The sequence below is a fragment of the Miniopterus schreibersii genome, assembly GCF_964146895.1.
Source record: "Miniopterus schreibersii genome assembly, chromosome: 17".
NCBI classification, from domain to species: Eukaryota; Metazoa; Chordata; class Mammalia; order Chiroptera; family Miniopteridae; genus Miniopterus; species Miniopterus schreibersii.
This window is the reverse complement of record NC_138117.1, coordinates 33,319,233-33,463,411: the sequence shown is the minus strand read 5'-3', so window position 1 is coordinate 33,463,411 and position 144,179 is coordinate 33,319,233. Positions and strand designations below refer to the sequence as shown.

The following is a 144,179-nucleotide window of genomic DNA, read 5'->3' as shown; positions in this document are numbered from 1 at the left end:
ATCATTGACTGGCTGCCTCCTGCACACCCCCCACTGGGGTTTGAGACCGTAACCGGGGTATGTGCCCTGACCGGGAATCGAACCTCAATCTCCTGGATCCTAGGTCGATGCTCAACCCCTGAGCCACTTAGGCCAGGCCAACTTCTTTATTTTAAAAGCTTTCTATTGAGGTTGGCCCATAGGGGTGTGTTAGGCAAGATTTAGGTAAGTTTTGGGGTCACAACTTATGAAATGATAAATCCTTCTGACAATATGTCCACCACATTCTATTGGGAACAAGTTTTCTCTTTTCTTTCTGAGGTGGGTTGGATTATAAATTGGACAAGGAAATGATGGGCCCAGGAGAAAGACAGACCTCACTGAGTGGAGTTAAATGGTGTAAAAGACTGAAAAGCAGAGGGTCAGCCAGCCGGGCGGCTCAGTTGGCTGGAGCGTTGTCCACACACCAAAAGGTTGCTGGTTTGACTCCCGGAAAGGGTGTATACAGGAGGCAGCTGATCAATATTTTTTTCTCACATTGATGTTTTTTTTTCTCTCTCTCCCCCCTCTCTAAAATCAATAAACATATCCTCGGTTGAGGATTAATAAAAAAAGCAGAGAGTCAGGTACTCACCAAATATTTGCTGTTGGAAACATATGAGAACAGCCAACCTAAATGGTTACTCAGGGCCAACCATTGTTCTAAGGGCTTCACAAGAATTACTTGAGCCTCACAATGGTCCTATAATGTAAGAACTGCTGTTATACCCACTTTAGAGAGATTATCACTGAGGCTCAGAGAGGTGTTAAGGTTGCACAGCTAGTAAGCCTGGAGCTGGCCTTCCAACCCAGGCCTCCTGTTGACTCCCCAGCTGACTCCCTCCCCTGATGAATTTCCCATGGAGAAGCAGCATGCCAGTGGTCAGAGCGTCGGCCTGCACCCCGAAGGGCTCAGGGTTAGATTCTAGGGCAAGGTCACAAACCTGGGTTGCAGGTTTGACCTCCAGCCCCAGTCAGGGTGAGCGCAGGAGACAACCAATCGGTGTGTCTCTCTCACATCGATGTCTCTCTCTCTCTGGTCCTTTCCTCCCTTCCACTTTCTCTAAAAATCGATGGAAAAAATGTCCGCTGGTGAAGATTAATAACAACAACAAAATGGTGGACATAAGCCTGTAGATGGCACATCTTAGAAAGACCGGCTGACTAACAATAGCAAAAAAGATAGCTTACATAGAATGAGAGAGAACTTCACCATTTACCAGATAGTGCACCAAGCACGACGCACGGATGATCTCATTCAACTTTTGAGAGACAGACCAAGCTCTGGACCAGCAAACCTAGGTCTGAATGCAGGGTGACCTGGATAAGTTACTCAACCTCTCTGAGCCCGAGTCTCCTCCTCATTCTTAAATGGAATAATAATGGTACCCACACAGTGCCTGGCACATGTCAATAACCGTGTTTTGTTGAGTTGAACTGAATATTGTGTCAGTGTCAAGGACACTCCCAGCCTGTTCTCTTTGAGAGACGCTTGGTGTCCCCCAGCTCTGAATGAGGCACCCCGGTTCTCAGCTGTTGGCAGGGCGTGCGGGAGCCTCTGTGATGCTCCAGAGCAGGCCTCACTGGACTGCAGGAGAGAAAGAAGACATCAGACTTTCTACTTTGGAGTAATGAGCTAATTGACATTTCTCAAAATTATTGCTAAGTCATTGTTGAAGAGTTCAATGATGTGTGTTAATGAAGAGAATGGACATTACGCAGGAATGGCTTTGGCACGAGCCTCAAACTCGTCCTGAATTTGGGCTTTGGGAGTGATCTGTTTGCCTGGTAAACGGGGGCTCCTTTTGCTTTCTCTCACTGCCTTTCAGTGGAAGGGCTAACACAGTCTAGAAGGGGAGGAAGGAGACTCAGGGTGAGATAAAAGCACTTGAAAGACTTACCGTCATCTTGTTCCAGTTTTTGTCGCGAAGCATCTCGCTTTCTGGGAATTACAATTTCTGCTTTCCTCCCACTCCCAACCCCACTGCTATAATCTAAGCTCCATGAGAGTCGTGTTCATTGCGATCTCCCAGGCACCAAGCACAGTGTCTGGCCCATAAAAGCGCATGCTCAATAAATATGTGTTGAATTAATTAATTAATTAATTAATTAATGACATACTAATTTAGTTATTTTAAACCCTGGCCATAATTCAACAACATCAGGGGCTTAAAAAAAAAAAAAATCTAAGTTTTCAGAGTCTCCATCCTGAAAATCCTGACATACAAAGTCTTGCTCAGGAAGGACACTTCTTAAAACCTACCCTGTCTCTGGAAGGATCCACAGGTAATTAGTGACATCGGTTCTTCTGGGGGCAGAGCTGAGTGCTTGAGGGCCACAGAGGGAGATTTTAAACTGAATATCCTTTTGCATTTTTATTACCTACTCATAAAGGAAAATAAAATTTAAATTAAAGATTAAAAAACTCCCTAGATGAGTCTGATGTGCAGCTGGGGTTGAAAACAGATTGAAGACAAATTGTTATGTTTGAAAAGGAGCTGGATGGGCAGCACTGTTGACATGTGGGCTGCTTGAGTAATGGGCTGTCACTAGAGCAGACTCCCCCAGATGTGTCAGGCCCCTAAATCAACTTGGGAGAGTGCTGTCTGTTGGACCAGGTGTTGAGGGGCCTTGCAGGCCTCAGCAAAATAGTGAAAAATATTCGAATGAATTAGAAGTTTCCTGTGCTCTGAGATAACCGAGCATTCAACAAGAAGTTAAAATCTTCACCCTTACTTGATAATCAAAAGCATACCAAAAAATCAGATACATTTTCTTTCCTGGTTTCAGATTGGCAAAGCTTAAGAGAATGACATCTAGCACTGGGGAAGGCATAAAAAAACAGGGAGTCTTATGCACTGCTGTAGGAGAGCCCAGTGCTGCAGTCTCCAGGAGAGCAATTTTGCAAAATCCTTGAAGGCATTACATGCAACCTTTTGACTCAGTAATTCTGAATTTATCCTATGGAAGTATTCAGCCAAATGAGCACATTTATATACATAAGGATGTTTATCATAGTATTTATTATAGTGATTGTACTGATTAAAAACTACACATAATAAAAAAAAGTCCACCAATATAAGATCATTTAAATTATGGCACCTACATACAAAGAAATAAAATCATGAAAATGTGAAAAGAACATCATGACATAATATTCAGACACTCAAACTCACAGACACAAGACAGGTTACAAAACTAGGGGCAGAGTAGGGTGCCACTTTTATGCAATAAATAAATGTATATATGTTTGGACAAAAAGGATATAAAACTAGGACATAAGCTAGAATACTAAAAATAATTTTATGGAGTATAATCATTTAAGATTGACTTCTATACATATTTTAATTTTTGCTTATGTTTTTACAATGGTCATGCAATGCATGTTAATTTTCAAATAACCACTGACATTTTAAAACATAAAACCCAGAGTCCTTTTCCTCATACCGGGTTGAAGGGTTTTGGTTGTAAGTAACAGAAACCCTACTAAAATATACTCAACAACTAGGATATTTATTGCTTTACTTGGTAAGTCTGGTGGTGGGTGGTTCCAGGGTTGGTTCATGGGCAAGAGCTCTGGGTGATCTTCTTAAGGGCACTCCTCCTCATGGTCACAAAATGGTGGCTACTGCACCAAGTATCACATCTGCAACTAATCATGTCCTAGGCAGGCAGAAAGGGGCTTCTCCATAATATTCTATAGTAACCAGGGGAGGATTGCTTCCCAGAAACCCTCTAACAGGTTCCTCCTCAGTTCTTCTTGACCAGTTTTGAGCCATACGCCCATACTCCAGCTACTCAAGAGGCCTCCCATCTTTGCAGTCAGGTAACCTCTGTCAGGAAGGCAGAATACAAATGTGGTTCGGGTACATAAGTAACAGTGCCTCCCCTGCAGGTTATTCCAAATTTGCACCTGACTCAGCACCCACCCATGCCTTCCAGAAGCTGAGGTCCCTCCTGATGCTCCATTTATCCCTTGGGGGTGCTGCAAGGGAGGAGGTGATGTAGATCCAAACCAGTGGCAATGGTGGAATTAACAAGGTATCACCTTGTACTTGGCTCATACCTAAACCATTTCCAACAGGTGAGACTTTGCTTTACTTTTAAAGACCCTCAGAAGAGAGGATTTTATAATTTCCCTCCATATCCACTTTCTGTTCCTAGTAAGGTGTTGTGGACTGAATTGTGCCCCTCCCCCAATTTGAAGGTGTAACTCCTAGTACCTCAGAATGTGACATATTTGGAGACAGGGACTTTAAAGAGGTGGCTAAGTTAAAATGAGGCCATTAGTGTGGGGCCTTAATCAGATCTGACTAGTGTCCTAATAAGAAGAGGAAATACACAGAGAGACACCAGGCATGCACATACACAGACAAAAAAACATGTGAGAACACAGGGAGGAGGTGGCAGTCTGAAAGCCAAGAAGAGTGGCCACAGAAGAAACCAAACCTGCCAGCACCTTGATCTTGGACTTCCAGCCTCCAGAACTGTGAGATGATAGACCTCTGTGTTTAAGGCACCCAATGTCTTGTAATGGCAGCTCTAGCAAACTAATACACAAGGCGACATAGTATAGGGAGCCTCTCCAGCCCTTCAACCATCGGCAGCAGAGTCACCGGGGGAGGGGGAGATGTTTGTTAAAATGCAGATTCCTGGACCCATTCCAGACCCACTGAGTAAGGGTCTCCATGGCCAGGCCTGCTTGATGGAAATCCCTCTGTAGGCCTATAGAGCCCAGTGACCATGGGCTAGAGAGCCAGTGTGCCCTGTGCTCACCTGAATGTCGTCACTGAGGACTAGGGTGACCTTACAAATTGTCATCTAAAAGGGAATCATTTTGTCTTAGCCGGTTTGGCTCAGTGGTTAGAGTATCAACCCGAGGACTGAAGAGTCCTGGGTTCGATTCCCTCCAAGGGCACATACCTCGGTTGCAGTCTCGATCCCAGGCCCTGGTTGGGGTGAGTGTGGGAGGCAACCAATCAATGTGTCTCTCTCACATCGATGTTTCTCTCGCTCTCTCCCTTCCACTCTCTCTGAAAAGCAAAGGAAAAAAATATCCTTAGGTGAGGATAAGTAAATAAACGAATAAATAAAAGGGGACAATTTTGAGAATGAAAAGAGAGTGCTCAATAATTACCCTGAGACAACAGGTAGAAGCTGGGGCAGCCCCAGAGACTTCAGGGCCTATGGTCTCTTAATTACAACCAGAAGCTGTGTGACTGAGCAGAGCACTTAACCTTTTGGAGCCCCATTGGGTCTTTTATAAGATGTGACTAATAGTATCAACATCTTAGGGGTGTGGTGAAGATAAAAGAAATATCATTTGTAAAGCTCTTATGCAGTACAGAGCAATTAATTTCTCCCACGCCCTAATCCTAGCACATTAGACTAAAATAATTACACAACAGTGACTTTCTCCCATGTCATCATTCTTTGGTCAATGGATATAAACAACTGTGAGGTAATTGCATTTAAACTTTTAAAAAGTGTACATTAAATTAATTGCCTTCTTGTGCTGTGGGCAGACCAAGGGGGTATTGCACAGCTATTTTCAGTTTAATTAATTTTTTTTTTCTGAATAACTTACCCAGGTTAGGTTCTATTTTTATGCATTTGGAATAGTTGATGTATGGGACTTAGTCGCTTTTAAATTTTAAGCTATGGATCTAAGTCATTGGCAGAACCCTACATCAGCTCCAGGATTTCCAAGTCCACGTGATCACCCAGGGTGAGAAATGGGCAGGTTGTGAAGTAGGTTGACATACATCACTTCTACCTTCCTCTATGCAAGTGTGTTGGGGTCTTTTCAGTTTAGATTCAAATCCCAGTCTTACCGCATAGAGAGCTGTGTGACTTGGCTAAGCCAGGAAACCTCGCTGATCCTCAGACTCTTAAATTAAGAAATAGGAATCATAATAGCGTCCATCTCACAGGTTTATAATGTAGGTCAAATGAGATATGCATTTGCTCCTTTCTAAGACGGGTCCCAGATGGTGATGTTTCCTAAAACATAACAAATGCATATCAAAATCCTTGGAGAAGAATGTGAGACTTTCTGAAGCCTCTTGAAAGAGGAGGAAAGGGGGACAATGTCACAGCAGGCAATGCCGGCAGATCTTCCTAACCCTTTGAGAGCACTGCCCTCCCCAAAGTCCCATGCATCATGGTACCTCTCTCTCCAATTTTTTTCCATTGCCCTCCCCCTGCTGCATGCCAGTAACTCCTCCTTCCACCTTCTGTGTCTCACCTTTCTCCTGTGCATAACTCTTTTGCTTATTACTTAATTCTGTTCCCACAGAAAGAACTCAGGGGCTGAAGCATCCCAAGAACCCTCCTTCGGGCCCTGGCAGAGTGGCTCAGTTGGTTAGAGCGTTGATCCGATACCCCAAGGCTGTGGGTTTGATCTCCCATCAGGGCACATACAAGAATCAAGCAATGATGCAGAAATAAGTGGGACGACAAACAGATGTTTCTCCCTCTCCCCCTTTCTCTCTAAAATCAATAAATAAAAATTAAACACAAAAACAACAACAGAACCCTCCTTAGAAAGTGTAAGACAAGAAATGCTATGGATATCCACCTTACACACAGTTTGTTGTTGTTCTTGGAGTTGTTCATAATGTGTGTGCACAAAGTCATTGCTAGGAGATGCGAATTCTCTTTCCTTTTTCTTCCCGATTCTCTTTTGCTCTCTGCCTCTCCGGCTGTTCCCTAATGAGGTCCAGCGCCCTCAATTTTCCTCTGTCACCCCAACCAGGCCTGTCCATTCTGATGGGGTCCCAAGGTCCAAAGTTCTCTTCCAGGTTCCCTCAGTTTTTTATTTCCAATTACTTATCAGGAGAAAGGAAGGGAGTTAATAAGATGTGAGCTTAAAGCTGTCTGACTGTGGGCCCAGGAAAAGGGCTCCGAGTTTGGGAATCAAAAATCTTGGGTCCCATTTAACGTTGGCCAGGTTTTTGGTTGCAAAAAACAAAATCAACTCTTGCTATTTTCAGCAAGGAAATGATTTATTTAAAGGCATGAGAAGGCCCCAGAATCTGTGAAGGTGCAGAGAGCTCTGAAGCTACATAGCCAGGATTGGTGTCTTGGGAGCTGTCCCAGTGAAAGCCCCATGACCCTCGCCACCCTCGCTGGACACTCCCTGCTCAGGACTAGACCCCAGGACATCTGCCACTGCAGCAGCTGTGGGAGTGGACATCCCACAGGCACATCTGCTTCCCTGGCTCCAGGACTCCTCCTTAGAGCTTCACTTCTGATCCAGGCCTTGCGCGCACCTAGTTAGAGGGACCTAAGTCACATGTGTGCAGTGAGCTGCAGGGATTGTGGGAACATGACCTATTTTGGAATGGCAGGGCTCATAATGTGCAAAATTACCAAGGGGTAGACAAGAAGTTCAGAGGTTAGGGAGCCACAGAGACAAAGGCCCATAGGGAGTCACTCTTCCCTGACATTCATTGGTTATGCCACCATCAGATAGATCCCTCTGAATTTTAGTGTCCACATCTGTTAAATAATCAAAATCTGGTGAGGATGGAGATCATGGGATGAAGAATACATTTCCCTGGCATCTGGGTTCTAACCATTCAAATGCAGCCCAAGAAGCCAGATAGGGATGCGGTGCCCCCTTAGGAAATGACTGCTGACCAGTGATCAATAGCCCCAAGGGCAAAGCTCTCCCTGGTGACTAGGTTGGAGAATGCGGTGGGGCTACACACCTCTGAGCCTGCAGCCTCAGTGTCCTGCATACCTGTCTTACAGAAATAGGTCTGCCAGGCCCCAGGGGTGCACAGGATGAACCAGTCACTGGTGGAACATCTGATCAGGAGCTGGCCTTATTTGGGCAGGAATCAGAAAACATGAACTCCCACTGTACCTGGGCACCAGGTTTGAACAGCAGGTCATAATGCCTTCAGGAGTCCTTCAGCCATCCACCGTGCCTGCTCAGCCACAGTGACACAGACAAGCTGAGCTGGAGGTCGCATAGTTACAGAAACATGCCTTTCCGCACTTGCACTGGGGGTGAGTGATGAAGGAAAAACAAGGTTTGAAACAGAGCCAGAAGCTACTCTGTGTACAGTTGTTCCAGTCCTCAAATGTATAAAACTGTACCTGGTGTATTCTGTTTTCATCAATGTTCATTCAAAACGCAAGTACTCTTCTGCCAGGAATAAGTCATATAATGCAATGCATACAATTATTAATTCACCTTACTTTTCCCTTGTATTGATAGGAATGAACAAAATGGAATCTATGAAAATTTCTGTGTTTGTAGGATCCAAATCTATAGTAGTACTTCCAAGAGCAAGTGTGTCTTTGAGTGAAGTCTCACGTTCATGGACTTCCAAGTATCACATTTCCCCTTAGCACATCCAGCTCTGATAACATCTAATGGCTCCAAGTGAAATAACCTCAAGAAGCAAGTGTGTTTTTAAGGCATTGGATGCTAGTTATCCTGGGATGCCAGCCATTACCAGCACAGGCGTCCCCTTTCTGCCAGAGTCTAGGCAACTCAACTTAAAATATAATTTGATGTAACCAATCAGCAAATTGAAATGAAGCCGTGATACAAGGTGGTTGCTAGTTCAGGTTGGGGAAGTGGACACCTGGAGAGTTCTTGCCTTCAAGGACTTGGGGTCAAAAATCCTTTGGAAACAAATGTAAGTCACTTAACATTATTGTTAATTTGTTGAGCAGCAAGATGGTCAGTGATGAAATCTAAGGAGAACAGCTGTGAAGAAAGCCCTCTCTTTCTACCAGGTTCAACCCCTATCATGTTGCATTCATCCTACGTGACTGTCATTATAGCCGGACTTTAACATAAGTTAATTATAGTCTGATAGGGACTTATTTTGGCATGGAAGAGAAGGCCAGGATAAACCAGGCCAGGGCTCTGTGTGTGTGTGTGTGTGTGTGTGTGTGTACTCTTATATTCATGTATATATAGGGCTAGTACTTACAGAACAACAATTAAATCATGCTTTCAATCTGTTCACTGTGATAACAGCCATGCATTTCTGATGGATGGAAGATACTTTTTTTAAGAAACAGGCTCAAGAATTCCAGAGATATTAAATGACCTCTTGAATAACAGAGGAAACCCGGTGTCAGATAAGATGAGAGCTGCCTCCCACTTCCCCTCCTCTGCGTCTCTCAGTCTGGCCTGGTAGCCCAGGTCCTGCCCACTGGCTGCTGTTCTACAATGGTGCCACCTGCCCTGTGTCCAGTCTACCTGGGGGACCCTTTCAAACTTCTAATGGTAGTGTTTCCCATCTGCCCCCTCACTGCCTAGAAATTTAATACTAATAGACACCTATAATTATTCTCTAAATGATGAGTTTCTCAAGTAACCAAATAAAGGTAATTTTTGAAAAGTGCTATACTTTTCAAAGTTTTTGTCTTACTGGATTGTCAGTTTAAAAAGTAATACTCAGTGATATTTAAGGTCCAGAGGGCTGCTGATAGTTGTTCATTTGCCACAATCTTTCTGCCCTCTGGAGAGCACAATCAGCTGAACTTTTTAGAAGCTTTAACTTGTACATATCCTTTAAGTTGGCAGTGCTGTGTCCATAAATTTGGCCAAAGGAAATAATTAAAAATATGAAAAATATTTAGCTACTTGAATGTTCACTTCAGTGTTATTTGAATAGAAGAAATGTATTGGGCGAGATAAAAGCCTTTATATCCAACCACAGACAACTGAATGAATTTCTAAAGGCTGAGTGTGGACTGTTTTAACAGTGAGAAACCCTAAGGGTCACAGTCTTGCGGGGGGGGGGGGGGGGGTAGGGGGTTGTCATATTTTCATGGGCTTTATCTCCAATAACCCTAAGAGTTTTTCACAGTGAAAATCAAGAATTATCCCCTTGTGGCTCTCGCAGGGAGAGGAGAAAAATAACCATTTGGAAATAAGCCAGAGTATTTTACATGGAGAGGCCCACAGAAAGGAAAAAGGCTTTACCAGACCCTTACTCCACCTGAGGGAAGGGCATTTGTTAGACATCAGCTCCCTGTAGCTTTCCCGTTTCACTCAAGGTGGTAAGGGGATGGAGAGAAATTAAGAAATACTTTTGAAGGTCACAGTCCAGGGGCATGGGCCCACTAAATAACTGAGATTTAATAAGATTATAGAATGCTTCCACTCCTTACCACATCTTACTGTCACTCAACAGGACTCTAGTATAATGAGAATGGAATACAGCTCAAAGAGTGGCAAGGTGGAGACTCTACTTAAGAAGGAGTCCTTAAGGAAACTTAAAGACAAACATGGGGGTACTAGAGGAGCTTGAAGTTTCTGGCACCTACACCTACAGTAAATATTAAAGACAGGCCAATTCCTAGACAGGTTAACAAAAAACATCACAGTAAAGGCCTGCTTACTTCAGTTCTTAATACTTAAAACATCATGTCCAGCTTTCAACAAAGAATTACAAGGCATGCCAAAAGTCAAGGAAAAAAACACAATCTTCAGAGACAAAGTAAGCATCAGAACCAGACTGATACATCACAGATGTTGGGATAATCATACCAGCAATTTAAAATAACTATGGTTAATATGTCAAGGGCTGTAATGGAAAAAGTAGACGACATACAAAAACAGATGGATAATGTAAGCAGAGATGGAAATCCTAAAAAAAATTAAATGCAGGGAGCAAGGGGAAAGTGAGGGCTTCAGTAGGAGTTTCGTAAGTTGGTCCTAGTGTTGGTGGTGGAGTCGAGTGATGCTGGACGGACAGGGCAGTGAGGACAAGGAGAGGCCAAGAAGGCTGCCAGCTACACTGTGAAGGTACAGTGAGTACCACCTGGGGCTGGGGGTGTAGACGGAAGGGGATGGGAGATTGAAGTTTAATTAACAAAGGAAGATGGGTTTTGGAACCAAATAACTTAAGAGAATTACCCAAGTCCTCACTGGGTTTACAAAAGGGTCCTACTCAGATCAAAAGAAAGCATTTGCACCTCAGTTCCCTCTGGCTACAAAAGCTACCCCAGCTTTGGAAGAGGTCCTGTTTTCCGTGGGAATCAGCCAAATTACAGTGGGTTGAGAAAAGTTAGGATTCTATGACATCGCCAGAAGAACAAAGCATTCAGCTTTCTCAGCAGGAGAGCCTCAACACCCACAGCTTTATGGAGGGGCAGGACTCAAACATACCACACACACATGATATATGCGCAGGCACAGGTCTGGGGAATTAGTAGTCTCAGGTTTCCTGGAAGGTTCATGCTTTTGTATTGAGTTTGTTGGCTGGAAAATAGACCAAATCTTCCTTTGCCAAGTTCAGATGTGGTAGAACCAGAATTTGCATTATTTGTATTTTCTAAAGAGCCGATGGAGGCCAATTTTCAGTGGGATTTCTGAACCATTATTTACATTTGTATTTTAGACTCTCATGTGGATGTGCAGAAAATGACACTTTTTTTCTTTTTTTTTTTTTAAAGGAAACTCAAACCCACAGTGGAGTCTTTTGTTTTAATTCTGGTTTTGGAACATCACCAACCAGCACTGGATGTGCCAACCCTAGGATGTTTTTGAGTAGTTTTCAATTCTCAAGCATGTGGTTTTGCTTGTGGCATTTCTTAAAATATTGAATAATTAACAAGAATTTGGCTTTGGGAAATCTAAACTTGTTGACTACAGAACATTTTTAGAAAAGGATTCTGATGTATTTAAACGGGCACTGTTTGGGTTTTCCCATAAAGTCCTTTCTCACCTGCCAGATGGAAGAAAAAATTTTAAGAATTATACCATGTCAATAACTTATTGAGCACCTACTATATGCCAATCACTTGAGATATATTATATCTGATCTTTATGTGACAGGATGTTAAAAGGAGACTCTTTTGACTCAGTTTTCACAAAGGTATCAATGTGCTGGTTATGAGGATAGGAGCTGAGAGAGAACTCACCTCATGCAGGATTTACAGTGGAAATGAAGAAAAACCTATTCTGTCTACTGACTCGCTTTCCTGGTTTGAAATTATGAAAGACTGGGAGAAGACTGATAATGAGAGGGGGGTGTGACCTTCTAGTCTCAAGCCTAGTGGGGAGGGCCTCCAGGGACTCTCAGACCCTTGGAATGTTGCTCCTGACGTCTTACCCACCTCCAGGCCAGAGAGTACACGGTAACCTGCTAAGTGATGATTGTCCTCTCCTCCTCTGTAGCTCCCACTCCCGTTCTCTGATCCTGCTGGCAGATCGAAAAGGAAGAGCAGCTTGGGAGCAGGAGAAGGTGAGCTGTGAGACAGCAGAAAGACAGCCTCCCCTTCCCTCCAGTTCACCAAAGCAGGCCTGGGCTCAGAAGGGAAGCTAGGTCACATTCAGAGTTTGGGATTATTAAAAAGGACTGGAGCCCTGACCACTGTGGCTCAGCTGGTTGGGGGTGGTCTCATGCACTGAAATGCTGCTGGTTCGATTCCTGGTCAGGGCATATACCAGGGTTGTGGGCTGGATCGCCAGTAGATCTGCAGGAGGCAACCAGTCGATGTTATATGCTCACATCGATGTTTCTCTCTTCTCCTGTCTTCTTTCTCTAAAAATCAAGAAACTATTCTTAAAAAAAAAAAAAAAAAAAAAGAACTGGATTTTGTAATCGCTGAATTGAGGCTGTATTTGTGGCCTGCAGACTATCAAGTGTCTGTGTGTGAGCAGAGTACATATGGGCCTGCGGGACTGGTCACTCACAGGCCTGGGGAGACCACCCCCCTCCTCCCACTCCTACCTCCGGGAATCACATTTAAAGGGGTGTAAGAATGACAACTAAAGTATGTTTTAATCACAGTCCATCATCATGCTTATTTGGCACACAAGTTACGCCAACAGCACCACCAAGTATGTGTGAATATGTTCCCATTTTACAGATAGGGAAATAAAGGCCAGAGAGGTTAAATACTGGAGCTGGGACTCAGCTTTTGAATTCCCTGTCCTTCAAGTGTGCATTATGCCATCCTATTTTTGTTTATTATGCCAAAAGGGAAAAACGTTATGGTAAAGATTAGAAATAGATTTTTATAGAGAAGTTTCCCTTAATAATTGATTTTAGATATTGTTTATACTTTTAAAACAATTTGACAAAGTTCACTATTAAAAATATAAAACTGATTTATTTTTTAAAGCTAGGGGTATTTTATTTGTTATATTTCAATCTGCCTGAAACCACATATGGATGAATTTTTTCTTCTGCATTCACAGCCTCCCAGGAACACACAGAGCCCTGCATCTCTTTCCATCTCAAGAGTCTATTCACTCACATTGGAACCTGAAATGATAAATCAGAGAATTGAAGAGCCAAGTTTTTATTTACATTACAATGATTTATTATAACATTAAAACTGATAAATTCTGTCTGAAAATACAATTTAAGACCAGCTACAAAATGGAAACATATAATTGCAATCTTCACCACTCAGAACAAAATAGTATCCAGAATATAGAAAAATTAATTTTTACCCATTCAAAACAAAACAACAACAAACAACCCACAATAAATTGAAAAGAAATTGAAAAAAGCAGAGCCCAGCTTTTGCTTTATAACATTAGTCACCGTGAGTGTTCTTATTCTGTTTACAAGTAGCAAGGGTACCAAGTTTATTTTGCAATTCATTTGATTTACAGGACTTGATGTAAGAAAGACTTTTCAGGAGCCACCACCTTCCAGAACTTCAGTGGGCACCTGTCATCTTTTCCACACAACGTCCCAGATGATCATCTCTGGGCGGTGGGTGGGTGATAGAGATGCAGGTGGGGCTCAGCCACACCAACAATACTACTGGGGGGGGGGGGGGGATGAAGGCTTCCTTCCTCCCGGGAGTCTTTTATTACTACTCTCTCAGAACACTTCACTTCTGACACTTTTGGCCACCAAATGTGTAGGAATTTTCCCCAACACCAAGCAATTCTCCATGACACCAGCTGTCCTACAGTTTAACTCAATTCAGACACTATCTACGTGGAAAAAGTGTCTGATCCCACGGGTGAGTGGCTCCATCCCACAAGATTACCCCCACTTCAGATGCCAATGGCAAGTAGCCGGTCCCCAGGTTAGCCCAACTTCTGTTTGACTTGGCCACAAACCTCAAATTCCCACAACCCCCTCCTCAGGACTGAATTTGCTACAGCCGCTCACGGAACTTGGGGAAACACTATTTACCAGTTTATTCAAGGCCTGGATAAGGGATCCAGAGGACAGCCAGATGAAGACATACACTAGGGCAAGGCCTGGGGGGGTCCCAGGTGCAGGAGGTTCTGGCCCGGTGGAGTTGAGTGTGTCACCTCCCAGTACATGGATGTGTTCGCCAACCTGGAAGCTCCCTGAGCCCCACATTTTTGGAATTTTGTGGAGGTTTCATCATGGAGGCATGGCCGATCATTAACTTCTCAAGAAAATGAGGGACAGGGCTGAAGATTCCAAGCCTCTAATCTTGCCTTAGGCTTTCTGGGGACCAGCCTTCATCCCAGAGCCATCCAGGAGCCCACCTACAGTCCCCTCATTAGAACAAAAGACACTCCTACCACCCAGGAAACCCCAAGGGCTTCAGGAGCCCTGTGCCAGGAACTGAGCAGAGACCAACATATATTTTCTCTGATCTCATTCTACCCTTTTTTAAAGTTCACTTGTGCCCGGGGCTTTACATACGTGGTGAGCCGGAACCCTCACAGGAACCATGAATTGTTCCCATTTCACAGAGAACTAGAAGCAAAGGGGCTGTGACTTGCCCAAGGCAAGGGATCCACCCTCACCCCGTCCGCTGCAACATGCTGTCTCTGGTGAGTCCTGGCATTCAAGCCAAAGGCTGGCCGGCCCCGGAAGGTGGGATGAAGAGTGGGGAGGAATGTCAACAGCCTGCCAGCTGTGTGACCAAAGCATACCTGTCATGCCAAACAGCTCTGACCTGCCCCCTTTCAGGACCTTAATTGGGTCAGCCTCTCTCCTCCCCTCTGCACTCCAATCAAAGTTGTTCATGTACTAGAAATAAATGCAAATTGAGCTAAAATGAGTTTAGCTTCAATCTCCAAAGGCCATCTTTCCCCTTCCTTGCAGCAAATGGATTCACATAATTTTATTGAGAGGAAATAATCACTCAACCTTTTAAAAACACAGCCTCTTTAAATAGGTATGGTTTGCCCTCTTCTGTCACCTTTGAAAACCTGAACAGCAGCCCTGCTCTGTGCTCTTTGTTCTCATGTCCACGTTGGAGGACACAGAAATCTCAATAAATTGGGGAAGCAGGCAAAACAGGAAACATTAGGGGAGCTGGGAGTGAGACAGCACAGAAAAGCAATAGAATCTCCCTTGACTACTGCACCTGACCTTCCTAATCTACTTGGCACCCATTAGACCAACTGAAATTAAAGGGGGCCCCAGATTATCTTCTAAAGTGATAGAACTAAGTGGGCAGGAATCATACAACATACGACACCCCGGATCTGTAGTCAGATGAGTTAGGTCTCTTTGGCCCTTTCTAACTGTGACCTTTCCCATATGGAAAGTGGAGATAACAGTGCAGAGCCTGTTGTCGTGAACTCAAAGGTGATTGTTCTTTTTGTTTGTTTTGTTTTTTGTGGGAAGGGAGATGGTTTTAGGATTGCACGAGCTTGGGGAATGGTTGAGAAAACACGGTGGTGGTTCCAAGGACAGGCTCTCTTTTCTTGGGTTGTAATCTCCGGGCTTCTTGCTGGCTGAGGTTCTCAGTGTGTTCTATTTTCTTCTTTGCTGTGCCTTAAACTTCATGGTGACTGGAAGTGGTTTTCTGTGTGAGCCAGGTGACAAGGCTGTGTGCCTGTAGGGAGCTGGGTTATAGCGCTTCTTTTCCAGACTATGGACGTCCAGTGGCAGGAGTTGAATGTTTCTTGGGCGAGGCTCCAGAAGGGGCAGTAGGTGCTCTGGGTGTGACTGCCTGGTGACCCCCCTTTCTCTGGGAGCATACTCAGTCTTCAGGCTCCATCTCTGTGCTAACTGCCCATGCTCCCTGTCTTTACTGGCCATGGATGGTTTGGTTTTTCTAGAAGTGTCTACTTCACTTATGGTGGTCTAATAAAATTTCTTCTCTGGAATTTGGAATTTTAAAGAAAGGGGAAGAGGCTGGTTCATGTGCATGGTGGCACCAACAATGAAGGCCAGTGACCTGCTGCTGAGTCCTTTCAATCATCTGACACAGGCTGCTTCCACTCCTTCCTTAAGTATTTGATGAAATTTATCATCAAATTTGTGCCCATTTGGCTTTGTGGGCACATTTATTTTTTGTTATGACTTTAATTTCTTTAATCGATATAGCATATTTGGTCCAAAGAATTTGTCTAGTTGCTGAAGTTATTGGCATAAAGTTCTTTACAATATTGCCTTATCCTAATGTCTCATCCCCTCTTTTAATCCAAATATTAGCCATTCTGTTTTCTCTTTATTATTTTTGGCTTTGGTAACTTTTCTACCATTTGTTTTATATTGTTGTTAACTATTTCATTAATTCCTGATCTTTTCATTGTTATTTTTCTTCCTTGTACATTGGGTTTAATTTCTTTTCTTTTTCTAACTTTTAAAGGTGAAGATTGAATGATTTCTTTTAAAGCCTTCTATTTTTACTGAGACATAATTGTGATATAACATTGTATAAGTTTAAGGTGTACAATATGTTGATTTGCTGCACTTAAATATTGCAGTATAATTATCATTTAACATTGGCTAACACCTCTACTACATTACATAATTAGTTCTTCTTTTGATGAGAACAATGAAGATTTAGTCTTTTAGCAACTTTGAAGTTTATAATACAGTATGTTGACTGTACTCACTAAGCTGTGGATAAGATCTCCAGGACCTATTTATCTTACAGTTGCAAATTTGTACCCTCAAACATCTCCTCATTCCCCCCACCATAATATAATGTGGATTTCTCTCTTTTTCTGTTAAGTATGACCAGTGTTTGCTTCAAGAATTTTAAACCTTTGTAATTAGACACATACTCATTTAGGATTGTTATATCTAAATAACTAATACTTTTATTATTTAGAAGTGTCTGTTTTTATCTCTAGCAATACTCTTTATCTTGCCATTGACTTTGACATTAGTATAAGCACAGCAGATCTCGTATGCTTAGTATTTTTCATGGTGTTACCTTTTTCTATCCTTTTGCTTTCAATGTATCTGTGCCTTTGTATTTAAAATGCACCTTTTATAGACAACATATAGTTAGAGCTTGCTTTTTCGTCCAGTTTGACAATCCCTGCCTCTTCATTGAAGTGCTCAGTCCATTTTTATTTAATATAATTATTTATATGGCTGGGTATAAGTCTGACATTTTGTATTTGTTTTCTATGTCACATTTATTTTTCATTCCTGTTGGAACTTCCCTAACTAAGCTAAACTAGGCAGATCAACCTTATCAAATCAGGGATTGAAATTATTAGAAGGCCCAGTTCTTGGGAGAAATGCTGCCTTCCCATTCACTGTGACTCCTAGGTGGCAGTCCTTTCTACTGTCCAACTAAAAGACTTGTATATTTCTCCAAGCACCTTCTCTAGTCCTATGGGAACCCCAAAAGCTCTACTCAGCCTCTTAGGCTCAGCTTTTGTTTTTGGAATCAAGAGTTTGAGTAATAAAGATGCCCCATTTTCTGACCTCACTCTCCCTGGCTTTCCAGACCTTGGCCCAGCAAATTCTCTTTCCCTTAGTAGCTTCCTAATAACTATAAATAAGCATTCATTATACTTTTCCTAGGTCTTCTCATGGTTGTCAGCGAGAAGGCCCAACACAACCTTGGCATGTGATTGCTGAAAGCAAAACTTACCATTATTATTTAAAGAAAAACCAGTTCAGGGATGTTGTGGCCTTATCTGAAAATTGAGTCTGTATTACTTAACTGCTGTATAATTTGGGTAAATCAGCCCCCTGTTCTGAGACTTGGGTTCCACCACTGGCCAAACACTCAAAAATATCTTGTCCTTCATGTGTTTTGTGAGGCCTTGCAGGGGTTAACTCTCAAAAATGTTTTCTCTTTTTCTGTTGTTGTTCGTTGATTTTTTTTTTTTTTAATTCTATAGAATGAGCCTGCTTCATCAGTCATTATGTAATCAAGTTTCTGAGGCAGTTACCAATTTTTATTATCAGAAAGGGTCAATTCATTCGGTTTAATCACAGTGTGCTATCAACAGCAAAATATAATTTTGTTCTGGGCCCATATCTTTCCACAAATATCATTTATTTTTATGCATTTTAGGTTAATCAAGGTTTATTGTCCCATCAGCATGTTATATTTATGTTGTTGCTTTCTCGGGGTTGGAAGGAGTGACATGTCATTAGTTATTTATTTACTTTTAGAGCTTGGTTACACTGGAAATATACAAGTGATTTTTGGTTTCAATCATCTGAATATAACTTTTTATCACTTTATAGACTGCAATTTTGATTTTTTTAATTAAAAAAAAGAATGTAATATAAGAATGTAGTCAATGCAAATAGAACCCAGAAGGAAGGAAGGGAGGAGAGAAGTTGGTTGGGAGGCTGAAAAATGAGGTTTAAAGAGACTTTAGGAACAAAATTTGTCATGGAAAGGGCAATGGGCTGGGAGTTGGGAGACTTGGGTTCTAGAATCAGGGCTTCTCCTAACTAGCGGTGACTATTTGGGTAGGTCCCTTCTGCCAATCAGAAGCTCAGGGATGTGAGAGTGGAAGGGAGAACACTGAGCAAAGTTCATGTCCACGAAGTGGAGGGTCTCTTTTCCAGCTAAGTGCGGGACTGCTGACCAGTAGACATCCATGCCTTCTTTGCATCTACTCTAAGATCAGTCTACCAGTACTTCCTATTTCTAGTCCTCAGCTTTCTATTTGTGAAATGAGGAAATTAAAATCCACTTTCTTTAAGGCCCCATGTAAGGCCTAAAGTTTCAAGATTTTGAAAGGGATTTTTAAGGTTTAACTCAGTTTTAGGAGCTCTGGGAACCCTTTGGAACTGATGTAAAATTTCATGTTTGTGTACAAATGTGCATTTTGAGGGGGAAAGCGTTCTTAAAGCTGTTATTTGATTCTAGGATGTTCCATGGGTGCAAAAAGATTCAGGAAAAAAGGATAATTATTTAGTCATAATAATTCATTTAATCATAGTAATCCAATAAGCATCTTAGTGAATATCTTTTGTGTGTTCATATAAGTACATAGATCTGAGAAATGTTTAGTAAGTAAATCATCAACAGGAGTTGTCTTGTTTCTCCTGGGATGGGTTGAATTGGGTCAAGTGTCAGAAATTCTGGGTTCTAGCCCTAACCTCTGGTACCTGGAGTGACTCTGACCCTCAGTCTCTTCAACTAAGAAATAGCTTTAATAGAGCACATCCTGCTTTCTTCTCAGGACCGTTCCTTCAGCTGGTAAACAGGTCACACCCAACCCTGGATTCCATGCACTGTGCGAGGTACACAGGATGCCGCTGTGAAGGACACTAACAGCGGCTCCATGGAACATGCAGACCAGTTGGGAAGCTATGGGTGTGACTTTTCTGGGATACGGATGCTACAGAGGCGTTGAGAAGTGGGAAAGAAATAGTTATACATCTCAGATGGGAACCTGAACAAATGGCTTATTTCTCCCCCTCTCTCTTCTTTATATATTAAATTGAACCAAGGGAATAAAGAAGTATGTAGAGCAGGGGTTTTCAACTGGTGTGCCGCGAGAATTTTAAAACCTGCGACACCTGACTACTTAGGGGCACCGACCTCTTTTCCCTTAGGGTGTCAAATAAAAAAATGACAACAGCCAACACAACAATAGTTGTCTGGTGTTAATGAATCAAAAGTACACCTTTTTGGGGGATCAGAATGGGGAAAAATGTATTTTTTGGCGTGCCACAGAATTTTAGTAATTAGTTTGTGTGCTGTGAGATGAAGAAGGTGGAAAATAACCGATTGAGACAAACCGCGTGCACACGGTGTCTCCTGAACGCTGAGAGGTGACGGAGATGGAAACTGGGATTTCTCTAAAGGAAGCCGCGTGCCTTTTGCAAAGCGACCCCTGGGCTTTTGCACATGCTCTGGGGCTGGCCTCCCGGAGGCTGCAGGGAACCAAGAAGAATTAAGAGCACATGCTGAGACTTCTCATTCGAGGCCGAGGTGGAAAAAGTGCCCTCATTTCAAAAGCACAGAGAAAGAATAAAAGAGGAAAAATGTGTGACAGGGAACCCTGCAGGCCAGGCACAGGGCCCCATCTCAGAAAGGGCCATAAAGCAGCAGCAGTGTGTGGGGAGCTGTGGGGCACTGATAACCCCAAAGAGAAACTTTGCACAGCCACGGCAGAGGATAGGTGGTCACCCCAAAGGGGCGCAATCACAGTGACACCAGCTTCTCAGCAGCCACATCGGATGACAGGAGACCCCGGAGGATCAGCCTCGGCACGCTGAGAGATGCACCCTGAACCTGGCATTTTTTCTCTGGCTGTGTTCAAGGGGGGGCGGAGGAGCAGTCTGTCTTAACAAGACTTGCAGGTGGCTCTAGGGCTCCCTGAAGTTTGAGAACCACCGGGCTAGAGCATTTTCTCGATAGACATCCTGGGGAGGGCTTCTCTGTCCTGAATGATTCACTGTTTACTCCTTTCTTCCTGCAAAACCCTGGAACTTGACTTCCCTAATTCTGGCCCATTTTTACCAACACCTGGAGTGGGTTACAGGGACAATATCTTAGCCTAAAAGAATAAAATTACAGTGGAGTTGAGTTGTAACTCATTCGGCAGGTTGGGTTGGATCAGGAGGGGCTGGGCTAAGAAGTGGTATTTGGGGAGCCAGGTGGATTTCCAGCAGCCACCGCATTACTTGGGGTGCTGCCTTATGAAGAGGACTTATGAAGTCCTCTAGGGTGGAGGGTCCTCTGTCTGAGTGTGTCACTGTTTATGTGTGTTGAATTATTTCTTTGCTCTAAGACAGAGCTTGAAATGAACTTTGCAATAAAGTGACATGAAGGGGATGAGACCCACCTGTTCCGTTTTTGAAAGGCTTATTTTCAGCCTCTCCGGTGAATGCTCATTAGAGAAGATCTTTACTCCCTGCTGGTTCAACTGTTTACCGTCTGGTGTTTCTAGGTCTGAGTCTAGCTTCTTACCTGTAGGACTTCTGTCGCTTTTAAAGTGTTTATTTTTCCCTTCAGATGAAAAGAAAGAAAAAGCAAGTTTCTATCAGTCACCCATGGAGAAGTGGTGGGAAGCTTTGCTTTTCAATCCTAGCAGAGATCAGACATGTCGTGATGGTCCCCGAGCCCAGAACTAAGAGGCGTGGGTAGAAGGTGATCTGGGCACTTACAGCATCTACTGCCCACTCTCTGTCTCAGCCTCAGTCCCAGGCTAGACCATCTTTTTTATCTCTGGGTCTCCAGCACCAAGCACAGAGGTGGTGAGGAAATGCTTTTTGACTAAATGAATGGATGAATGAATGAACGAACGAACGAATGAATGAATGAATTTCTTCATGTTCTAGTTGAATTGCTCTCTATGTTTCCTGGTACCTAAGGCAAATAGGTCAATCCCTTGACATGTAGTTGCAAATCTTTGGACAGTACTCCACAGCATATATAGAGTAGTCCCACCCTCACTATTTTTGAACGAGCACCCCTCCCCAGAGGTACTCTGAAGGTTGGGGGGAAAGTGCCACCCAGCTCCACTTTTGAATGAAGAGACTTAAGGACATTTAAGGCCAAGCATTCAGAAAGTAGCTGAATTGAGACCAAAAATCCATCTCTTAGGGTTCTCCCCTCAGTTAAGCAGATAATAGAGCGAATTATGTTTTCAGCCATTCTTGCTCAAAAGGTGGGAAATGCTACCTAAATGCAGGGCATAACATTAAATCACATTTCATTTAGAGGAGGTACTTGGGGAGGAAGGAGGTAATGTAGTCTGTGTTTTGAGAAAATCCAGGTAAGAACTCACAGTTGACTATGATTGAGAAGGGGAGAGTAGTGGAACAGATATTTCTTTGAAATTGCAGTACTACCGCTGGATAACCTAGTCATTGGGTAAATTTGGAACTAGTTTCCCATTGTCCTCACTCACTGTTCTGCGCTGGTCCTCAAGGGGAGGCCAGGTATAAGTAAGGCCCAGGCCTCCCTGTGGGCTTGTCTCTGTGCCCAACTCAAACGGTGGGCGCCTGAATCCTCCAGAGAGAGTGTGAACGTCCACGAGCCGCTCTGCCAAGATCCCTGCAGGGCTCTGGGACAAAGCAGCTCCCTGCCAGGGCCATGAGCAGCAGAGGGGCCTTGTCCCCTGGCAGCTCGGCCCAGCTCTGGCACAGAGGAGCTCACAGCCATTGTAGGAGGAATTGCAGCCCTGGGAAATGGCAATGGTTCCAGCTGAAAACACGGGCTTTGTGAAAAATCAATTTGCTGAAAGCTAATTTACTGAAAGCCAACTCACCAAATGACCAAATGACAAAGTCACTGAATTATTGAAGAGTTTTTATGAAGTTTTAGTTTCACCCTTGCACCTGCCCCTGTCCTCTGCTTTTGTGTGAATGCTGCTGATGTGGGGGGAGGGGGAGAGAGAATGCTCTCAAACATGGGTTACCATAGTCTATACTTCTGTGGACTTCTGTCCTGCCTCTGCTCCCAAATCTGGCCACTTCCTGCCTCTTGCCCTGCCTTTCTTCTACCATTTAGACTCAAGCAGGTGTGTTTTTCCTTAAAAGTAATTTAAGATCGCCTGTAATTTTGGAGATGTGTGCCTTGCCATTCGGTACCAGTTAGGATTCCTATTGACTGCAAGCCACAGAAAACCTAACAAGTTAAGGTATCCCCCGCACCCCCTTGTGAAAGGAAGTCTGTTGAGGACCAGTGCAGAACTAAGGCTCCTACACACTGCTTGATGCAATATCATTAGATTTGGCTTCAGTCCTCATATGGAGAGATAGCTGCTGCTGCTCCAAGCATCACATCTACATTTCAGAAAATAATCAAATGATAGGATCAAAGGGAAAATCTGAGCCACTACTTTTGTCAGGCAAACCAGAGCATTTCAAAAGCCCCAACCAGCAGACTTCTTAATACCTGTCATTGGCCAACACCTGTCAGGTGGCCACACCAGTCCCCTGTGTCCACGTGTCTGTTCCGGCCCTGTAGCTGGAGGCCAAATGATGGTGGGTGAACTGTCCTAGGCCTGGTTTAAAGGTTTTATGTAAAAGCTTCTAGAACTGTGTGAGGGAATAAGACTCTTTAGGTGGTTGAGATCCTGGAGACCGAATTGGGTCAAGAGAATCCCAATTTAGGGGTTATTACTGTTACTGCAATCCCATTTCTACCCATCAGTCATGAGGACCTGAGGAAACTCAGTATGCAAAGACGAATAAATAAGGCATGATGACAAGTACATGCTGATTCCAGAGCCAGATAAAATCTGTCTGGATCACAGGAGAGGTACAAAGTGCACTGGGACTTGGCAGGGGAAAGGGAGCCCCCTCCTGGTGGGGAGGACCAACATGAGCAGAGCGCCGTACTTGGAATACTTATGTATGTATGTATGTATGTATGTATGTATGTATGCATGTATTTATTTATTTATTTATTTGTTAATCCTCACTCAAGGATATTTTTTCCATTGATTTTTTAGGGAGAGTGGAAGGGAAGGAGGGAAGGAGAGACACACAGAGAGAAACATTCATATGAGAGAGACACATCTATTTGTTGCCTCCTGCATGCACCCCGACAAGGGCCGGGGATGGAACATGCAACCCAGGTATGTGCCCTTGACCAGAAATGGAACCCGAGACCCTTTGGTGCTTGGGCCAATGCTCTAACCACTGAACCACACCAGCCAGGGCTCTAATGCTTATTTTTAAAATGGACATCAATGCACTGTAAACTGACTTCAGTGCAAATTTACTTCTACTTTGTGGCTATTGCTGGTGCCTCTACATGCCGGGATCTAACCGCTAAGACTCCAGCTGTGCTTCCTGAATGCTATGGGAAAGAAAGGGCCATTTGGTTATTTCCTAAGAGCCCCAAGTGAACTCTTAGAGCTGTAAGTGTTTCTGGAGAAGGAGCTCTGGAAGGCCATAAAAATGATTCACCACTCTCTGAGTTTTGTTGTTTTATTAAAAATCAGTCAGCTTACAGTTAGCAAGCACTGTCATTAAATCATCATAAACATCACAAAGACTGGTACAGGCAGAAAATTGGATCATTCTTTAGGGAAAAAATAGTCTATATCCAGTATATTATAATGTAGTAGCTATTGTGTTGGGGATAAGGAGAGAAGATGGTTTTAAAACCAGACAGAACCTCCTGAGAATTATCTGTGGCACCTAATTATTTGATCTGTAAATTGGGAATAGCCATACCACATATGGTAAGCACTACCATTATCCCCCCACATCTGGTTCTCTCTACTTTTGAGTGCATGGGGGGATGGTATTAACCTGTTCTCTTGAAGTTGGGCATGTCCACGCGACTTGATTTGGCCAATGAAATGTGGGTGGAAGTGTCTTGTGTTACTTTCAAGTGGAAGCATTTAATAGTCAGTGTTAGAGACCCACTGCTCTGCTTTTCCTGGCCCAGCAATTGTGGAATTAGTGTTGCTATGAAGGGTCCATATGATCAAAGCAGCCTACCGTCCTATCTTTCTGTTCCACTCTTCTTTTTTTAAAATTTATCTTTATTGTTGAAAGTATTACAGATGTTCCCTTTTCCCCCCTCATTGATCCCCTCTACCTGTCATCTGCCCCCAGCCCCTCCCAGGACTTCTCCATACTATTGGCTATGTCAATAGGTTATGCATATATGCATATAAGTTCTTTGATTAATCTCCCCCCCAACTTCCCCACCCCTACCTTCCCTCTGAAATTTGTCAGACTGTTCCATGGTTCTATGTCTCTATGTCTATTTTGTTCATCAGTTTATTTTGTTCATTAGATTCCACACATGAGTCTGTTCCACTATTCTTTGGTGGCTTCCATAGTCAAGGTTGCCTCATGAACCAAGATAAGTGATGGAGCTCCAGCCATTACATCCACAATCCCGGTGGTATAAAAGAGGGAGAGGAAAAAGCACGAAGAGTCTGTCAGCTGAGTGAGCCCTCTTTGGTGAAATTTCCTGTAAGTTCTACCACTGAGCTATGCTCACATAGCCTTGACTATCCCCAATCGCAAGAGATTGAAAGACATTCCCTTTGAGCTCAGCACACTGCTGCCCCCAGTAGAGCTGGGCTTCTGTGACTGAGAAAGAAGGTGGAAATGGATACCTGGTATGCAGCCAGCAGGTTCTGGGATGATCAACTGCCTTCTACCCTGCCTGCTTCTTCACATAACTAATTTCCAAATCTAAGTTCTATGCCTGACTTATAAAGAGCTCAAAGAACTCAGTTAAATGTCTGCATTCCAGAGGTGTCTCGGCTTTGGGGTGGGGAGAGTCTCATTATAAGATGTGGCAAAATGAGGGGGGGAAATGTCAAAAAGATCTGGGGTAGCATGAATGATTTCTGTTACATTTTCCTAACATCAAACTTGATGATTCATGTAAAAAGAGACTTACACATGCGCCCACAGTGTGTGGAAAACACATTTCAGATATTCCAGGGGCTGTGGCTGAATCTTCAAAAATTATTAAGGACTTTTCTGACTGGAGGCAGCCCCACCCCCCTTAAATCAGTCATTGGACAGCCTCTTAAAAAGGAGAGAGCAGAAGGGCAGGAGAGAGGGGTCTGGACGTGGATCTTAGATCCATTATAAATGAGCTGGGTGATCTTGGAAATCCCTGGAGCTGTGTCCTTGTCTACAAAATGAGACCATTGGGAAAATTATTGAAAAAATATATGTATTATTTTGTAATCTACAATAGCATTCAGCAAACATTAGTTGTTTCTTCCTTAAATAGTAAGTGATCATTAATTTGGATACTAAGATATAGAAGACAATAAACTAGATACTTCATGAATGTTCCTCTACATCTCTCCCTAGTAAAGGATTATCTGGATGAGTCCAGTATAATTACATGGGTCCTCAAAAGCAAGAACTTTTCCAGCTGTAGTCAGAGGGAGATGTGACTGCAGAAGAAAGGGACAGAGAGATGTAACGCGAATGGCTTTGAAAACAGAGGAAGGAGCCACAAGCCAAGGAATGCCGGCGGCCTCTAGAAGTTGGAAAGGACAGGAAACAGATTCTACCCTGGAACCTCTAGGAGGAAAGGCAGCTCTGTAGACACCTTGATTTAAGTTCAGTGAAATCTGTGTTGGACTTCTGACCTATAGAACTGTATGGTAAATTTGAATTGTTTTAATCCACAGAGTTTGTTGTGATCTGTTACAGCAGCAATAGAAAACGAATACACTTGGGAGTATTACTGGTTGAAAACTTTCCTGGTCCATCTACCAGAACATTTAGAAAACAGGCCTGATCTGCCTTCCTCACTTCTCATATCCAGCTACACTCCACATCCTGTCGATTCTACCCATAGAAATACTTGTGACACTGGCTATTATGCTTTGAGGACTGGCCTCATGCCAGGCACATGCTAGAGACTTTGCATATCTTTTCTCCAGTTTCCAGAACTCTTAATAAGAAAGTAATAATTCCCCCTTAGCAGGTGAAAAAATTGAGACTCTGAGAGATTACTTGACCTGCCCAGGTAGAAATAGTGCAGCCAAGATTAAAACTTCCCTGCTTTTTCTGGCAGGCATCTCGGGTGCTGGGAGGGAAAGGGGGTCTTACAGTGGGGTGGAGAACCTCCCCAACATTTGAGAATCTAACTCTTCCTCTCCATCCCCATGGCCATGGCCCTGCCACAGGTTCTTACCTCCCACCAGGGTTCGGCCATTCCTTCCTAAAATGTCCCCTATCTCTGTATCTCACCCCCATCAATCCACCATGCACTGTAGGCAGAGCAACTTCTCCAACGCACAACTTCTCTGCTTAAACCGTCCCAGGGGTCCCCACTTTCTGCTGCATAAAGGCCAACCTTCTTAGCATAGCATTTGAAGCCCTTCACAATCTGGTTCTGGGTTCAGCTCACCCTTTGGAACTTTCTATGCTACAGATCTATCAACATGTTAGCTTTGCACTAGAATATGCCATGGGTTTTCATCACCATATATACAAACCTTGCCATATGTCAAACAAGGAAAATATAAATCAGAGATGTGAAGTTAGCTGCCATAGGTCACTCAGGCTTCTACAAAGCAGAGTCAATACTAAACCCCAAATTCCCCATTAGACCACCCTGCAGCCTTAAAGAGATCATCTCTCATCCCTCCACTTCTCTCCTCTGCCACCATTACTGAGTGAAAATAACCATCCTCTGTCATGGGGAGGAATACAATACCTTTAATCTGTTCTTCATGTGGAATGAAAATCTAATCATGCCTCTCCACGGCTTAAGAATCCTTTGCTATCCATTGCTCTTAAAGACCAAACCTTCAGGATGTGGCCCCTACAAGAACTTCCAGCCCCATTTCATGACCCCCTGCCTCTCACTTGATACTCACCCTCTTTCAGACCTCTCCACATGCCTCACTCCCTCCTGCCTCAGGGCCTTTGCACATGCTAACTTCTCTATCTGAAGTGCTCTCCTTCCTCTCCATGCTTCTCCCTCATCCTTCATGTCCCTTCAGCCATGACTTCCCCAGAAAGCCTTCCTGACTGCCAGACTAGCTGGGGGCCCTTCCCGAGATATTCTTCCTGCTCCCACTATTCTGCCCTTGTTCAGTCCTTCAGTCTGTAATTACCTGTGTGTGTGGTTATTTGATTAATGTCTTCTCTCTGTCAAACTCCACAGCTCATTAGAGCAGAGGCTTAATGTATCTGTGTACTTTTGTGTCCCCAGGGTTGACCCCTGCACCTGGAATCAGGATGGAGCCCAATATCCACTGAGTAAATAAACACCAGTGGCCCCAGCTGTGAAGTCAACCTTGTATCTGCCGTTGGTGTGTCTTTTAAGGAAAAGGGCAAGAAAGGTACCAAATATGTCAGCTATTGGTGACACAGAATTGGCTGTCCCACGCAGTGGATTGCTTGGTGGTATTGTTGTTGCTGGTGTTAATTTTGTTGTGCTTAGTTTGGGGGAAAGGGTTCAAGTGTCAAACACATAAACAAAACCACTCTGAAACAGATTTAAGCTGTGAAAAACCTTTGATTTGCCAAATGAATAAATTTAAATTAATGTTACTTAAGAACACAACTTCTTGGGAAATGAGTTTTTAAATATTTTAATTTTTAAACTGTAGTATCTTTAGGGCCAGGGTTGCAAAATTAGGCCCAGACATTATTGTGCTTATTTTTTTTCACATGCATCACAGGCCGTAAGCAATAACCTATGTATAGAACACCAGATATAGCGGATTCCAAAATCATCCTTGCTTACCGCTTCTTGCATATTTATGACGCCATCTGATCTAAAAGCGTTTCAAATACTTGTGCTCAAGGCCTTTCGGCATTTGGACATTAAAGCAAAGTTGATGAGCTCTGTTTAACTGTAAAGGCTTTTCCATTTTCAGCTTGTTTTTACGGTGTATGTGAACAAGGTGCATTGCTTTATCTAGAGTTGACCTGTCATTTTACTGCCCAGAATCCAGCAGAAAGTACGATGCCTTTCTTCCAACCTATCCTGATATAATACTGTTCTTTTCCTTTTCAACAACACCAAGATATATGTTGTGCTTCCCCCCCCCCCCATTCAACAAATATTTATTAAATTCCTACTATGTGCAGAATTCTATTATAGCCATTGGGGCAGAGAGGCAAAGAATTGAAATCTCTGTCCTCGTGTAGCCAACATTCTAGTAAATCATAAATCCTGGAATCCTGCTTGTACACATCAGATTCTTTTCCTGTGTGTGTGTGTGTGTGTACCTGAAACCTGTGTAATTTTATTAATTAGTGTCACCCCAATAAATTCAATAATAAAATAAAACAAAATGTTCTAATTGTTGTGCTTTTTCTTAAACCTCATGCTTGAACCATATGCCCTACCTGGTGCTCTTCTTGGACACCTCATAATTTGGAGATAAAAAATATGTTGAGAAACTACTAGAATGGAAAATTCATGGCAATATTTGTCTTATATCTGTTGTATCCCCACTGCCCAGCACATGGGAGACACCCAATAAATATTTTTAATAGCATATTTATTAAATTTTTTACATTAAAAGTAATACATTTCCATCTTAGAAGTTTTAGGGGAAACAGAAAAACAAGAAAGAAAGAAAGATACAGCTACTTAAAAATAATCACTATGAACATTTTGGCATACTCTTCTACACATTTTATTTATGCATGCATATGTATTTTCTTTTTACATCACGCCATACGTAACAGCTTTCTAACCTATTTATTTTAAACCTACAATGTACTCAATGTGTATATTACATACCCTCAAGTATTTTTTACTACAATCATTATTGGGGATGTTATTCCACAGTTTATGTAACTAATTCCACGAGGAAACGTGGCCAATGCCATAAATGCTCTATTTTTCAGCACTTCAGGAAAATAGGGCATTGTGGTTACTAGGGAGTGAGTATCCAGGGCCAGAATTCAGTGAATAACACTAAGTCTAAAATCACACAGAACATGCTTCAATCTTTCTCTAATGAACCAAGGACATTCTAGAATGACTTTCCATGTGGAAGTAAACATCCTTCATTTTAGAAAAGTTACATATGTGCCAGGCTCTCTAAAGAAAACAATAGCCATAGCATTTCTGGGATGAAGAGGGGAACCCCAATCAAGCCTCCTCAATACCACCAAATGGCCCCTCACGGTAGAAAGAAGAAACGGTGGCCACATTTACTTGCATCTGAGGTTAAACATTCCAGTTCCTTTGTTCCCTTATTTTAACCGAGAACACCAGCCCCTCACTTCCACTACCTGCTTTAGATAGGGTAGCAGATCCAGACTGGGTTACTTTGAAGATCAAAGGTTCACTTTCAAGAACTGGCCCATCTGACAAGTGCATAGGCTATTGTTTCTAAGACTGCCTTTGAAATTAATCTGTGCTTGAGAATCATGGCAGAACCTACCACCGATGGTGGTAAGACTAAGTGTTGAGTGGTGCCAAGGGTGGTCATTCATATCCCGGCCTCTGGGAACACCATATTCGGTGGGGCTTATGTATCTGGCTGAAGAGAATTCTTACTGGTACTTGGAGCTCTGCCCCTGCCCCTACACACATACACAAAATTATATTTTATATACAAAATTCCCCCTTGGAAATTGCCATAGAACATAAGTCCAAATGGATTTCTCCAGAACTCACTACTACTACTGATCACAAACTCCACAAATGTTGACTTTAATAGAAAACAAGCAACATCTCATCTCTAGATGGGAATTTCAACAATGAAATATTTTAATTGATTTATATAAAGTTTCCTCCAAGCTAGTTTTACGGCCTGAATAAGTAAATGTCTTTGTAAACTGTAAGGATTAAACAAGGTTAAGATATATGGGACAGGTTAAATACCTAGTAGTTGCTAAAATGTGCTCAGTTTATTTGCTGTAAAATTTTTATCTAAAAGAAAGTACTTCCAATAAAATATCAGACCCAGAATTAAACATCTCAGAATAAAACCAGTGACATAAAGAAAACACTCGCCTAAGTTAAATTGAGGTCACCATTGATTACTCTGCGGCAAAAGAGTCATTGTTTCACGCTGCCCAAAAGTGAAAACATGACTTAAAGCCTCTAAGTGTGAAAGGTGGTGGCAGGGGTCGGGTAAGGAGGGACTCCTTTCCCATCTCCCCCAAGAAGAGCTGATCTGTCCCTAGACATGGGGGCTGGTTCTTGGGCCCCCTGGGTCCACCCCGCCGGCACCCAGCACAGCGCCTGCACAGAGCGCGTGTTCCTCTATCTTTGCAGGTGAGGAGAAGGGGGGCCCGGGTCCCCCGTGACCCTCTATGAGCCCACAACAATCTTTCGGCTGATGGCTCCCGGCAAGGTGTAGATGAAGAGGACCAGAAAGATGGTGAGGACGATCAGGATGAAAGCGATGATGATGTACTTCTTGTAATTCTTCCAGATGAGGTGGTACAGGCACTTGAAGGGGCTCACGACCCAGGAGAAGGAGGTGTCCGGGCGGCTGAGAGAGAAGCAAGAGGCAATCAGGGAGGAGGGCCCCGTGGTCCCCAGGTGGGGCTCTCTAGCCTGAGGGGGTGCTCAGGACCCCCGCTCGGCAAGAGGAAGCCTAAGAACGGGACAAGACCACGTTGCCCCAAAGCAGAAGCGATCTACCACTTGGGGCAATGTTGCTTCCTCACCATTTCTAGTATGGTCTGGGAGAGGGCAAGAGTCTAGTTAGAATCCAGACAGAGGCCTGAGTGCCCCCCACCTGACCAGCCCTGTCCAGCTCAAGCCCCCCCTTCCATAAAGCCCACCCTGACCATGCCAGTCCATAAGGACCCCCCTCGTTTCAAATTCCTATCTTGCCTATCACTTGACTTAGTCTCTTTTTGAACTTAACGCATTTGTCTTCCACACTGTGAAAGCTATTTTATGAGCCTGTGTGTTCTCCCTAAACAGATGGAAGGCCCCTGAAAGGCAGAGCTTATGTCTTATATTTCTTCAGTGTTCTTCAAAGTGTTCGTTTAGTAGGTACACACTGTAGGAACTCAATAAATAATTTTGAATTAAAGATAGGTTCAGAGAAGGGGACACTTACCTTGAGACATTTGAGGTCTGAGGAGGGATAGCACAAATACAATTTGAAAGAGTATTTTGTATACATATTTTGTATCTGTATATATTTACTTTTTAATTGATATATAACCATGGATTAAATTGAATAGAGTAATCCTTCTAGTCATTCTACTTATTGGAATTTACTTATATTATGAAAATGGAAAAAAGGTAGATATAAATTAAATATTCAATTATGGGGTGGCAACCAGTTCAGTTATGGAATATTCCATAACCATTAAAATCCTAATTGTGATGGCTCTGAAAACCAAGCAAAACTTTTTAGCAAAGAATGAATGAAACATGAAGACAATTTTGTATGCATGATTGGCAGAGTAGAAAAAAATTCATGTGCCATTCACATTCACATAAAAATGAGTAAAAAATATATGAAATTAGTCTAGAAATGCCTCTGTGGTAGTATTACAGAAGAGTGCCCTCTCCATTTGCCTCTGTATTGATTTTTAGAATATTTTTCAATGATAGAAACAGAAAGCCATGTGGAATGGATGGCACCCCTTGGCTGCCTCCTGGCTTCCCAGTTCTCCCCGAGGGGGTCTCTAGAGAAATGGCCCATCCTCCGGTATGGAGACTGCAAAGAGTCTTTCGCATTTCTGATGCTTGCACCCCGACTCCACTCACTTGGGCTTGGCCAGGGGCTCTGGCTCCTTGCGTGCCTTTCCGACAGGATTCTTCTCAGCTTCTTCTGCAGTGACCAGGTGGAACTCAGCTTCAACCTTTCCCTGCACAAAGACGAAAGGCTCAATTTCTAGTCACAAAGATCTGCTGGGACATCGCCAACCTTCTAGAAGAGTGTTATCATGTGGGAGATTGCTGGGAATATTTTGACTATCCTACTGCTTTATTTTGAGAAATATTGTCAGCTTTTTGGTCCTGGGAGAAGCCATTTTTATGATGAACAATAAAAGCTCTGAAATGATGTTACTGTTGAGTTTTGTGAAGAGAGACTCCCACATGTACACAAATGCACATATACTCAGTCACATGTGCTATTTAATTTGTAATCATTTAATATCTGAAGAAATATTAATTATGGAAATGCACAGTAACTAGAAAGGGGACTGCCTACTTGAGTGGTAGAACCCTTTGGAATCTGCTAGTCTTTCCTCTCTGTCACTGATCCTCAGGAGGAAATAGGTGAATGTGTCCCTACATTTGCTGTGCGGCTTTTCCAACGTCCTTCATTGTTTTTGTTGTCCCTACTACTTGTTTTATAATTATCCTTTTATTATACCACGTGTGATGTAAGTCTTGGGTTATCAAAGAATGAGACAGGACCTCTGCAAAAGGCAATAGTCATTCTTTCTTTATTCATTCATTCACTGCAGACTGGTGTGGCCACTGTGGAAAGCAGTGTGGAGGGTCCTCAAAAAATAAAAAATGGAGCTGCCGTTTGACCCAGTGATCCCACTTCTGGGAATATATCTTAAGAAACCCGAAACATCAATCAGAATGAATTTATGCACCCTATGTTCATATCGGCACAATTTACGATAGCTAAGATCTGGAAACAGCCCAAGTGCCCATCAGTAGATGAGTGGATAAAAAAGCATTGAGTGGAACATTTATACTATGGAATACTGTGCAGCTGTGTGAGAGAGGGGTCTCTTACTCTTTGAGACAACATGAATGGACCTGGAGATTACTATGCTAAGCGAAATAAGCCAGACAAAGACAAATATCACATGATCTCATTTCTATGGGAAATCTAATGAATAAAATAAACTGATGAACAAAATAGATTCAGAGACACAGAAGCATGGAATAGACTGACAAATCTCAGAGGGAAGGTGGGGATGGGGGGGGGGAGATTAATAAAAGAACTTCTATGCATATATAGCCCAGGGACACAGACAGGTGAAGTCCTGGGGTGGGGCAGGAGCTGGGCAGAGGGGGGCAAATAGGGGAAAATGGGGGACATCTCTAATACTCTCAGCAATTAAAAAAAAATTATAGTTGTTACCTTTGTCTCTATTTCATGGATAGAAACACATAATTTAATGAGAAATATATCCTGTCCATGCAGAAACACCCAGAGATGTCCCAAGGACCCATATTCCCACAGGAAAAAAAAATGCAAAGAAAAGGGAGGCAGAGATTATACAATTAATTCTTCCCTAGGCTCAGGAGTCATCAGATAGCATCATGAAGAGCCTGTCCCTTTTTCCCTGTGCCACCTGAGCGGTCGCAAAGCATTTACTTGGTGTCATAAAGGCAGCAGGGGGAAGATGTTTACTGACATATTCTGATAAATGCTGCTCCTCGCCCGTATCTCTCCACACAGAGGGTTCCAAGTCCCATTTCAGTCATCAGCATTCAACCAAGCCCCAGGTAAAGGTCTGAAGCTAATCATAGCCTCCAAATGTAATTTAAAATCAGAGCTAGAAAAAAAATGGACAGTTTGAGAGACTATCTATTAACCTAATGACACCTCAGGATGGAAGGAAAGGTCCTGAAAAGACCAGATTTGTCGTTACTGCACATGCTATTTATGGGCTGCAGGCTTCACCATGTCACAGAGCGATGTGGGGGGAGGCTGAGCGCCACCGTGTTCAGGTCAGACACGTCTTCTCCAGCAACAATGCTGCTGATTAAAACACAAGCCTCGCTGGCACGAGAGGAGGCCTGCTCCTGCAGTAGCTCCTACATGCATGCTGGCTAACCGGTTAGGAAGAGGAGCAAATGCACACAGATATACACACCTATACATATATGTGCACGCACGTATGTACGTGTGAGTGTGTGCGCTTTATCTTATATCATCATACGCTAGACCTAGGAATTCCATTTCTGGGTAGCTAAAATTAAGGAAATAATTCAAAACCTTTCTGGCCCTAGGCAGTTTTCTCAGTGGTTAGAGCGTCGGCCCTCAGACCGAAGGATCTCGGGTTCGATTCCAGTCAAGGGCACGTGCCTCGGTTGCAGGCTGGATTCCCGGCCCTGGTCGGAGCATGTGCAGGAGGGAGGCAACCAGGCGATGCCTCTCTCTCACATCAATGTTTCTCTCTCTCTCCCTCTCTCTCTCTCTCTCTCTCTCCCACTCTCTCTCAAAAGCCATGGAAAAAATATCTTCAGGTGAGGATTAAAAAAATAAAAAAAAAATAAAAGCTTTCTGCATGAGGCATATTCGTTATTCTTTGGGATGTTCAAACTGTCCCACTTGTCACAAGGAGCTGTCCCAGACTCACCCTGTGTTTTATCTGCCCTAGGTCTGGAGTTAGCCTTTTCAAAGACTCCTGGTTTCCTTTAGTAGGACCTGTATTCAGAAACCAGGATCCAGGTGTTAGGAGTCTTCTTTCCTACTGGGTGATTTTTACCTTTTCAACATCTTTTGTTCTTGAAAAATTCATATTCTGCCCTGCTTGACCCCTCAACTCCCTGGGAGAGAATTAAATCCCCGGTGCTCTCTCCCTCGCCTGTGACTGACACTTTGACTGCCCATGCACGACTGCACTGCTGACAATCTGTTCCCCTCGCTGGACTCTGAGCCGGCTGCGGGCAGAGGCCACGAGCACTTCATTTCTGCGTTCATCCTCTTATCAGCCACTTCACTGACTGAGCATCTAGTGTGCGCTAAGCTGCGGACCAGGCTGAGTCCAGCATCTGCCACGCAGCAAACCCTCAGTAAGTGCCCAGGACAATGGGGAAGAGTGAGCCTGCCTGGAGCTTCCTTCTCTTCACCAATTTCACCTCTGGGGGGGGTGGAGAGGCTTGGGGTTACATTGATAATGGAGGGGAGATAAAAATTCCCAGCTAACAGAGTAAGACCAGACAGCATGGAGTCAGGCTGCAGCTGCCATTCACCCAGTCTGATTCAAAGGGCATCTGTGCCTCTCACCCACTGGGCCCCTGAAGCAGAGAGAGAGAGAAATAGCTCTCTATTCAGACCTGCTACCAGAAGGGTCCTGACCTGGGTGTGCTTCTGCCACTGGGCACCGGAGCAGAGGGGAGAGCATGCTCGCCCCAAGAGGAGGCCAGAGCAGAGAAAGAGGCCACCGATGCAGCTCAGCCCCTTTTCTCAACTTCAAAGATCATTTAAGTCATCCCTCCCCCTTACAGAAGCAGTGGGAAAGGGCAGAAGAAGCTTTCTCCCGGTATTTGTGAAAGGTCTGAATTCCTACAGTGTGTGCCACACGGTAGGACCACGGTGGCATGCAGAGAAAGGCATAAATGGCTCTCCCTGCGGTCACTCTCTCCAGGAAGTTTCCAAAGGATGGATCACTTTTTAAACTGAGTCTCGTGTTTGAGGGTGAAAGGATGAGATATTTATGTAAAACTTCACATCAGTCAGGACTTGATGCTTAATTTCAAGAAATGTTGAAAAAAACACTAATGCCAGCGGAATAAGTTCAAGCCAAAAGGACAGAAAACCACCCTGACAGAGAGAGCTATTAAATCAAGAATGCTGAAATACGGGAAGCTTAATGCATTTACAGTGTTCAGAATTCTTGCTTCTCAGCAGAACCTTTGCCCTAAAGGGCTCTGTGTCATCCACTGCAAGGCACTTCACTTGAGGTTTGCAAAATTACTCATTTAAGAAGCATAATGTTCCCTGGGTTCCCCCAAGCCCATCTCCTACAGCTGTCACTTACTGTGAGTTCTTTGCTTTTAGCAAAAGGCCACCAGCCCCGCACACGCTTTTGCTGGAATATAGAGATTTTGCTCTCCTCACTTGCATTTTCAAACTTGGTGAGATCACAGGCTTTGGCAGACTTGGCTGCCCGGGGGAAACTATTGAGGTTCATTTCCAGGGAGCCTGTGAAGAGATGTCCATAGCAGTTATGGAAGGGCTTTTGAAATCAATTACCATTATTCACTCATTCATTCATTCATTCATTCATTCATCCAACATACCTCCATCTATTCATTCATTCATTCATTCATCATTCATCAATAATCCATTCATCCATCCATCCCTCACTAGGCATTCAGTCAGCACCATATTAGATCGCTAACATGTGCTAGGTATTGGGGTACAAATACGACCAAGACATGTTTGGTGCCCTCAACGCATTAGTAATGTGGTAGCAGGTAGGAGACAAGAGCAGAACTACAATGTGAAATTTCAAGCCACAGTTTCAGGTGTCATTGCTGCTGGGCATCTCTGCTCCCTGGTTGCAGTCCGAATCACATGCCCATCTTCTGAGCCTTCCCCTGCCTTGGCATAGATCAGCCTATGAGAACCCCCTTCTCCCATCACACCTCCCTCTTTGAGTTCACTAAACCCTCCAGGTCGGGGATTTTTTCTTACAATCTATGCAACTCACTAAATATTCTACTATGTTTAATGGCTGCAAGGTTATCACTTATTGGCTACTTACAATGTATGAGGCACTGTGCCTAGTTTTTAAATTATATTATCACATATACAGCTCCCAATACCCTTGAGATAATACTGAGTAATACTGAGATACGCAATATTACTATCCCCATTTTTACAACGGAGGCAAACTGAGGCACAGCATGAACCACTAATTAGCTCAAAATTTAACAGCTTCTTCGTGGTAGAGCAAAGATCAATCTAACTCTGTTTGAATATGTCTCTTCCACCGTATGGAAGCAACATAACTCATTCAGCCAATCCCCTATGAATGGCTCTTTGGAGTGCTTCCAACTTTTCACTAACATAAATAGCACTGAAATTATTACCCTTGTAGCAAAATCAGAGCAAGCTCCCCCAAACCTGGGACACAACCCTTAGCATTCATATGAGCTTGACGAAGCCAATGGCTTACCCAGAAAGTCATCTGAGGACAGCCTTTCAAAATCCCAAACCTGGAGCACCAACACAGCTGGCGTCTTACACTCCATCTTCTCTAAGGAAAAGATGTTCTCCCTCTTGGTGATGACCATTTGCTTCTCAGCTGGGAGATACTGGAACGGAAACAGGAAGCGCCAGTTGAAGTTCCCCTCACCAGTGAGGGAGTTGTAATGCACGTCTGTCTCCTGCTTGTCATCTTCCAGGCCCTTTATCCACCTGAATAAAGGCAGAAGAAGAATTAAACACATTATTCAGGCACCAGTATAACCGAGAGTGACTTAGCTAGTTGTAATGTGGTCATAGATCATTGTTTTAAGATTATGACATAGTTAGGGGTAAGAGAGATATAAAATCCTTAGTTCCTGGAGTCCTAGGTTTTCTTATCAGCAGAACTAGCAAATGGGAGTTCTAAGTTTTAGCATTTGTATTAGTCCTACTATCTTCTTATCATTTAACCTTTCTTCGATAGCACCACATCTCTCTACTTTCTTCAGGTGTAAATGTATTTTGATGTCACTCAAAAAGTCTAAGTATTTAAACTTAAAGAGGACTTTATATAATAATATTTTTCACAAAAATATTTTCATAAGATAATAATTCTTAACAAAATGACCAAATAAGACAAATGTTTGACAAAGAAAATGTCCTTATCTAACGAGGTAAGATGAACTCCTTTTGTGGGATGGAGTAGCTTCCGTGAGGCACAGGTTTGGTTAGGGGTTAAGGAGGAGAGGAGGGGAAGGCTAGGAAGGATGGAGCTGGTTGATGACCTTACCCTTTAACATAAATATCGCTGGACTTTTGTCCTGTGAAGATATTCTCATCCTCTAAAATGACATCTTCAGTGTTCCAGATGGTTACTCTCAATTCATATCTGGAATAAGGGAAGGCAGCATTAGGTTGAAAACTATGAACACTGAGTCAACAGGTGTCTATGGGATTCTGGTATTGCTTTGAGTCTGTAAGTTTCCTCAACTTCACCAAGTTCAAAAACAACGTTCAAAAACAACACTTAAGGTCTTGGCTTCATCAAAACCAAGTGTCCCAGCTGAAATCACCAAGGACATGAATTTCTCTGAGAAGATCCTCCTTCCATTAACCAATGTTTTTAAGAATGTTGAAGCTCAATAGTAGCTCCTACCATAAAACAGGGGCCACCATTCCAATCTTTACACTCACCTCCTGCTGTAATTGGTCAGGCAGAAAGTGGGGTATAATTATCAGGTGGTAATTGATCAATGTAACACATGACACACCAGATCAAATGTCAAGATCTTTTAGTCGGCTACCGTGATCTCTTCCCTGAAGGTAGGGATGCAGCTGACTTACCCTTTGGGTTGCCTTGGTGAAATGTCAACAGGGGGTCCAGGCTGAGGCATATCTTTGGGAAACATGTCCACCCACATCTGCAGGCGGCCCTTGTTAAGAAAAGGAAACCTCCTTTAGCTTTGGGGGGGGTACATACCACATGAGCAATTGATCATTCATGGTTTTAATAGATCTCTTTACTAGAAATGGATATTAGATACAGCTTGGTAGTTTTATACATTTTTAGAATATTTGTTGACAAATGCAGAACTGACATTTTAATTAAGAATAAATCAGCATATATTAAGAGCAGGAAAAGGGCAAGCGAATGCTCATTGAGCATCTGCTCTGGTAGACACAGAGCTATGCGCTTGATAAGCATTACCCCATTAACTCTTCCAATATCCCCACTGGGTAGATGTTATTATTCCTACTTAGCCAATGAGCAAACATCTTGCCCACGCTCACACAGACAATATGAAGTAGAGTCTGGATTCAACCCTTGTCTATTGACTCCAGAGACTATGCTTTTTCTATAAACTCCTAAAGGTTAAAAAGATGATAATACTATCCATTAGAAGTACCATGCTTTATTGTTTCCAGGGTACCTTAACATCCATTACCTCCATTAAATGCTCACCCTAGCCACATTTCTGTGTTACACATAAACTAAAGCTGAGAAGTCAAAGAAATAATCTGAAGTCCTGTGGCTGATTAGTGCAGAACAGGGCCTCCCATTCATTGCCTTGAACTCCATACATCATGTTTGCCCCTGCTGCAAGGGATTTAGGAACCCATGTGAGGAGAAGGTCTGGTTGGTTCCATGTTCAACATTCTCAGTTCTGTCAGCTCAGGCAAGAAGGTCTGGGCTGGAGTGGTCAGGGGTTATTTTATAAGAAGGAAGTAGGGCATCCACTAGAATGGGAAGCATATTCATAAAATAAGTGGGACAGAATGCTTTTGTTAGAGGAAAAAAACACTTTCCAAGGGAAGAGACAATATAAGAAAAGCTTTAGCATTTGGGAAGAGAAGAACCAATTCAGTGGAAGATTACAGTCCTAGAGAAAAGTGGGATGATTTATTCTCTAAAGATATATCAACATTCAGCTTTGATTAAAAAAAAAAAAAAGCCACATCTGACAGGCCAAATCAAGGACACCAGTAACTAAGTGATTTCAAACATCCTAGTAAATTTCAGGAAACACTCACAAGCTTCTACATATGATAAAGGTTTCCCCTTTCGAGGCATTCCCTGACACATGCCATCACTAGGTTATACGCCAACACTGCTGGGGTGGGTAGCAAGGTGGGCTTTCCTGACCCATTGTAGTCCCACGTTCATGTGCTTTTCCCAAGTTACACAGTGAGTCCAGTGCTGGGACAGGACTAGGGACTTAAACTGCCTGGGTTAAATCGAAACTCTACTTATCAGCTGAGTAACTTTGAACAAGTTATTTAAACTCTCTGAACCTCAATTTCCTCATCTTAAAAAGATCATACTAAGTACATCATGAGGCTGTATTAAGGAATGACTAAGGTGACCCACACAGCCCTGTTTGCCTAGGAAAATCCTTTGTAGCAGCATATTAATAGTGACCTCTTCCACTCTCAAAATGGCCACAGTTTGGATAAACAATTCTGATCATTCCAATTATGCGAGACCATTTAAGTAAAGGACCTGATGCTCAGAAGTCTCTTAATAAAGTTTATCTTCTCTTCCCTTCTAAGTCCTAACCCGGACTTCTAGTTATTTTTTCCACCCAGTTTCTTCTGGCTGGTTCTTCAAGGTAAGCTGCCATCTATTGCTTCCATGGGAAAACTAGTGGACTGTGTGGTTACTGATAGCTTTTTGGGCAAGGACTTGAACATATCCAATGTGTTTTGAAATTTTTCAAATGTCAGAATTCTTCCAAAAGAGTTTGGCAGCTCAAATAGTAAAAAAGAAAAAGCACTGAGTCCAACACTGACTCTAGGGCAGAGTTGCTCGACCTTGACATTACTGACACTTCGGGCTGAATGATGGATTCTTTGTTGTGAGCAGCTGTCCTGTGCAGTGTAGGATGTTTAATAGGATCCTGACCTCTACCCACTAGACGTCAGTGGCACCTCTACCCACTTGAGACAACCAAAAATATTTCCAGACATTGCTAAATGTCCTAAGGCAGGGCAGTGTGTATGTCACAATTGTCTCTGTTTGAGAACAACTATTTTAGGGCATAAAAGATTGATTTTTAGGGAAAAAGTCACATTTCTTGGGGAGGAACACTCCTATTGGGGCCAGAACCGTCTTGGCCATTACCTGCTCCATTCCTGGCTTATCCTTGTGGTACAGTGGCCGGGTTTCTATGTGTTCAGGAACCAGCCTGCATCCAACCTCCGGGATATCATCCCAAGAGTGTAAAACCTTGAGGGCCAAGTGCTCGTAAGACTCCACTGTTTCATCTGCATGGAAGAAAGAAAAATAAAGAGACTCGTCAGCTGGCTGTTCCTATAAGGGGACAGTGATGGGCTGTCCGATGCATTTTTAAACACACTTAAAGGTCCCTTTAAATATACTGAGGCACAAGAAAAGCCAGCAAAAAGCAAAAGGACAAAGAGAAAAAGGGAAGAGGTGGGGGTAGAGTGGCAGGAAGGGGAAGGAGATTGAAAGTTTAGAGAACAGGGTGTGAGATGGGTTGATAAGAAGACCCAGAGAGTGGTCAGGGGTCTTGGAGTACAGAGCTGCTTGAACCAGATTTCTCAGAGTCTATAAGGAATGAGCTGGGCTTCAAGGTGCTGAGAGGGGATGTTTCTTTGCCAGCACCATAGGGTGAGGGCTGGGGAATCGGCACAGCCCTAACAAGGCGGTGAATGGGCACAATATGTGCTCCTGGGTGTCTCTGCCTTTTCTCATTATTGCCTGGGATTTCCTTCCTCCCAACTCCTGCTCACAGGAAAGGTTCTCTGATCCATCATTTTATCAAAGAAGGTAATTCATGATAAAACTGCTGGCAGAAGCATTATTTGCAAACATTATAAGGCAAAAATTATCGAAAGGATCAAATCTTTTGACAAAGTTTAGAATGGCCAAATGTGACGTAGGAAATTGAGCTTGTTGGTTTTTTTTAAAGGGGAGGGCACCAAAAAAATCTCTTGATAGTAGTAATTACAATCAGTAAGAGTTGATAGGGACAAACAAGTCATCGATGGACTAAATCTTTGTCATGAAGTTTAATCCATCAAGAGCCGATCTTAACATAATTTCAGATTTTTGATGGGCAAAAAAATTGTTTCATCATGAAATACAGAATATTGACCAAGGAACTAAATTGGCTTAACAAAATATATTTTGAAAGAGAATATTTCTCAACATAAACTCATCAATATGTCATTAAAACACTATCTAAATGTCAATTAACTCTGCATGTAAGAACCTCTAAGAAGTTTTTGGGGTAAAAACAACATGGTAAAAAGAGACCTTGGCATCAGAGTGATGAGATCAACACAACAGTGTCAAAACGTCTTGTGGCATGTCCTCAATCGGGTTCCTTGCATCGGAAGCACTGCACCATAACTTAGCACAATTAAGCACAAGGGTGACAGTGCAAGAATTGCTCTGTCTCATTAAAGTAGAGGTGACTTGCTTCTCATCTTAAGCTTATGAAACCCTCCCTGGGATCTTCCTGGTAGGCGCTATGATGCTCCTATGGAAAATCTCCCTGCTAGTGCTGAAATAGGAGAGTTGTTGGTATAACATTTATGGGGGTAATTTGGGTGTGTCCAGTGATTTATTGTACATAACATTCTTTTTAAGGTTATTGCCTTAAACAACAATTCTACTTATGTGATCTCTACTGCAGAAACATCAGAAATGTGCAAAAACATGTATGAGGAAGAACATGGTAGCATTAAGTGTTACTCCAAAAAGTGGGCACAATGTGAATCAGTGGCACAACCATAAAAATTAATATTGTCAATGAGTGTTTCAAAGCATAAGGGAGAATTGTCATAATCTATTAGAAATAGAAAAGGCAGGATACAAAACTATAGGACACATTTACAATTCTATGAAAATGTGATATATGGCACCCACACACATGCACTCAGACTAAGGAACCCTACCAGCACGCAACGCGCTTCTCTCTGGTTTGGGGGGCGATAAGTGATTCGCCTTTTCCTCTTTACTTTCCTATACTTCCCCCCATGAGCACGCATTACTTTTACAATGGATGACCACTGTCCCGGCCACAACCACCAGAAGCAGGCTTTTCACGAGAAGAGCAAAGCCAGCAGACTGCACCGTGGGGAGTTACCAGAGTCCTCTTCAGTGAAGACTGTTTTTCCAGAAAAGACCTGGTTTCCTATCTGTATCTTCCCAGGATGAAAGTAGGGTCCATCCAGCTTGTTGTCCTTGCAGAGCTTGGTGAGGATCTCGGTGGGTTTGGACGTGTCTCTCCAGGCGTTGTACCCTTCTCTGCCAAGTGGAGGAAAGGCAGACAGGGTGAGGCCCGGCTTCCCCTGCAAGGACACACTCCCTGTCCCTATTCAAAAGGCCATCCAAGTATGACCTGTGTGATTCCCTTCAGATTCAATTGCCATTCTATACACTTGGGCTAGTGTGTTTTGTTTTCTCTCTTTTCTGGTCAGAACCTCTGCATATGATACTTGTATGAAAAGCAAGATTTCTGAATAGCTTGACATAAAAATCCTTTGCAAATTGTTTTTATTTTTTTAAAGAAATGTGCCTTAAAAAATTGAAGTAAAATTCACATAACATAAACTTAACCATTTTAAAGTGGATCACTTCAGTGGCATCTCAAACCTTCACACGGCTGTGCAACCACTGCCTCCATCCAGCTCCAAAACATCTCCATCACCCCGAAGGAAAGCCTTGTGCCCACTAAGCAGTTACCCCTTCATCCACCTCGCTCCTGCCTTTAGCAAACACCAACCTGCTGTCTCCACGGGTTTCTCTGCAGGCTGTTTTTGTTTTGTTTCTGGCAGTATAGCCATTTGGCTGCTGTTTATTCTAAGAGAAAAGCCAAGCTCATTCTTTCCGTCTCTCTGCTTCTTTCCTCCGCTCTGCTTCCCGCAGCCCCAAATCATACTGTAGACTCATGACCAGGCAGAATGTCTAATGGGCTGTTTCTCTAATCAGTGATTTTCCTGAGGCTGAGTTTCTAAATCTCAAACTTTTTGTCCCTTAAAAACTAGCTTTTCTTTAAAAGTTATTAACTGGCAATGAGCTGCTCTCTAAAAAGCCATGGCCAAGATGAGCTTGGATTTCTCTGCACATTGAGACCCAGGATTCATCAAAATGAACTTGTCGAAGTATTTAAATCAATCAAAACATGGCTACAAAGCAGTTGTCCTTCATTGTACTGGATACACGAGGGTCCTGGAGTGTCCATCCAAACCATGCCCAGAGCCCCACACAGGCCTCCCCAGACACAGCTGCTCTTGTCTTGTTTTAAAACATTTCCAGTGAGCAAAAGTTATAACTTTGCTAACTGAACAATTTTGCTCCCTGATAGGTCCACTGTCTGGAAATTCTTCTGAACAAAGGATGCACCACATTGGCCTGTGGCTCCCTCCCCTGACTTCAGAGCAAGAGCAGCTAATCATTTTCTGAATGGCACCCTCTCAGGTACTTGAGGGTGATGTGAATGCCTTGGAGGCTCATACAGTCATTGGAGTCCCAATACTGAACTGGCTTCCTGGGCTCAGAGGAGAGCAGGCCAGTAGCAGAGACGTGTCTGAAAATGCCATGGAGGAAGCAGGCACCCAGACTCTGTTCACGTGAGTCTAGATGGGGACAGCCCTTCTAGACAACCACTGGACATATACCCTAATGTCAATGGACTAATCTGTGTCTGCAGATGAATACCTACTGAATCATCAGAGGGTGAGCAGTGGCTGTAGGTGAATGCTTATAGCACAATATGTCTAACGGAATAAAGAAGAGAAACATAAATGCCCTAAAGTTCACGAAGGCAAACTGATTATATCATTTTATAATAAATTCATATGCCGCAACATCATAGAGCTATTAAAATAATGATTTTGAAGAATATTAAATGATATTATAGAATGCTTATAAAGGTTAGCGAGACAAATAGTTTACAAAATCCAACTTTGGGGGAAAATAGCATAGGAAAAATACTAAAAGGAAAAACATAAAGATCTTTTACATAAGTTACTCTGGGTGGAATAATCTGAGCATTATTTTGTACTTTCTTTTTTCCTATATTTTCTACAATACAATATTATTTTATAGTCAGAAAAATGTATTTCTAAAAGTATACCATAAAAAGCTAGTGAATGTTTTTATATTTTCCTAGCTGCAATTTATAATTGCAAGATTTTAATTTTTTCTTTAAGGTATCAGATACAACATATGTTTAAAAAATGCAGCTGGTAGCCTACATTTTTATATGAAGCAGGATTCAAAATCTTTGCAAAGAGTGAGAGCAGGGCGCACGTTTCCCTTGTTTTTAAGTTGAGAATAACTCCTCAGTAGGTTTTGAGAGAATCAGCAGAGAGGCTCCATGTAAAGTCCTTGGTCTATCATAAGTGTTAGTTACAATTAACTGGAATATTGGCATTTGTGCTACATTAATCATTCTTCCAGCCTCATTCTCCATTGCGGAACCCAGCTGGCTGAGTGAACACATACAGCCCAGCCCCTGGCTCCTGAAGAGCCTTCCCTGGGCTCTGCCTCAGCTGCCTCCCCAACCGCACCCCCCTCCAGGGCAGTGGGCATCTCCCTCAATCCAGCCCTGCCAGCGTGGAGCCCATGTGAGATATGAAAGCTGAGCCTCGGCTGGCCTCCCCAGAACAGGCCTGAGGCCACAGCCTGGGAACCTCGGACACCAGCAGTGTCTCCGCTGAGAAAGGACTTACATCTCATAGCGGCTCTGCAAGCCGCAGGAGGCGCGGTGTTTGCTGTAGAAGCGGTTCTCCAGGTCGATCCTGGTCTCGCCGATGAGGTCATCTGTCCCGATCATGTCATGGTCGTAGATCAAGACAGAGAGCAGAGATTCCTTTGGGAAGGTGGCCTGGATCTCAAATGACCTGCAGTCCAAGAAGAGGCTTGAGGAGTCAACATTTGGTGACAAGGAACATTTCCCAGCTTAGCGTTTAGCCTACAGTTCGTAGGAGCACACTGAACACTCAGCAACTCACTCACTACTTAGTGAATACTTGTATGGTTTAATTTTTCACTGAGATACAAACAATTTCCAATTCTGTTGTCACTTTTCAGTAGCCAGCAATCTCCTCTTTCATGGGCCATCAACTGCAGTCTTTAAGTAGGGTGGCAGCCAGACAGAGAGGAAAGAACCTTGGGTTTTGGTCTCAAACTGATCTCTACCCTTGGTTTCGAATCAGTCACATCCTGGCTGTAAGACTCTGGAAATTACTTCATCCCCGACTTTCACTCTCCAGGGCGGCAGGAACCCCAATCACAGCCCAGCCGGAGCCAATTAACCCTCCCCAGAGAGAAAGGAGCAGCGAAGCTCCACAGCTCCATCGACTGACTGTCACTGCCACTGCCACTGAGACTGCCTGAGGCAGCGGGAGCAGGCCAGGGATTCGGCTGTGTGGGGAAGGAATTAGCATCTTCCACCTAAAGACATAGTACTGCCTCCCTGGGGCTCTAAGATTTGGATTCCAGACAGTAATTGATTCTAGAAGCATCTCACAAGGAAGCCTCCAGCTACCTATGTCTGAGCTTAGTTGTCACCACAGCTGGTGCCACCGAGAAAGGACTTCTTAAGTGCTAACTGCCCCTGGCAACCGTGACGACTCAATTTCTCTGTTCCATCTCTGTGAGCTGTGTGCTCACAGATTAACCTCTCCCGAATTTTCACTGGAGCTGTCATTAAAAAGGACTACCCCAAACAGCCCGGTCACCAGGGAAAAACTAGGCTTATACCAGCTCCTGTGTCGACATGGCACGATCTCTAGGTCCGATGGTGGTTTGAGAGATGCATGGCGAACTGGGTAAAAACTAAGCCTTGTGAAACACTTAGTACCTCTCAGCTTCAGAGCAACAATTTGTTTGTTCAGTTATTTATTCTTTTGTTAATTCCTTTGTTCATTTGCCATTTATTACACATCCACTATGTGCCAGGCACCGTGGTTATTAAGAAACTGAGGAATCATCCAAGTCTGCAGACATGTGCCAGCTCAGGCTGACACAGGGTAACAGGTCCCATCAAATCCCACTGCAAACTGACTGGAGGTTTGTTCATCCATCTGTTCATTCATTCATTCATTCATTCATTCATTCATCACTCATTCATTCTACAAGTACTTATTGGGCATGAGCTCTGCACCATGCCTTGTTCTAGGTGCCGTGGACGTGGCATTGAACAGGCTAGCCCAGGTCCCTGCTCAAGTGGAGCTTATGCCAGAGGCTCTAAGGAAAAGCAGGCAAGGTGCCAGGGGTCGGGTGGAGCCTGTGGCATCCTCATACAGTGGTGGGGTCCCGAAGAGGGAGTCCCCAGAGCCTAGGTCAGGCCCAGGAGCCCGCCGCCCTCCCTGCTGGAACGCTGCAGGATCGGGCCAGCAACTTTTGTTCACGAGTCATCAATAAATACCCTTCTAGCAAAGCGACAGCACATAGAGGGCTCCTGGAAGAGTGTCTGGGGTGCAGACGCAGGAGAAGATACCCCCTCATCCCCTGCTCCCGCTTACCACGCCCGCCCCTGGGGCAGTGAAGCCAGTCTAATTCAGGGTGCTGCGGTGAGAGTAGCTAATAAAATGCAACTGCCAGCACTTGGCAAAATGAAGTGCCGGTTACATAAAGGCCGGATAATGATAAAGGTCACCTCTGACCGGGCAGCAAGGGTGCCTCCCTGGCATCCTTTTAATCATTCTCACAAACTTGAACAGGAGAAATCATTTATTTCCTCATTTCCTCGGGAGCAGGAAAGTCTGGTGCTCATCAAATGTCAGAGGGTCCGGAGAGATTACAAATGCGTAAATGAATTTAAAAGGCTGATGGAGATTTCACCCCACTTTCCCTGTTACTCAGGAAACAAGGAAATTACATGCACTTACCATGTATCCGTTGCTAAAATGATTATTAAGGGAGAGAGGGGAAGCGAATGTTTTTGAGTATCTCCCGCGGACTAGCATAGACAGTGTGTTTAATCTCCTAAAGGCACCGGAGAGGCAAGCGTCACTGTCGTTGCTTTACAGAGAAGGAAAACCAGGATCAGAGAGGTTAAGCCACCTGCATAAAGTTACACAGTCTGTATATGGCAGAATGAAACCTGCATCTGCTTGACTCCAACGTTATCAGCAATCAGGTGCACAAGCTCAAGCAGGGAACACGAGTGTGTGGCACACCCACTAGAACACAAGTGGGGGTGGTAGGGTTTCTGTGAACTAAGGAATGCCTGGTTCACCCAAACATACACAAATGCAATGCTTCTTAAACACTTTGCAGGAAAACAAAGCACAAGTGGGGGTACGCAGTTCAACTTTTTACTTCAGGGGTCACCTCAAATGAGCTACAAAATGATATGAGGGGAAAATTCCTTTGGTAGGAGACAAGACCAAAGGTCTGGCCCCTTCTCCTCCACCCATGCACTATGTGAACCTGAATGAGTTTCTAAACCTCTCTGGGCCTTGGCTATCTTGTTTGTAAAAAGGATACCTTTCTGTCCAAATGCAGGAGGCGGGATCTAGGAAAGATTAAGATCTAGGAGCAATCGTTATTGGAAAACCACAGGCATAAAGATCACCATATACTGTACCTACCACCTTATACCTGAAGGGACCAAGGGAAGAATTTGGTCTTCCCTCACAAAGGTTAGGTTTGGTTGGCTATTATCGCAAGCAAAAGTCAGCATCTAACCTCCTGCCACCATTTACTCAGAAATACACACGTGTACACAGCAGCCCCCCTCCCCTCCAAACACAGCAAAAGCAAATGCAAAGGGGACAGTGCAGCCCCACCCACATGGCCACCGACCTTCCAAACACTGGGTTCAGCTGTTTGGGGATGTATTTGTCTCGGTCCTTGATCTCCGTTTTGCCAAGCTTGAGCACAATGTAGGGGTCGGATTTGCCATCTGGATCGGCTGGGCTAAGATTAAATGCCTGGGGAGAAGAAAGGAGAGCCCCTTGGTCGAGTGGTTCTCAGCACAGGCTGTTCAATGGGATTACCAGGGAGTTTCAAAAAATATGCCTGAGTTCATCCCCAGATTTGATTGGCCTGGGCTTTGGGATTTTTAGAAGCTCCCTAGATGATTCTAGTGTGTAGCCAAGGTTAGACACCACTGCGTTAACGTCCCCATTTTGCTGATAAGAGTTATCAACTTTGCCAAAGCTCAGCAGCCTCTGGAGTCGTCTCCCCAGGGCAAGCAGCACTTGGCACTGAGCAATGAGGAACAGGCTGGACCGGGAGGCAGGAGGCATGAACTCGAGTTCTGGTTCTGGTTCCAGGTAGTCTGAGATCCGTCTGTAAAGTCATAGGGTGGACTCCCAAAGGCTCCCCCCAGAAGGAGTGGGCTCTGAACCCATCACCCGTCGGTCTTGCATTTAGCACTGGCTGTTTCTCAGAGTGAAGTCTGACTCCAGACAAGCTGGGCATTAAACCATCATAAGCAAACACTCAATTTTTTTTTTTAAATCCTTGCCCGAGGATATGTTTTTATTGATTTTTAGAGAGAGAGGAAGGGAGAGAGAGAGAAAAAAAAACATCGATGTGGGACAATAACACCCATCGGTTGCCTCTTATATGTGTCCCGACCGTGTATCGAACCCACAACCTAGGTATGTGCCCTGCCTGGGAATTGAACCACAACCTTTTGGTGTAGGGGACCATGCTCCAACAAACCGAGCCACCCGGCTAGGGCAGCAAACCCTTTCTAAGAGAAGGCGGGGTAGGGGGCATGTGAGGAATGCTACTGAGAAGATGGGGAAACTGGAGATGAGAGCTGTGAGAAGCAATCTGTATTCGGGACTCTGTCCTCCAGGTCGGGTGGCAGAGCACACAGAGCTGTTTTCAAGGATGTTCATGACGTTGTTTAATAGCCACATTTATAAACAACCTATATGTCAACTATTTAAGGGGGAACTTAATCCAAAAGAGTCCCTTCCCCATTTACTCTCATCACATCACCCAATTTTAATCGCCCACTTAGCAGTTATCTGAAATTCATCTAATTTATCTGTTCCTTTGTTTATATTTAATACATTCTTAATCCCCTACCACCTCCAGCTACTATGTAATCTCCAGGAGAGCAAGGATACTGTCTGTCTTGTGCATTATATTATCTCCAGGACCTTGAATACAGTCTTCTTAATAATATTTGTCGAATGATTGAATAAATGCATGCTAACTAATTCAGGAAAATGCTAGGTGGCTACTAAGGAGGAAGACCCGTATGTACTGATCTGGGAAAATGTCCAAGTTCTATTACTAGCTAAGGAAAGGGAATAGGAGATCATATGTAATGTACCAAGCAGGACCCTAGTAAATAAATACCTGGGTGGAGTTGCAGACAAGTGGAAATAGATATAGATTTATTTGCATATACATGGAATAGTAAGTTATTTTGGGGGGTGGAACTTCAGAGGTGGGGAGATTTTTCTTTCTTTATGCAACTTTCAAGTAGTATTATTTTTTACTTTCTTGGTGTTCTACTAAATTAAAAGATTTTTAATTAATTTGTGTAGTTAATTGATTAAATCTTAGTTTGAGAGAGCAAACCACACAATCACTATTACTAGAAATGTCAATGAAAAGCATGGACTGTCCATAATTGCAGTGAATTTGTCCTCTTGCAACCCAGGGCCGCCCCCCCCACCCCCCACCCCGACTCTTCATTTGTTCAAATCCTGCTTGTCCTCAAGTTCCAGCCCAAGCCCTCCCTCCCCCACGCTGCTTCCTGAGCAGGAACCTGATCTGCATTCCTGGTCTTTGTCTAAAGGGTACTGGACACATAAAAGTGTGCTGGAGATGTTTGCTGAGTGAATCAATAAATAATGATCCTTCCCCAGGCTCTGTAGTCCAAAAACTTTCTCCTTTCCTTGTACTGCTCATCCCTCTATTTCTGGGGTCCTCAAACTCTGTCCCATAGAACCGTAGTTCTGCAGGGTTTTCTATAGAGGGAGAAAAGGGGTTGGGCAATAAGTTTAGAAAATGCTGGAAAGATTCAATAGTTAGATTTCTTTGCTTCTGGAATTCTCAGAGCCTTGAATGTGCTAATGCGCTTTGTGAACCTCAGGGGTCGGTGAACGGAAACAATATCATATGCACCATTTCTCAAATTTATTTGTACACATGAGTCATTTCCAAGAGATGCATATTAATTATCTTTCCCATGAGTGACCTGAACAAGATTTAGAAAAGGTTAGTCTAGACTGTCCTGTGAGTGGGTGTTTAGGACAAACTACTCAGCATCACCAGTGATTCTTTACAAGTACTTCCAACCTCAACATCCCTAGTGACTGGAACACGCCTGGCTCTCGGTGGCCATGGTGATGATGATGAAGTGAGAGCGGCTCAACGGAAAGGTGAAATTTAGTTCCCCTTTAGCCTTAAGAAGAATTCATTTTTGTTTTATACTTCATTTATGGTTTTTAAAACAGGGTGCAGGCAATGTAGGCAAAGGGTTAATATAAAATAAGGCTACCGCAATCAAATAAAATTATGGAAATCAACTCCAAGTTCTGTAGATGAAAACAGATACACAGACCATAAAGGTTCAGCAGACAATTGCTTGGACTGAGAACCAGACTTGGCCCTGAGCTTCCTGGCAATGAGGCCCCAAAGTTTCACAATTAAAGTTTAGTGCTTGCATATTCAGAAAGTAGGGCAGATAATGTTTTTCTCGGAAATACATTCTAAATGAAATTTCTGACCAACACGGTGCAGAGGCATAGTCAGGGGGCGGATTTCTCAGTGGCAGCAGCCCTGTTCGGCTTTCTAACAGTCTTGCCTGTGAATTCCTGTTCCCGTCCTATTTGGCTTTCTTCCCAGTCAGCAGGCAAACTCAGAGAGCAAATAAAGCTGCACATATAAAGCCTGGGAAGCCAGCAAGTAAATGTCCAAGTTACCAACCAGACTTCATACACCCTGTTGTGGACTGAATTGTGTCCTCAGAGTTCATGCGTGGAAGCCCTAACCCCCAACTTGACTGTATTTGAAGACAGGGCATTTAGGGAGGTAATTAAGGTTAAAGGAGTCTTAAGGGTAGTGCCCTAATCCATTAGACTAGTAGCCTTATAAGAAGAGGAAGTGACACCAGATCTCTCTCTCGCCCCCTCTCTCTGAATGTGTACACAGACGAAAGGCCATGTGAGGAAGAACACAGCAAGACTGGCCATCTGCAAGCCAGGGAGAGAGGCTGCCCCAGAAACCAGCCCTCATGGTACCTTGATGGTGGACTCCCAGCCTCCAGAGCTGTCCGCTATTTAAGTGAGCCAGTCGGTAGTGTTTTGTTATGGCAGCCCGAGCAGACTAAGCCCCTCAGAGTAAACGGGGATTGCTCACCGCCACGATGTACACCCTGATCAGGACTTTGACGGGGTGGTTGGGTGGAATCCCTTGCTGGATTCTCAGCTGCCCGCTGTCCTCAGTGCTGGGATCCTCGGGGCTTTTGTAAATGCAGAAAGAGCCCTGGAACCACAAAGTACGACCCGCTGAAAGAAGATGGTCATGTGCACCACCAAAACCCACAGAGGGCGTAACACTGGGGAAAGAAGCACAGCCCGGGGCCTGCCAGGGGCACTCCTCTTGCCCTCTGAGTGTCCTCAGGAAATTCATCTGAGCTTCTTCGTGGTACGTTAGTGAATCGGTGTTGGCAGAGTAGCACCTCCCCACAGGGCTGTTGTGTGAGGAGCATGAATAGGAGCGTCAGATGGGATGCTGGGTGCCTTTGACACGTGGGCGCTGAGCTAATGCTTTCTCCTGTTGTCTCATTCAAGCCTGACTGCAGTATTTCAATTTTCAGATGCTGTAACCAAGGCTCAGAGTGGTCAAGCACTGCTCAAGATCATGAAGCTAGTTAGTGTTATTAACTAGGATCAAATTCCACATCGGCAAACTGCAATGCCCATGCTGTTTCCAACACACAACTGCATATAAAGGGCCCGGCATGCAGTAGGTTCATAGTAAGTGTCAGCTACTATTTGTGATGCTGACACCACACCTCTGCCAGAGGAAGGGTTTGTGTTGGTAGGTTTGCCTAACTTAAACAGTGGGTAGGTGAGGGGTGGGAAGAGCAAAGTAAAACTCGGTGATTCTTTTAGGTAACAACTCTCTCTCCTTATAGTCCACTAAATTGAATTACAACCCTCTTCACTGGCCATGAATGAAATCTCTCAAAAAGACTGGGGCTTGTGAGGCTCTAGAGAGGACCTTGTAAAAAGATGTAGGATTTCCCTTACACACAACCCAAGGCACAATCCATTAACAGAACTGGGTTGTGCCCGACATTTGTGGACAGGAGAGCCAAATAAGAGTTAACTCTGGAACTTGCCTTAAACTTTCCTATGACTCGGTCTCCATCGAGGCTGTGGTCATCCTCGGTAGACTTGCCTCTGCAGAGCTCAAAGGTTTTCACCCAGTCTTCAAAACTGTTGAACTCACTCTCAAGGTCGCCGTCATATATCTGTAGGGAGAAGGAGGTAGAGCGTGTGCAGACAAAAGAAAGAAGGCCCAGAATTTATTCAACGAGATATGTCGAGATTCTCTAAAGCCAGACTTGATAGATGCCCCTTGGAAAAATCTAGAGGCTGCTGTTAATTTTAATTTATCCTGAGCAAAATAAGGAATGTGCTTGACTCGGCATTTCTGGATCTAACTATCTCTCTAAAATTTATAAAACCTTTTTGATAGACTTTGAAATTCCAAGAAATGCATAGCCGAGCCAAAATTTTTCAAATATGAGAGTATAAATATAACAAACATTTTAATAGCTAATTGATGTCATTGGTTTTTGGGATGTAGACTAGCATATTTTGAAGGCATTCAAAATATATGTTTATTAAGCATCTAATTCTTAACACATATAAAGTGATTAAATATTTGTTTTATTATAATGCATATAGGCAAGAGTTTTCCAAGTGGGAAATTATATATGCACTTTGGAAATGCAAAATTGAATTGAGTTTCAGGTAACATAATGAAATCACCTATTCAAATTTTCTATCAAAATTACTTATTTGTTATCTAGATGCATAAGTTCCATCTTCCCAGTTTTCATATCCATCAATATGCCTCTAGCTAATAGTAAACGGTCTGACTTTAGTTAAGGTTAAAACTCCTGTTAATTCGAGTCCACACATGGCACAATGATGACAAGCTCCAAGAGACGAGCCAAGGAGAACTCATGCACGGTCCGTTACCTTGCCGGGCGCAGGCTAACCAGCGTAACTTATGCCCCTTTGTAGTATGAGGTTGTAGAAAATGGAAAATCAGCAAGCTCCATGATCTTGGCCTACATGCTTATTAAACCTTATTTCTTTACATCAATTATTATAATAAAGACAAAGTAGATGAGATCACGCAAAGGACAAGGACTGACTGAAGCGTCAACAGAACCCCCTTCTGAGCTTCCCACCCCATCCCTGGAGGCAATGGCCGTGTCTACACACCTTCAAGACAGCCAGATTGGGGATTTCATCTTCTCTGGGTTTCTTCTTGAGCATTTTGTCTTTCTTCTTCTTTGGGCCATCTTCTATATTCACCACCACCTCATCTGGTTTTGCCTCTGTGGATATTTAGTGGAAACTGTTAGACTACTCATGGCTGTTGAGATGGGAAGAAAAAAGTCAAGCTCCCTCTTTCCCTTTGTCGTGCTATGTGTCATATGCTTGCAGGACAAAGACTCTAGGACTGCTAGAGTCTGTGCATTAGAGAACTAGAGGAAATGTCACTCACATAGTAACGCAATGCCAACAGATCTCCTGGGGCCAGACAAGTGTGATGGCCTGGCCTGGTATATGTAAGAATTCCTTATGTGGGAGAAATAATTTGCTCAGCCACCCAACTAGCAAAGAGCAGACTCAGGATGTGCTGACTCCAAAGCTTCGAGTTACATTCCCTCATAGAGCTGTTTAGGAACTTGAGATTCATCTATTTAATAGCCTGAGGCTCAAATATGTTAAAGCTCTTGCACAAAGTCACGAATATAGTTAGAAAGGTTACCAGGTAATGTTTTAGGAGTAGGCTCTAGAAATAAACTGCCTGAGACAGATTTTAGCTCTGCTATTTTCTAGCTGTGTAAACTTGGGCAAATTACTTAACCTCTTTGTACCCCTATTTCATCATCTGCAAAATGAAGATAGCACTGCTTACGTCATGAGATGGTCTCCGACTAAATATGCTAATTAGGAGTGCTCTGATGAACTGAGCTTGACTCTGGTTTTCCCACTTCCAATCGGTGTCACCTGAAACAGCTATGTCCACTTGATGTTACTGTTGTTTTTAGGCCAAGACCTTCTGCTGATTTGAATTGAGTTTGAGGTCATTGCTAATCCCAGGCCTCTTTCGTTTGATTTCTGCCAAACCAGGTCCATCCAATCCTTGTAAACCGAGTTTTGGAAGCTAAATCCAGTCACCTCTATTAAAGTTTATCATGTTGGTTTTGGTCTGTCATCCCAGCTCACTTCTATTTTTACTCTGCTACTTCTACATTAAGATTGTCAATGTAGGGACATGAGCCAAGGGGTTGATTTCAGCACTGAACTAGATTCAGGAGACTTGGGATCTGGTTCCCAGCCCAGCTCAAATCAGCTACGTGACCTTCTTAAAGTGTTGTCATCTTCCTGAGATTGTTTCCTCACTTAGGAAATGAGGGAGGGGAGTACAGCTCTAACCTGCCTCCCATGGCTTCCATTTTACAATTCGCTCACCCAAATGACCTTATTCTATGTTCAAATGTCCCCAGAACAGTTACTTACCTGTATTGCCTTTTTTTTCTTTGAGATTTCTCTCCTTTTCCTTTGAGAAAAGACAGACACAAGATTATAGACACTCCCCTGCCTCATTTATTAATCCCGACTGCTGTGAGTTCTAATTCAATGATCTCAGCCCTCTGCACTCTCAGAGATGCCATTTTAAAAGAGTATTCAAACAGTCCCTAAGTTAGCTCTCAAGTGAAGCCTCACTCTAAAGACCTGAGACCTAAGGACAGCAAAATGCCCTGTCCTAGAGAAAAGATGCCCACGCATGCTAGGACAGTGCCAGCAACCTCCAACCTCCCTCCTTTGGTCTGTTTATTTAACTATATATCAATCTTCATAGATAGTCGTAGGTGAAGAAACGATGGTCTTTCCAAACTCAAGAATCAAATACTTTCTATTCAGTTACGTATGATGACATCTGATTAATTTTTTCTTTCCTTTCTTACTCAGGGGTGAGATCTCTTACCAAATTCAGTCACTGAGCTTTGGTTGAATCTCCAGGTCCATTCCCCACTGGTTCTCTAGTTTTTAAACTCGATTCCCTTTCTGGTTCCATGTGCATGCGGCCCTGCTCTGGCAACGCGCTGATCATTCCCATTTGCCAAAACCTACACCTCTGCCTTTACTTTGATAGTTTCCCATATGAACTTAGAACCCTGCCAGAGGCCTGGAGCCCTTTGAGCTGGGTATCTCCAGGTGTACCTGAAGCCCCCATCACTGATGCCCACCCATCCAGGACCCCATTTCTCCTAGCTGGACCTCCCTGAGTCTGAGTGCTAGACAGATTCTCCGGATGCCATGCTCCACTGAACATCCTTCCAGCATTTACAACAGAGCTGGCGTCCTAGGGCCAGCTCCAGCCAGGGGTAGGGAGTTAGCAATTCTGGGTCCCTGGTCCTTCCAGGCTTTGAACCCTTCTGCAGTTGACAAAATCACACCCAAGTAGGGCCTACCTATTTAAAAGAGGGGGTAATGTGGGACAGGGAGGGTGACGGTAGAGACAACTTTCTCATCCAGTCCCTTGATTGTCACAGCAGGGGGAATCTCTACCTTCTGTGCTTCCTTCAGGGAGGCATAGTATTTGGACCACCAGTCAATGACGTTTTCAGCAGATTCATCCGCTATGGTCCTCTTTCTCCTTTTGGTAGACCTCCGGGAAGGCTTCCTGGCATCCTGCAAAAGATGAAGACAGATTGTTAGTTAGACCCCATGGGACTGCTGGTGGCTGACAGGTTTCCTGAGAAGAGAACACACAGGTGCACTCTGGGAGGTGCGTGGAGGTGTTGGCAGGTCTTGTGCTTGCAGCTCTCTGCGCCACTTCAATGAACAGAAGTTTAATAATCTGCTCATTCATTCATTTATTCGGCAAGCATTTATTGAACAGATGTGAGACACTGTGCTTGACTTTGGGGATGTGAAGGGAATTAGACAGAGTCTCACATTTGAATTCTACATTAGAGTTCAGGAAGCGAGCCAGGCTTATAATACAGTGTGGTAGAGTGGACAGAGCATGAGCTTCACACAGACCTGGGTTATAAGTCATTAGGCAATTAATATAAATCTGGGGCAATAATACCTGCCTGCTTTACTGTTGTGAGGGTTAAATGGCATAATATAGTCAATTCTCCTCTGGCAACATTTCTGATTTGAATGGGTGCAAATAAATGACACCTACAACATAAGCGATGGGGTAGGAGAGGTATTGATACATGTTTGGCAGAAAGGCCATATTTATTGGAGAACACAGTTGTCCCATTAGAGGAGGCTAGCTATGAAAACATATCATGTACTCAATATCTTTTCACTCTCAGACATTTCTTGAGTCCCTACTTATGATGTATCAGGTACTCTATCAAATGCAGGGAATACAGAGATGTTCTAAAAACTATCTTTGACCTAGTAGGGCACACAGTTTTATGGTGGCAACAACCACTTAAACTGGAAATTCTAACATAAAGTGGCGGGTGCAATGCTGATGTGAGATATAGGACCGCTCGAGCTGTCATAGAGGGTCACTTGAGCCTGGAGGAGATTGAAACAGCCTGAGCAAACATCCATTAATCTATGTTACTCTGCTTTTTTTATTTCAGCCTTTATCATTTATTGGGCAAACAATCTCTTAAGACTTTCTTAAAACTACTTTCTCCTTTAAGTCAGTTGATGCCCAAGATATTGTACTTAATTTATGGCACAGAAAGATAAATCACAGTCTTGACTATGGTTCTTTGATACATGTCCATCTTCCCTTCCAGAATTTCAGCTAACTGGGCATGAGAAGTCTCACTTCCCTTTAGAATTCAGAAGACACACCTTTTTGTTCCACAAGACCTTGTACAAAATAGGTTTGAAATATCTGTGGGTTGGGTCCAGATGCAGAAACCATTGTCTTTCCAGGCTAATAATTTGACAAAAGTTTCTGTTCAATTAAATATTACTGTCCCATTTGACTAGCACTTTAATTTCGTATACATTGACATATCTGATTCTACAACAGTGCTGTGAAGTGGGTATCAATATCCCCATTTTACAGATGAGGAAATTGATGCTCAGAAGCATGAAGTGGCTTGCCCCTGGTCGCACAGCTAGTAGGTGGGAGGATTAATATCTAGAGACTCGAACACAAACTCTAACGAGCCTTGTAAATATGAAGAAAGGTTATATTCTGACCTTAGCTTTTCCATCCTGTGGTTGCTCCTGGGCTGCAGGCGTGTGTTCAGATGCCAGCACAGGGGATGAGTCGGGGATGTCAACCAGGCTGGCCTGCTGAACCTGGGCAGAGTCGGGTACCACTGTGGCAGGCGGCTCAATGTCCACATAGATGTGATCTGTTGGGGGGTCCTGAGAGGAGGTGAGGGGCCCAGAGGGCTCAGTGGCTATTAGAGAATCTGAAATAAGCAAAATGAAAGCACGTCATGTCAGGCAACTGTACAGGGAGTTCATTTCAGGGACCCAGTACTGGGTATCAGACAGATCTGGATGCAAATATGGCAAGTTCCTACCATCTCTGAACTTCATTTTTCTTCTTTATAAAATGACAGTGAAAATACCCATGCCACTGGGGTCATAAATGAGATCAGGATGTCAGGCATTTGGTGCCCAATAGGTAATCAATAAATGGTCGCACTTATTATGGATCTTCACAGTAATTTTAATGAGCGGAGGTCATTTGTCACAGCCTTGTTTGTGGAAATGGGGAGCGGAAGGCAGCCTAGGCGTTTAATATAAGGGGAAGGAAAAGCAACGTGGGTAGGTGCAGCAGGCAGTGCTAACAAGCTAACACACACACAGCAACACGGCTAGATCTTAAAGCACGGCTTTGAGTGAAAGAGTAGGAAACTAAATGAAGGTTATAGCACCATTTCATAAGCGTAAATCAAATGGATTTACATTTTATAAGAATGGGTGGGGTGGGGTCTACACTGGGGAGGGGAGTGGAGTGAAGACAGGGAATAAGACATGGGGGGTGGAGGGTGTAATGAGAAGCTTTGAACAGACCGATGATAATTATATAGCATCAACTGAGAAATGCAGTTAACTCTGTGCACCTGAGACCCAAAATGGAACAAATTAAATAACATCGAGCAAAGAAAAATGTCAGGGAGTAGAGGCAGGAGGGAGCTTGAGTAATATGCAAGGAGGGCTTCTCAGGAGTTGGCCCTGATGTCATTCTTAAAGTAAGAATCTGGCAACTCAAGAAGTAGAGGTGACACTTAAGGAGCAAATTCTTTAGAAAGATCCAGTTGATTGGGGAGCATCTTTGTGCAGGTCCCATAGCGGACACCAAGGCTTTGCAGTCTGTAGCCCAGAACCCAGGAGGAGCTTCCTACCTTGCCCAGGTTGGGTTCCATCGACCTGTGAGGTGAGGGCAAGGGGCTCCCTGGATTTACACAAGAACTGCTTCAAGCAGTTGATGGTATAGGTGCCCACCAGGGTGCTCCTCCCAAAAGCTCTCCAGTCCACCACACAGATGCTCAGGGGTGGGTGCAGCAGCTCATTCTCAGGCAGCTCCTGGGGGGAGAGGCCAGGATGAAGTTAGAGCACTGTCTGGGCTGAGCCTGGCTGCTGGTGCCCTGCTGACCTGTCTGGGGGCAGGACCAAAGTAAGCCTATCACCCTTCCTCCCTCTGTCCCTGCCTTGTCATTCTGTTCTTCTAGGCCACCCCTGCAGCTTGCCAGAAGTCTAGACTGTGCCTTCCCAAGCCAAGGAGTAATTCCCCCAAATGTGAAGAGCTGCACTAACAGTTCACTCCAGGGTCAAACTGCAAAAACAACACACTTCCAATGGCAGTAGTTGTCAATTGTCTTACTTTGTCATTTCACCAGGAAAACTCTCATCTCAAATGGATGTTACTCAGGCCCAAGATAAAAAAGGGAGCCTTTTAAAATGGAGCTGAGGGTGAGGGGCCAGTGTGCTGCCCACTTGTTTCCCCAGTGCTCACTACCTGCCCCCCCACCAAGCTCAACAAAGCTTAGTGTGAAATGTTAGCACATGATGTACATTCTTTAATCCTAGTCTTGCTGATTTAGCATGTGTGCCCATCGGCACTGACTGGGCTGGGCAAAGCAAACTTCACATTTACTTCCAAATCAGAGCAGAAAAAGTATGTTAAAATACTGAAACAAAAGCACAGATGCCAAAGAAAATCACTTTGGAAGCATAAATTCACATGTAAACCACTGCCATTTTATGCACAAATAATTTTTTAAAATCCAACTATTAAAATGAGTTTTGTGAGGGTATGTTCTCAGCCAGTGGTTCTCAAACTTTAGCATGTATCAAAGGGCTTGTTAAGCCAGAGCTGTCTGGGCCCCAGCCCTCAACAGTTTCTGATGCAGCAGGTGTGAGAATTTGCGTTTCTTAAAGGTCCCAGGTGATGCTGATGGTGATGCTGATGAATGGATGGGGGGCTGCACTTTGGGAACCACTGTTAACCTGATTTGATTTACTAACAAACCTGGAACCTTTGATCTAACCTGGAACCTTTCCAAACAAAACACAACAACAAAAGTCTATTTCATCTCCTTCTGAACGTCTGCCTTCTCACTAAGTTAGGCTGTTCTTCCTTACAGGCAGTGGGCACCCAAACTCCAAAACATCTCCCCAAGCCTAGTCAGTCTGTGGGAATGAGGGGTACAAGCAGGTGGGAAACGGGGTGCCCGCACCACTTCGAAAGCATCTGCCTGGACGCTGAAGTTCGGGTTGTTCTTGTAGCTCTGGATCACGCAGGACTTGACTCCCCGGCCCCCGCACTCGATGAGAACCTGAGGACGGTCCACCGAGAGCAGCTGAACCTTCTTCATTTCTCGGACTCCCCAGAAGAGAACCTGAGGAGGGGGCCAGCAGAGCTGTCACTCAAAGGCCTGGGGAGCCAGCCTGAGAGCCCACATGCTGCCCCCAGCCGGAGGGTGCTCTCCCAGGAAAGGCCTGTGCGGCCCTCGAGGGCCCCGTCTGATCGACGACGTCTCCTTCCCACGCCACAGTTGCCCTCAGACACTGCACTCCCGTATCGCAACAACCACGGCCCTTTAGGCCCCATGATCAACTCGCTCCTTCCCTGCGCCGTACCTCCACTCGGTATTTACTCAGCACTGGCCGAATGCTGGCGGGCACCGGGTAGACCTGGGTGACATCTGGTGGGTCAATGGGAGGCAGCCCTTGCAGCCCAGATGCAGGGACCTACCACAAAGAACAAGCGCTGGTTAGAAGGTCAAGGACAGGCGAGGGAGGCTAGCAGAGCCACACAAGCACCTCATCCACAGCCAGTCATTATTCACCGAACCCCCAACCCTCCTCCCGTCTGGCAACTGTCAACTTGTTCTCTGTATCTACGAGTCTGTTTCTGTGGTGTTTGCTCATTTATTTGGTTTTCTAGATTCCACTTATAACTGAAATCATATGGTGCTTGTCTTCCTCTGAAGGGATTAAGAAGTACAAAGTGGCAGTTATAAAAACAGTCACAAGGATGAAAAATCCAGCATAGGGAATATAGTCAATAATATTGTAATAACTATGTATGGTGTCAGGTGGGTGCTAGACTTATTGGGGTGATCACATCATAAGTTATATAAGTGTCTAATCACTATTGTGTATGCCTGGAACTAATATAATATTGTATGTTGACTGTAATTGGAAAAAACAAGTGACCCATGAATAAAAGGTATGCATAGGCAGGCGGATTTTATTTCAGTAGAAAGACATTCTCGTAATTAAAATATCTTAATTCCTTGCCTTCAGATACAGGCAGACCGGATAACAATCTAGGCAGGACATGAAGAATGCTGGGACCGGGACGTGTAGTGGGGATGTCAAGGAAGAGCACACATGTTCTCTATGTAGCTGGACTTGGTGGTTGGTGGAAAGTAGAGAATTAGGGAAAGAGGGCATTTCTGGGACTGTCCCACCCCAGTGACATACCTGTGACTCACGGATGAGTCTGAGTTGCTTTTTTAAAAAATCTTTTCCCTCATTCACCTGTTATCACCATCAGCCAAATAATATAACTGATTAAAACTGTTTCCTCCATAAAAAATACAGTCATCATTTTAACAAAAGCAATGTTTCCAGCTTAAAATGCAATCAAGATGATGCATTTTACCACAATTATTTATTAATTGAAAAGTGCATTCATTCACAAGGCTGACCCTCATTTAGTGAGCACTTAGCGATGTGCCACAAAGTTACTAGGTTAATGAGCTCTCAGTAAGCTCATAAGATGGGGGTGGAGGGGGAGACAGGGAGCTAGATCCTTGAGACCTGATAAAACGACATCGGGACCGCAGCAGTGGACTAGGGAAGGGGCTCCGAGCAGAAGCTGGCCCTCTAAAATGTAACTATTCCCCATGTTGCACTGCTGCCAGAGATTCTTGGTTAATCGAGTAGAAACCACGTCCAATCAGTGAAACAGAAAATGAAGCCTTTTGGAGGCAGACCTCCAAGGATTAGAGATGTCATTTCCTGTGCATTCGGAGTTAACAAAACTGCAGGAGAGCAATTGTGCTTTATTAAAATCTCACACAAAGGATTTAGAAAGTCTACTAAGGAAAAGGTATTTCTCCTTGTGCAGACTACACAACCCCCGCCTTTAAGATCTGGCTCAACATATACATCTTTCAAGAAGCTGTCCCTGACTTGATCCTGGCTTTTGGAGCCGTTCTCCTACCCTTCAGTCCTTGGAATGTAGCATATCCTCTCTAGAAACTTAGTGCAGAAATTCGTGGACTGAGCCTGGACACCAGGCTCTGCTGTGTGACCCTTCATGAATCCCTTTCCCTCTCTGAGCCTCAGATATTGGGCCAGATGACCCTTCGAGCCCCTTGGAAGCCAGTTGTTCTATTAAACATTGCTTTGGAGGTTCTGCTCACTGGGGGTGTTTGTCTGACTTGGCCAAGAGAAAGTGTTTGTTTACTTCATTTCATTCATCAGCCCTCCATTGGTGTTCCACAACCAGTGGGTTCTTAATAAATGTTTATTGGCTGCCTGACACATTAGCTCCGTCTGCCCGAAAAAGCCTAATTGCTCATCACAGCCTGCAAAGCACAAACATATCACCATTTCTTTTTCGCAAACATACTCTAGTTGGCAATGGCAGATGTGGTCAATTTAATTATAACAAAGCTCAGAAAAAGCAGACAGCAGACACCTCGAATGCCAAACAGGCTCAAGACAATGAAGGTGCAGAATGAACCAGACCAGATAAAGGAGCTGGGAAATAATGAGGATGCATGGCCCATGCTGCCTGGCGGTGAAAGGTGAGTGATTCCCCTGCAAAACATCACCTTGCTGAGAAAGCTAATTGCCCCTCGAGCTCCAGAGGTAGAGGCACAGAACCGCTGGGATGGTGGCCTAGGATGGTGCCTCTGGGCGTGGTTTTTAAAAAGTTCCATACTTTTGCTTGCTCACCCTGGGGCTACTGAAATGTCGGCCTGGGAAGCTTTGTTCCACGCATGCCTGAAAGATGCCCTTAGTGTTCAACACAGACCTTGAAGCTCACTACATGGTGGAGATTAAACGACTTTGCTCCCAGCGAAGCTTAAGTGCTTTCACAATGAAATGAGTGGGTTGCTGGCTTAAAAAACTACGTGGTGTGTAGTTACTCCATGCACGGGGCCAGGGGAAGACAAATAATTGTTATGAAGGCAAAATGGTAAGAATCAGGGGTGGGCAAGATAAGTTGGCCCCAAAGCCAGATTGTCCTAACATCTCTTATTCTGAACTTTGATGGTAACTTTTTTCCTTGGTAGAGGGAGTGCAGAAGTTGGGGTGGGCAGATTCAGGAGACATTTCCAAACAGGATAATTGCACAACTAAAAGTAGAGGAGTACATCTGGGTGGTGAGGTCGGGGAGCTCGGAGTAGCCTGGCAGAAAGGGGTCGTAGTGTATGCAGAGTGCCATGATGAAATGTGAGGCCAAGAGGACAGCTTGAAGCCAAATTTTGGGAGAGTTTAAATGCCAACCTATGGAAGTCTGACATTCTCCTATGGGCCAGGTTGTTTTTGTTTTCTCATGAGCTACAAAGAGTTATCATGCCCCCCCCAAAAAAGTTTCATAGTCAAAAACCTTTGGAAATTACTAGATCTTCTCGGAGTCTTCACCATGGTAATGGACATTTCCAATCCCCACGAAGGGTATAATATGAGGCAGTTCCCAAATTTTCTCTTCACTTATTCAGAGGGACTATATTTGGCATTACAAAAAGCAGACTTGGGGAAATGTTTCCAAGGTACTAAAAAGCAGGGAGCCGCTGATGGTTTCTGAAGAGGAGGGTGTATGGTCCAACTTGTGTTCTGGAAGGACCCTGGACGAAAAAGTGAACAAGAAAACGAAGGGAGGCTATGCCAGGAAAGAGGCCAAGGTGACAGTCCTGAGGGGAAATAGAGTCTGTGAGAACAGGGAAGGGGGAAGCTGTCCAAGGAATGGGCGTGGCCTGGCTATGGATGTAGAAACAGAGTGAAGAATTAAAGCTGAGCCCAACCAGGCGTGGCTCAGTGGTTGAGCATCGACCTAGGATCCAGGAGATTGGGGTTCGATTCCTGGTCAGGGCACATGCCCGGGTTGCAGGCTAAGGCAGCCGATCAATGACTCTCTCATCATTGATGTTTCTATCTCTCTCTCTCCCCCTCCTTCCCTCTCTCTGAAATCAATAAAGGTATGTTTTAAAATAATAATAATAATAAAGTTGTATCTTTAAAAAAAGAAAAAAAAAGAATTGAAGCCGAGTCTGAATTCAAGGCAGAGAGTCTGGAAGACAGTGGGGCTATGAGCCAGAATTGGGAGGACGGGGCGGGGAGGAGGCAGCTAGCTTGGGCAGGTGAGGGCAAGAGAAGCAATGAATTCAGTCCGGGCCACTGGAACACCACGGTACTAAATCTTTCTTCTGAGACAGGGAAGTGTTTCAGTAAAGGGGGTGGAGGGGCTGAATAAACCATCCACAGATGAAAACTGAAAGCCACGGGAGACAAATGAAGGCATTTCCAGCTCCCGTCTCCCAGCATGTACGAGACCCACATGCTAAGACAGCCACGCGGATGATCAAATTACTTTTTGAGCAAGTAATCGAATGAGAAATCCTAATGGAACCCTAATGAATTTTATCTCTTAGGCTGCCTGCCTCCGACAATGCTTCCTCTATTAACTCAGCTGTCAGGAAGCAGCAGGGTCTCACCTCTCTGCTCAGCCTGGAGGAATGAGGGAGGGGGAGAGGCAGACGGGGCCATGGAGAGAGCCGGAGCCCTTAGAGGACCTGCAGGGATCAGTAGGTCCAGCCCCTCCGTGACGGATCAGAGGACTCACACTCGGAGCGCCTCAGGAAGCTTTGCATAATGAAAAGAGCAGCTGACTGAATCCAATTCAATTAACCTTGGGCCTCAGCTTTTCAGCTCTCTTTTTAAAAAAATTAAGTTTATTGGGGTAACATTGGTTAACAACATTATGTAATTCTCAGGTGTACAAAATTATAATGACATCTGTGTACTCTATTGCATGCTCCCCACCCAAAGTCTAGTTTCCTTCTGTTACCATATATTTTATAGAACTACCATATGGTCCAGGAATCCTTCTTCTGGGTATTTATCCAAAAAATATAAAAACACTTATTGATAAAGATATACATCCCTCTGTGTTCACTGCAGCTTTATTAGCAGTGGCCAAGACATGAAAGCAACCTAAGTGTCCCTCGACAGGGGGCTGGATAAAGAAGATGTGGTACGTATATACCATGGACTCCTACTCAGCGTAAGAAAAAATGAAACACTGCCACTTGCGACAACATGGATGGACCTTGAGAGTATTGTGCTAAGTGAAAAAAGTCAGACTGAAAAGGGAAAAAACTGTGTGGTTTCATTCAGGTGTGGGATAGAAAACAAAAAGGAACTAACTAACTAATGAAACGAGCCTCAGCTTTCTGACACGTAAAATGGGAGCCTTGACTAGATCTAGCTTTCCCAAGTCTGCCATTCCTCTACTACTTTTACCACCTGTTCTATTACTCAGGAAACATGGTCAATAGATACAGTTTTGTTTTCAAAAAGGAAACTTCGCATCACTAAGTAAAACAAGTACCACTGGCCATAAATGAAAAATAACTTTAAAAATGAAAACAAGCCCTGCTGGCATGGCTCAGTGATTGAGCATTGACCCATGAACATGGAGGTCAGGATTCGATTCCAGGTCAGGGCACCTGCCCGGGTGGTTGTAGGCTCCATCCCCAGCAGGAGCACACAGGAGGCAGCCGATCAATGACTCTCTCATCACTGATATTTCTCTCTCTCTCTCTCTCCTTTCTTCTCTCTGAAATCAATAAAGATATATTTTTTAAAAAATGAAAACAAAACATGTTATTGGAATATGTAATGTGAAACATTTCTTAAACTTCCTTTTCACTATATTTTGCTTTAATGTTCCATTTCATAACAATATTACTCCTAATAGAACAGGTAGTATTTACTGAGTGTTTATTCCATGCCAGGGACTTTGGGTAGATTACCATCCTCACTCTGCAGGAGAAATACAGAGAGGTTAAGTAGCTCACCCAAGGTCGTACTCTAAGAAGTGATGGAAGTGAGCTCTACACCCACGGGATCCATTCTGTTAGCATAGATAGCTAGCTAGTTATTAATATGGGAAGGGAGCAAATGGAATCAGACATTAAGCCTAATAAACTAGGGAGCCGAACTGGACATTAAGCCTCATTCACTAGGAATTCACAGACTCCACAGGGGACTGCGGCATCCTCTGCCAAAGGGACTTAATCCCGAGCAATCCCCTAATGGGCAGAAAGAATCTACCCAGGGAACAACCAGTCCAGTAGAGGGATTATGGGGGAGGGGTTGGAGAGTGGCAGAAATTCCTTAGTTAGGCACATGTGCAGTAGAAATCAAGATGACACAGCAAAACTTTGAGGTGTGCACAGTAGGAGCCAAAACGGTGACATAAAAGGCAGAGTCTAGCCTGGAAAACCCGGGGAAAAGACCGGATTGGATAGGCAGAGGACCCAGCACAAGCCTGAGAGGGATTAGGAAAGAGATTGGTTAGTCTGAAAGAAAGTCTGCTCTCTCCCAAACTGGAGGTAATATAATCAAAGCTTAACAAAGGCCCATGTACGTAGCACGTGTCCATTTGTCCATTCGTTTTCAAATGTTCTCTCTCTGTAGCAGCCCTGTGGCTCCACGCATGGGCCCCAGGGTAGGCCTGAGTGTGGCAGCACAGTGCCAGCTGGACCACAGCTGGGAACAGGAGCCGGACAGGAGCAGAGACTGTGCTGGACCACCAGAGCCAGGGTGATGGCATTACAGTTCTGGATCCTGAGCCCCCTGGTGGGCACCTACACTCACCAGGCCCAGGACTTTTCCAACAGCGATACGGAGGCCGGTCATCTGGTTGCAGAAGGGACACTGGGCACCTGGGGACAGCCTTTTATTTTTGCTCCAATAAATCTTGCTAAATCCTCATAGGTGTGGGTCCCCTAAATGTGTTTCTCATGTCTCCACGGAAGAACCCTATTTCCACCAGCAATGAGTCCATCACCTTCACTCTCTTATTGTCTGTGTTAGGAATGCTTGTCTCCTAGTTTCTCTACCCAGTGAGATGTTTTAGAAATTGGGATTTCTGAAAAACAGGTTTACCTATAGAGGGACTGGTCTAACCCAAAGGTAAAGAGCCACCTGCCCTCAGTGAATGAAATGATCTAGGAGAGAAATCTCTCTGACGGAGGCCCACCTGGTCACTTCTCTCCAAGGTCTTCTCCATGTCGCATTTGGTCTTCTACCGGGCAGCCAGACTCGAGAGTCTCAGCTTCCCTCCCCAAGTTTCCTGTCTTTGCTTTCTGAAGAATTCTTCCAAGGCATGTGTTTATCCCTATGTTCTAGGGGGACGGATTAAGAGCTTTTTATCTTTAGGACACTGTGTGATATGGTACAAGGAGCAAAAAGCTTTGAAGGTCTAAGTACAGCTCTCAGGCCAATCACCAACTAGCTGCATGATCAGGTAAGCCAGTCAATCACATTAACCCTCAGTTACGATCTGTGAAATGGGAATCATAATACCTATCTCAACACGACTGAGGGAGGTCTAGTGTAATGAAAGGTACATGAGGCTGCAAATCCCACACCGGGCACATGGTAAGTCCCACAAATGTTTGCTCATCTCTCAGGGTCTGCAGGGCGCTCAAGGACTTGTACATAGGGCTACTCAAGCATTGTTGACTAAACCCATAAGAATATTTCATCCTGGGATTCTAAATGGTAGACAGGGGCTCTGGGACTAGCCTGTGTTCTTAAGTGGCGCCTCCCAGATCCCCAGAAGGAGACACCTCCAGACACAGGACAGCAGGGAGGGACCAGGCAGTTTCACTGAAGTTCGCTTCTGCTTCTCTAGCCAGGTAGACTAGAGAGACAATGACTAGCGCAGGTGTCATTTCTACTTCACTTACCTGGAACAGCTCGAACACGGCAAGGAGGTCCCCTCCAGAGAGGTTCCCACAGAAGATGGGGTGATAGCACAGCCTGGGTGCCTCATAGTCCTGGTCAGCCAGCTTCACAACAGGAGCAGCCACCGTGGCACCCAAATATTCTGGCTTTCCCTGAGGCAGAAAAGAAATGAATTTTCGGCCCTGATTGCCACCTACCTCGTCTGACCTGCATCAGTAGAATTTTGTAAATAATCTTCAAAAAATCATCGGCCTCATGTCTCCCTCTTGCTACAGTTCTCGTATACCTTTCCAAGGCTTGGGCTCCCAGGGAAAACTCCAAGTGGGTCACCTTAGGGACTTCCTGGCCAGAGACTATCTTAGGGGTTATCTCTCTCCTCTGCATATAGAGCTCAGTGGCACAAAGTTAAAATAATCATCTAGGGTAGACTTGAAGGGAAAAAGGAGAAATAAGTTGACACCAAACATCCCAAAAGCTCTCCAGGGCAGGAAACTATTGTGGTCGGGACCTTGAGCTTTGGAGTCCTGCAACCCTATGGCCTTGGGTCATTTACACAACCTTTTTTTGAGCCTTATGCTTAGAGGGGTTAAAAGTACTGCCTGTTAATAAGGCCAGGAAGGTTGATGTAATGACGTGTGTGCTTTGCACAGTGACTGGTATACAATGAGTGCTCAACACAGGGTAAGGTGATGAAGGTGATGATGATATTAAGGTCAGTGTGTTAAGTGGCAGAGCAGTTCTACCCCATTTTTCTTGGTGGTAAAAGTGGTTGTTAAAGTAGTTTTATATGTATGGATGGATGTGACCTGTAAGTCTAAGAAGTATTAGATGGCGCCATCTCTTGCCTCTGCTCCATGCTTGCTCTCAGAAGCCAGGGCCCACATTCCCCCAGGAGCAGCAACTCCCAGGGGCTGCTTTGCTTGCTGTTTATCTCGGGAACTCCTGGAATGTAAGCTCCATACGGGCAGGGTTGCCTGTCTTATTCTCTGCTGTGTCCCCTGGCACAGGGCAGGCACTCATTACATATGTATTGAGTAAAGCTGTTGGATTAATGACTTCTGAAGTCCAAGGACAGCACCCCCAGGCCCTTCTGGCTGCGGCTGGATTTGAGCATTTGCATGGCTTCGTTGTCTTTGGACTCATGAACCAGCGCATGCATTCCTGGCTGTAAGAGGAAGCCTGGGTGAGGTGGAATTGGGATTTAGTTAAGTCGCCCTCGGAAACAAAGCTGCCTGCTGGTATCCACTAGTAGGGTCAGACCTGTTCCTAATCTGGGTACAGGTAAGGAAGCTGAGTAATGTGCCATATACTTATTTTGTTCAGGATCTAGCTGGGAATTATTAAAATTAGTCCTGGAAACAAGAGTCAATATAAACCCAAGCAACAAATTTACCAAACATAAACTCATTTCCTAGACAGCCAGCAGGCCCTAATGAGGGCACAGGCACTAAGTAAAGAGAGAAAGCTCTAGACTGAAGTTGCCTCCGGCAGAGTCAGAACCTCATGATCTGACCATCCCTGCAGGACTGTGGGCCCAGGCAGCCGCAGCCTGCAGTGTAAACTGAATCTGTGCGTGTCCATGTGTATCACTCCAGGAGGAAATTTCAACACTTGCATGATTTGTTTTCTCTCCTACATTCCCTTTTCCTTTAGATGTGAGAATGGAAGCTTGTTTTTCTTTGAAGGGCTTGGCTTGGGATGGAGCCCACAAGAATGGAATGGAGATCTAGAAGGAGTCCTAACAGCAGAGGATGGCCAAGGGAAATCCATGGAGCCGGCTGGTTCGGGGGGAGCTTTCAAAGATGCTCGATTGTTGTTACTGGTTTAAAAAAAACAACAAAAACTTAGTATTGGAACCATGTTGTTGGGAACAAAATTGAAAAGGTGCTTATTTTGTGACTATGTCTACAGAAAATCTATACTATATGCCCAAGAGTAGCACTCACATTCCATAAATATATATATCTAGCTCCAACTTACAGCTGTGAGATGGCACCAACAGAGAGAGAGAGAGAGAAAGAGAGAGGGAGAGGTAGTGGGGTAGAGGGGTAGAATGTGTGTTTCTAAAGGCGTACAGCTACACCAATCACTCCCACATGTGCAGGAAAGAGGGGACTTGGGAAACTAGGTTCAAGTTCTAGCTCTGCCTCCAGCTAGCTGTGACCTTGAACAAGGCATTTGACCTTTCTGGGTGTCCATTTCTTTCTCTAGGAAGCAAGAGGGTGATTTGTGCTCTCCAAGGTGCCTGCTCACCTTCTACAATTTCCCCAGCCTAATTTCCTCCTAACCTTGGTTCAAGGTCAGGGCTGCTGGCTGGGATGCACTGAGGTGAGGAGGTGAGGCAGTTTTAGGAAGGCTTTTTTGAACAACTGTTATCCTTAGTATATTTGTGCTTCTGCAACTTCCCAAGGAGGTAGAGACATCAAAGCAAATAAACTTTTGCCTTTCAATTAGACTTCTTAATCTAAAAGCAATTTTATTTGTAATTTTAAACAAATCTCCAGTAAGGTCTTGAATCTATCCAACATTTCAGAACACGGACATCTTTGGAGAGGAAGCGGTTTGGCTAACATCATAAAAGAAATGGGATAGAGACAAATGTGTTGTTTCAGGTTTTGGAACCAACAACCAACAAAAAAAATAAAGACCCAGTTACAAAGGCTGAATTAGTGACAATACCCATTCATTCCCTTCCAGCCAGGCAAGGTCAGTAAATACCTCCTGCTTTCTAAAGGCATGGACATTTTTACTAAGCAGCAATAGGGCACAGAACTGGCTGGGGGGCTGGCCACATATGGGGGTTGCTCTATAAAGTATCCTATCACTAAAGCCATGTGAGTCAAATGAACTTCTGTCACCCAGATCCCATTTTAATTGCAATCCAAAGGGAAATCTAAGTAAAAAACCCTCAGTGAAACAAATGACCACCACCAATTTTCCTGGTTCTGTAATTCATTGCTTTCCCGGGTCAGAATTGCTGCCAGGCACATCTAGATCCTGAGCATTAACAGGCTGGTTAAATAAAGAAAGCTAGTAGAACACGGCATTTTTAGCGAAGCACAGCCAGCACTGTCTGGGGACACTCACCACCGCGTCACTGTCATAGAGCTCCACCACCACCAAAGGCGGGGACTCTGCCAGCTCCTTGTGGTCTCCATGCAGCACCAGGTCATTGAACAGCAGCATCTGGTTCCAGGTTGGGGAGAGGGTTTGGGAAATGACCTGGAAGGTGGGGCCAAAAGAAAAGCAAATGATCATTCAGTTGGGGTGCAGAGGTTCCAAGGTCCATTCAAAAGATAGGTATGGATGGCAGAGAGAACACATCCTCGTCATCACTGCTCACTCATTCAACATTCAAGGGACAATGTAAACCAATGTACTACTAAGTACTAGATGCCGGTGGATAAAAAGATTCCCTGCCTTGCAGATGTTACATAAGTTTCAGGAGTAGAGCCCCTACAATGTTTTTCTGTGTTTTTTTTTTTTTAATATATCTTTATTGATTTCAGAGAGAGGACAGGAGAGGGGGAGACAGAGATAGAAACATCAATGATGAGAGAGTCATTGATCGAGCCCACAACCCGGGCATGTGCCCTGACCGGGAATCGAACCCCGATTGCCTGGATCCTAGGTCGACGCTCAACTGCTGTGCCCGGCCAGGCACCCCTACAATGTTTAATACACTATGTGCATACATCATTTCAACTCAAGCCTTACAGTAGTGCTGTGATGATAAGACTATGCTTTATTGAGCACCTACTACATGCCAGCTGCTGCATTTTACATGCGCTGTTTCTGGGAGATGCATACACTTATCTATTCAGGTTACAGACCAGAAAACTGAGGCTCACTTGCCCAGAGCCAGCAAGGGGCAGAACTGAGATTCAACTTGGATCTCTGGTACCAAAGCCCAGGCTGCTAAACTCGTGCAGCTTCACCAAGTAGATGCTAGTATTATCTCCATCTTATGGAAGATCAGACTGAGGATGGGGGTATCTGGTGATTCTTCACTTGTGAGCAAATAAAATTTTGTCATCAAATACTCTAAAGTGGGAATTAAATCTAACATTTTTCTATTGAATTCTATGGTTCTGTGGATATTTACTTGACTGCATTGAAGAGACCAGGGTCTTCAAAATAACCCTCACCATTTTTCATGACATCATTCTCTCTACCATAGCAAACTGTGATCTTGGCAGTTGACTGCACCCATTATTCAGATAGAGGAACCCAAGGACAAAGAAGGACCACAACTTGCATAATTGGTCCAGAACCATGGGTGGCTCACCTCGAAGTGGCTCACAGGCCCCTGTCAGGCCATTTAAGTGGTACCTTCAGAAGGGAGGTTGTAGTTGGGCTTATATCCTCTATGGTTTGACTGGATGTCTGGAACCATGTGAGTTTCACAGAGCTAAGGACTAAGGTTCTTTGCAGAATGGGTGGACTCTGCACCATTACTATGTGAGGCCAGTCCTAGAAAGAGGGCACTGCTACATCTTCCTCTCTTCCAGGCTGTGCAGGCAAATGGGTGATTTCACAGGTGAACAAGGCACAGCAGCTGTGGGGTCCCGGGGAAATTTCCACACCACCTCTGAACTGCACCTTCACTTCTCACCTTTCACCCCAGGAGGAATCAGAGAGAGATCTGCCCTTGAATAACTGCCCAGGTTCAAAGCCCAAATAAAATTGTCATCTTAGAATTTTACATCAAGTGCCATCTCTAGACACAGCATGAAATCATTGGCAAGTTGGTCACGAAATAATTTTTTATTGCTCTTCTTTAGCTGAGTCATAAAATTGGTGTGCACTCCACAGTTTCCTTCCTTTGTTGCTTATTTGGTTTTAGAGTATTTTATGCCTCAGACACAGTAATATTTTTGACATAACATTTCAGATAAAATCTCAACTTTTTGGACAAAAAAATGAATGGTTTCAAACAACCTATAAACAGGAGTTATGGGGTTGCAACACAAAGCTAGTCTGGGTCACAAAGAACCACGTGTTTTAACCACAGTGTCTTTCCTACAGAAATATTTTTGATGTATTTCTTGGCACTTTGGGCTATAAATGCCACTTGATAAGATTCCAGAGTTCAGCATTCATTTATTCATTCAGTCATTATCATTTATTCACTCAACATATATTTATTCAGGACCTACAATGTGCTAGGCACAGTATTCACTGCTAACACAGCATCCTGTGCATGGCAGGAGCTCTGTAGCTATTTGCATGAATGAATGAGTAGATACTGGCTTATCCCCAGAATTGTTTCCATGAGTAAAGGGACCAAGGTCACCTTCAAGTGGTCTGTTAAGTCTCACCCAAACAAAAATATATTCTTCCACTTTACTGCCAAAGGTGCCCACCACTAGCCTCATTTTTTCAGGGCTTCCTTAAGGAGTCATGCACTATTATAATGTTAAATGACATTACTTGGGAGGTTATAGTTCCACTTTGCCAAAACTTTAAAGAAAGAGTGAGATACATGGGTGCCTTACATTCAACTTGGACAGGTGATTCAACCTCTCTGACACAGTTTACCTCACTTAAATGGCACTAAAACCTCATAGAGTTGTTATAACCATTGTCTGAGATAATGCATATTAAGTACCTGGAACACAGTAGGTGCTCACTAAGTGCTTGTCACCCACCCTGCTCCACCCTACCAACACTCTTTTATAAATGAGTAAACATTTACTGAACACCTACTATGTATCAGTCTTGGTGCCCTGGGGTACTCGTGTCTAGCAAAAGACCATCCATGTCCTCAGGACGCAGCATCGGTCTGGTTGTTTGAAATCTCAGGTTTCATGCTCTTCACCCTATAAGATGCCCTCAACTCCTCTAAGACTTCCTCTTAACCAATTAGTACCTCTCCCCTGCTATTGCCAAAGCCTTCCTTTCCAGGATCTGTCTCCCTTTTCCTTTATCTATCCTTCAGTCACCACAAGGTTTCTAAGTCTCACGTCCTCAGTGACATCTGGAATAACTGGTTTCCCTTCTAAAACATTTTGTACCGCTAAGTCACTTTATAGAGGACTGGTTTGCAGGCCTGGCCCTTCAGAGACTGTTCTCCCTGGGCTCCATGTGGCCAGTTGAGACTAGAACTACCAGGTGAACCGGAGGAGCTCAGATATGGCTGCAGGGACCCCAAGCTAGAGCTTTCCCCATCATAAAGAGTAGGAAAGGGGGACTGTCACACACAGACCAGTCCCTCCGATGCAGCACAACACTGAAACAGGAGAGGGAAACTGGATTCCTTTCTTATCAAAATGGAAGCAGAACAATTAAGCAAAGTAACTTTGGAATTGGACCAACCTGGCTATCCATTGTGGCTCTACCATCTTCTACCAGAATTTCTTCTGAAGAAATTGAGGACAGAGAGGCCCTTAACTTTGCCTTCCTCATCTGCAGAATAAGGGCACTAATAACATCCACTTTGGGGCTGCAATGGGGTGTAGCAAACAATGCATTTAGAATGCTCAGCATCACGCCTGGCATGTGGGGAGCTTTTGGTAAATGACAGCTATTATTATTAATAAGAATTAGGTACTTGGTTCAAAGTATGGAGGCAGAGTCCAGGCTTAACAGAACCTGTTTTCCCTTTCAAAGGATTATTTGATAAATAAATGCCATCTGTTCCTTTGGGATATGGGTCCAAATCAAATGAAGATACTATATGGAGATACAAAACAGAAGGATAATCACATGGTAGCCCAGGGAACAAATTCAAACCCCCCCAACACACATGCACACGCACACACTGATCTCTGCGATCACCTCTGAGCACGTGGATTCCATAGCTGTGGCTGGCAGAGGAGGGTCCCAGGGGCCCACCCTCAGAGAATCCCCCTCCCTCTTGCAGGAAGCCTCAGTGACAATGAAGTCACATAGAAGCTCTGATAGGCAAAGCACCGTCCTGGATAATGACACTGTATATACCTAAGAGATATACACAGTGTCATCAGCCATATATTGCAGGTGAAGAAATTGAGGACAGAGAGGATTTTGCTTAAGATCACACAGCTAATAAATGGAAGAACTTGGATCTGAACCCAGGCAATGTGGCTCCAGAGTCTAGACTCTTAATTACTGCACTGCGTGCTACCTCTCAAGACAGAGAGGAGAAAGAATCCTGCACTCTCCTTGTTTTCACGCTCATTCTTTAGAATGGAGTCACTTCCTTCTGAGGTCTCTCTTGACTTCCCTCCTAGACAAAGCTAAGCCCTCTCTCCAGCACCTCTTGGAGGCCCAGCATTTTGGGGTTCATCAGAGCGTAGCTGACTCTTCTGCCCAGAGGGAAGCCTGTCTCCACGCCCAGATCACACATTGCACAGGAGCAGGGTCTGGTCCCCTCGCTCCCCTGAGCCCAGCATGGCGCCTGGCACAGAACAGACACTCCACAGGTGCTGGTTAGGTGGATGCAACACTGGTGCACATTATGATCTTGGTTTGTGGTCACAAATCAAAATGCAATCTCACCCGTCACCCAGATCATGGCCTCATTTTGGAAAGAAATGCCAGCCCTCATAACATCAACCAACATAATGGGCACCATTCATCAATCACTTACTCCCTTAACTCTTTGCTTCTTTACAATAGCCCTATTTTAAGATGACAGACCAAGGCTTAGTGAGTAAATGCAGCTAGAAAATAGATGAGCTAGAATGAAACCTCAGGTCTCTGTGTCCTGTGTCTTCCTTCCCAGAGACAGGCAAATCCTTTACTGAGCCCCCCTCTCTCGGAACAGTGCACCCTCAGACAACAAAGTAAACCCTAGTGAATACAATCCTATGAACAAGCCCAGTGGACTTGTGTTGATTAGGGACCCTCCTCATATTTCAGCACTCGGTGTCCAGAAAAGGGAGTGAGCACAGAGGGGACAGGTGTGGGCCTGTCTGCACAGGCCTCACAGCATCCATCAGGAAGTGGTATTTTGCAGGAGAGAGAGACACTGACTTGCAGAGATGTTGAAAGTATGCCAGGTTCCCTAGCTGGGAGGTGGAAAGCGACACTGCCAAGCCTAGGCTTCCTGTCCACAAAGCCAGAAAGCCTTCCCCCCTATCAAGACCCTCAGTACAACTGGACCATAAGCCTCCTGTGGTTGTCTGTGTGCTGGTTTCCAGTTTGTTCATTCCCCACCCAGCTTGGCCTTGTGCTTGGCACTTCAGCAGGAGTTCTAGGTACCAGGTTCTGCTTTCCCCGCCCCTCTTCCTTTGCCTGAGGAACCTGATGCCTTGGCTTCAAGATAATGGGTCACACTGGAACAGCAGACCCCATGTCTGTCCTTCCTTGCACACGTGCTTTTGAGTCTGAAACACCTATGAAGCCAGAGACACGGGAATTTGCAGCGTGGCCCTGCCTTTTTGTTCCTGGGGCCTGCTGTGGGTTGGCTGAGGCTGCAGGAAGAAGCCGGCGGGCTTCCCTTGTTACCTTTGTGGTCTGGCAGTGGGAAAGGAACGTGACCTTGGCAAAGGGGTCTGAAAGGCCATTGCTGTCGGCTGCGATGAGGCCCCGGGCTTGGTACATGTGCGCTCTCAGCTGAAAGATATGCCGGTCTGTGGACAGATAGCAGAAAGGGCAGGAGTTAGCGGGTTTTTAGGGGCATTAGGTACATTGTGGGTGTCTGTGTGCAACGCTTGTCTGTAGGTACATCCAGGGATGGACAAAGGAGCCACAGTACCAGGGCCCCTGAGACAGAAATGGACGCAGTAAAGAGGTCATGTTGGTGGGTCCCTGGGGGCCTGGCACTCTCTTTGGTGCTGTCACTGTGGGCTTTAATCTTCAGGACAACCCTGTGAAATATATATAATCATCTCCATTTTACAGATGAGGAAAATGACCCAAAAGGCTAGAATAGGTTTCCAAGTTTACAGAACTAAAAAATGCCGCAGGCTGGGTTTCATTCCTGTCAGGTTCCAAAATCACCTTCTCTTTCCAAAACACCACATTTTGATAAGAGCTGGGCAGAGGGGGGGGGAAGGGGAGGGGAATGGGGGACATCTGTAATACTGTCAACAATAAAAAAATATCAGAAATAAATAAAGAATAAAATACCACATTTTAATTCCAAGCAATTCTTCTGTTTCCACTGGTGTGTGCGTGTGTGTGTGTGTGTGTGAGCACATGCGTGTGTGTGGAGGGAGAGAGAAAGGGTCTTCTCCACAAATAGTTTTTGCTTTAATAAAGTCAATAAAGCCTTGAGCCGTCCACTCAGCCATTCAGCCAGCCAAGGTCATTTTGAGCACCTCCCATATACCAGGTACAGTTCTGGTCTCTGAAGTAGTTAAGAAACCCCTGCCCTTGGGGAGCTCCATGGAGAAGGCAAAAGATAACACAAACACCGCAACCATGGTGACAGGGTCAGGGCTAAGTGTCCTGAGAAAGAAACAGACAGAGGACATGGGAGCCGGAAGGCAGGAGCGAGCACACCTGCTTGATGGGATGGGAGGCAGGGAGAGGGCTGCAGGTTGGGGCAGGTCAGGGTTCAGTGGGGAAGCCCAAGGAAGAGTTCAAAAGTTCACAGCAGAGAAAGTCAACTAGATCGCTGCATGAAAACATGCTGCAGAGGGTCACAAACTGTGGGGAAAATCTTTCCTCTCGTCTGAATTGTTCGTAGCTGGGACAACAAATATGTCCAGGTACCCTGGGTCCCTAGAGGTGGTGTCTATAGAAATAACATCAACCGGTGTGGGTATTTTTCACCCAAAGATAAAACTCTAAGGACAGGATGGAAAGCAGTGGAAATAAAGTCTGGAGACTTTTGCTCCATCAGTTACTAGCTGTGTGATTCGGGGGCAATTCCTAAGCATCTCTGATACATCCTTTGTCTCTCTGTAAAATGAAGGAACCACCCAGGGTTGATGTGAGAAATAAATTAAATCTTCTGTATAAAATGTAGGGCACAATGCTTGGCGTGTGGTAGGTGCTCTCTCCAGAAGCTTGTCTTCTCTGACTATTGAGCCCTTAATAGTCAAGGTCAACCGACATCAGAGGAGCCTATGCAACACAGGAAACCTGGGTGTGCAGACTTTCTCCCGGGTTTCCAACACTGGCTCAATTCAAATCTCAGCCTCCGGCTAAGTGAAGTAAAATTACTCTGCTCTATCTGAATACAGCAGCTAGAGACCCTGCAAACTGAAGCGAGTTGGAAAGAGAAGCAAAATGCAACTGTAAGGCATTTATATTTATAGCAAAATTTAAATTACATGAAAATGTAAACATGATGGCATTTGTGAAAATGTCTACAAAGGAGCAAGGATTACATAAAGCAATTTCTAAAAGCAGCCAAGTCAAAAAGCAAGCTAGAGAAAGATGTGTGACCTCACTGATGCCAGTTTCCACCGCGTCCTTCCTGGGAAATGTAAATGCCTGCTGTTGCTGGATCAAAACCCCAGTGCTGTGCAAAAGGGAAAATCTGCTTTAATTCCTCAGGTCATGTCAACACTAGAACTTACTGACATTTACTGAAAACACATCTTTCTCTTAAAATCCAAACTCGACTTATATAGTCTGTCTACAAAGAAACTCAAATTGCTTTCTTTCCATCAACAAAAATATATAAATTTTCATTTCAGATGTGTTTAATGACTTCGCTTTATTCTTTTAGATCAGACATTGGAAGGTAAGGAAGAAAACTGAGAAATTATATTAAAAGAAGGCAAATAAGTTGACCTTCCCTCCTCACTGCATGTCTCCCTCCTCACTGTTTTCTTAGAAGCCACCAGAGATATCTAACAACCCCCTTTGCCCAGAGGGCATCGTACCTTTGTAGATCAGGTTGGCTGGAGGTTGAGTGGGGACAGCCACTTTGGAGGGCATTTCTGCTTCATAGCCGGCTGGCAAGTTGTCCAACATGGCACTAGAGTGTCTGGCAGGGCCCAGCCACAGGTACACGTCCACTTTCGCTTGCACTGACCAGCCAGCTGGACGTTTTCCAGGAAGCTGCAGAAAGGTCACAAGGAAGCTCACCTCATTGGAAAGAGCCGATTATGGGCCCTGCTTCAACGAAGTGCTTCCTGGGGACCGAGGGACATACCCGGAGGTGTTCAGAGAGCAGTTCTCAGGAGCTCATTGTATAGCAAAATGAGACCATTAAATGACCCCAGTTGTCACGATGCACAGTTCCAGAGGTGGATTCAGGGTTAATGGGCCCTGAAGCTCGAACAGGCGCTGTGTTAAGCACTTCTGAGCCTTGGGTCATTTCTATCTCACAGGTTTGTATGGTTATTGCCCCCATTTTATAGATGAAAAAACTCAGGCTCAGAGAGGTTAGGTAAGTTCCCAAAGAACACTCAGCTTTTAAGCAACAGAGCCAGGACTTAAACCCAAGAGGGATGACTTCAGATCTAGACTCCAGACTCCGAACCCCCACCGCCTGCCTCTTCCCAGACTGAGCTGAAATCTCCCATCCCAGATCTTCTATGTGCCTGACCTCCAGCAACAGCCTCTCCCTCTGCTTCGTTCAGAGGAACTCAAATGCTTCTTCTCTAAGCCAGGTTTCCATGTGCTTGAAGGAACCTACCTGATCTACCATATTCTTTCTTCCCAGCTAAATCCCTCTCATTCCTTTACCCCTTCCTCATGCAGTATGGTTTCTAATCCCTCACCCATCACCAGGATTAGGAGAGTCCTTGCCCCATCTAAGGAGTCCCAGGCCCCAGGCTTGGCTACTTTCAAGACTGCTGGCAAGGCCTTCACTCTGAGAATGGCAACCTCTCCAGATTTTGTTGACCCTTCTAAGTGCCCATTTCTTAGTGTTTCTTGGGATTGCCTATCAGTATTGCCCTCTTTCTTCTGCACCCCTTCTTTTCCATAGAGAATCACGAAATCCTACTATGAGAGGCTACAACTTGCTCTGACTTTTCCAAGGCACCCGTGGAGAACCCCTGAATCCAAAACTGAGCAGAGCTGTTCACTTTCTTATCTTGCTCTGCAGGTGCCTTCGGTGGATTTTGAGCAACTCAGTTCAGCAACTACTACAAGTGCCTCTAGGAACTGCTGAGGGAGTGGGGTCAGGAGGGCATCACAGTGACTAAGACATAGTCCTGACCCCCTCCAAGAGCTCGCATCTAGACAAGGAAGGCAGCTTGCATTCACTTACTCACGTTCAGTCAAGGGTAAGAGAGGAAATGCTACGGGAGCGGAGAAGCAGCTGTAGGTACTTCCCCCGTTTCTTGAAGGCTCAGTGCTTTGGAGGCGGCCCAGTAGAGAAGGCAGCCCAGGAGGAGGGAGTGCATGGATGAAGAGGGGGCAGGAACTGACGGTGGGCAGAAAAGAAAAGCTGGGACAGAGAATGACACAGACGAGGCTGAAGAGTCCTGCTGCTTATGTGGAGGAGTTTGGATTTGATTCTTTAGGGAGTGGGAAGCATTCTTCATTCAGCTTACAAATAGCAAAAAGGTCATTTTGTTGTTGGTAAAGACAACCACTCTGCAACTAATAATTCTAAAATATATAATAAGACAAATCTCAATTCATCGCTTCTATGATGATAATAATAATAATAACAATAGCTAAGATGCACTGAACACTTGTTCAATGAAACAAATATTTATTGAAAGCCTAAGGTTATTTTGTTGTAATAAAAGAAATCCCTCCGCTATTTGTAGATATCACAGGAATTTTGTCTGTCGGTTCACAGTGATGTCCCCAATGCCCAAAAGAGGGTTTCACACCCAGAAAGCACTTAGTAAATATTTGTTGAATTATTTATTTTACTACTACTAATAATAGTAATAATATTTCACATGCATTGAGCACGTACATTGTCCAGACCCTGGTCTAACATTCCCTCATACACACAGAATGTCCTATTACCTGCATACTGGTAAGAAGTCATAGATAATCACTCATCTTCATGATGACTATAAAGTAGATACATTTATTTTGTGTGCTTTAAAGATGAAGAAATGAAGGTTCTGAGTGGTTAAGACAATTGTCCAGTGTCACAGAGTGAGGCAGGGCTGGAGCCAAGACTCAACCTTGCTATACCTTGTTCAGAGCCCATCCTCTTAGCCAGTGCTCCTCACACACTGACATGTGTATCAGTACATGAGAACTACCTGAGCATCTGTTTAAAATGTAAATTCTGACTCAGGAAGACTTGGGAAGAATTTGAGATTCTGCATTTCTTTGTTGGTGATGAGCCTGCTGGTCTACCAGCCACAGTTTTAAGTATTTAAGTACGAAGACTCCTAACTTACTATGTTGCATTGACAAGGACCATCATTCACTTCTATTGCTATGAAAACGTGTGTGTGTGTGTGTGTGTTCATGGTTAGAACCAAAAACTCAGCTAACATCTTGTGAAGATGTTACACAAGAACCACTGTTGCACTCCTAAGTTTGCAGGGTTATGCATCTTTTTAAAAATACACAAATTGACAGAAGAAGATCCGACTTTGGGTGGTGGGCACACAAATGCGATATATAGATCATCTATCATAGAATTATAAGTTAGAAACCTATGTAATCTTATTAACCAATGTCAGCTCAATAAATTTAATTAAAAATAAAAATAAATTTTAAAAACAAAGTGTAATACACAAATTGAAATTGCAGAATCTCGCTCAAGTATCCAAGTTGGAACGCACGCAGCATCATCGAGCACCTCCCTGGGTGCTTTCAGTGGCAGCGTCCCAGTTTTAGCTTCACAGGCATTTCCAGCCTGGGTGTGCCCTTCCCTGCCTCCCCTCTTCCCCACCCTCCTCTCTCTCATGAGCCCCTGTAGCCCGGCCAAACATAACGACTTCTTCCTTTTTGAGAATAGCATGGTAAGGCAGAGGGGCAAAACAGGGAAAAATAATTAAAGAATGCAAAAGTACATTGAAAAACTATGATCATCAATGTATAAAAATTGCATGAGACAGAAAGCTACAGTCTTCACCTCTCTCAGCCCCCTCCCCCCCCCCACCTCTCTTGGGGTCCTGGTGAATGCCAGCCAGCTTAAAAGAAAGAGAAATCTTGGCAAGTCAGAAAAGGGAGAGAAAGATGGAAATTCACACGAACTATGTTGAAGTATTTTGATCAATATTAGTAAGAGAAAGAGCTGTTTGCCTTGTGGAGGTTTCACTCTGTGTCAGGACCCAGACACCATTTTCTACATCCTGGGGAAAGCTGGTTGGAAAACTAGAGCCCTGAGAAGAAGAGACTGAGGGGTGTGGAGCGGAAGACAGGGAAGAGATGGGTTTGAGAGTGAGAAGGGATCTCTAGAGCTAACGCCAGGTAGACTGGCACAGAGAGGAGACTCAAGGAAATAAGAAAAGGAAGGTTGAGAGTCCCCTTCTGGCTGGGCTCTAAGTGCACAGGAAGAGTTTCCTTTTGGTAATGAATGAATGTCCTTTCCTGCCCTTCGGCCACTAGGGGCACTGTGGGCATGAGACTGAAGGGAAAGACCCAGGCTTTTATGGGATGGTGGGTTGGGCTGAGCTCAATGAATTCTGTTTGAGCATTGTTAGTTAGCATTTAATTTAGAGAAAAAGAAAGATCATGGAACCAGGGACCACGAAAGCCTGGTTGCCATTACAGATTTACCAATACTCAGCCATGTGTCTTCAGATGAGGCACCTTCATTCCCGTAGATGAATATTCCCCAAACTGGGCCCCTAAGAACCACAGATTCCCTAAAAATTTATAAATAGCTATTTTAGATGAATAAGATTGGCAAGTTTGGGTTGTAAAAGTCAATGATGTTTCCTGACTGCAGGACTTCTCAGAGCCTTCATGGGAACTGTGAAACTCCAAGAGAGGGATTCAACTGCAGCCTCCTAAATGTGGTTGAACAAGGAATGTTGTTGGAGTCACTCAAAGGACATCTGTTACATATAATAAACTTTGAGAAAACTCTGGCCTGGAGATTTTTAGATTTACATTCTGTCCTTTGTCTTACTGCACTTCCGAATTCTCAGCTAATACACGGAAGTAAGTGGCAGGTGTGTGAAGATTTTGTCTCCCTGGTGCAGCTCTTGCTTTTTTATTTTCAGATTTACCAATTCAGTGAAGAAAAAGGCCTAAAGGGAGGTGGAGGGAGTGAGTTAAAAGCTGGGTTGGCAATCAAAGCAGGACTAAAAATAGTTTTGCTGAATCATCTTATCAAGATGTGTTATCATGTCGGTACAATTGAATTCAACAAAATTCACAAAGCTATCACCCAAAGCAATCCCAATGGCAGAAGGAAAATATAGATAAAGAAGTGAGCCAAGGTTCTCAATCCTGAGTTATGTCTACCCTCTGGCTTTATTTGACAGCTGTTCTTTGTTCTAATTTTACATAATGCCAGGATACATCAAAATATTCAGGAGGGAACAGTATTTTTAGCACAGCGCCTTTGGAAATGATTTTGTTTTTAAGATAAATGTTTCTTGTGATCTCAGAATTTCTTGGATGGAGAAAGCTGAAGAAAAAATCCTGATATTTGTGGTGAAAACTTGGGTAAAAATTTCCTTTTTCAGTTACAATTTTACAGGGGTGGGTTTAAAAGTCATTTTATACAGATGACAGAAAATAACATACAGAGCCCCAACACATCACTGGATATGAAGGGGGCACACGCTTCCAGAAACATCCTCTAGATGTTGGATACCTACTCTGGGTGATGCACACTCTGTGTTCTGTATATGTGTTTATCCACTTAATCCTCAACGCCACCTCCACTTGACTGAAGACCAGGAGACACAGAAATGGTAAGTAACTTACCCAAGGTCACACAGCTAATAAATATTAGCCCTGGAATTCTGTTATGGATTAAATTGCATTCCCTCAAAATTCATGTTGAAGTCCAAACGCAATACCTTAGAATATGACACTATTTGGAAATAAGGTCATTAAAGATATAGTTAAGATAAGGTTGAACGCGAGAAGGGTTCTTCTAAAAAGAACACCATGCAGGGAGAGACACACACAGGGAGAAGATTGTGAAGACGGGAAGTATGCTGCCACAGCCAAGAAACTACTAGAAGCCAGAAGAGAGGCCTGGAACCGATCCTTCCCTATCATCTTCAGAGGGAGCATGGCCCTAATGACATCTTACCTCAGGCTTCCAGCCTTCAGAACTGTGAAATAATAAATTTCTGTTGTTTAAGCCTTTCCGTGGTATTTCGTTACAGCATCCTAGCAAACTAATCAAATTCCAACCCACAGTCACTTGATTTCAAAGCCCAAGAATTAAACCATTAGCCCACGCTGCCTCTTCTGCCTACAACAGTTAACCGTCACATCTGCAGTGAAGTCCAGCACCGATGGCACACAGGGGCTCCCTAACCTGGCTGCTGGCGGCCTTATTTATGTGCCTGCCCATGTGATGCGTAGCCCTACAAACACTCAGGGTCTCTAGTATGCTATCACATTTTCTCATTGAAGCATTGCTATCTCTCCATCCATCCTTCACGTGGCATGGTTTTGACCTTTTCACCCTCCTTTTGGGGAATTAGGGGAATAATTATGTTATAGCAAGAAATCCAAACCAGAATTGTCAGGATAGTCTAGTAAGAGTTAGGAAAAGTTAATCAGTCATTAGTGAGTGTTAAGCCTTCAGACCACTCTTTCTCCATATTTGCTCAAGTCTACTTCTGCAATAGAAATGTCTTTGTAGTAGAGGTAAAATACCCAGGGTTTCTAAGAAAGTCTCAAATCTTAAGTTAGAGACAATAGAATCCATCCAGAGATTTTTCTTATGGGGTCCACTCATGAGGCATTGGGGGACCCTGTCTTTATAAAGGGTGCAGGGACTCAAGTTGAAAAGACTATCATATTTTTACAATTTAAGCCACCAGCAATCCTGAAATAGCAGTTCTGTGAAATATAAACCCCTTCTCTTATAATTTTCTTTGAAATCAATTTTGAAAATACAGATGAACTTATGTGAGAAAACAAAACAAAACTGCCATGGACAAATTACACAAGAGAAGAAGCAGAGAGGTGACCAATATAAAAATGTTCCTTCTGCCTAGTAATCAAAGAACTAAAAATTAAAGTAACCTTGAGGTGCACTCACTAGATTAAAAGAGAAAATTTATATGTGTCTGGCGATACAGTAATTGGAAAATATTCAGCCTCAAGACAGTCTGCAGAATCACAACTTAAATCAAGAGGGGGCAGGGTATGCCAGTTATCCTCAGACCTTTGAAAGTTTTAGGGGAGAGTTAGAGATATGGACAGGCACTAAAAATGCTGAACAACCCAGGAAAAGCAGAGATTTCCCATCTTTGAGTCAAAAATAGTGCAGACTTACTTTGAGGAAATGAGTTTTGATGGTTCCACAGTATTTCCCCATCTGCTCCTTGACGGGGGAGTAGAGCAGGTCTTTGGAGGCGATGCGGGCATATGCCACTCTCTTGTTGTTGCTGAGCATCCAGAGGAAGACATCGGGGATGGTGTGCTGTGGCTGCCGGAATGCAGGGGAATGGGTTTGATAGGCTGGTGTCTAACAAGTGCACGTCCGGAGTTCTCCTATCCTGAAACAGTCCCCCTTCTGCAAATTCTGTGACTTAACCCACCCAGGTACTCAAAACACATCAAGCAAGTTAAGCTACACTTAACTTTTCCACACCTTCCCATGGATTTTTTGGTCAATCTTGTAAGGGTGATTTAGCTTCAAGCACTGGGTCTCCTAAGAACCAGGTAACATTTCTAGAATCTTCAAATAAAAAAACAAAACTCTATGAACATCTTTCCATTTACTCTTGGAAGAGGAAACAATTCCACAGGGACTTTAGACCTAAAATATAATTGTAAGCATTTTAGCTCCATGTCAGGTGGTTATTCGGGAGAAACTTGACTAAACTGCACAGAAAATTAGGCTTTAGAATTGAGCTAGTCAATGTAGGAATTGCAGAATCCTCTGCCAAGAGGCGCATTATGTTATGAATGTTTGAAATGTACATTTCTGAGCCCACGTAGCTACCGAAACAAAAGAGAAGCATATTGTCATAAACCAGGCTTCACCATTCCTGGGCTGCAAGCAGATGCTCTGTATTTTGAATCCATTAACACCCTGATATAACTGGCACCCTCATCGGGTATCCCTGCTCCCTTGATATGGAAACAAACATCCCTGTGGACACTTTCCTGGTCACAGGGTTGGTCAGTCACAGACCTGAAGCCCTGATGCCTGGTTTGAACGTTCTGGGTGTTTATTAAACCCCTGCATCTACTAAAATGACTGCCTGCCTCACTGCTCTTTATGCCTTCAGAGAATAAGTGATTTACAGCAAGAAATACAACGTTTGAGAATGACAGAAGCAGTAAACCTGTACCTCTTTCTGCAACCTTCCCACACAAAACACTGTGTCTGACAGAGCAAATATAAGGGCCATTTTAGATCATTCTAGAAGTCACTAGAAGATACTGGTTAGGACTAACTTAAAAATGAGAAGCTGATTGGACCTTTACTGAGCATGAGTTTCAGTCCAGTTTGAAAACTTATCAAAGATCTGTACTAATTTTGACTTGTCTTGAGCCCATTAAGGGACATGCTTTTTATTTCTGCTGAATACACAAGCTTCATTTAAAAAAAAAAAATCAATAAAGCTATAGATGTTTGGCTTAACTCTAAAATCTCCTTTTTCACCCCTAAACTAATAGTGCCCGCTCAGCTCAGCAAGGTGCAGGAGACAATACTGCTCTGTCTTTCATCCTTATGAAACCTCACTAGGAAGACACCCAGTCTAATCTTCCAAATGAGGGTCACTATTAGAGTTGGTTACCTCGTCCACAAGAAAGCGGATTTTTTCCACAAAATTTTGAGCTTCATGAATCATTTCATCGAGTGATAGCTTTTTCTTCTGCTGCTGAATGATCCCCTTGGCCTTTTTTGCCATCGCATCCTAAAACAAGACAAGAATCAGTGCAGATCTTTCTAGAAATCTGGAGAATCCTGAAGGTGTTCGTAAGCTCCATGCTGAGCCACTCATGGGGCTGTTTCAGGGCTGTTGCTGCCCATCTAATAGAATTTTCACAGGAGTATCGAGGCAGTGAATATCATCTCACTTCCCTCTGACAGATGAGAAGCTGAGGCCCAGAAAAGTCAGAAGTTTGTCGAGGTCCCATGGCTCTGGTAGACGAGACCTGAATCTAGGTTTTCTGATACTGACAACAACTATAATAATAGCAGCTGAAATGTATTGAGCTCTTACTCTGTGCTGGGCAATGTTCTAGCTGCTGCATTAATCCTCATAGCAACCATAGCAACCGGGGTAGCTACTATTATTCCCATTTGACAGCTGGGGAAGTAGAGTAATGCAGCTCTGAGACACACAGCAGGAGTTGGCCTCTAGCTGAGCCCAGAGTCCAAGTCTTTAGTTACTGTTCTCACCACCTCTTTCTAGAGGCCTGGTGGATGCTTCCAAACCAAGGTGGCAGCATTTGAGAGATGCTGCCAAGGAACTCAATATGAGTGATTGAAACACCCGAAAGTGTTTACTCTGATTCATTAGCTCAGCCCACATTTGTGCGCTTAGGGAAAAAGCCGTGTGAGTTGGCCCTGCCTGTCCCTCCTTCCTCCCGCAGTGTGTCACTCATTGTGCCCAGGCACACCGATCCTCAGGAGGCCCGGAAACATGCCAGCTGTGGTTCATATCTCAAGACTGGTGTGCTGGGGGTTTCCTCTTGCTCAAATGTTCTTCTTAGACTCTGCAGAGCTCATTTCCTCTCTTGTCTCAACTTAAATGTCACCACTGCATTACATGGCCTTTTAAGACTTCCTTCATCACCATAACCTCTAATGAATTTTATTTAACTGTTGTTTACCTTTATCTCTGTCTTCTCCACTAAACTGGAAACTTCATTAGGACAGGGACCGCCTCTGCCTTATTCTTACCTTATATTCTCAGCAGACAGCCCTGTACATCATCTGTAAGAAATCTGGACTTTGTCCTGTTAATGATTAAGGTGTCCAGTGAATGCTTTAAGCCATAGCACTCTAGTCAGGTTGGTGTTTTAGAAAGCCCACTCTGGCTGTGGTGGGGGAGGTGAATGAAGGAAGACTAGTGCCATAGTCTAGGCCAGAGCCACTAAGGCCCTCAGTTTAGCAGTGAGTCTGGGGATGAAGCAGAGTAAGTTCCAGAGTCTTTAAGGGGCAGAATCAACAAGGCCTGGGGTCCAACTGACTGTTTAGGGTGAGAGGTAAGTATCTGAAATTGATTCGTGGGCTTCTGGGTAGAGCAACAAGTGTAGCTGGTGGTGCCAAAACAGAATTGGAAGCAAGCTTAGGTGGGAAGATGATGGGTTGCGTGGGATATGTGTATTGAGTCAGACAAGCAGGGGACGTGTCCACAGTAGGCTGGAAATACAGGTCTGCAGGTGAGGAGGTAGAGCTGGGCCACTGCAGAGACATTGGAATCATGGACTTGTCAGGCTAAGGACTGTCAGACACGGAGAAGACACCAGAGTGCCATGGGCAGTAGGTAGTGGACGACACTGGGGAGACAGGGAAGGGCCGTCAAAGGTGCTGAAGAAGAACTGGGCCGGGAAGATTTTCTATATGGTGGGAATCTGGCCTCGCTTGGAGTACACAAAATGAGTACACAAACCTTCATTTAGTTTTCTGCAAAGAAGGGTGAGCCAGGAGTTTTGAGACTTGAGTTTTAGTCTCTAGACTATTATTAACTAGCTGTGACCTTGAAAAAAAATCATTTAATCTCTCCGGGCCCCACTCACATCTTTAAAATAGCCCTGGCCAGTCAAACACTGAGTAATTGTTCTTTGCAGAATGGTCATGGCCTCATATAAAATGTCCCTTGGTGCCACTGCTGGAACTGAAGTTTGCAAGTGAGAGAAGCCAGGGTCTGACTTGGTCTGGCATTTCTCAGTCATCCATCATTCAGCAGGGTCTGAGCATCTGTAAGGCACCCAGCACCATGCAGGGCCTCCAGGACACCCGGGGGGGGGGGGCGGGGAGACCAGCTACAGCCCCTGTTCTCAAGAAGTGCTTACAACTTCTAAAAAATATTTTTTATTTTTCAATTACAGTAAACTAAACTTATATTAGTTTCAGGTGTACAATGCCATGATTAGACATTTACACAACTTATGAAGCTATCACCCTGATAAATCTAGTACCCATCTGACACAATACATAGTTATTACAATAGTATTAACTGTAGTCCCTATGTTGTGCTTGACATCCCCATGACTATTCTGTAACTACTAATTTGTACTTCTAAATCCCTTCACCTTTTTCACCCACCCCCTAACATCCGTCTGGCAGCCATCAAAATGTTCTCTGTATCTACGAGTCTGTTTCTGTTCTGCTTATTTTTTATTTATTTATTTATTTATTTATTTATTTATTTATTTATTTATTTATTTATTTTTAAGCTTCCACATACAAGTGAAGTCATCTGGCATTTGTCTCCTCTGTCTGACTTATTTCACTCAGCGTAATACCCTCCGGGTCCATCCATGCTGTTGCAGATGGCAAGGTTTCGTTCTGTCTTGTGGCCAAATCATATTCCATTGTCTATATGCACCACTCCAAGAAGTGCTTACAACTTTTAACACAGTTCTTAATGGGAGGAAACCAAGAAGAGGAAGAACAGTCATTTGTTTTGTTGTTGTTGTTTTTGATCTCTCAGCTTGTGAAAGAATCTATAGTCTTTGACAGAATAAAAATACCAAGAAAATAAACAAGGGGAAATCCATCAGCGTAGGATGTAGGACTGGTGGGCTTCTAGCTCATTCTTGTAAATGTTCAGTAAATGTTAGTTCCTTTCCAACTCACCCACATATTCCCTGCTCATTCATGTCTCTGCATCATGCAAACGTATAACCTTGAGAACCATATCCTCATGCCTCATCCATGAATTTATTTTTAAAGTACGTTTCAATTCTCTTCAAAATATAAATAGATTTTCACATACCAGTTCCTGCCAACAGAGCGTAAGTCGTTTCTTATCTAAAGTGGTTTGGTTCAACATCTTGGGCTTTTTTTCTGCTTCAGAGATAAAGGCACTGGAAGAGAAGGACAATTTTGAAACCTGCTCAGTGACAATCCATTTATATAATTCCAGAGATCTGCACATATACTTCCTGTAGTACAATGACAAAGTTAGTGAAGCTACAAAACCAAGATCTTTCATTTAGGATTAAGCAATGACGCACTAACTTTTCTAAGGGACAAAATGAGAATCTTTACTTATCTGGGAAAAATGATGCCCAGACCTCACATGGGGAGCAGATGTTTGTTTTCCAGTTTCTTTCAGTCATATTTATTGCAACTGCTGCCCAAGTTCCTAACAACCACCACAAAATAAAACAGTTTTCCTTCATCTTACAAATATAACACTCACAAAAAGGTTCCTAAAAATTTGTCTGTAAAACAAATATCTTAGACTCAATACTGGGATGTGTCTTCACATGTGAAAAACTGTACAAAGGACTGAGTAGTAACATTTCGAGGGATGAAATTAAAAATGTGTTCAATAGGAAAATGGTAAAGGTTATGAATGCAATTGAAGAAGAAATATACATGGTTTTAATTGGAGAAATGGGATATTGTCTTAATCAGCATTAACTTAAATGCAATACCATTTTTATCTATTAAAACTTCAATAGTAGTCAAGGTTGATGAATGTGGGATGCTCTCACTCCCCTCCATTATTTTAGGAGCAGGTAAATTGTTATGATGTTTTTTAAAATTTACCTTTATTGCTGAAAGTATTGGATATGGAAACCATGAAAAACAACCAGCCAGAAATGAAGGATGACACAGCAGAAATAAAGAATACGCTGTTACAGTGTATAGGAGGCGATCTGACAGCACTCGTCAACATTTAAATGTCTATATAATTTAATGCAAAAATTACACTAGAATTCTATCCTTCAAAAATAACTGAAAAATTTTATAAGAATACATTTCCACAGTAATCCTTGCTATGGCATTGTTTACGGGAGCAAATAAATGGCAACAGCTTCAATAACAGGGCCTGCAGCTGACACGAATCATGGACAGGTCCATGAGGGTGACTGTCAGGTCCTACTATAGAAAGATGCCAGTGACGTGTTGCTGAGAGAGAAGGCAGCCTGCTGAACAAAGTGTGTGCTATCATCTGTGAAGAAAGATAGTATTTTTATGGATGTGTGTGTTTGCAAATGCACAGGAGAAAATCCAGAAGGACAAATCAAACTCCTCTCTGGAGAGTGGGATTAGAGAAAGAGTTGAGAAAGCTTTTACTTTATACATCCCTGCATTTTTCTTCTTTGTAAGATGAGCAGGGAGTGCTTCTATGATGAAAAAAAAGAAATAAAAGGGTGAATCTAAGGTCCCGCACCCCCCAGTGCTCTGCCCGTTGCGATTGGAGGCCTAGTCAGAAATTCTCTTTGCACGTACTCGTCAAGTTACATTTTCTCTTAATTTTTAAAAAGAATTAAAAGCATGATATTTTGAGGAGACAGTCTGTTTTCACACATCTACCTTTCCTAGAGGCACAAAGAATTTCATTTCCCTCCCCTCCCAGGATGCAGCAGCCCAGGAAGACATGGGGCATACTCTGACTTCTCACCTCTCTTCTTCTTCCCTGGGGAAAAATAACTTATTTCCTCATCAAAATCAGGGTAAATGACCACAGCGCATGTTTCTGTCCATTCTTTGTCTTTCAGACCCAGCCTGCTGCTAGCTGTGGGCAGTGTCCTCACCTTCATGTGGCAAATGGTCTGTCCCTTCGGAGGGGAAGCCCCAAAGGCCAGCTGCTCAACCACGAATGGGCTGGGGGACCAGCAAGCCCACCAAGAACTCAGGTCCAAGCTGCTTTCTCAAATCCAGGTTTTCCAAATATAAAACAAACGTTTTCATCTCTATTTAACCCTCATGAATATGTTTTTCAATTGATTATAAACTTGAAAGGAGAATGATTATTACTCCAAATAACACCCAACATAGAAAAGTTAGCTAATTATTAATTTGCCTGCAAACAGTTTCTAAAAATATGAGATCATAAAGCTTTTTAAAGATGCTTAAAAGGAGTCCTGGATGGTGTGGCTCAGTGGGTTGAGTGTTATCCCATGCACCAAAAGGTTGCCAGTTCAATTCCCAGTCAGGGCACATACCCAGGTTGCAGTCTCCAACCCCAGTAGGGGGCATGAAGGAGCAGCCAATTGATGATGTTTCTCTCTCTCTCTCTCTCTCAAATCAATAAAAACATATTTTTTTAAATGAAATAAAAATGCATTTAAAAAAAGATGCTTAAAAGGAATTGCAGGTGGCACTCGGCTCACAGCAGGAGTAGCACCGATAAACAATGCTTCTACAGTGAAAAACAAGAAAGAAATTAACATAGAAAGAAAAAACTACATATCTTTTCTTAAGTAAAAATGCTCGGGTAGTTGAGAGATTAGGAAAGCCAGAACTTATAAAACAGAACACCAGAATTTCACTATCCCCTATCTACTAACTTTTGCCTTCCAGCAACTGAAAATCTCCACCCCTTTTCTATTAATTCCATTATGACAGATTCTCATTTTTGCTCCAGTCTTAATAAATTTCAAGAATTAGTCTTAGCACTTCCTTATGTGGTAGGTAGATCTAGCATGACCCCCAGAGATCTCCATCTCCTACTATTCTTGTCATTATATAGCCCTCTCCCTTCGAAAGTGCACTGGACCCAGTGACTTGCTCATAAGAGGGATGGGATGGGATGTCACTCCCAAGATTAGGTCCTAAAAGACTGTGACTCTTAGCTTGCTCACTCTGATGAAGTCAGCTATCATATCCTGAGAGGTAGGTTGGAGAAGCGCACGTGGCAAGGAATTGAGGCTGATGACTAACCATCCACTACAAAGGAACTGAAGTCCTCAACCCAACAGTCCGTGAAGAGCTGAATTCTGCAAATAACAACAGGAGTGATCTTGGAAGCAAATCCTTCCCAGCTGAGCCTTGAGATAACCCAGTCAATGCCCTGACTGCAGTCTGTGAGAGGCTCTGAGCAAAGGACCCAGCTATGCCACACCTGGACTCAGGGCCCACAGAACCGTGAGATAATAAATACCATGGTAAGTCACAAAATTTGAGGGTTGTTACTCAGTAATGAGTAACTGATACCATATTTTTGAATCTTTGATTGTATTGTTCACCTCCTAAAAAAAGAGTCATTCATTAATTGGTTCTTATTAATGTGTTATATGCCAAATTCTATTAAACAGTATTTGATATAACTTATCTATCTCATGGTCAATGTAATTGTTGAGTATCTACCAAGTACAAGAACCATACTGGGCACTCCCACTGCTGGCATTTTTCTTTTTTTTCAATCCTCACCCGAGGATATGTTTATTGATTTTAGAAAGAGGGGAAGGGAGGGAGGGAGAGAGAAACATTGATGTGAGAAACCTCGATTGGTTGCCTCCCGCACGTGCCCCAATCGGGGATCGAACCACAACATTTTTGGTGTGTGGGACGACACTCCAACAGCCCGAGTCACCCAGCCAGGGCACTGCTGGCATTTTTCTTGTTTCATAAAGAGCCTCACCAGTAAGTCTTTTTTATCTTCTCTTTTCTTTCCCCCTTTGCTTTATGTTTTAGCTGTTAATGTTTCAGGAAGCAACAGCAGTCCCACTAGTGCCAGCCAAATTACTGAACAAAATAAAGACGGATGGAACTCTACGAAATGCCCATCTGAATGCATGTAAATTAACTACTTTCTGAGATAATTAAAAGCCGATTCCACATAAGTCTCAGCACCCCACGGGCCAGCTGGTACCTGCTTTGACTGATGAAGTCATTGAGCACCGTCTTCATTTTCTCCTCTGGTGCCTCCTCTGAAATCTTGATCAATTCTTTCACTTCTTCTATACTTTCTTCCTGAAAACAAACCACAGACGTGGAGAGGGGAGAGGTGGGAATGAGACATTGTACTGAAGATACTGATTATAACATCCCCGAAAGAATATTTACCTAGTTTTTGTTTTAGAAATGAAGGAAGATTTCCCCGATTTCTTGTGCCTGAACCGGGAGAGGTGTGTGCTGACTCGGCACCTTCCTTTTCTTAACTGGATTTGGGCCTAATCTTGTAGGAAACTCTGCACAGTGTTAGGGACCTAGGCTTTTACATTCATTGAGGCCCGGGTCTATCAATCTTGTGAGAAGGCTATCAATTCCCTGCCCTTTGAAGGTTAGGAAAACAGCCTACCTTAGGTCCTGCACCAGTAAGAAGCAGAGCAGGGATCTGAATTCAGATAGTTTGATTTACAGTCCAGGGATTTTGTAAAATGTATTCGCATTCCCCTGGGTCCATGTGGTAGAAGGAGTCATGAGTCCTCCAAATGCAACAACCTCAACTTACTTGCATTTAAACTGAGGTCAGGACCTTCTACTGAGTGGATTTTAAAAAGTTCCTTTTACCTCGAGCTTCCCGATGTTCAAATCCGTCACCTGTCAGCCACCTACCAGCAGGTCTGCCATTTTCTCCAGCATGTTGGACCAGTACAGCCTGAACGTCTGGTCTCCCCAGGAGCTGATGAAGTAGACACAAGGCTTCTTGGCCTCAAACGGCAAGTAGTTGTAATTTCTGTGAAAACACATTGGGCCTGGACATTAGCTGGCAATCAGTGTTTTCCAGGCAATTCCAGTTACACGTTCAGGTTTCATATGTTCTATGTGGGGTGGGTGAGGGGTGGTGACAAACTATCAAACTACTATTAATTTCACCCTTAGACTATACTTGGGGACTCATGAACAATAAACAATGAATAGTTATGTGGCTACAATGGAGAGGTACTAACAGCTACTGCTATCAGACCCAGGGAAAACTTAGAAATGATCACCAGAGGTCAAGATTTACAGGCAAGCCTTCTACAGGGAGGAAGGTTTTAAACTGAGAGAGGAAAGAAGGGGGGAAAACAAACATTTTTCTTTTAATGTCTATATGGGAAGCCCTGTGTAAGGGTCACTGGAGGTAATAGATGTAAATGTGTTTCATAAACTGAAACTGCTAGAGAAATGTAAGAGGGTAATATTATTAATGAGGTTGAAGGCATATGCCTCAAACTAAACATCAGTATTTCATCCATCTATCCATCCACCCACCCATCCACACATCCATGTATCCATCCATCCATCTAATATTTATTGTTACCAGGCATTAGTGCTAATAATGTAGGTGACTCATTTGGTTAAGAAGTGACAAGAGGGATGTTGAGGTAGCTAGAAGGGGAAATGTAGAGCCAAAGAGAATTTTGAGGGTGACAGTTGGGTAGGCTTAAATGCTGCTGAGAAAAAGACAGTTATCAGGATGAGCTTGAAGATAGGAAAGAAGGAAATAATTTATAAATTTCAGTTCCTGAGTAGGAAAGGGATGGGAATGAAGGCAGGTGTGAGGTGAGAGAGGTTGTAGCAAAAACTTGAAGTTCCCTGCCTCATGACAGCTATATTTTTAACTAGGTTTCCCCACTCAAACCCCATGTAATTTTCCCACAAACACTCAGGTCTGTGTAAAAAGAAATGTGGAAGGAAGGCCAAAGCAAATTTCTTGGAGTGAGCATCATGGGAAAGGCACATGGCCCTGATAAATGTAGACAGTGTTTGGAGTCACTCATTTATAAGACAGAGAGGAGAGAGAGAGAGAGAGAGAGAGAGAGAGAGAGAGAGAGAGAGAGAGAGAGAGAGAGAGGGGAGAGGGGAAGCTTTGTTTCCATTCCAAAAAGCTAATGAGAACTTTAGCCTGGAGGAATGCATGATAGTTCTTTAAAGCTCTCCAACCCAGATTTCTTTTGGAGATCATGCCCCATGATCTGTTCTGCAGAAAATAAGCCAGCAGGTATCCATTCAGAAGAGAAGCCAAATAGATTCTTGGCAGAAACTCAGATTGTTATTACAGCAAGGAAAAAAAAAAAAAGAAAAAGAAAGAAAAGAGGTTAGAACCAAACTGCTCTTTTATCTCTTTTTAAAATGATTACACTGAGAATCCTGCCACTGAATAAATTCCCTCTCAATGTTTGTGCTTTGTTCCAAGGTTTCTTTGGTTTGGATTATTTTGTGCTAATGATGTTTAAGGCCTTTGTGCTTTGGTTCCCAGGGTCCTCCTGGTCTTACTGGGTCTGCATGGACCAGGATGCTATGGTTCCTCAGGTAAATTACAGTGCAGATGGAGGGCAGCAGATGGGATGACATCACATTGCCAGTGGAAAGAGAAGACTGCCAGTTTGAATGGCTGCCCTGACACAGGACCAGCCTTATGACTTTGGGCAAGGGTAGGCCTGGAATCCTGAAAATCAAGTGACCCATCATTAGGTGCCTTGTGCTCCGATCTCATTCCTGAGCTCCAGACCAAAACACAAATTACATGTGAATGCATGTGCTTTGTGAAAAGGGAAAGCCTAGAACAAGCACACGGTGGAATTTTAAGTGCCCTGCTAAACCACCCTTTACAAGGTGGTATTTTATTGGAGGCAATAGACAAATAAATTGTGTGTGTGTGTGTGTGTGTGTGTGTCTGTGTGCACATGTGTGTGCACATGTGTGTAGGGGTCTCTTATAGATATAGGATCTTTCAGTTCAGCTGCTGCCACTCTAGCTTGCCACTATGTGGACAGAACCTCCACGTAGTGACCGAGAAATATACAGAAAGCCCCAAGACACCAGCATGACTTATTTTGGTCTCCTCGAGCCAGCTGGCCAGCACTAATATGAGGTCCAGCCAAGGGTGCCTTGAGACCTCTTATCTCCTCTCTAGCCCTTCCCATACTATATTCCCTGACATTGTCACCAATAGTCACCAATAGGCTAGTCCAAAAAAGTGGAAGATGTTCTTGCTGCCTGGTTCCAGTGAAAGGATGCAGAATACTTCTGGTTAGTCTCAGAGAAGAGCTTCAGATCCCGCTATAGGATCCACTCATTGATGTCCTCGGTTTTAAAAATGCAGAGAAGCAATTAAAGAGCTGGGAAATTTGGAGGGTTTTTGGTGTGTGTAAAGGAGGATTGACAGCCAAGTATGGCTGCCAGGGAGCCAAAAAAGGGCCCCAAAAAGGCCCCCATGGGAGGGTAAAGGTGGTCCATGAGAAGGGGGAAGATGGTCCATGGGAGGGAGAAAGCGGTCCATGGGAGGGGGAAGGTGGTCCATGAGAAGGGGGAAGGTGGTCCATGGGAGGGAGAAAGCAGTCCATGGGAGGGGGAAGGTGGTACATGAGACGGACAGGATTTAGAAAACACAGGGCTTGCTCACAAATGAGGGCAACAACTAAGATTATTTTCACTTACTCCTTCCTACTTTGTCCCACTCTCTCTCCATCCTTAAGCCCCTTTTGATCCTTTAGATGTCACCTTTGCTGTGGCCTTTCCAACTCTTCACCTCCTCCCCAAGCAGAGTAGTCACCCACCCTCCTCTCTCCGCTTCCATAGTACCTTGTGCCCAACTCACTTAGAGTAACTCCTTAACTCATTCAGAAACAGTTATGAGCACCTACTATGGGTCAGGCTCAGAGATGAGCAGCTACACAGGGGGCTAGCGCAGGTCCTGCCCTCAGAGTGCTCACAGTCCAATGGGTCACAGACAAGTGAACACATCTTCACACAGTGTCCTCAGCTCCGTGGAGGTGAGTGCAAAGTCCAAACCAGACTTGGGATTCAGGAAAGGGAGCTTGGTCTTCATCTTGAAGGTTAATGGGAGCCAGCAGGTCTGAGGAGGGGATTTGTTGCCTGGCAAAGGGATGAGCTTGTTTAGAAAAACCAGAAGCAGGAGTTTGGGAAACCACCAGGGCCACTGTATGGCTGGAGGAAACGGGGTTTGGGGAGTGACTGAAGATGATGTTAGACAAGTAACTGGAGGTCGAATAACCAAGTTTCGGCTTCTGAAATTTACCCTGAAAGCCACTGGTTGCCAACGGATGATGTCAATTAGGGGAGTCACTGGTTCAGGTAGATAGTTTGGTAAATTTCTTAAAGAACATCCAGGCCAAGAAGAAGGTGTTTAAAATAATCCAGATGAAGATGTCAACTTCCAGAATTAAAGAAATGGCAACAGATATGAGAACTACTTAAGAGCCAGGATCGACCAGACTTCATCGCTGACAATGGATGTGGGTAGAAAGGACAAAGGGAACAACTGACAACTTTGTGGCTGAAAGGACTCAGAGGGCAGGAGGACCAGCCTACGAGGTGGGAAAGATAGGAAGAGAGCAGCGTTCTCTGTGCAGGCGATGAGCCTGCTGAATAATTTATGGGACACCCAGTGGAGGCGTTTGGATCTGCTGCTCAGGAAAGAAGGTGTCTGGGGAATTGTGAGTCCTCGCTTCCCAACAGTGGTCAGGAGGCCGTGGGTCAGAGCCCAGGGAGAGTCTATACGGAGCAGAGCAGAGAGTGGAGAGTGCTGGTGATGTGGTTCCAGTCTCCTCGCATGTAATGAGAAGAGCAACGTTCTCTTGTGAGAATCCCTGCGGATCATGAGGCCCTGACGCACGGCACAAGGCTCAGAGCACAGAGGACTCTCACGAAGTGTGGTCTTCCCTTATTCTCAGATCACTTGGTTAGTGCTTGGACCATTTTCTTAAGATAGAATTTTATAATTTTACTTCTCTTTGCATGTTGTAATTTTACATGGATTCGAGATCAGTGAGGGTACATGTAGGTGCCCCGGCTATTTCCTGAAATAGTCTTTTGTGGTGGCTAACAATTGTTTTCTGAGTTCTTCAGTTGGACTGTGGCAATAAAATAAGAAAAGATGTATTCAATAATGCCACTAAATTGAGTTTACATAACAGCACAGAACTCAGATGAATATAATAACTGTTAATAGGGTTTGGATTGAATTTTTAAACTCTGACCTTCCTACCTTGTTATGAATCAAAGTTACAGAATAAAAGGAGCTTCAGATCTGATCATAATAATCATCATCATTGCTCTACCCTTAAATGAAGTACCTGGATGTGTCATTTGGAGAGTTGTTGACATGTAACTAAGGATTCAGTAGAGTGGCACTTACCATGTTACCCCGATTTATGCTTGCTCCCATCACTGAGATTTTAAAAAATTGTTTCTGATTTTAGGGAAGACCTGAACCTAACAGTCCCAGAAATTGGTCAGACTCCCATGGTCAGAAACTGTTGTTCTGCTGTATCTCCCACCTGTTCCCCTCTGTCACGAGTGGCTTCTCCGGGTGAGTGGTGGAGACCATAGGGATGGCAGCCTCCTGGGCAGTGTCCTTTTCCCCTCCTTGCAGCAGTGGAAGGGCGTCTTCAGCTGATTCAGCTGACTTCTTCTTACTCCCGTGATGGGACCCTCCATCAATCAAGTTCCCAAAATTACCTGCAGGGGCATTTGCAAGGGGAGGGGGCCAGGAGTCAGTCAACAAGCAGAATCAGGCTGCTTGACATGGGAGATCCAAGCTCATGTCCTCCCCGGGAAGGGAAATAAGATCTCAGTATGAAGCGGGAAGAGCATAGTCAGACCGAAGAAATAAGATTGACAATGACAATGAGCCGTCATCCACATCCATTCTCATTTGTAAAAACTACTTAAGTTACAAATAAACTGGATTTCATCTTTTCTTTCTTTGAAGCAGAGCTTCCCAAATGTGACTAAGACCTTCTCTGATGGAAAGTCCTTCCTTGGAATGGTTTCTCTGGATGTGTATCAGCCCAGAAAGATTGCTTGGAGTTATAATAACAGCACCTGCTACATGCATGGCACTTTGCCTGTGCTGACTCATTAAACCCTTGCGACAGCTCTAGAAGTTATCGTTATTCCTATTTTGCAGATGAAGAGACTGAGACCCAGAAAAACTAAGTGAACCAAAGGTAACAGAACCAGGGATAGTAATCCAAGTCTGTCTGAACCCAAGCTATACTCTTAATATATTTTTTGAAGTATGAAAAGAAGTCTATTCCTTATGTAGCAACACAATAGAGGACAAGGAATTATTCATTGCTTTCTGAGTGCTATCATTTGCATGTAAGGCCTTAATTCACTCACTCAAGAAATGGTTGCACCGCCCAAGTCATGTGCCAGGCACTGTGCTTGGCTGAACTTACCAATAGAAACTTCAAAGCTAATGGGTTTATCTCCAATCCTCCGGTCAATCATGGTAGCTTCAAAAAATGCTCCAAAGAGTAAAAATTCCTCATATTTTTCTGGTACAATCTATAGAAAGGAAAAATATATATGAAACAGACCTGGTTTCTTTTTTTTTTTTTTTGGTATCCCCTGGGAGCTGATGCTAACCTGGTCCAGGGTAGTTTATAGGTATTTGAGTCTTGAGTCTCAGTGTCAGCCTGAAATGGCACATTATTTCCCCACTAATCAGACAGACAGGAACCAAGACCTACAAACTGTACATACAAATTCAGCCATTTATCTAGAGTAATGTAGTCTCAACCTTTGGGGCTTCTACCTTACAATAAAGAAATCTCCTTTTTTTACATTTGTTTAATTTTTAATTTTTCAATCATAGTTGACATTTAATATTATTTTATATTAGTTTCAGGTGTATAACATAGTGATTAGACATTTATATAATTTACAAAGTGGTCCCCCCAATCAGTCTACTACCCAGCTGACACCATACATAGTCATTACAATATTATTGACTATATTTCCTGTGCTGTAGTTTATATCTCAGGACTATTCTGTAACTGCCAATTTGTACTTCTTAATCCTGTCATCTTTTTCACCCAGGCCCCCAACTCCCCTCCCTTCTGGCTACCATCAGTTTGTTCTCTGTTTCTATGAGTTTGTTTCCATTTATTTTGTTTATTTTATTATTTAGATTCCACATATAAGTGCAATCATATGGTATTTGTCTTTCTCTGTCTGACTTATTCCACTTAGCATAACACCCTCTAGGTCCATCCATGTTGTCGCAAATAGTAAGATTTCATTCTTTTTTATAACCAAGTGACATTCCCTTGTGTGTGTGTATTACATCTTCTAGACTGTGACAGGTGTTAACCTAAAAATCAAATTGTCTCTTAATGAGCATGCTTTTATTTTAGAGGATAAGCTTGGCATACTATCTTTGTAAGATGCTGTTGTGGAACAGAGACATGGAATCGCCTTCTGGTGAGTAGGCATTTAGAAAACAGAAAACCAAAGATGAGATACTCAGAGCCATAGGGTTAAACCCTTACATTTGAGCATAGTTTTATGGATTATACAGGATGGTCACTTGCATTATATGTGGTCCTCTTAACAACCTTAAGAGCTCAAAATTTAGATCATTCCCTTCGTATAGATAAGGAAACTGAGCATACTAAAGCTTGAGGTTGAGTCAGTAACTTTCCCAAGTATTCTGACCGCAGATCCAGTGCTCTTTGAATTTTAACGTGTTAACTCAATGCCTTGGTGCTTAACTCAAAGCCAAACTTTTTGCTCCCAGAAATAACACAGGCCCAGATAAAGGGGGTGGAGGGTTAAGCACTGGCATGAGCATCAGCCAGTCAAGTACACCCAGGGTGGGCTATATACAGTGTGGTTGCTGCTGTGAGGAGTGTGTAGGTCCCAGAAGCACAACAAAGTAAATTGCTTTTACATTGAAAAAGACCTGAGAGTTCATTTGCTCCAAACTCCACCTTTTTTTACCTAAATAAACTAAAGCTCAGAGAGAGAGTAAGGGACTTGCCAAGACCACACAGCAAGTTAAAGACAGCCAAGATTTGAGACCAGGTCTCCACCGAGGCTGCCTTCTCAAGCAGCCTACATTCTAAAAGACTAGACTGTGACAGGTGTTAACCTAAAAATAAAAAGCCAAAGTGAGAGGCAACAAGAACTTATTTGAGATCCAGAAGAATTGCAATTTTGGGAAGCACTGATTCAGGCAGAAGCCCAAATAGTGTTCTAATTATGGGCTGAAGGCAAGGGGGGTTTAAGAGAAAAGGAAGGGAAATAATTACATGAATAGAAACAAGGAATTTCTATTGGTGCAAATAACCTAAGTTACCCTTTAGCTGTACATTGCTGGTTACTGATTCTAAGAGACGTCTACAATTTTCAGTCCTTGTGGTAAGGAGGTCTGCTTTCCTGTTGACTCTACAAACAGTTGTTTGGGAAACAATGCTGCTCTGGTCCTGTCCAAAGGTTATTTTGCCCAGTTCAAACTTTCCAAAGACTCAAGGAACAAGACATGCGATGCAGTTCCTCTGGAATGACTGCCTTGGCTCCATTTTAAAATGGCTTCACTTATGCCAACTTTTCATACAGGTCATAAGACAGAAGCCATCCCAAGAGATCACACAACTATTTACAAATGACTCCTATTGACGTGGAAATAGGCCGACACTCCAGGGAGCAGATGTTGCTGGGACATGGGGATATTTCTGAGCAAAGAGGCTGAATGAGTCGGAATCACGTCATCTGTGCTTTCTGGTTTTGTGGTTGGATTTATTAAACTCCACGGGAAAAGCAATAAGATTCCTCTAAGGATTAATGTAGTTGAGGCCTCGGAGGTTAACAGCCTCATTCAGTCAAGAACCGTGAACCCTGACCCTCAGAGAACCAAAGGGTTTCCACACCATTAGGTGAAGGTCGCCCCTTCCTTCACACTGGAGCCTCCAGTGTTCTCAGCATCAGCAGGAAATGTCTCTGCTGATCAGAAAATGCAGGACAGGGTGGGGGCCCAGTGCTGGACCTTAGTCACAGAGCACACACCTGTCCCACCTGCAGCCACTGTGTCCTTTGGCTATAAACCAGCCACTTATCTCACCTCCCTGGGGCCAGGTTTACTCTCTGGGAGGAGGGTTGAAATTCCTCAGAAACCTGGAGGGAACAAAGGCCATGTAGCCTGGAAGAAGGACAGCAGGTTCCATAGCCAGACAGACCTTCTTCAAATCCCACCTCTGCTACTTCCCAGCTGGTGGACTTTGGACAAGTCATGTCCACTCTCTGGGTGTCACTTTCCTTGTCTGTAAACTAAACATCACAATGGAGCCTAGGGGCAAAATGAGATCATCAATGCGGAGCACCTAGGAGTATAAAGCCCACACGTGTAAATGCCACAAATGGTGTTCATAACAAGTATTTCAACAGCTTAGAACTCATGTCTTAATTCTACCCATCCTTCAAATGCCTCTTCCTCTGGAAGCTTATCTTGACTCCCTGAGCCAGAAAAATAATGATAATAATGTTTACTGAATTCCTATTATGTGTCAGATGTGACATTAAGAACTTTCCTACATTATCTCATGTAATTCTCATAACTACCCTAGGAGGGAGATATTTTATCACACCCATTTAAAAATGAGGACACTGCAGTCCTGTGAAAGATTAGAATATCTGTCTAATGAGACTAATATTTACTGAGCACTTACTATGTTCCAGTCTCTGTTCTAAGCCCTTTCCATGTATAAATTCATTAAATCCTCTCTGTGAGCCTATAAAGTAGAGTTTATTATTGGAATTAAGCATTGGAATTTAAGGAGCTTAAATCACTTGCCCAAAGATTCAAACAGAGGCTGGGCAGTGGCCACCGCACCTTACCTAAATCCAGATGTCTTACTTTGGAGCCCAACATTTTAATCTTAATGGTTCACTCACTCCAGGAAACAGCACTTTACCTGTGCCTCCTTATTGCACTTACCACTTTCTACGTCCTATACCTCTGTTTTGTACATCTCACCTCCCCTTTTATGCCATAAACTCCATGGAGTCACTCTATTTTCATTTCTACCAATGTTGAGGTTGATGTTTAAGCAAGAAGCTACTCCATAAGGGTTCAGAGAATTTAATAATGAACACATCTATTAGATTAGCTATGCTCTGTGGAAGTTTGGCATTAGGGAGATAAGCTTTGATGGTGGTGATGAGGGTGAGTTGGAAAAGGCAACACCATGGACCCTCATTTGCCCAGATATGCAATGAGGGAACAGCTGCAACAACGGAGGTTGGAGCTCGAGGACCCTGGAGAGCTACAAAAGATGCTGCAAGAAAACCTGTCACCATGTCGGTGAGGCGAGCGCTGAGCTGGCGAGGCTCTGGGGAAGGTAGAAACCCAGCATGCTGGTTTTCAAATATGTCCACAAAGTCTTGGAAAATCCTCCCCTTAAAGGGAAAGCCTAATTCCCCTTCCTTTCAGTGTGGGCTAGACTTAATGACTCCTTTCTAACAATTAGAATGTGGCATAAATGTCAATCTGGGTCTTCCATGGGTTTGGTCATAAAAGACATCGCAGTTTCTGCCTTGTTCTCTCTTGCATCACCCACTCTGGGGGAAGCCAGCTGCCACGAAGACACTCAAGCAACCTACAGAAGGGTCCACGTGGTAAGGCACTGAGGCCTCCAGCCAACAGCCAACTGGAAACCAAACCAAGTCTTCCTGCCAACAGCCATTGTGGAAGTCAAGCAGCTCTGGTCAAGCCTTCCAATGACTGCAACCCTAACAGCATTCTAACTGGAACCTCATAGAGATTCTGAGCCAGAACCACCAAGCTAAAGTATTCCCAAATTCCTCGCGCACAAAGAAAATAAATGTTTGTTGTTTTAACCTGCTAAATTTAGGGATAATTTGCAAAATAAATACTAACCACAAATATGAATGCAAGAAGAGAGAAGGTAGGAGAAAGAAGGGTTTGAATGATGTCTGAATTTCCCTCCTCTCGTATCATCTTCCACACAATAGCCAACAAGCCCCCCCCCCCGGCCCTGTGGGAAAACATGCATGCTACTCCACATAAATCCCAGCCACCCTTGCTTTCTGCTAGAATTTACTTTTTCAGATGGACTCAGCAAAATATCTTGATGATATTGACTTGGATTAAGAAAATCTACTAACCCCTTTCAGCTTGGCAATCCCTGTTTAGAAAAGAATGGGCCAGTCTTAACAGCAGGAAAGATGGACACAGGGTCAGATATAAGGGACATCAGGTTAGGTGGCTACTGAACCACCAACAATTTCAGGCAAAGTCCAAAAAAAGTCAAGTTTCCAAAGCTGGCATATTGTGAAGAAGCACATAAACACAATCACTTCAAGGCAATGTCAGTTTTAACAACAAACTAATAGCACACATTTCTGGAGAATATATCCCAAAATACAATTTCAGAAGGGAGAGCTGGGGAGGTTGACAAAATATTCAAAGTCAAGTCAGAAACAATGGGGTGGAGAGCTCTAAATAGCTGTCCACTGGTGGTGGGAGCAAACCATAGCAACATCAGTAATGACAGCAAATGTGTTGCCTGCCTACCATGTATGTGCTCAGAGCTCTGCTGACCATTTTGCAGGCATTCCCTCCCATACCCCCATGAGATGCCTACCACAGAGGGAATACTACTCCCTCATTTTGTTGATAACTAAACTGAAACACGAAGAGGTGTTATTACTATCAGAGCCTTGAAAAGAACCAACTCTCAAAATTCCAACCATGTGCTCCAACCTCTCCCCTACAGTTTCTCAAGATTTATTAGATCCCAGCAGTAAAAATAAGTAGACCTTCCAAGGCTAAGGTGACCCACATGCTTCAGTCTGTCAAGACTTTCCTAGGAAGGGACAGCTCTGGGAGGCCAGCCATCACCTCCCTTCCCCACCGGAAATGATTGCCTGGTTGACCTGAGAAACACACTCCCAGAGGCGGAATCATCCAAGCTGAGAGCTGGCATCCACCCACCTCTGCTATTAACAAAACATAAAGTTCTCTCATTTGCTTAAACTACGAAGTACTGCTGCTAAACTGAACAGCCGAGGTTATTAGCAGTTTGTGTTAATCTCAGAGCCCCAGATCTCTTTCCTATAATAGAACCAGGCTGGAAAATGCTAATGCGCTTGACATTGAGTAATAAGCAAAGATAAGCATTCCCTTGAGTTGTGATTTCCCCACAGGCTTGGAGCAGGCAAATAAGTTTCTCAAATCTCTTGTGTCCCAGCTTGTCACCCACTCTTCCCCCTTTCATCCCTTCTCCCACATTACCTCCCATCCAGAGCATACGCTGAGCTAAAAACAAAGCTAAACAAAATTCGGCCACAGATATAGTTGTTAATCACCCCACCACCCACTCCCACCAGCTTCTCCAGAGAACTTTTATTTCTCTTTTACTTTGGTTTCTATGGGAATTGTGTTTGGGGGGACACTGAAGGAATTAATCATCAGCAGATGTCTGTGATGTGTGCAGGAAGAGGCAGAGGATCCACCCAGGAAAATGGGGCTGAGCCAACACATGTTTGCAGGGACAGTGACACCTCAGTGGGCCTTTGGGAACCTGTGGCAGGTGCTGCTCCTCTTTGCGAGGTGTTGCTCCTCACCTCTCAGGTGTGTGCAGTGGAGCAGTGCTCAGACCTACCTCTGGGGGTACATCAAAAGGCTCCACCTCGACCTCAGTTGAGTTGTTTTTGTCTGAAGCCTGCTGGGCCTTTCCACTGTCAGTTTTGTCACCCTTGTCTTTACTTGAGCCTTTGGAAGATTTGGAGTCTTTGTCCTTTGAAGACAACTTGAGGTCCTTGAGAGCCTTGGAAAATTTAGACTCCTGTGCCCCTCCCGAGAGGATTTCCACAGCAATTTCTACCAAAATTCTGCCTCTGAATGACACGCCTTCTCCAAAGCCTTCATTCATCTCCTGGTAGTCGTCCATCAGACTGTGGTTCCTGGGCGAGCCGTACAGGTTAATCCAGGCAGGTCCGAAGGTAGGTAGGAAGCCTAGGAAGATCCCAAACTTTAGTGCATGGTTATGTTTACAAGTTGATTATTTTTTGCTTTATGAAAGTTGTGCACATTCACTTAGAAATGTAGAATACACTGAAAGACAAGAGAAAATATTTACCGGATATCCTATGGCCAACAGACAGCCACAATTACCATTTTGCTATATTTCTTTCTAGTCTTTCTTCCATGCAAATGTTTACACATGTTCACAGTTGAAATAATATTGTGAATGCTCATGTGCATCCATGTCTGTTCATTAATTCATCAAATGTTTATGGACTCCTAACATGCTAGACTCTAAACACAGAGCCCAGTGGAGAATAAAGCAGATACAAGCATTAAACAAATTATTACATTATAGATGCTATGAAGGAGAAACGCCTTGTGCTGCAAGAACAAATAACAGGCTGATACAGCATGAGGAGGAGTGGGGGGGTGAGGGGAGGGGAGACAGATTTCTTTTTTTTCTTTTTTTAATGTATCTTTATTGATTTCAGAGAGAGGAAGGGAGAGGGATAGAGAGATAGAAATGTCAATGATGAGAGAGTCATTGATCGGCTGCCTCCCCCGACTGGGGATCGAGCCCGCAACCCGGGCATGTGCCTGACCAGGAATCGAACCCCGATCGCCTGGATCCTAGGTCGACCCTCAACCGCTGAGCCACGCCGGGCTGGACATGGGAGGCAGATTTCTAAGTAGAGGGAACAGCGTACATCTGTCTTCTGGAAAGGAGCTTGGAGATAGAAGATGAAAGAGAAAGCCAGATGGCTTGAGTCCAGACAACAAGTTGTGTGAGATGAATTTGGAGAGATGAGTGGGTTTGGGGACCTTGACAAGGTCTTTATCTTAGAAATAATGGGAATATTTTAGAGGGATTTAAGTAAAGATATAATCAGATGTGTGTTTTAAGATCAGTCTGGCTGCTATGTGAATGGGTATAAGAATGGATGTTGGCAAACTGGTTTGGGGACCTCATCATCAAAATTAAAGACATCGGTGGGATCTAGGATGATGGTAGTGAAGACTGAGAGAAGTAAATGTTCTGAGATATGTTCTGAACATAGAACTGAAAAGACCTTATGATTTTAATTTACTATTAGCATAAGTATTTTCCTTTCTTAATACACAGCGTCTGGGAAAATGCACAGTATCTATGTGAACATCTCCTTGGCAAGAGAATGTTCCATTTTGCCAGGCGGTATGGCATAGCCATCCTGAAGCCTGACAGCCTGGGTTCAAGTCTCAAACCTCTGCCATTTTCGAGCTGTGTGACCCTGGGCGGAAGTGATAACTTCCCTATGCCTCAGTTTCCTCATCTGTGAAATGAAGGTGCTAACAGTCCTTATCTCACCTATCAGGACTAAAAGAGATAATATCTATTAAGTGCTTCACATGGGCCCTTAGGAAGAGCTTAAGAACATTAGCCATTGCTCTCAGTAAATATATGTATCATCGTTTGCTTAACAATTCCCCCACTGTTGACAAGTAGATATTTCTGTTTGTTTTACTGTTATCAGTAGTTTTATGCCTAAATGTTTCCTTTCCTTGACCCACAGCCCCATGGACTAGATTCTGTCCTTCCACTGAATACATTTTAAGAGGCAGGGATATTGTGTTAAGAAGAATAGAAAGATTTTATGGCCCCTGATGTCTACTTTTTAAAACTGTTATGTCTCCCTGAACACCATCGCAATGTTCCTGAAAAGCTGTGGGTAAAACCTGTTAACATCTAGCTGAGAAATCTGCAGACAGGAAGAGCATGCTTTGTTGCATAAAGCATCCTGTGGCAAACCCTTCCGTAACAGGAGGAGTTACACAATAGGTATTTATTGAGGCCTTCCCAAGGTGTCACTCTGTGAGGGGCACAGCAACGTGATCCGGACCTCCGCGTATGCCAAGCCTTCAGTATATGTACACACACACACACACACACACACACACAAATATATACATCAATCAGCACAGACTTGTAGCGCAGAGAAAGATTGCCTTGGGTTTAAAGGAGAGAGGGTTTGTTGGGATATTTAGAAAATCATCACCTACTGACTTGGGTTTTGTAATAAAGAGATTTATCCTGGGTGGAAGCTCTTTCGACTGACTCAGTGGATGAGCTGGGATTCTGTTCCCTTCTTGGCCCTCCCAGTGCACCCTCAGCAGCACCTCCCTGCACTACTCATGCTCCCCTGCTCCCATCAGTGAGTTGGGGGCACAATTTGGGGGGGATCATTTAAACATGTAAAAACCATTTTTAGCTTATGAGCCGTGCAGAAATATGTGGCAGGCCAGATGTGGCCTGTGGCCCATAGTTTGCCCACCTGTGATCTACTCTAAACACTTCATTTTCTACTTAAGAAACTTAAGGCCCAGACCGGCCGGGCGTAGCTCAGTGGTTGAGCATAGACCTAGGATCCAGGGGACTGGGGTTCAATTCCCGGTCAGGGCACATGCCCCAGTTGCAGGCTAGGCAGCCGATCAATGACTCTCTCATCATTGATGTTTCTGTCTCTCTCCCTCTCCTTTCCTCTCTCTGAAATCAATAAAGATATATTTAAAAAAAACAAAAACTTAAGACCCAGAGAGAGGAAGTGACTGCTTCAAGGACACACAGTGAAGCTCCTGGACTACCTGAGATGGTGACCAAGCCTCCTGGCTCCCAGAGTCTGGCTCCATCCACTGCCCTGAACCAACCTAAATCAGAGATCACACAGAACATGGAAGGGGCCTAACAGTGCCTGCTCTAAGCCTCTCATTTTAAAGATGAGGCCTCCAAACCGATCATTTCAAGGTCCTATGTCCAAGTCAGACATGTGAGGCTTTACCTTTATCTCCATCCTGTTCATTGGAGATTTTCTTCAGGTCGATGAAATGGGTTGCCAGTGCTACATCATTCACACTGCCTTCATCCCAAACCTGGATTTTCACCCTCCGACACAAGGGAGGGAACATTTCCTTGAAGATCACCTGTTCGTGCCACACAGGATCGGCACAGTTCTTTTGCACTGTGGTTTGCCCCTAAAAGCAAAGCCAGGAAGATGTGAGCATGAAAAGAAACAAAACAGCCCTTGGCTGACCCAAACTCGACAAACCCACTGGACATAGAAAATAATGAATTTTCGTCCACCCAGCACCCATGAAAATCAGTTACACCCAGCGAACATTACTGATGTCCTACTCTGCTAGGCATTGGGGGGAAAAGTGAGTAAGTCTCAGGTCCTGCCCTCAGGAAGTCCCCATCCTCATACTGGGACGGGGGTGAAACTAACAGCTGTGTTATGAACAACAGTTGCTCCGTGCACCTCCAGGAATGGGGCAGACAGAGTTAGACCCTTGGTGACATTTATAAACGTAGGAATCTGTGCAAATCACTTAGGCAGTCTGGGACTGTTTCCTCATCAGAAAATGGAGTTAATGTCCTATATGACCACCAAGGCAGTCTCAGTAAAAATACTCCAGTGTTCACCCTGCCAAATGGAGGGGTCAGGGTAGACATGTATTTAAGGGCAGAGACAGTCTGTGTGTCAGCTGAAGCTTCAAAGTCCAGCCAACTAAGATTGAGCTCCGACCTCGGCCCAGGTCCTGGTACTTCCAATGCTCTTGAGCAGGGAACAGGGTGTCTAGGCTTTCACAGGACAGGGACTACCTGGGGAGACTGTGGAGCAGATTGGGAGGAGAGTGGTCATTCTGCAGGGCCTGGGGACTGGGTAACAGCTCAGAGAAGTAGCCAGAGGTAAGAAAGGCAGCTTGTCTGCCTGGGTCCTGAACCACGATCCCCCATGGCTCCTCTCCACCATCTCCCATGGACAGTGAGTAATCCTCTCTTTCCTTCTTGCCCTGTGACTCAGTGCCTCTTTGTGGCTAGCTTTTTCTCTCAAGGCACTTCCTAATCTTGATTTCAATTTCACTTGACTAGAAATGTCCTTGGTAAAGAGCAGGGTCCTGGCCAAGGCTTGTCATTGTTGGTGACAACAGTTCCTCACCGTCTGCCCAGCAAAGGAGACCTCCACGAAGGGATCCACAAGGTCCTTACTGTCACCCACAAATGCTTTGGTGACATTTGCCATGATGCTGGAGTTCATTTTGGGCAACCCTTCTGCTTTGTAGAGTCTCACATAGAATCTGGCCCAGGGTCTCTCTGATGGAAACCCTTGAGGGATCAAAAGGTTCCTTAGAGGGGGGAACAAAAACAAAAAATAAAAAAGAGCTCTCACTTCAAAGAATAGAGAGAAAAGCTGGAAGCAATTTGGAAGCATAAAAAAGGATCCTGACACATGACAGAATCTGAAAAGATTAGGATTTATGGCTAAAATGAGTTTTTTTCCTCATTTAACGACAACAAAGGGCATGATTGGAGTGAATGCAGACTCATTTAGATCCTACAATTATAAAATAAACACTGTCTCCCATGCTGCACCTTAAAAGAGGTACATTAAGTCTCCCCATCTTTACAAACCAGTGGTAGAAATTATAATCCTTTCAAAGGAAAATCAGCTAAATTCAAATAAATCAGATAAGCTCAACAGCAGCTTGCCTATTATGGATTATTATAGGAAGACAGGGTTTTCTTGTCCTAGAAACCGACCTCCCAATGGGTAGCTACACCTTCAATAAGGCGCATCTTGGTGCCTTGGACAGAGTGGAATCCCGGTGGACAAGCCGTAAATCTGGCCATTCTCATGCACCCATAAGGAAAGGGAGGGCGGGAAACAGGCATGGAAATCGGGACACATTTCCACGGCTCAGCCCTGGATGCATCTGTCTCACTTTTCTATTTGCTCCTCAGCATCGGAGGTTTTAGGGTTGGTCTTCAGGACGTCGCCTTTCCCAATCATGTTGATGTCACACTTCAGGTATCCCTTCGTGCCAGTCCTGATGTCACCAGGGTCTGTGAGCAGGGCCCACTTGTCACAGAACTGATGACCTGTAAAAGTGTCCTGTCAGCTCAGAAATCCTGCACAGATGGACCCAGCAGCCCTACCCAGTTCCCTCCCACAGCCAAGGTCTCCCACTTTCTACTGAGGCGGTAGCTCATCTGGGTATTTCCAAGTCTTAAGCCGCCCCCCTCTCCCCTCTCCCTTCTCTCCCTTATTTCCCATTCTCTTCCCTGTCTTTTTCTCCAACCAGCACAGGTATTTGGGAAGGCTTCGGCCTAGTGGAAGTTCCTTAGCCAGGCTTCTAGCTTTGATGGGATAGGAGGACACTATGGAGTATAGAAGTCACATATTATTTCACAGGCCATAAATGTGGCTCATGGATTTTTTTGTTTGGCCTACAGTGTAAGTCCAAACTTCAAAATCTCATACATAAATCTATACTTCTGGCTTATAAAAAAAAAAGTTAGACCAGGCAATACAGAGGGCACATTTCCACATGACAGCGGATGGTAAAGAAGTAGACTCACATGACCTGGATCCCTGGTCATGTGAGTGAATCACAGTTGAAGAAAAGAGACCTTTCATAAGAAGACCTATGTTTGTTGTTGGCTGTATTACTTATTAGCTCTTGACCTTGGACAAATTACCTAGCTTCTCAGAGTTTCACTTTCTTATAAATCAGGGATAATAATGATTATTAAAGCAAATCCTTATGTGGCATACCACGGTCATTCTCTGCTGGGTCTACACTAAGCCCTCTATGTATATTTATTAACTTAATCCTCTAAAACCCTGTGAAGAAAGTCTTATTTTATCCCCACAAGGAAACTGAAACATGAAGAAGCCAAACCATTTGCCCAAGGTTGCACAACTAGGAACGAGCAGAGTAGAATTTGAACCCAGACAATCTGGCTCCAGAGTCCATATTCTTAACTTCAACACTTTCCTGTCTTTCTTGATGGAGTCTCACAGAACTAAATTAGACAGATTTGTGAAAATAATAAATAAATAAATAAAAACCTGCCCAGAAGTATGGAGATATAAGTCAATTTTATCATTAAATCAAAAACTGAAGAGCCATATCTTATTCAACTTTCTATAATTGGTGCTGTGTTATTGAATGGATGGTTAAATGGATGAGCAAATAAATAAGTTGACCTCCAGGTGGGTACACTGGAGAAGAGTAAGAAAGATACTGGGAGGCAATACTTTCTTACCAGGTTGGTTGTACACGGTGCCCAGGTCCACTTTGAAAGCGCCAATCAGTATGCTTCCTATCAGCTTGTGGTGAAAGACCTGAGGAGAGACGGAGCAGTGAGCCCAGAACTACATTTCTTTTTGAGGATAGACCTGTGAAGTAGGTTTCTGACACCTCAAAGAGCATTCTAGGCCTTGACCCTTGTCTGGCCTTCACTCTCCTCTGAAGCACAATGACATTTGGTCACCAAAACTCAGGACTGTAAAGGGCATCCAGAAGTACCTCTTTGTCCTAGCAGGTTTTCAGCTAACCCTCTAATGAAGGACACCTAACAAACATCACTGTCTGAAAGTTCTTTTTCTGTTTTTAACCAAAATGAACTTTTGTGCAGCCAACCCTTCAACACCTATCCCTGCCTGCTGAAACTTTACCCATCCTTCAATGTCTAGAGCAAATGTTGCTTCCTCCAAGCAGACCCCCCTGAGTCCCCACAACTGAAAGTGTTCCCTTTCTCCACTAAACTCTCACAGCACTTTGCTCACTACTTTCTCAGACAACTGATCACATATGGCCTCTAGAAGTTATGGACATGTACAACAGTCAGAACAAGGGAGACAGCTGTTATCAATATTTTGTCTAATCAGAAGACAGTAGAGGTCCTGGCTGGTTACAGCAGCACATTTGAATGCTAATGCTATAAAGATGAGTTAAGCTCTAAAGGATGGTGTCAGAGCTGGCCCTGGGTTCAGAAACAATGTTGTATGAGACACTGCTGAAGAATCAGGATGAGTTTAACCTTTAACCCAGAAAAGAAAAAAGTGGAGATGTTGACAAAGGGCAATGGTAACCTAGTGTCTTCAGATTTTGGAAATGCTTCCATCTAGAAGAGGGGTTAGGTTCCCAGCGTAGATCCCAAGTTATAGGAAGAGAGATTTCAGCTCACCATAAGGACAATTTTTATAACCGAACTTCTCAGTGATGGAATGGGCTTTCCTAAAAAATTGGATATGATCAAGTAGAGCCCGAGAATATCATGTCATGGAGGTGGCAGAGAAGGATTCCTGCACCTACTGGAGGTTAGACTAGATGATCTCTAAATTTTCTTCTAATTATAAAATCCTATGAGTCCCTCAAATCAAGGAGAGTTTCCTAGTCTCTTCTACCCACCACATGGCCTTGTTCATAATAGGTGTTCAATAAACATTGAATGAATTAATGAATGATTGACCAGTTGAATGATAGATAAATAGGAGACTTTTGTAGCTTCTAAACAGCTCCTCTGGTAGAGATAGTAAGAAGCAAATTCAATTGACTTCAAGAAATGAAAACATGACAGCTCTTCCCATCCCCCTTTCCACTATTTCTCCCTTGTCCAAACTTTGCAAGGGTATTAGAGAACTGAGGGGAAGCAAGGACAGCTTGGCTTGATAAAAGAGTTATTTAAGGCCACACACACCAAGCTCAATCCAAGCCCTCCATGCTTGCAGTTGTTACTGTGGCTTCCCAAAGGCCTGAGCAAGAACACAAGCCTGACTCAAGCTATTCTCAGACCAAAGGCATCTGGGTCCCAGTGAGCATGATAGGATGCAAGAGCCCCAAACAGATCTTTAAATAACACTGGAGGCTTCCTGAAATCTATCTAGTGTGAGAGCCAGGCAACTGGTGTGGTCAGGCATTGGACTGCTAGAACTCTGGGGCATCTCATATACTGAGTGCTGGGGACCCTGCATGCCTGGGGCCACTGTCGAGGGAAGATGGTCTTTGGCACCACCAGGGTCTGCCCTAATAGCATCTGCTTCCAGCACTTCCTCCCTCTTCTCCAATGCTCATTTTATTCTAGGCATGCTGACTTATAGTTCTTGTACTAGCGGAAAACTTGTATTAAGTACTTCCTCCTCAAGGGAATTTTCCCTTTAAAATCTTTGGCTTCTGTCCTGAAGGGTCATTTAGGGAGACCAAAGTGTTCTCTTCTTCAAAGTTAGAGGACCAGAGATAGGCAATACCAGCTCTGATCCTCTAAAAACCCACTTGCCCCAGAGAGACTCATGACCCTTGTCTATGATACAGTATAAAAATCTAGCTATTAACTGTTTATTTGCAATCTAGACAGTCCCTTAGGAGCTTGAATCTCACAAACAGGTCATCGCCTGAGCTATGCAATGTAACGAAGTCCTGGGCAATGTCCCAGGTCCCAAAATACCTTCTGCACCACTTGTCATCATGCCTGAAATTTAAACAGGACGAATGTTTGGCTCTTGATAACTTTCATTCTTCAAGAGTCACATTCTGCAAGTGCCCTTGGGAAAGATAATATCATAATTTCACTATTGCCTAAGCCTCATGCAGGACTGATATAGAATACGCTGTGTGTGTGCGTGTGTATGTGTGTGTGTAACATAATATTAAAATAAAGAAGAGGGCATGTCCGTCAGTTGTAGGCTCCAGCCCCAGCCCCAGGCGGGGTGCATGCAGAAGGCAACCAATTGATGTTTCTCTCTCTCTTCCCCCCTCTCTCTCTCTTCCTTCCACTCTCTCTGAAAAGCAATGGAAAAAATATATACTTGAGTGAGGATTTAAAAAAATAAAATAAAGGTGAGTGAATGATAAAGGCAGGCAAGGAAGTCTTCGAGACAAGATTTGCCATCTTCACAATTCTCATTAGAGTTGGTGTCACTGTTAGGAAAACATTTCCTCAACACGTCTTATGTTGGTATGTAAAGTAGGAATTCTGTCTTTGAGAACAAGTTGGAGGAGAGCATGTGCCCTGCAACCCCTCACCCCGCCACGTCACGTTCAGGCATGAACACCCTCACTACCCTCTCCATGGGAGAAGCAGCGATTTCTGCAACTGGTGAGATACATGCAGTCTGTCCCCCACTGGTCTCTGCCCTTTCGCAGTGGTGTGAAGTTGGTAATGATCCTGTTTGTATTCTCTCATGTGGACTAGTGCAGCTTCAAAGCTAGTATACACCTTCCCACTCCTGCCCTCCAGGTGGTGGGCCAACCTGGATAAGACACCTGGCTGGACCAGAAAGCTCTCCCTGTCTCTACTCTTCAGACTTGATCTGTGGAGGTAGGAAGGACTTCACCTGCCAGGGCTGAGGAAGGGTCTACGCAGCAGACCCGATCCCCCTCATAGGCAGGTCTGGAGGTCTACACTCAAAGGCAAGTAACTATTAACAAGCTAAGTGGTAACCACGTGCTCCAAATCACACCCTCTGATCCAGCATCACTGATACATTCGGTTCCTTCCTGATTCTTTCTTTCTATTTCTCTGTTTATTACTAACGAGGAGGGGAAGGGATGTGATTAACTGTCATTAGTGTGGAGATCACTCCAAGAGAGAAACACTAACATTTGCTTCACAAAAAGAAAGAAACCAACCCAACAATGGCAATCATTGTCATTTGAAGTGTAGTCCCACGTTAGTAGGCTACACAATTCAATTCATGACGGCTTGATAGTGGATTGCAACTTGCCTCCCACAAGCACAGATTTTCTTGAAAAGGTTTGCCTTCCCGAACTCCTCTATTCTGGTTACTCAAGTTCGATCCTGCTGGTTTCAAACTCAACAGCTCGCACTCACCCTCCTGAATCTATTCTCTCCTAAGCAGGCTGAGCTGCCCCTGAGAGTTCCCAAGGCCTAGAATCTCTCCTGCCTCCTCCCACTCCCACCACCATGGACATACTTACTGAGATTTTGATGATCTTGTCGAAAAGATGCACTTGAGGCCCAATGAAGTCGAAGACAAAGTACTATAAAACATAAAGTTCATTCTGACTGTAAATCCCAGCCTTGCATTTAAGAACCCTGTCCCTGGAGTAGATTTAAATGTGCATTGTTCTAACCAGTTGCAGGCATGAGCCTCAATGGCATGAATGTATATATCATCAACTGATTGGCCATCCCCTATGGAAGGCCATTTAACTTGCTTTCAATTTTTTTCCAAATAAAAAAATAAAGAATGCCACCAACCACATCTTTGCACAGGATATATGTGAGTTTTCCTCTAAAATGAGAAGTAGAATTGTTGGGTCATGGTTTACATGCATGTAAGTGTTTAGTAGATAGCATAAAATTTCTTTCTTAGGGAGCTAAACCATTTTACATTCCCACTGGCAGCATATAAATATAGCCATTTCCCCACACCTTTGCAAGCCTCGATATCATCAAATCTTTTATTTATTCATTTTACCTATACAGAATGACGGGTGAAAAAAGTATCTCGGTGTGGAATATAGTCAATAATATTGTAATAACTATGTATGGTGTCACGTGGGTACTAGACTTATGGGGGGATCACTTTGTAAATTATACAAATGTCTAACAACTATGCTGTATACCTGAAACTAATATAAAATCATGTTGCATGTTAACTGTAATTGAAAAATTAAATAAATAATAATTTTTTAAGAGAGACGTATCGATGAAAGGTTACAGTATATCCAGTGTCTTCTGTTTAAGAAAAAAAAAAGTGTAACATTTCAGGAAGTTTTCATATATATATGTCAAAACTTTTTAAATGTTCAGAATTTTTTTTATGTGCAAAATTCTCTTACATGCAATTCTTCATTCTCTGATATATGAGATGCTGTGGGTGCCTTTGGACCAATAAATTAGTTCCAATGTTTCTTGCCTTCTGCTGAGTTTCACATTCAAACTCAACTGCCTCACACAGGTTCCTAGACCTCCGAGGCCACACACATTTTTCTAGCTGGGAAATATTCCCCAGTCCCTACTAACCAGCTCCTTCAACATCTAATGGAATTTTGGGCTTAAAAATTAGGATCAAAAGCTGTACCAAAGGTTTTTAGTTCAACTATAACAAAGGTATTTACTTCAACTTTTATGTTTTTATGAGATTACACTTGGGCCAAAGTTAGTGTCATTAGACCCAGGACTTCTATGCATAAAGCAAATACTAATTCTAATAATTAACAAATTTGTAGAGCTTTGCACGAAAGCATTTTCACACACATCCACTCCAAAGATATTACAGAGGAGGGGAGAGGACCATGAAGGAGACAACTGCCACTTTTACTCACTATAAAAGGTTCAGAGGCAGGGGTGATAAAGAGGAAAGGTATTAATAGCTCTAATGGGATTTGGGTATTTTCTGGGCATTTCATTATCCATGCTCTCCTGCCTTCCTTTTCAATTACTACTCCCATCAGAAAAATAATTAAGAGTTTACTGCATTTTTTGATAATTCATGGTGTCTGTGGGAGACAAGCACCCTTGAACACTATTCGAGTATAAATTGTTACCTCTTTGGAGGGCGATTTGGAGATATCAAAATTTTAAATGCCTATATTCTTTGCCCCAGTTTATGCCAGGTCAGTATTATTATAAGTAGTAGCCAAAGACTGAAAGAAATTGTAATATCCATCAATGAGAAATTGACTGGCTTAGTAAATTCCAGTGTATCGATGCAATGGGAAACTACAGCAATGAGCAGAAAATGAGGATGAGCTGTGCATCCAGATGCAGGCTGATCTCCAAGGCACATTGGTGAGAAGAGCAAGGTCCAGGCCAGTGTGTGTAGAATGTTGCCATTTGGGTACAATATTTATTTGTACTCTTGTACATGCCTGAAATAGCTATGAAACGGCATTTTTTAAAAGCCTGGTGAGAATGGCTGCTTGGAAGAAGGGGAACTAAGAGATTTTTCACCCAATATCATTTTACACTCTTTGTATCTTTCACCATTTTTTTTTTACTGTGGAATCTTCTTATTTTCAAAGGAAAATGTAGTATAATATTTACAAGCTTCATGTCTCTCTTTGATGATTTCCTTTACAATTTTTACACGGCTTAGAAAAATATGACTATTTTACTTTCCAGGGCAGCAGGCCTGTTTCAAAAGCAGCAAGTAAATTTCCAGTGTCTCGCTGTGCGAAAGAATATATGTCCTCTCACTAGCCGACAGCCAACACATTTTTCAACATAAACGCAGAGCTTACAATGGATGAAGATGAGCTTGTAAGAAAGAAGAAAATGGGCCTTAATAAACATATAGTAATGTATTTAAAATCAATAGGGATTTCTTACCTATCCCTTCCATTATCTTTTTGCTCAGCTTTATGGGGCTGCTTGTTAAGAAGGCCTGGAGAGTTTGCCATGGGCTGAATGAGTGATGGGGTGCAGACATGCGGGGCATAGGTTTCTACTTGGCTCAAGGCTACAAGTGGGGAGAGTGGTGGCGGAGAAGAGGTGACCCTGTGGCTTACTTCATTGTAAAACGGGCTGTTGGTTCCTTCCTTCACTGTGCTCTGCTTCTTCTCGTCGCCGACCTCGATGGTCACAACAGGGCTGATGTTCTCGCCCACCAGCTGGCGGGCCTCGATGATAGTTATTGCGATCTGCAACACAAAGCGCGTGTGCGCCCTGGGCCTGGCTCTTTGCTCGCGCAAGAAGAGCTGGGGGGCTGGCAGGGAGGGCCATCACTTACTTGATAACTTTGGGATCTCACCTCCCCATCATGAATCTTAGTCAACAGTTTTGATCTATTAAGAGAAAGTTTAACATACAGGTTTCATCAAGAAAGAATATACTTTATAGCCATAAGCCACGGTAATATTTCCTGAGGTGTTTCTAAGGGCTTTTATTTATGTCTCTTCACCTAGTCTCTTTATATCTCTGGGGAGAGAAGTATAAATGGACGAGTGGCTTAACCTCTATGACTCAGTTTCCCCATCTTAAGTGGAGCTAATAATAGCACTTACCACATGAGCTGATGGCTACAAGTTAATGCTATAATGCATGTGTAAACATTTAACCCAGGACCTGGCAAGAATAACTGTCAACTCTTATTGTGAGTATGGTTATCAGTATTATTTATTTTTTATTTTGCAGAATGAGAAACTGAGCTTCCCCAGGAAGTCAGCGGCAGAGCCGGGTCTCAATAAGGATGTCCCTTGTCTCCTGGCAGATCCTTTCCATGGGAGCACTTTGCCATTTCCGTCAGATATAACCATTCTGAGTTTCATGACTGTGTTGGAAAGAATTGGTAAAAGAGAAATTGGAAAGAACAACCAACAGGCTATCTCGGTGAGATTTCACATTCCAGGCTTCCATTACTTGGACTGTCATAAGTAATTGAAAACAGATGTGCCACACCTGGGACTTAGAGATTGGATAATAGTAGAAAGAGATGAAGAATTCTTATAGTCACAGAAGCGGCAACGGGTAGGAAGTGAACTGCACTTGAGCTCCTTGTAAATGCATCCTCTTGCCTTTTAACAATACCATCTTGCATCTGACTTCATTCCATTTCTTCTGATAATCGAGTCCCGCGGAGAACAGAGTAAAGTAGCAAAAATCTCAAGGCTTTGTTGTCTGACTGATCTGAATTAGGATACCTTCTCGCCAATTTTGTGATGTTAGCTTTAATTTCCTCATTGGAAAATGGAAATAATAATTCCTACCACATGGGGATTAAAGGAGATAATGCTTGAAGGAAAAGGTAGGTATCAAAAGGTAGATGTTCATTAATAAAATGGCAAATTTGTATCAATCATTTAACCACGTGCAAGCTCTGGGATTTCCTCAGTTAGAGGAAAAACAAAGATGAATTAGCCATCCTCTTGGCCTTTGCAAAACTACAGTCTATTCAAGAGAGAGGACCAAAGCATTTAAAACGAGAACTAGTAGGTGTGTCATAGGAAAAAAATTCCATAGAAGTTCAGAGAAGAGAGAAACTCCTGAGGGGAGGGGGTAAGCCACAAAGACTTCAGTACAGAGGTTGGATCTGAACTGAGCATTAGTTGGTGGATAGAATTTCAACTGCTGGAGAATGTTCTGACCAAGGAGAAAAGAAAAGTCTGCTACTCCGTACTCCTTTTTTTCCTGCCTTCCTCCATTCAGCGCTATTATCCTGGTGAATAAATGGCAAGTGATCCCTTAAAAGATATTTTAAAATAATTTAAATTCCCCCTAATAACAACTCAGGATCTGCCACACAGGGAAGCACAAATTTTCTTTGAGAGAAAAGAGAGGATGACATGAGAAATTATCATGAATAGGAAATCGACGTAAACAGATATGGGAGACTGAAAGCACTGATAGTTCCAATTATTGGCTTCCTTGCCTCCATGCTCTTTGCCCTGTAATTCAGTCTCCTCTTACTATCATGTGCAGTAGTCTTGCTACCTGCATTGGCCAATAGGATGCAGCAGAAATGACTTGCCAATTCCATGCCCAGGCCTCAAGAGACCTGTGTGCTTCCACTCTGTCCCAGAATACCACCAACACCACCATTGGAACAAGCTCAGACTAGCCTGTTGGGGGGTCTGATACCATATGGAGGAGAGCCCAGTGGTCCCAGCTGAGGCAAACCTACACCAGCCTACCACCAGACTAAAATCAGCAGAGCTGCCAAATGACGACAGACACATAAGTGATGTATATGTAACTATCTAACACCCATAAAACTACCCAACTAATTTATAGACTCATGAGCAATCATAAATGCTGATTACATTAAACCACTGTATTTGGGGGTTATTTGGTACACATCAATAGCTGACTGATACCACAGACTGCATGCAGAAGGCCAGTTTCTTCTGGCTTTTTGTTGGGTCATATAAGAACCACCTTCTCATTTGGGACAGACACAAAACTAAGACATCCAGCATATTGATGAATTAAAGAGGAGGTGAGGGACAGCTCCTGAACCTGTCTCCTGTTGCTACTGTCATTCCTGAACTGTGAGGGACATGAGGACCTTAACTCAGGGGATATAAGACTGAAAGCTGGTAGAGCCAGGAGGACCCTGGCCTGCTGAAGGCTGGCCCAGATCAAGAGGCCAGCACTGCCACAGAAAAAGCTGGACATGAGGACATAGCACTCGGTCTTCCTTAGACCCTTTGGCTCCTTGCAGAGAGTGACTAGGTGATATTCTCTGTCCCCCAGAGCTTGCAAGGGAACATGGCACAGGTGCTCACAAATGCGTGCTTGCTGCTTGTATCAACACTGTACCTTCTCTTTGGAGGAGCTGAGGGGACAGGAGTGACAGACGCATCATCAGAAATCAAATCTCCTCCCAGCCCTTCCTGGTGAGAAGGGCCTGCCTGTGGTGCTTCTGCTTCACCTTGACCATCTAGAGAAGCAAAAAAGGAAGAAAACCCTGTTAAATATACACATAGTGGTGATCTGAGCCTCCACCTTGTGTCCAGTGCTATGCCATAAAGGGTGCCAGGAAACCATTAGACAGTCCTTGCCAGCATAAAATTTAACATGTCACTGACAGAACAGCAGACACAGATCTTAATTTTTTAACAGAATATGCATTTTCTGTTTCCAAAAAGAGAGTATGTTTAAATCATAGTATAATGGAGAGACAACTTTATTATGAATTTAAAGACATGCTTTCAAGTCATAACCTTGCCACAGTGAGACTTAAGATAAATGTATTCCTCCTGAACCTCATTAGCAACATTCAATGTGCATAAGAATCCCCTGGGAAATGTTAAAATGCAGATTCTGATCCAGTGGATCTGGGGTTTCTATCGATGAGATCACAGGTAAGGCCATTCCTGCATCTGCGGGCCAATTTTGAGTAGCAAGGTGATGTAGGTTGAATAATGTTCCCCAAAGTTATTGGGTCTCAGTCCCTGGAACCTGTAAATGCGACCTTATTTGGAAGAAGGGTCTTTGCAGATGTGATAAAATTAAGGATCTGAGATGAGGAGATGATCCTGGATTATACGGGTGGGTCCTAATTACAATCGTATGCATTGCAATTCCCTAGAAGAGAGAGGCAGAGGGACGAAAGAAAAATGCAATGTGACCATGAGGCAGAGATCGAACAGATGCTGCCACAAACCAAGGAATGCTGCTGACACCAGAGTTACTAGTATGTTCTCGCCAATCCACTCACCATGGAGCATCCAGAGTGACCATTTAAAAAAAAAAATCAACCTCACGCCTGGCCGTTGTGGCTCAGTGGTTGAGCATTGACCTATGAACCAGGAGATCACGGTTTGATTCCCGGTCAGGGCACAGGCCAGGGGTGCAGGCTCCATCCCCAGTAGGGGGCGTGCTGGAGGCGGCCGATCAATGACTCTCATCATTGATGTTTCTATCTCTTTCTTCCTCTCCCTTCCTCTCTCTGAAATCAATAAAAAAAATTTTTTTAAAAAACCCACCTCTTGTTGCTTCTGTTCTTAAAACTCCTCAGTGGCTTATGACTTTGATTCTCTGCTCTGCCTGCCTTCCGCCTCCTCCTCCTGGGCCACCTGTCCCTCTGTCCCTGCCATCACTGCTATCTAGTCACAGGGCCTATTTCAGTTTCTTCTACCCTAACAAGCTTTCTCCTGCTTGGAATTTGTCTTCACAGACATCCCTCTTCTTCTGCCCACCCCTGCTGGGCTCCTTCTCTCCTTGAAATTTCAGCTTAAATGTTATCTCCCCAGAGAACCCCTCTCTGACTGCACTGCAAGAGGTTCCCCAACAGTCTTTTTCAGCAAGTCTATTATCTTGATGCTACTTTTCTCAACTTGTAATGCAGTTGCCTCATGAGGGCCCCGATAGATAACAGATGGCCCATCCGGAGCAGGACCATTTGAGGACTTTTTTTACAAAGGCGGGGGTGTAGGAAAACCACAAAGGGCTGTGCAGCTCTCTGGGGCTCACAGCAGCCAAGCTGTTATCTCTCGGAGGTCCCCCAAAATGAAGACAGAGCAGTTACAAGAAACTAGATGGAGAAGTCAGGTTCAGTCAGGTTCCCTACAAGGAACAGCAACCACCCTTCTGTTGAGGGACACAGATCCTGGCCTCACTCCCTTCCCTCTCTTAGACCCCCTGCTGGGACAGCACGCTGGGGAAGGGGCCCGAGTCATGCATCCATAGAGGTTTGCCTCCTGGGACAGAGAACAGGTGGAAAAGGGTGCAGAATAGATCTGGAGGGGCAAACAGAAGAGTCCTACACAGAGCTGCCCCCCCTCCAGAACGCAGCACAGCACCCAACTCTCAGCAGACACTCCATTACTACCATTGAGTAGATGAACGAATGGATGATCATGGAGGGTACCTAATAAGTCTTTGTTGGGTAACGAATTAATGGAGAAGTTAAGATAACTGGAATTTTAGAAAATTAAGGCACTGCCAGCATGCCTCCAAACATATAGATATAAGAACCACAGGCTTTGAGAATCTAGAAACATTTCACCAGAAAAGCCCTAACTTCCCAGGCCAGGACAAGGAGGAAAGACCAGTGTGTGCTCAGTTCGCCGGACTTTGTTTCGTCAGCCTCTACAGGGCGGCCCCTGGCCAGCAGGATGGGTGCTGTTTACTTTCTAGGAGGAGCCTGATTCTCTTTGCCCTGTTTGCTTTGTGGGCTGAAGACTCTAATTAGAATGAGCCACAGGAGCCAGCTCCTCAGAAATGCCCAGGGTTGACTGCCCTAAATCTCTGACAGCTTGTTCCTTCCTCCCCTGCACCGTAGGGGCTCTTAACTGGAGGAAGACCCAGGGGGCAGGAGAGCCCAGGCTCTGGTGTGAGACTGACCTAGGCTCAGGAGCCCGCTTCTTCATTCACTAGCTGTGTGACTTTGGGCAAGCCACTCACCCTCTCTGAACCTCTGTGAATGGGGCAAAGGAATCCATATTTTAGAGTAATGAACAATGCCTGTCAAGTAAAAAGCACCAGGGTCTTATTAAATGTGTCGTAAATATTATTTTTCATAAGGTCCCTGAAGGAGGGGACGGTGCCTTGACATGTGTCCCCAAAACCTACCACAGTGTCATGATTTCAAGGACACTAGAAAAGACCCCAAGCCTTTGCTACTCACTCCCTGATTCCTTTAATTTAACTGAGTAGACAACTACTTCTATGGAGCTGTAAGCCTTGTCCCACTGAAAATGTAATGCCCCTCCCCTCCTGTGCCACATTAGTATGAATAGTTTCATTATTTGATTGTGAGGTTAGGTTTTACCTGAAGCAGGGAGTGGAGTTAGGTGGGGCAAAGGCTACAGGACACCTGCCATGGACGGCAGTGAAGGGTGAAGCAGGCCCCCCAAGAAGACGAGAGGGGTAGAAATCAGAGCAGACCTACAGCCCCATTTGGTTTAGAAATGGCCCACAAAGCTGGCCTTGAACTGGTTGCTGTCAGGGCCCCAGCACAAGTCCCCCGGGCGCCCAGACCTGTGTAATGGAAGCAGTTGCTCCTAGTTGAGTCAGTAAAGACGAATGTCCAGTGGACATCTGCCGGCCTCTGCTGGCGCAGTTCACACTGCAACTCGGGCTTTGCTCTTTAGAAGGAAGTAGCCCCTTCTAAGGGCAGAAAGTCCGGAGCCTGAATTTACCTCCAACCTGACCGCTTTCTGGCTCACGTTCCTGGGTCTGGGCAGCCACACAGGGCCCTGTGATCAAAAGGACCTCGTCTGACTTGACTTAATGCTCTGCAACCACTATCTAGAAATCCTCAATCATTTATTAACAGTGGCTTTGCCTTTTGTTTCTCGCTGGGCCCTGCAAATTCCTGCAGCTGGCCTTTCCCACCTCGCTCTGTCTGCATCTCTGTCAACTCATTTGTAAAACTGGGACAGAAACACCTACTGGTACAACGATGGAAACAATATATACAAAGCCTCCCCCGTAGCAGCTGCTCCGCTCGCTCTTATTTTCAAAGTTTCGCTTGATGCTCCATGTGGCCATGTGAGGTCAACCAGCAGCCCATCTCATGTCCATTTGACAAAGGAAGAGACTGAGACTGAGCCCCTGAGTGGCTTATCCTGGGCCACAGAGCAAATGAGAACAGAAGCAGGAGCCTGAATCCAGCTGCTGCTTCCTCATGGGTCCCCTTCCCAGCAGTGTCCATCCAGCCATGCTTGGTTCAGTGACCAGGTGACAGCCATCCTGGGGCAGATGGCCTTGGGCCTGCACCTGTGATCAGCAGGCAGCACTTTTCCTGCCTCGCTCCTATGGAGAGTGAACCCCAATCTCATCCAAGGAGGGGTCCACCCGTTAGCCCTGCAGGCCCAGGGTAGCAGCCAGCCCCCCCCCCCCCCCCCCCCCCCGCCCACAGATGCCTCACCTTGGGCAGCCTTGTTGGTTAGGATTAGCCCCTTCTCTGCTTTATTCTTTTTCTTCTTCAGCTTTCCAAACATCCCCTTTCTGAAAACAAGAAGAAAAACTTCAACACAGTCATAGTAACTCTGAGTCATTCAGATAAGTTAGGAGAAAATGAGCGCACATGTGCACACGCGCACACTGAGCTCTCCTGGAAGCCGAGCCAGGATGGGAATCAAAAGAAGGGTCAGGATTGGCTCCACGAGGAATCCAGACATTTCTACTTATGCAGAAACCATGAAAACCCCACCTGAACAGAAATCAGAAAAAAAAGGAAAAAAAAAGAAATTGTGAAGTGCACCTGCAATCGCACTTAAACGAGGCACAATTCTAATACTAACAGCACTAGCTGGCATTTCCCCAGTTCTCCTCACTCACCTGTGCCTTACATGCAAAACAAATGACATAATTTAATCATGATGGCAATACAGCAACCCTCTGCTACCCATGTTACAGAGGAGGAGCCAAGGCCCAGAGAGGGTAGGTAATGTTTCTGAGGTCACACAGCTCCTAAGCATCAGAGCTGCCACTGGAACCCAGGTCTGTCTGATTTCAGAGCCCAGGCTCTAACCAGTGGGTGGCCATGAGCCTGCCGGTTCCCCTGAGCAGCATGAACACCCTCTTCAGAGCCAGGCTCTCAGGCCATTTCCAAGGTCAAGAGGCCCTGGAACTCACTGAGGTCACGCCACAGGTACACAGCTAAGATGACACATGGTGTGTGACCTGAATGTCAGCTACTATTGTTACTGTTACTATTAGCCCTGAGCCGGAGGCCATTTGGGGGCCTCCTTCCCATCCCTGGAAAGGGCCTTAGTGTGCTGTTTCTCAGACAAGAGGAGCATCCCCGACCCTCTGCCGGCCTCCCGAGAGCAGCCCTTTCTGGGGCTGAGAGGTTGGAGAGCAGCAGGCTCTACGTGGAAGAACAGAAAGTCACAGCTCAGAGGAGAGTCCTGGCCTTGAGCCAGGCCGGCTGGTGGGGACCCCATGGAGGAAGGGGGCAGAGGAAAACCAGAGGCCCAGGGGAGGAGGGAGGAGAGAGCAGCGGAGGCTCAAACCCCCTCCGTGAGCATTCTGCAATCCTGGAGCAATGCGCAGAGGGCCGGGACCATCCGTTTCACTTTCTGCTTACATATTTAGGGCTTAGGAAGGGGTAGAGTGCAGGGACTAAGTCGGGACCTCCGCAGTCGCAGTTGGACTGCCTGGATTCTAACCCCAGCACTCTCTTTGCAACCTTGAACAGGTCACATAACATCTCTAAACTTCAGGGTCCTTGTGTGTAAAGCGAGATAACGAGTGTAAAGCTTTTAGTATGGTGACCTGAACTTAGTGGTTGGTCAATAAGCATTCGTTATTCTCGGTATTCTAAGGGATAGGATTAGGGCCAATGAGCAGAAGCTTCTAGGAGACTCCCACGTCCACTTATTCATTTATCTACTTATTTGTTTATTTATTGTTTATGTTCTGCCTTGATCCAGATGAGCAATTAAGAATCTCTCCACAACAGTGCTGTCTGAACAGTGAAATGGACTGCACTGGGTGGGGGGTGAGTTCCCCGTTCCTGGAGGTGTGCAAGCAGAGGCCTGAGGACCACTGGTAAAGGACATTGTAAAAAGAACAAACATCAGGAAAGGGGTACCTGAGGGTCCCTTTGAAACCTGCAGATACAGTAGAATGGAAAAAATGGGCTCTTGAACCCCCCGGGCATGGATAGATTGGGAAAGTCACTGCCTCTCTGAACCTCAGTTTCCCCATGGGTACAGTGGAGGTAACAGTAAAGTACCTACTTTACAGGATTGTTGTGGGATCCAAGTGAGATGAAGTAAGCAAAGTGCCCAGGCAGTGCCTGGTATATAAAAAGGGCTTTTTAAAAAAAGCATCCTTCCTGGAGACAGCATTTTCCCCTTTGATCTGCCATCATCCTGTGATGAGAACATTAATCCAAGTCTCCTGGGAATCTAGGGGGAGCATACGCAAGGGGGATCCCTTTTGTCTGGAATTTCTTAAAGGAAACTTCAATAATAGTTTGTGCTACCCTGTTTTCAAGAAAAGATACCAGGCAGAGGGCCCAAGGCCAGTACTTTCCAGGCCTGCAATGCCATTGTAGTCCCCAGGGCTCACTACCATGATCATTTCACAGAGGCAGAATGTGACATTCTGGGAACCTGGCCAATAGTCTCCGTAGACTACTTGAAAAGGCCGAGTTACTTCCATCCTCAAATAGGAAGTTGCTTCTAATAAATGACTGTATGTACCAGAGGGAGACATAAGGTTCCTTTTGGAGCATCTTTAACATCAGTGGCCTCAGCATTCTGAATTTCCCATTGGGCAGCCAGTGACCGAGGCACCGGGGATGCCCGAAGTTGCTGTCCTGTCAGGAGAGGAGGGGAGGAGTCCCACCTCTTAGAGACAGTACCCTTTCCCCTCTGAAGCCAAGAGCTCTTGGCCCTGCTGTCCCCTAGAGGCAACTAAGAAAGCTTCAAAGATACTGATGTCTGAAATCACTTTTGGAGATTTTTCATTGCTCTGGAGAAGACCAGTGCTGAGACGGCCTGGTCTAGGCACAGCTCAGACCCCCTGCAGAGGAAACCAGAGAAATCCTTCAGAATTGTCCTAAGGATTTACACCCAGCTCAGCTGTTGTGGGTGGGTGATGTTTGTTTCACAAACACACAAGGCTGTTTGCCCGAACCCCTGAGTCAGTCATCAAGGGCACTCCCAGCCTGACTCCCAGCATGAAAAGCCTTCTTGATAAAATTGATTTCTCCTCCAGGGCCCCACGACAGCCACAGCAGAGATGACAAACAGCTCACCAGCCCAGGACAATCATGCCACTGGCATATTGGGGAGTACAGAGTAAATTGATGACACAAGACTCAGGTCAGGGGCCAGCTCTAATCCACCTGTTAGCGCTAGTATTTGGGGCTGGATGCTTTACCCAGATAAGCATGTTTCTTTCACATGTGACACAAGGACATCTCTTGCCCAACTCACAGGGTGACATTAAAATAGGAAACAATGCTTGTAAAATACAAAACGTGCTGCAAATGATTGCAATGTTGACGACAAAGAAATGGGCTAGAATGTTTCCCTGAATGCATGTAAATTTTTTTAATGTATTGAAATTCACTATGTGCCAGGAACACCATTTTACACACATTATCTCCTAAGCTTCCCACAACTTATCACTGGGCAGATGCTGTCATTATGCATTTTACAAACGAGAGGTTGTCAGGGGTTTCCAGCCCATGTATTGGGATCCGCCAGGAAGACTCACCTGGTAAGTCTCCAGGGCAGTTGCCATCACACCCACGTCTCCAGTCTGCCCAGGATTCCCGCATGGGAACCCTCCCTCTTCATAAAATGATTGAGACTCTCTTGTTTAGGATTTACTGAATCTCCTCCCAGGGTGACCCCAAGATAAGCCAAGAGACACCCAGAAACCCCCATACCAACCTGGGGGGTTTCTCCTCAGGGTGAAAGCTACCATGACTCCGATATCTGTATCCAAACAATAAAAATAGGAAACAGTGCATGTGTTAGACTTGCTGCAGCACATCTGTTCGAGGTGGCGACGCTTCCTATGGGCCCAGGGCCCTCGCTGCTGGGGGTGGGGGACAGCCAGCCTGGGGCATGGAGAGAGGAGCTGGACAACTGGAACCTGGGTCTCATCTGCACACTTTCTAACTGTCACGGGGGCACTGCTCCGAGCTCCAGGCTTCTCTTCTGCGGAAAGTGGCAATAAAGTTAACTCCGCTTTTCTCCCTGTGATGTTATATATCCAACTTCACTGACCCCTCATGCTGAACTGGTAAGAGCCCTACAAATAGCTAATTTAATGTCATGTCCATCCCTCAGTGGGGCCAGGATTAGGAAATGGCTCACAAGCAGGGTTTCCATGTGGTTGTCCACTGTGTCACTAGATTCCCCTACTGGGCTCACCATTTCTACCTTTAGTGGGGAATCAAAGGAGCTCGGGCCACAGGACAAAACACAAAGTTAATTGTGTTGATTTGTGTGAACAGTCCTGGCCCCTGCTGCTCCCCTCCCCATCTAAGAGGACACAGGATACAGGCCACCCCTGAACCTCACCCTTGAAACCCAGAGTCATACCCCTAGTACCTTAAAAAAATCTTTGGCTGATTTGTGAATTTATTTGTGAAAACACTTATAAACTTAAAAAAAATAATTATGTTTAATTATATATTTAATAAAATTTCTTTCTCTAAAAAATAAATTTGCATATAACAGGTCTATTTTAAGAACTAAACAAAACCAAGCTTTACCATCATTCTGAGGTTACCTAAAAAGCTTAGATAATTTCCCAGGTGCCTTCTGGGAAATACCTTCTTGGAAATATCCCATCTGTGCATTTACCTTACTTCTAAGACTGAGATATATTCATTAAAGGCAAACCATCAAACATAGAAACAGCTATAATGTGGGTTTTGACAGAAGATTGTTAAAATATAAATCCTGCTTGCCTTTGTCAAGACTGAAACTTTTTGCCCTGGCCAGTGTGGCTCAGTTGGTTGGGCACCACCCTGTGCCCCCAAAGGTTGCCAGTTTGATTCCTGGTCAGGGTACATGCCCAGGCTGCAGCTTGATCTCCCACAGGGGACATGCGGGAGGCAGCTGATCAGTGTTTCACTTTCACATCAATGTTTTTCTCTCTCTCCCTCTCCCTTCCTCTCTCTCTAAAAACCAATTAAAAAATCTTAAAAAAATTAAAAAACTGACACTTTTCTTCCTCTCTCCGTATGATCTTCCTACCACAACTTACCTGTTTGATACCGTTTCCTTAGGGCAGTGATGCTCAGCTGTGGCTGCACATTGGACTTGTACGGGGAGCTTTCTAACACTGTCCGCCACACATGGCCAGGCCCCACCCCAGAGAGTCTGATTTCGTTGGTCAGCCAGGCAACTAAGGCTCAGTCATTTTTAAAGTTCCCGAGGTGATTCTAAGATGCAGCAGGGTTACAAACCCCTGTGGTTAAGTAATCAGCACCAATGAGTTGTCTTCTCAAAGAGAAGATTAATATTTTTTAAAGAAAGTTCAAAAGATAATTTTATAACCAGAAGGAACAATGAAATTTAGGAAATTCTGAATACTTGGTAGATATATTTGAGTAGGTTGAATAAACTTTACTGTCTAACCCCAACATCTCTTCCACACAATCCCCATCCTGGCAAAGAGGCCACAGAGCTAGTGGACTCTTCTACTTATGCTTAGGATCAGCCCAGTCTTGGAGGAACTGAGTCTGAAGTACCCCAGGCCTGAATGGATGGGGCACTGACTCCCCATCTCACGGGAAACATTTGTTCTTGCCCCACTGCCATTTGGAATCCCCTACCTCACTGGGTAAGTGGGTGTTTCTCTATTAGGTCCTCATTTTGTACATTCCCGCCCCATTGTCCATCATGGTAAGATTGAAATGTCACCAGCTCAACAGACCATCATTGAGAACCTTGATTTTCCATGGAGAGGGTCAACCGAGCCTCAGAAATACACCTCGGAGGATGCTAAGGAATCCCTCCTCCTGCGGTTTCTCTGAATGGAGGGCGACTCTGGAGCAACCCAGAGCTGCATCACGTAAACCACCCAGGGGGAGCCAGTGCTTCGAGGTCTTTGCCAAATGCTCCAGGGCAAGGTGGTAGGATGGTTCTGCCCCAGAAAAATGGGGACTTTTCCTGGCGGGCATCTCACCCACCTTGCAGCACACTGGAAGTGCCCGCTATTGATGCCATCTTCCAAGGCGTGGGCTCCCTTCCCAGCCTCTGGTCACCGGCCCCCCTCCTCTCCTGCTCCTCCTCTATGGCTGAGATCGGGACGTGACCAGGTCGGTCAGGGTGCAAGGAAAACAGAGCAATAACACTGGCAGTACGATTAGGGCTGCTGGATCCTCCCCAACCGCAAGCTTTCTCTTGCCCGGGCCCCTAAGAAAAGGTTCACTTTTCCTGTCCCATCGTCTTTCCAGCCAGGCCAATCAGAGCCCTGACCTCTGTTCTCCTAAGCACAGAAGAAGAATCGACCTTCAAGCCAGAAATAAACTACAGGCCGCTTCCCAACATTTGGAACAAGCAGCTCCCTCTCCCTATCTCCCAGCCTAAACAAGTCTTCAAACCTCCACCCTTTTAAGCTTTCTGCTTTTTTTTACTCCCCAAACCTTTCTCTTCCCATATATTCATGGATTATCTTTAGGCAGACACTCCTCTTGGGTAAGACTAAGGCCCAAGGCTCCTATTCCCATGCGGCCTTCCCTCCCTCGGGTCTACCTTTCCACAGAACTTCCATATTCTACTTTCTGCCCCCACTCCCGAGGGGAAGTAAGTCACTAAGGTGGGGCTTCTCCTCCCCGCAGCCGGGTGGGTGAGTCCATCTGACTCACAGGGAAGTATTTAAAACCAGCGTGGACTCCAGTCCACGCAGCTTCCTCCCATCTAGCTCTGCCAGCAGTAAAGGTGAGGTTTCTATCTCGATTTCTCAATGGGTTTTGAACATATAGGGGGAAGTAAAGGGCTTGGTACTAGCCGTAGGGCCACCAATACACTGACATATAACAGATTTTTGTTACAAGTGAGAATCAGTAAACTCCACATGGGTAAAAAGAAGGTCTAATGAAACTCCTAAACCTCATTTTTTGGTGTCATGGATATTGAAGACAGGTCCTGTGTGAAATTAAATTACTGTAAGTAACTACCCTTGCTAAAATATGTTCTCAGAGCCTTTAATATGCTGATGTTCATTGCGACTCTCTCAGAGGGTAATACAGTATTCATATTTTTCCAAATTAATTTGCTCACACTTTATCACAAAACACCAAATATCTTTATACTTTTGGAGATACCCAGAGAAAGAGAACCTTGGCAACTTTCAGTGCTCTCTTCTCTTTTAAAATGTTTATGAGGTGAGCAGTGATCGAGGAAGAAGCACTGAGGAAACAGAGATCCCAGGATATGTCTCCCATGTCCTGGTTAATTCCTCCTCTGCATCCACACGGCTCCTGTTCCAGTTCAGTGCCTAACTGGGCCCTCTGTGTCCATCCTCTCTCCTCCCTGCAAACTATTCTCCATTCTGCAGACATCTGCAAACTAAAAGAGCAGAGAACTTCCTTAATATAATAAAGAATATCTGCAAAAAGCCTTAAAGTTAATATTATACCAATTGTAAATATTGAAAGACTTCCCCCTAAAATTAAAAAAGAGAGAGACAAGGATGTTCACTATCACTCCTTCTATTCAACACAGTACTAATTCAATAAAGTTTGACTATTTGAATTAATAAATAAGTTTAGCAGGGCATCAAGATACAAGGTCAATATACAAAATTCGATTGTACATCTCTATACCAAAAACAAAGAATTACAAAGTAAAATTGTGAATAAAAGGTCTTATAATAGCATCAAAAAAATTCAAAAATGTAAGAATAAATCTCAGAAATATGAGCAAGACCTCTACACTGGAAATTAGAAAATAAGATAAATGGAATGATATTCCATGCTTGTGAGTGGGAAATGTAATATTGGGAAGATCAAATGAGATAAATGATGTAGCATCCTATTTGTAAACACTAAAGTGCTATATCCTGTACATGTTAATTAAATGAAAAAATAAGATCAACATTCTGTGAACGTCCCTTAAGGCTCCCCACAATGCACCCTCAGCCCACCAGTCCAGCACTTGACTCCCCAAACCTTGTGCTCCCCCCGGTGGACAGCTCCTCCCAAATTCATCACACTTTTGCCCACGATCCCTTTCTCACTCCAGGCCCTCCATGAAGGTGACTTCTCCCATCTCGACCTGCCAGCACCCAAATCTGTATTCTAGGCCCAACTCAGCTACGCCCTTTTATATGATGGGTCTTCCAATTTTGCAAGAGGGGACAAGGCACTCATCCTTCTGGATCCCACAAGCACTTTGTTCCTATCTCTGTTGCAGCATCAGCCACATGGACTACAACGGTCTAAAACGATCATTCTCTGTTATTAGAGGCTGAGCTTTTGAAGGCAGCAGCCATGCCTGTTTACATCCATACCTTCAGTGTCTTAGGTATGCCTGGCACATAGCAGGGCTCAATGACTGTTGGACACATGGAGAGTTAGTTGGGCAGACAGAACATTCACGTAGAAAGCTCCACGAGAGTATACTGGAAGTTCTTTGGCTCTCTTAGAAAATGTATCATAGCAGACAGAAAAGAGCTAGGGCCATTCCAAAACTGAAAGCATAGTGGGAGAAGGGAGCAATCGAAAATATCAGCTGCTAAACCTTGCACTAACAGTTACCTTGGAGCTGCGAAAAAAGTGGAAATTATCCTCCCTGGGGCCCGATGAACTGGTTAAATGGTGCATCAGCTCTGGCTGTCGCCCAGCCTTGGTCTCCATCCGTTTCTTAAAATCACTCCCTTTTCTAATACACCCTCCTTTTCCTTTCTCTTCATCACGACTAAATCCCTCTTATTGGTCCATTATTTCTCTACCACCGTTCCTTAGGTGGCGATTCAACAGAAGTATATGGAGCCTATTTGTGGCCCAGCACAAATGGGCCTGGTGAACAGAGATAAAACTAACAGGGTCCTTAGAGGCCCTCCCAGTGTGGTTGCACTATTATAAGCACAGGAGAGCAAAGCTATCATGGGCAGGCATCGAGTGCTTTTGGAGAATGGGGGAAAGAATGACTGACATGGGACAAGAAGAGCCAAGGAAGGCATCAGAGAAGGTGACACTTTAGTTTGATCTTCAAAGAATAATAAGGTCCTGAGAAGCAAAGAAGAGATGAGTGGAAAGAACAAACATGTATTCATTAGTATGGGTCAGATTCCTTTACATATGGTAACTCATTGAATGACCACGGCAACCTTGACCTCTTCACAATATTAGTCTGTTTAAAAAGGAGAAATTGACTTAGGGAGATTAGGCCATACTATGGACTGAATGTCTGTGTCCCCCAAATCCATATGTTCAAGTGCTAACCCCCCAATGTGATGGTATTTAAAAGTGAAACCTTTGGAAGGTAATTGGGTTTGGATGAAGTCATGAAGGTGGAGCCCTCACAATGGGATTGGTCCCTTTAGAATGGAATAAAAGACCTGGTTCTCTCTCTCTCTCTCTCTCTCTCTCTCTCTCTCTCTCTCTCTCTCTCTCTCTCTCTCCAATGTGCTCTCATCAGATTGTCATCAGATACGTCTCTCATCAGGCACCTTGGATTTTCCAGCTTCCAGAACTATGAGAAATAGATGTTGATTGTTTAAGCCACCCAGTCTATGGTATTTTTATTATAGCAGCCCAATGAACTAAGATGGGCCACTTGTTGATGTAGACAGAGTTCAGATTCGGTAAGCAAACAAGGGGAACAGAACATACAAAGACACTCAAGGAAACTCCCTCTGAATACCGGATGATATTAAGGGTCTTTCCAAGAATTGAAAATCTCAACAAGCCTCCTGTATTTTCAAATCTGAAAAAACAATAGGTACCTCTGGCTATAATGGATACCCTAGTGCCCTATTCTACTGGGTATATTTTTCACATCTGTCAGGTTTCTCTGAGGTTCCAAAACAAGACACCAGAGCAAACTATATTGTAAAAGTCCATGCATTCTGCCTAATCTTCTGGAAATTCATAACACCTCAGAGCTGTAAAGTTTCTTTAAAACCATCCATTGCTCCATCTGAGGATGGAATTCCTTTACACCCAGCTCCATTAACTCCAACCTATTATATTGTTTGAATATCTCTGGGGATGAGGAATTTACTACCTTCCCAGCTACCCAACTATTTTAGTAACAATTTTTTTTCAAAGTAGATAGAGGTCCAGGTGTAACTTTAGTTACATGTTTGACACTCAACCAAGAGAAAGCTCTAATGTTTCAGCAGCTACTTGATGTTGTAAGAGGGATAAAGTAGAGGCTGGTCCTTCAGCGAAAGGCCAACAGCAGGATGTAGAGGGACAGAAAGCCTTGGAGCAGCAGTGAGTGACAGGCTTGGAAGGGGCTTGGTGAAACTCAGGGTTGGCAGCATTTCAAATGACACTTGGCTTTGTTCTGGAAGGTCTCTGCCGTGTGGCACCACACTCAGGCATGAGGTTCACAAGGGCCTTCAGCCACTCTCTTCTCTCCACAGGCCCTGGAGAACAGCGTCTACTGCCCAGCCCCTGAGGTGGCATTTTAGAATAAGCCTCCCACTTTGACAGAGTTCTAGAATGAGGGAACAGCACGTGTGAAAGTCTGGAGGCAAAAGTGAATGCGATATAAAACGTACCCCTCTGCATGCCTGGAGCAAAGAGTGGAGGGAAAGAGGAGAGCAATGAGGCCAGAGCGGTGGGCAGGAGGCAGATCACATGGGAACTCAAGCAGCAGGGAAAGGACTTAGGTCTCACCTTAAGGGCAATAGGAGGTCACTGAAGGGTCAAAAGGAGTAGTTCGTTCTCCCCCTGCCTAGGGATCTTCTCTCACAACCCCACCACTCTCCCTCAACAGCCACACCTTGAAACACTCTCTTGAAGTTTGATCTGAGTACTTAGCCCTGGCAAATGTCACTAAGCTGTCAGTTATAAGTTGCCAGTTGCTTCTCCGACTAGACAGGCCCAGCAAGGCCCCTGGCAGCGGATGCTCCTCGAGGATACATGGCTTGACCAGTACCTCCTAGTTCTGCAGCTATAAGGGGAGGAGGCCTCAGGGGAAGACGCTCTTTTTTTGTGTGTCTTGACCAAGATTCTGTCTCACATGCCCTTCAGAACTTAGATTTCAGAAGCTGCTTGGGAGGAATCGGTGAATCTGGACGAGGGCCTGGGAGATACTGGAAGGAAAGGGGTGGAGTCCTTTTGAGGCCCAGTGTTATTAGAAATACTCTGATAGATCATGTTTGTCTCTGACTGAGGATCACTGGCTGGAAAGAAAACAAAGAGCCCAAAAAAGGGATGATGGAGGGCTAGGGGGATTCACCATGAGGATCAGTGAGTCTGGATTGGTGACCAGTGCCCAGTACTAAGGCTAGACAGTCACGGAGAAGCCCAGCACCTGTTCAGGCTGTGGCTGAGGCTGGAATCCCCTCCCAACTCTATGGCCTCGGTACTGGAATGGCTGAGCATCCAAGTACAAACCAGGGTGTTAGAGCCTAAGGAGGCCCTAAGACCATCCGTTATCAAAGAAGGACTCCCATTCAATAGGACTGTAATTCTGAGTGACAGGAGCAAAATCTGGGACTACAAATGGACTGATCTTGTCTCTTTGTGCTTCCAAAGACACTTGAGAGTAGGAAGGCAGACCTTCATAAAAAATAAGCTGAACACTCTTCTAAGTTGCTTAAGCAATTACTCTGAATGGTAAAAGACAATATGACTTATCTGTAACTTAAGCTAATGAAGCAGATCATGTCCTCACGTATTGCTTGTGTGTCTATCTCTCCCTCCATTAGGCAAGGTGTGACACATACTTCAGTGTTTTGCACATACTGGGTATTCAAGAGGTGTTTATTTAATAAAATGCATAAGACTCTGTCAACTGACAAGCCAGCCCTTGTCCTTGAGCCTCCAGTGACGAGGAGCTCACTACCTAACAACTCAGGCTGATGACCACAAATACTTTCCAAACATGCAACAGGGGAAGTGAGAATTTATATTGGTTCCTCGAAGACAAAAAAGTTCAGAGTGAATCATAACAGAACTATGTAATTTCAATCATAAAGAGATGAAATAATAAATATGAAATTATTTCCATATATATTTTTGGCAGAATGACTAGAGAAAAGAGGTTGAGCAAAAATAGGGGCAGTAAAAAGAATTCCAGATACTTGATGGGAGGGATTAGCAATGATCTAAAGCCCAGGTGTCTGCTCAAGGATTTAGGGGTGAGAGGAAGTAAGAGAAGAAAGACCAAGTAGAAGTCAAGGTGGCCCAATATGCACCCCCACTTTTCCCCTACCCCTTCAACCTAAGGGGCTCAATTTCTATCTGTTTCATATATGGAGGAGTTTGAGTAATAAATGAACTTTTGAAGTTTGAAAACCATTTATCAAGATCAACCTGTTCATTCAACAAATAGGGAAACTGAGACTCAGGGGAAAAGCAGGAACCAGATCAAGGATCACAGTCATATATCTGTCTATGGACATTTCTGTGACTTCTGGATGCCCACTTATCTTGTGTTTCCCCCCAGGAATGCTAAGCCTCCTACAACACATCCTGTCCAATCCTAGTCCAGGGTCGCTGATAACGGATACACATGAATCCCATTCTCCAAAAATTAACTCTCTTCTTCAACAGTGCTTTCCTTCAGAACTCTGGAGCATTACACAAAATGCTCCCAAGGGTTAAATATGATGGCCTGATTAGCTTTCTCTGTATACTCAAAAAGGAAAAAGGAAAGGAAATTCACATCTGTTAAAAGCAAAAGCAGTTCAATATTGTACAGGAAAAACTATGATATTTCAATTATGTTCTACAAAGGGTTTTATCTTTAATCATCACCCAGGACATGCCGAGAGAGGGGGAGTGGAGGGGGAAAAGACCATCAGTGTGAGAGAGAAACATCAATCAGTTGCCTTCTGGATGGGCCCTGACCACGGATAGAACCCGCAACCCAGGTATGTGCCCTGTCAGGGAATCGAACCAGCAACACAGGGTGAGGCTCAACCAACTGAGCCACCTGGGTTGGGCTGCAGAGAATTTTATATCCTTTACATGTCTGAGTTCCTTCATGGCTTCTGCCACCAAAAGGAGGAAAAACCTATTTCCCTGAACTGATTACTTCCAAGAGTAAAAACTTTAATTAATGCAGTCAAATGAAGCTCTCTCATCAGCCAAAACTTGAAGTATAATGAGGCAACTCAATGCAGTTACAAACACCTTCCAGTTATCCACACCCCAGACGTGATCTCAAATTTTTTTTTCTATTCCCACCAGAAATTCATTGCTTCAGTTTTCACTGATGTCTTGCATAGAAGGAAGTAAATCCGAAGGCTCATGTGTCAACCCTAACTCTGAAGGCATTTTGGAGAGAGGCCTGATAGAACAGCTTGCCTTGAGGGAGCCTTTTGTGTGAGGCTTACAGGGCCTCAGAAACAACAGAATCCCATCAAACTCTCTCCCTCACTCAACCAAGATGACTTGAGAGCTCCGCTCAGTTTCCTCTGAAATTACTTTGGCAAAAGCTGGAGTTTGAACCTGTCCGACGGGAGGGGGCAGCTCTCTTGGTTCTGTTGAATTCTTTAGGGGTAACTGTCCATGGAGTTTCAGCCTCAGCCAGAGTCCAAATGTGTGGAGTCCCAAACATGCAGAGGCATCCCAGTTCCTTCCCTTCCTCAACTGGGAAACACCAGAGAGAAGGGTCTGGTCTTGGGCCTCAACCTTGGAGACTCTAGGTCAAGATTATTCCACACAAACAACGAGGAGGGCCTCATTGATCCCAGTCTACTACAGCAAAGTCAGAATTGGAGAAGTCTGTATACTGAACTTATGTATAGACACCATGTATCTATACTTCTATCTGCTTAAAGTCCCAGCTTACACAATGATGAATGCCACACACATTAAACAGAGACAGGGATGCATCCAAGACCTGGGGAGGTAAATAGTGACTGCATGTTCTTTCTGTAAGACATTCCACCCTCCCAGAGCACTTAGCACACATGAGACCCTAACAGAAGCCCCATGTGGGAAAGGAGACTGTGGAATTCCCAAAGTATACAGGGTAAGACACAGGCTCAGGTCGAACTTTGGCTTCATAATACAATTTATAATCTGTATGACCTGGAGCAAACTGTATAACCTCTCTCTGCCTCCATTTTTTCATCTGTAAAATGGGTATCAAATAATACCTGCCTCAGAGTGTCAAAAATTAAGTGAGTTTAGATATGTAAAGCACTTAGAACAGCTCCTGGCAAATAAAAAAAAATAGCTACTACTACTTTTATTTTAAGATGAGAAAATGGAGCTCAGAGAAGTTAGGTAACTTGCTCAAAGTCACCCAGCTACAAATTGGCCATACTGGGGACAGAGCTAGGTCTCCTCACAGCTTGCTGAATGCTTTTCCATCTAGACCACACTGGGATCGAGCCAGTAAACAATTATCCATCGCACAATGTCCCCAGTACCAAGAAACAGAGCAATGGGCCTCACCTTGACACGAGGGCTCCTAACCGTGCCTGGAGCACTCGCCCTCACGAACTTCTTGGACCCGAGGCAGGTCAGCAGGGCAGGAGACACAGCGACCAGACTGGTCTCGGAGGAGAAGGGCTCCTGTCTAGAAGGCAGTGGCCCAGGGGGTGGGTGTCAGGCTGCCCCATCTCCAGGGGCAGGGCCTCCCAGGAAACGCCCTTTCTGTGTGTTCGCCCAGCAGCTCCCTATCTCTGTTTGAGATTCTGCGCCCTCTGCTTGGCTTGGCCACCAGAGTCCAAGACTGATCAGCAAACACAGCAGCTCAGAGCAGGTCCTGAGAGGAGGGGCCACCAACCAACACGTTTTACTCCAAGTCAGGTAGCCACAGGTAGGTCGAGACCCAAAAGAACCGTAGCTACAGACAGTGCAAAAGTCCGGGGCGCTTTCAAGCCTCCATCCAGCCACCCCACCCGGCTCCTTAGTCTTGCTCACTGCTCCCTCCTCATTTGCAATGCATTCTTGTTGTTCATTTTAATGATAATAACAATAGTTAGCATTTGTTACTTGGGTCTGGTTCTAGATGCTTTTACAAGTATTATCCTATTTAAGGCCCACAACAGCCTCAGGGGTAGGTATTGTTATTGTGCCCAAAGTAAAGATGGCAAAACTGAGCCTCAGGGGGTTGGTAAGTGCTGGGATTTGAACCGAGGCCCTGTGACCTCAGACAGCGCCTGCACTCTCAGGCTGTCCAGCTGGCTGCCTCCACTCTGTGACATTTCACTAGGACTTGTGTTCTGATGCTACTTCAAAGACAACAAGTTTATGAAAAAGAAAAAGGAATAAAATAAAAGAAGGTATTTCGGTAGGTCAACTGCCTCAGAACTCACTGCCTGTAGGGGGTTGAATGGTGTTCTCCACCCCACCCCCCAAAAAATACATCCATGTTCTGGAAACTGTAACTGTGCCCTTATTTTGGGGGGTCGGGGGAAAGTCTTTGCAGATGTAATTAAGTTAAAGATCTCAGGATGAGAACATTCTGGACTACCCGAGTGGCCCTTAAAGCCAATGACAAGTGTCCCTACAAGAAAGAGAAAAGGAGCCGGCCGGTGTGGTTCAGCAGTTGAGCATCGACCTAGGATCCAGGAGACCGAGGTTCGATTCCCGGTCAGGGCACATGCCCGGGTTGCGGGCTCAGTCCCCAGCAGGGGGCGTGCAGGGGGCAGCCGATCAATGACTCTCTCATCATTGATGTTTCTATCTCTCTCTCCCTCTCCTTTCCTCTCTCTGAAATCAATAAAGATACATTAAAATAATAATAATACTTCTTAAATTTAAAAAAAAGAAAGAGAAAAGGAGACACAGAGAGGGGTGGTGTGAAGACAGAGGCACAGACTGGAGTGATGTGGCCACAGCCAAGGAGCACCTGGGGCCACCAGAAGCTCGGGAGAGGAAGGAAGGACTGGGGTCCCGCCAGCACCTGATGCCAGCCTCCTGGCCTTCAGAACTGTGAGAGGGCACATTTTGATTGTTTTAAGCTGCCAAGTCTGTGTTCAGTTGTGTAGCAGCCCTAGGAAGTGATACGCTGTCCTTTGTCACTCCCTCTTGCCCTTCTTGATGACACTGTAGGAAAGGAAGGAGAGTTGGGCTCACCCCGGGGTCACCCCACGGGGAAGGCTGGGAGGTTAACACTTGTGGGCCAGGCAGTGGCGTAAGAGCCTCTGAGGGCAGAACAGTGAGGGAGGAAGGCAGCCCCCGTTGTCGTCGGCCCCCCCCCCCGCAGGGCAGGCGGCTGGGGAGAAGGGTTTGAGGTGAGGACTGAGCAGTTAAATTGCAGTTCACCAGGCAACCTCCTTCAGGATCCCCAACTTCCAAAACAGTGAGCAGTTCGGGCCTTCGCTCATCTCTACTGCTTCCTCCATGTTTCAACTTACTATCATCCTATCTTTTTTTTATTGGGGTGACACAGGTTTCAAGTGTACAATTCTATAATACATCGCCTGTATATTGTATTGTGTGCTCACCACCCCAAGTCACATCTCCTTCCATCACCATTTACCCCCCTGTACCCTCTCCTATCTCCCTCCAACCCCCTTTCCCTCTGGTAATCACCATACTCTTGTCTGTCTATGAGATTTGGGGGGTTTTTTGCTTAATGCCATCACCGTTTTCACTCAGCCCCCCAACTTCCCTCCCCTCTGGCAACTATCAATTTGTTCTCTGTATCTATGAGTCTGTTTCTATTTTGTTCATTAAATTCCACATATAAGCGAAATCAATATGGTATTTTGTCTTTCTCTGACTAGCTTATTTCACTTAGCATAATGGTCTCCAGGTCCATCCATACTGTCCCAAAGGGTAAGATTTACTTCTTTTTTATGGCCAAGTAGTATTCCATTGTGTAAATGTACCACAGCTTTTTTATCCACTCATCTGCTGATGGACACTTGCCTGCTTCCAAATCTTGGCTATTGTAAATAACGTTGTAATGAAATAGGGGCGAATATATTCTTTCTGATTAGTGTTTGGGGTTTCTTCAGATATATTTTTGTGGCCTAGACTTGCTGAAGGATTTGTTCTGGAGGGAGTGAGAAAGAGAAATTACAATCGCCTCTTACATGTAATGCATTCATTTACTCTCATTCTCTCATTCAACCTAGGTATGCCCAGAACAAAGCTTCTTAGGGTCTAGGCAGGGAGTTGGGAGAACTGGTTCTTGTTTTGGGGTGCATTTTTTTACTTGCTGTTTTATTTGCCTGGACAAACTCCTTCTTGCTCTTTAATCTTTGTAAGAAAATGAAAATAGCTTCCACCTCTTACCTTAGAAAACTGGCGAAGGGTGATAAATTGATAATATTCTCTGTAACAAAATATAATGGGGACACAAGATATTCTTCTGGCTAAGTGATATGTCCTGAGCATTTGAATTTAATTAGACTGTAGCATATTTCTTTGCCCTTAACAATGATGATGACTAACCGGCTCCATGTGAGTGAGTTATACTTTAGACAAAGGAGGAAATAAAATAATCCTAGGCTTGGGGCAGTTAATATCACTTAATTGAGTCATAGCTACATAAACCACAAGTGAATGTGCAGAGGACTGACTCTCAGGAAAATTTTTTACATCAAAAGAATGTTTCTGTTCCTTTGCTTTTTTGGTTCCTTTGTTAAGAAAGGGTCTTCTATTGTCTCCAGATTTGACTCATGCTGCAGAAAAGAAACTCAAAGGTTCATGTGAGGATACCAGCTGTCATTTTCTACAAGCGAGCAGACACTTTAGGCCCCAGAGATCATGGAATTAAAGCAGAATTACAACTCACCCTTTCTTACATAAGAGTTTTGAGATTCAATATCATTTACTCAAGATTGCAGGCAAACTTTAGTAATTTTGTGCAAACTCTTTATTAAATAACTCAGAGTTGTAATTTTATTCTTAGACAGTAAATCCCTCCTTTTAACCCCCTTTTCTAAGACCACTGATGAATTTCAAACTCACAACCAATCATTGCACCCATATTAAGTCACTCTCCATTTCCCTTAGAAATGCCCTGCTTGGGTGTGTGTCACTCTCTAGATTGCTGTTCTCAGCAGTGAATCAGCTTAAGTAAATGATGACTGCTCTAAGAATGACCTGGCAAATGGTCTTGTTCTACTGGTATTTTTCAATAGCCGAAAGAAACAAATAAAAGAGTCCTATTTCCTTGGCTAGACTAAATAGAAAAGGGATGTTAAATGATATGAGGCAATTTTCAGATTTTTGAGAAGGCCCAGAGAACCAGGCTGAGGACTACAAAGCCAGAGGTTGCTGCCAGACCCTCTGACACTGCCCTCTCACAGAAAATAGGCCCCTTTGCTTATTCTA

The 144,179-nt window shown here is 44.2% G+C and overlaps 1 protein-coding gene across 1 annotated transcript; it reads right to left on the bottom strand.

Annotated features, from left to right (window-relative positions):
- Positions 1-29,070: 29,070 nt before the first annotated feature.
- Positions 29,071-140,422, bottom strand: FER1L6 (fer-1 like family member 6). The gene is made up of 41 exons (XM_081116505.1): positions 140,340-140,422; positions 126,198-126,277; positions 122,141-122,261; positions 119,613-119,667; positions 119,392-119,523; positions 116,854-116,916; positions 113,180-113,258; positions 111,853-112,009; positions 111,069-111,255; positions 109,911-110,103; positions 106,733-107,085; positions 100,505-100,613; positions 99,599-99,779; positions 94,929-95,049; positions 94,243-94,343; positions 90,409-90,499; positions 87,256-87,375; positions 85,782-85,934; positions 79,318-79,495; positions 76,985-77,109; positions 71,639-71,773; positions 68,554-68,703; positions 61,193-61,303; positions 60,790-60,951; positions 59,455-59,635; positions 58,295-58,512; positions 56,678-56,800; positions 55,625-55,664; positions 54,317-54,432; positions 53,200-53,331; positions 52,212-52,337; positions 48,684-48,811; positions 45,602-45,772; positions 43,012-43,172; positions 41,019-41,161; positions 38,741-38,829; positions 38,187-38,285; positions 37,386-37,627; positions 36,243-36,406; positions 32,272-32,372; positions 29,071-31,033 (listed from the first exon to the last, which is right to left on the bottom strand). Exons 2-41 carry the CDS (start codon positions 126,268-126,270, stop codon positions 30,850-30,852), a joined length of 5,568 nt encoding a protein of 1,855 aa, XP_080972631.1. The 5' UTR covers positions 126,271-126,277; positions 140,340-140,422; the 3' UTR covers positions 29,071-30,849.
- Positions 140,423-144,179: the final 3,757 nt, after the last annotated feature.

Coding starts and splice junctions, on each gene's coding strand:
- FER1L6 (XM_081116505.1), bottom strand. CDS start 126,270: ATGTTTGGAAAGCTGAAGAAGAAAAAGAATAAAGCAGAGAAGGGGCTA. Junction 119,668..122,140: donor TCAGCTCCTCCAAAGAGAAG/GTACAGTGTTGA, acceptor TTCTCTTAATAG/ATCAAAACTGTTGACTAAGA. Junction 107,086..109,910: donor TGAACAGGATGGAGATAAAG/GTAAAGCCTCAC, acceptor GGATCTTCCTAG/GCTTCCTACCTACCTTCGGA.